Genomic DNA, 144,179 nt, shown 5'->3' on the forward strand with positions numbered 1-144,179 from the left:
CTTGGGTTTATAATATTGATCGCTTAGGTTTATTGATCCCTTTGTAATATTAACAGTGACTTGGGTTTATTAATCCCTTTGATTTATAATATTGATAATCTCTTGGGTTTATATTATTAATCCTGTGGGTTTATTAATCCATTAGTTTTATAATATTAATACCTTGGGTTGATTAATCACTTGAGTTTATAATATTAATAATCCATTAGCTTTATTAATCCCTTGGGTTTATAATATTAATATTACGGTTTAATATTAGTGTTTATTAAGTTAATGTTGTTATATCCCTTGCGTTTATAATCCCTTGGGTTTATTTATGTAAGGGTTATTATTCCTAGGGTTTAATACTATTCATAAGGTTTATAATATTAATCCTTGTGTCTAGCATATGTTTATTTTAGGGTTTATAGTATTTATTTTAGGGTTTATATACCTTAGGTTTATAATACCAAAGGGATTAATATGTTGCATTATGAAAAATATTGACTACATATGAAAATCAATCATGGTCAACCATGGTGCAACGTCGCATTGTGAGAAAGATTGTCTCAATATGAAAATCAACCATGGTCAACCATGATAATTCTAGGGTTTACAATATATTTATCTTTGGGTATTTAGAAATTGGGTTTATAATATTCATCCATTGGGTGTAATATTATTTCCTTAGGTTCATAGTCCCTTGGGGTTTTAAACCCCAAGGGACTGTATAGTCAACCATAGTAAGCCATGTTTATTTTAGGGTTTATAATATTTATTTTAGAGTTTATATACCTTAGGTTTATAATATTAATCACTTGGATTTAATATTATTCCCATCGTTTATTGGGGTGTTAGGGTTTATAATATTTCTCCTTGGTTTAATATTATTCTCTTGGGTTTATAATCCCTTAGGTTTTTAGTATTAATCCCTTTGGTTTATAATATGGATCCCTTGGGTTTATTAATCTAAGGGTTCTTATTGAGTTAACCGAAACATCTCGGATTGATTGAATAATGCGGATGGAGACGAGGGTTTCAACAGCTTTTGGCTCTCTGGCGCCCTTTGCGCTGTATGATTTCTTTGTTGCAGATAATCTGGCGTTCCCAGAAAGCGTAGAATGGCTTCCGGCATCTTACATGGAACCCAAATCCTGGCACATTCTTGAAGTTTTACTGCATGCAGAGAGGTTCAGGGAGATCTGCTGTTTCTTGGTCTCCACGCCAGCGAAACTCTTGGTCTCGAAGAAGGAAGACGCCTCTGCGGGGGCCGTTGGCATCTGCCTTAGCGCAGAAGGAATTGAAGGCTTCAAACTCGTTTCTGGTGCTCGAGTCACTGAACGCGTAAAGGAAGGGGAGCTTTTTCTTTTGAAGAAAGATTTCAGCGATATCCAAGCAGGGGAGCTCAATGTCCTGGATCTGCTCAATGGGGTCACAGATCTGCCTTTATTACAGATCTGCAGTCTTCGAATCCTCAAGATCCGACGTCAAGGGTCATGGTTCTGCTCTGAATCGGGAGTACTGACCGTGGATGGTAGTCAGATGATCAGATCTGCAATTAAACCATCAAATCAGGAGCCCAGAAGATCTTGGGGCCTTAAAAAAACCCAGATCGATGGACAAGCAGCTTTCAGGAGGCAAGTTCAGACGAGATCAACTCTGAAGCAGCTTTCTATCTTGAACCAGCTGGATCTGCCTGAAGAATCTCATGCATTTCAGATCCAAGTTAATCTTTCAGGCAAAACGACAATGTTATGGGTTTGCGCAACAGATCTTGTGCAGGATCTTCTGCAAAAACTTGAATGCCGGCTGGGGATTCCCTCCTCTTGCCTCAGACTGCTGTATAAGGGTAAGCAGCTTATGCATCCCCTTCCTCTTTCTTTTTACAGCATTCAAAAGGACGCTTCTATTGGGGTTTCTTTCCGTCTAAGAGGTGGTTCATTTGGGCAAACCTCCTCTGCCCCATCTTTCTCTTACAAAGATGCAGCACGCAAAAACGCTGCCCAACCTCAGTTCTCTTCAAAGGCAACCCAGCTAAATGAAGCTCCAAAGCCGTTTCTGGTAGACAAATCAGAGGAAATTCCCTCCATCAACTTCTCTAATCCTAGGGTTGAAAGCCGCTACCAGAGCTTTGCAGAATCTGCACTCATTTGCAGATTTAATGGCCTATGGCCTCGCACAGCAGATCTTTATCAATGGGTCCATTCCTTTTGGACTAAAAAGTGTAAAATCTTCTTATGTTCAAAAGGTTTTTTCCTGGTGCTTTTTGACTCAAGCGAAGACTACCAGAAAGCCTTAACGGGAGGCCCTTGGTTCTGGGGTTCAGCTGGGCTTTTTCTAACCCCCTGGTTTCCTGACTTCGACCCCTCTACAGCAGTCATCTCCAAGCTTCCCATTTGGGTCAGGCTCCCGAATCTTCCGGCACATTTTTGGGATTTCTCTGTCTTCCTAGCTATTGGAAACACTTTGGGACGATACCTGGCTACAGATACCTCAAGAAGGGAAAATGGTCTCTACACTTATGGCAGACTGTGTGCAGAAATAGATATCAGCAAAGGACTGTCGGATCATATTAATCTCAAGTTTGGAGATTTCCATTGGACTCAACCATTGGATTATGAGAATACAGCCTTCCGCTGTCGCCATTGTCATCAAACAGGGCACCTTCAGAGTACATGTTCCCAGCTCAAAGATAAAAAGAAGAATCTGAATCGAAAGCCCAAATCCAAGAGATGGAATCCTTTTGAACCACCCCCTCCGCTGGACGATTTAGGCTCCTCGAGTTCGGAGGAGGAGGAATCTGAGGCAGATGTGCAAGTTGATGAGGAAATTGAAGCTAATTTGCAGAATGAGGAAATTCCGAAGGACGCCCCCTCGGCTCACCCGGAGGCTCCCTCTAACCAGCAGATTTCTCAGAAACGTTCCCATTTCTCTTCGTCCTCAGACTCTGACAAGGATGCTCAGCCATCAGAACAGAATAATCTACAACTTGTCATGACTCAGCCAAGCTCCACTGGGTGGATAAAAGTGAGCAAGAAAAAAGGCAAAAAATGTCGATTTGCAGGAAACAACCCTTCGGGGTAGCCTTTTGATCAGTACTTTCCTTTGTATTCCTTTGCTTTCTATGACCTGTCCCTTGTCTGTCTATTTGGAGCAAGGTTGATTCCCTATCACCTCTGGCTCCATTGCTTCTCTGCTAAGCCTGTTTCCAGGCTTGATTGTACTATATTTTCCCTCTCTTAATAGAATTAGTCTTTATTCAGAAAAAAAAAAAAAAATAAAAAATAAAAAATCTAAGGGTTCTTATTCCTAGGGTTTAATAATATTCATAGGGTCTATAATATTAATTTTATAAGTAATATTAGATTTATTCTCTTGAGTTCGTAATCCCTTGGGTTTTTAGTAGTAATCCCTTTAGTTTATAATATCAATCTCTTTGGTTTGTTAATCTAAGGGTTATTATTCATAGGGTTTATAATATTAATCATTGTGTCTAATATAAATCCCCTTGGTTTATAATCATGGTGAACCATGTTCCAACATCACATTGTGACAAAGATTTTCTCAATATGAAAATCAACCATGGTCCAACATTTCTTTATGACAAAGACTAGTTGCTTATGAAAATCAATCATGGTCAACCATGGTGCAACATCACATTGTGATAAAGATTGTCTTAATATGAAAATCAACCATGGTCAACCATGATAATTCTAGTGCTTACAATATTTATCTTGGGGTATATATACCTTGGGTTTATAATATTATTCCTTTGTGTGTAATAGTATTCCCTTGGGTGTAATATTATTCCCTTGGGTTTATAATCCCTTGGGTTTTTAGTATTAATCTATTGGGTTTATTATTCCCGTGGATTTATAATGTCAATCCCTTGGGTTTATTAATATAAAGATTCATATTCCTAGGGTGTAATATTGTTAATAGAGTTTATAATATTAATCCTTAGATTTAATTAATTAACAATAATTAGTATAAAAATTATATATATATATATATATATATATAATTTAATTAGTTTCTATTATTATGTAATAATAAATAAATAAATAAATAATTTATTAATAGTCAATTAATAAATTATTATTAAATTAGCAATGTTATTATTATTATTAACCTTAACTAATATAAATGTAAAAAAACAATATTTATAAGTTTTTAATAAATAATAATACTAATTTAATAAATATATATAATAATAATTAACTAGTATTAATATTTATTAATTAATAATGGAATTAAATTTAATGAACAATAAAAAAATAAAAAAATAATTAGTAATAAAACTCATTATGTTAAAGTGATTATAATAATAATTTATTTACATTATAATTAATTATTAATATAAATTGATAATTATTATTTATAATAAAAATATAATAATAATAATAATTTTATTGTAATAGTTATTTTTTAATATTTTTATTATTATATATTTATTAATATGAATATTAATTTTATAATTAACATTATATTTTATATCATTAATGTTGGTTGTAGTTGGGTTTATAATATTAACAATTTTTAGGGTTTATTAATCTTTAAGGCTTATAATATTAATAATAATGGGTTTATCAATCGTTTGGATTTAAAATATTAATTTTTAGGGTTTATTAATTCCATGTGTTTTTAATATTGATTCTTTGGGTTTGTTGATCTTTTAGGTTTATAATATTTATCCCATTGGTTTACTAATTCATTGACTTTATAATACTAAACGCTTGTATTTATTAGTCGCTTTGTGTTTAAGGTTTATAATATTTACTTTAGGATTTATATGCCTTACGTTTATAATATTAATCCCTTGGATTTAATATTATTCCCTTGGGTATATAAAATGTTGGGCTTTAGGGTTTCTAATATTTATCTTAGGATTTATATACCTTGGGTTTATAATATTTATCCCTAGATTTTTTTCCCTTGGGTTTATAATCCCTTGGGTTTTTAGTATTAATCCCTTTGGTTTATTAATCTAAGGGTTCTTATTCCTAGGGTTTAATATTATTCATAGGGCTTATAATATTAATCCGTGGGTCTTATATAAATCCCCTTGGTTTATAATCATGGTCAACCATGGCTCAATGTCATATTGTGACAAATATTTTCTCAATATGAAAATGAACCATGGTCCAGCGTTGCTTTATCACAAAGAATGACTACACATGAAAATCAATCGTGGTCAACCATGGTGCAATGTCTCATTGTGACAAAAGATTGTCTCAATATGAAAATCAACCATGGTCAACACTGATAATTTTAGGGTTTACAATATTTATCTTGGGGTATATATACCTTGGATTATAATATTATTCCTTTGTGTGTAATAGTATTCTCTTGGGTGTAATATTATTCCCTTGGGTTTATAATATTAATCCCTCGTGTTTATTATTCCCATTGGTTTATAATATCAATGTCTTGGGTTTATTAATCTAAAGCTTCATATTCCTATGTTGCAATATTGTTTTTAGGGTTTATAATATTAATCCTTCGGTTTAATATAAATCCCTTGGGTTTAAATAATTAATATAAATTAAAAAAGAAATATTTAATATTTTAAAAATAAAAAATAAAAAATAATTAGTTAATTAATTAATTATTATAGATATTAGTCTTTTGGATTAATCACATCGTTAGGATTGGGTCGATGTTTCAAACCAACTGATGTGGTTCATCCTTAGGACAAGGTGAGAAATCACTAGATCTGAAGGAATAAATAGTATGAATGCATCATTGCCCATAGTTATCTATTGAAAATTAACCATTGGTTAATTTTTTACTGAGTTAAAAACTAGTTGTTATGTGATAAATAAATATTTTAATTTCAATATTATAAATAGATTATTTAATAATATCAAGTTTTATAATAATAATTTTATCTAAAAATAATTAATTATTATAATATAATTTGTTAGGGTTTGACTTATTTAAGGTAAATTTGATAATATTTCAAACTAAAATATTATCAATTTCTATAATAAGAATATTATATGTTAAATTGTTTAATATTTAGTTAGCAACTAGCTGTTATGTAATAATGAATAATTATTTTATTTCGATATTATAAATTAATTTATTTAATAATATTAATTTTTATAATTAATTTATATAATGTGATCTGAATAATTAATTTATATAATGTGATCTGTTAACGTTTGATTAATTCAATATAAATTAGGTCTAGGAATAAGTTAATATTATTGATTTCGGTTAATAAGACTATGACCACAATTTGTTGGAGGAGAACTAATCAGGATTATATAGGAGGATGGCTCAAAAAATTAATTTTTTTTTGGAAAGCTAGGTTAACCAATAAGATTAGAAATTAATTCTCAAGTTAAGCAAATGAGGTTAAAGGAAATAATCAAACTGGTGGGGGGGTGGTGTGGAACCTGAAGACGAAAAGGGAGAATAACATGAGAAAGGAGAGGGAGGGAAGAGTCAAGAGGAGAGATCTGGAATCCATCTCATACTTAATTTCCAGCCATCATCCCTATTAAGGTTTCTAGCATGCCTCTCAATTTCAATCACTTCCCTGAGTTTCCTGTGGTGGAAATAATGAACCCGAGCAATGACTTTGGATTCTTCAACACAAACATGATGTTTTGATTTCACTACATGTTCAACAAGGGCTGATGTGTGGGATCAATTGTGTCTAATGTCAGCAACATGTTCGATGATTCTTTGCTTAATAGACCTTCCTGTTTCCCCAATGTAGGGGATACCATAGGAGCAGGGAACAAGGTAGACTCCTTTCATGTCTTTAGGGTCAATAGGGTCCTTTACAGATCTAAGGGAATTTTTAATGGTTTTGAGAGGTTTGAAAGAGGAAGAGACATTCATCTTCTTAAGAATATGGGCAATCCTGCTGACATTAGACACAATCAATCCCACACATCAGCCCTTGCTGAACATGCAGATAAATTGAAACATCAAGTCTGCATTGAAGAATCCAAAGTAATTGCTCGGGTTGATCATTTCCACAACAGGAAACTCAGGGAAGCGATTGAAATTGAGAGGCATGCTAGAAACCTTAATAGGGATGATGGTTGTAAATTAAGTAAGAGATGGATTCTAGCTCTCTCCTCTTGACTCTTTCCTCCCTCTCCTTTCTCATGTTATTCTCCCTTTTCGTCTTCAGGTCGCCCCCCCTCACCCCTTTGTTCTATTACTTCCTTTAACCTCATTTTCTTAACTTGAGAATTAATTTATAATCTTATTGGTTAACCTAGCTTTTCCAAAAAAAATGAGCCATCCTCGTATATGATCTTGATTAGATCTCCTCCAACAAATCATGGTCATAGTCTTATTAATCGAAATCAATAATATTAACTTATTCCTAGACCTAATTTATCTTTGATTCATCAAACCCTAACAGATCACATTATATAAATTAATTATTCAGATCACATTATATAAATTAATTATAAAAATCAATATTATTATATTAATTAATTTATAATATCGAAATAAAATAATTATTCATTATTACATAACAACTAGTTCCTAACTAAACATTAAACAATTTAACATTTAATATTCTTATTATAGAAATTAATAATATTTTAATTTGAAATATTATCAAATTTACCTTAAATAAGTCAAACCCTAACAAATTACATTATAATAATTAATTATTTTTAGATAAAATTATTATTATAAAACTTGATATTATTAAATAATCTATTTATAATATCGAAATTGAAATATTTATTTATCACATAACAGCTAGTTTTTAACTTGACAACAAATTAACCAACGGCTAATTTTCAATGGATAGCTTTGGGCAATGATGCATCCATACTATTTATTCCTTCAGATCTAGTGATTTATCACCTTGTCCTGAGGATGAACCACATTAGTTGGTTCGAAACGTCAACCCAATCCTAACGATGTGATTAATCCGAAAGACTGATATCTACATTATGGATCACAAAAGTCTTAGATCTAACATTATCACCCTATACGGAAGGGAAATGGCTGACAAGGCTCATCAATTTGAACGAGCACGACTGCAAGTTGCTAAGAAGAAATCAGATCTGACATTTCTCAAAATATGTAGGGATGCATCATTGATTCCAGTGTTTGCCCGTATTTCTCATCCTCTTAATAATTCCAAGAATAAGCATATTTTTCTTAAATCTAGTCTAGCTCTGGTTAGATATGAGATTGGTTTATTAAGGAAGGATCTATATCGATTATCCCACAGACTTCTTTCTCTCCATTTAGATCTCACAAATAAAATCTCATTTTTTCTTTGGAAAGTGATTGATGACAGTTAAGCAGCAAAGGCCCTGTGGCTAGAGGAATTGTCCAAGAAAAAGCATAACACTAAATTTGATAAATTGATGAATGGTGGGATGGGCGTCTATGATTATGAATCTGACCCTAATTCAACATTGCAGCCACCATCTAGTGGGGTTAATAAAGATCATATAGCAACTTTAAATCACTGGGTTAGCACTCTTATTTCAATTTCTTGCTCATCTCCATGAGGTTCAGTCCCTAAAGAGCAGGTTGTAGCTTTGAAGGACCGGGCTAGCTCACACACCACATTCTCCATCCCGTCTTCATCCTCAGCACAGGCTTCTGCACCATCTTCTACCCTCGCACAGATCTCTTTTCCCTTGTCTCCTTCTACAAGCATCTCCATTCGAAGCTATCATAGTGGAATCATATTAAATTGACAGTTGGATGAAGTAGGTTTTCCTCCCAATGGAGCCTCCGAGCCTCTCACTGATATTGCCCCCTCGACTTTTTCACGTCTCCCCCGGATCCATCTTTCCCTTCATCCTGTTGGCATCACCCAGCCCCTCCATCGCCCTCGTTGATTGTGCCCCATTCTTCGTTGTCCTCCTCCAAGCATATTTCTGCCACGTTGTCGCCTTCCCCTCCCTCCTCCTACCTGCACCCATCCTCCCCACCATGCATCATCCCTTCCCCTCTCCATTCCCTCAACCTCATTGCTCTCTCTGCTACCAATAACCAATCTGTCTCTGTCATTTTAAACTACAAGTTTTTAATAATATTAAAAGTGAGAACATTATCAAAGACAATTATAACGCTAACATTAATAATCATAAGGGTGATCATTCTAGTAATAACTTATCGCTTCCAAATTCTAGTAATAATATTAAACATTACAACAATATTATAAATAATACTAATATATACAATAAACATTCATTTAATTCAATTAAAGATAAGAATAAGAATATCATTAATAATTATAGCTTAACTCACTCCTCCCATGATAATAATAACAACACAAATTCCACTTATAAGCTTAATAATGATAACAACAATAACAACAACAATAATAATAATAACAACAACAACGATGATGATGATAATAATAATAATAATAATAATATTTCTTAGGTTTTAAGAATGTAATTAATCTTTCTAGCAAGAACTTTGACCCCTCTATCTTTAGTCTCCTTAATAAAGGTCTTAATTTTTCCCTTGCCCCCTTATAGGATCCCTACCGATGACATTATCTGTAACATCGAGTTTGGGATCAAGGACCTTCCCAAAATGTCAAGGAGACTATTAGGTAGGACTTTTCTATTTTTTTAGGAAGGCTAAGCCTCCTAAGAAAAGGTTGAGCAAGACCACATTTTTTTCCCTTAAGTCCCTTAGGGACAACCCCGACATTGTTGTCCTTAAGGTAGACAAAGGTGGAGTTGTCATCATTCTTGATAAGTCAGATTATGTCCACAAAATGGTGGACCATCTTTCTAGTAGTGGAAGTTACATCAAGCTTAAGAAGAATCCCCTTAAGTCTGTTTCTAAAGAGGTAGCATCCACTATTAAAGCAAATTCTTCCCTTCTTCCTCTTTCCCGAAAGCTTATCGAAAGCAATCCCCTCACCCCTAGAATCTATGGCCTACCCAAGATTCATAAACCTGGGGCCCCCTTAAGGCCTATTGTTAACACAATAGGCAGACCTACCTATCTTCTTGCTAAATTCCTTGCCCAAAAGCTCAAACCTCTTGTTGGTTGAACATATTCTTTTGTTAAAGACTCTGCCTCCTTTGTTCAAGAATGGAGAGATATCAAATTGGAACCTGGAGATTTGTTGGTTAGTTTTGACGTTGTATCCTTATACACCAAAATCCCCATCCAAGAGGCCATTGATATCATATATCGCATCATTGATAAAGACACTGCCAAGTTAGTTGGCCTCTACCTCACCTCAACTTTCTTCAATTTTCAGGGTGAGTTCTATGAGAAAACCTGCGGTGTTGCGATGTGTTCCCTTGTTTCCCCTATCATAGCTAACCTATTTATGGAAGATTTTGAGACCATGGCCTTAGCCTCTGCTCAATTTATCCCTACAAAATGGAACAGGTTTGTTGACGACACCTGTGTCATCTTGCCTCATGGTCGTGAGAAACTAGATCAATTTCTTAACCACCTTAATTCTCAATCATAATCCATCAAGTTCAAGATGAAAACTGAGTAGAATGGTAGCCTTCCCTTTCTCAACATTCTCCTTTCTAGGAAGGAGGATGGTTCCATCTATCCCCAAGTCTTTTGGAAGAAGACTCACATGGAACAGTATCTCCATGTCAATTCTCATCACTTCCCAGCTCAAAAATTCGGGTTCTCAGCACTCTTACTACTCGTGCTCTAAGAATCTCTGATGATAGCCACCTTGATTAGGAAAAATCTCATCTTCTTGAAGTTTTTAAAAATAATGGGTATAGCAGACCCTAGATCCTCAAGGCCTTTCACAAAGCTAGCAAAGCATCTAGATTTAAACCCGCTCGAGCCAATCCTATCTCTAAGGTTCATCTCCCGTATATCCAAGGAACCACAGATAGGATTTCCCATATTCTTAAGAAGATGAATGTCTCTTCCTCTTTCAAACCTCTCAAAACCATTAAAAATTCCCTTAGATCCATAAATGACCCTATTGACCCTAAATACATGAAAGGAGTTTACCTTGTTCCCTTCTCCTTTGGTATCCCCTACATTGGCGAAACAGGAAGGTCTTTAAGCAAAGAATCATCGAACATGCTACTGACATTAGACACAATCAATCCCACACATCAGCCCTTGTCAAACATGGAGATAAATCAAAACATCATGTATGCATTGAAGAATGCAAAGTCATTGCTCAGGTTGATCATTTCCACCAAAGGAAACTCAGGGAAGCAATTGAAATTGGGAGGCATGCTAGCAACCTTAATAGGGATGATGGTTGGAAATTACGTAACAGTTGGATTCTAGCTCTCTCCTCTTGACTCTTCCCTCCCTCTCCTTTCTCCTGTTATTCTCCCTTTTCGTCTTCAGGACACCCTTCCTTGGTTCGATTACTTCCTTTAACCTCATTTTCTTAACTTGAGAATTAATTTCTAATCTTATTGGTTAACCTAGCTTTTCCAAACAAAAAAAACTCAGTCATCCTCCTATGTAATCCTGATTAGTTATCCTCCAACAAATTGTGGTCATAGTCTTATTAATCAAAATCAATAATATTAACTTATTCCTAGACCTAATTTATCTTGCATTAGTCAAACCCTAACAGAGCACATTATATAAATTAATTATTCATATCACATTATATAAATTAATTATAAAAATTAATATTATTAAATGAATTAATTTATAATATCGAAATAAAATAATTATTCATTATTACATAATAGCTAGTTCCTAACTAAGTATTAAACAATTTAACATATAATATTCTTATTATAGAAATTAATAATATTTTAGTTTGAAATATTATCAAATTTACCTTAATTAAGTCAAACCCTAACAAATTATATTATAATAATTATTTATTTTTAGACAAAATTATTATTATAAAATTTTATATTATTAAATAAACTATTTATAATATCGAAATTAAAATATTTATTTATCACATAACAGCTAGTTTTTAACTGAGTAACAAATTAACCAATGACTAATTTTCAATAGCTAACTCTGGGCAATGATGCATCCATACTATTTATTCCCTCAAATCGAGTGATTTCTCACCTTGTCTTGAGGATGAACCACATTAGTTGGTTTGAAATGTCAACCAAATCCTAATGATGTGAATAATCCGAAAGACTGATATCTATATTATGGATCAAAAAAGTCTTAGATCTATAATTAATTATTATTAATTAAAAATAAATTAATAATAATAATAATTGTTTAATTAAGTGTTATTATTATGTAATAATAATATATTAATTGTTGAATTCAGGCTTTTTTCATCCATAATGAATTACGAAAAGTCTTTCAGTAGAAATCACATAACATAATTTTTTTGGTTGATGTGTTTTGAACCAATCAGTGTGGTTCATCATTAGGACTAGATGAAGAGGCATCCCATGGCAATGGCTTAAATAGAGAGCAATGTAGAGACCAAAATTTTAAATAACGACTATTTTTGAAAAATAATATTGAAATTATGATATTAACAAATATTATTAAGTAATGGCTATATTAAACAACTAGTGTTTAATATAGCCATTACTTAATAATATTTGTTAATATCATAATTTCAATATTATTTTTCAAAAATAGTCGTTATTTAAAATTTTGGTCTCTACATTGCTCTCTATTTAAGCCATTGCAATTTGCCATGGTCTACCTCTTCATCAAGTCCTCATGAAGAACCACACACGTTGGCCAAAAAACTCATGTTATATGATTTCTACCGAAAGACTTTTCGTAATAAATTAATTAATGATAATTAATTAATTAGTATTATATTTATTAATAAAAAATGATATTAAATTTAATGAACAATATAAATAATAAATAATTAGCCATAAAACTAATTATTTTAAAATGATTATAATAATAATGTCTTTCATTATAATTAATTTTTAATATAAATTAATTAATATTATTATAATAAAAATATTAATTATAATAATAATAATATTTTTATTGTAATAATTATTTTTTAATATTATTAATTATTTTTATTATTATATATTTATCCATATGAATATTATTTTTATAATTAATATTAGACTTGTATTGTTAATGCTAGTTGTGGTTGGGTTTATAATATTAACAGTCCCTAGAGTTTATCAATCCCTAAAGTTTATAATATAATATTAACAATCATGTGGGTTTATCTATCCCTTGGGTTTAAAATATCAATGCATTAGGTTTAAAATATCAATCCCTGGGTTCATAAATCCCTTGTGTTTTTAATATTGATCACTTAGGTTTGTTGATAGCTTAGGTTTATAATATTTATCCCTTGGGTTTATAATATTAAACCCTTGGGTTTATTAGTCACTTGGTTTATAATTTAATTCCTTGCGTTTTTTAATCCTTTGAGTTTAAAATATTAATTCCTACGGTTTATTAATTCTTTTGGTTTTTAATATTTATCTCTTGGGTTGGTTGATCCCTTAGGTTTATAATATTTATCCCTTTGGTTTACTAATTTGTTGGATTTATGATATTAATAATCCCATGGGTTTATTTATCCCTTGGGTTTAAAATGTTAATTGTTAGAATTTATTAATCCCATGTGTTTTTAGTATTGATTACTTGGATTTGTTGATCCTTTAGATTTATAATATGTATCCCTTGGGTTTACAAATTCATTGGGTTTATAATATTAAACTTTTGGTTTTATTAGTCGCTTTGGTTTATAATATTTATGTCTTGGGTTTGTTGATCCCTTAGGTTAATAATATTTGTCCCTTGGGTTTACTATTTTTTTGGGTTTATAATACTAATAATCTCATGGGCTTATCAACCCCTTGAGTTTGAAATGTTAATTGTTAATCTCATTTATTTTTAATATTCATTCCTTGGTTTTGTTCATCCTTTAGAAAGACTTTCGATATGGTTCTTAGAAACAACCTATGGAATAGATTAGAAGAGCTAAAGGTTCCTTTCGAGTTGAGAGCTTCCACTATAAGGTTATATGAAAATGTAATTGCCAAGTTAAAGAGAAATGAGGGGTGGTCGAAAGATATTAAGTGTAATATCAGATTTAAACAAGGTTGCCCCCTCTCCCCTACCCTATTTGGCATTTACATTAACAAGCTAGAAGGTTGTTTAGAGGAATTAGGATGTGTTGGCATGATCTTAGCTGGGATAGTCATCTTTCTTCTTCTCTATGCTGACGATATTGTTCTTCTCGCAAGGTACCCATATGATCTTGATAAGCAACTTAGTCTTCTTAAGGATTTCTGCTCTACCATGGGTATGATTGTTAACACTTACAAAACAAAAGTTATGATTATCAAATCCAAGAAGGACACTTACGCTAATTTTATGTATGACAATCATAACTTGGAGGAAGTGTCTTCTTACAAGTGCCTAGGAATTGATATTCACCACAAGCTCAACTGGAACTATAGCATTGAGAAAAGGATTAATGGGGGGTGGAAAGCTTATTTTGGTCTTGAAAATAATTGTAAAATGGAAAACCTCATAATGTGGGATAGAAAGAAGTTCATCTTTTAAACTTTAGTCACCCCTGTTATCCTATATGTATGTGAGGTTTGGGGTTGTAGCATCTCTAGAGAATCTTGGAGAAAATTTGAGCAAATCCAGAAGCATTTTATAACGTATAACCTCAAAATTAAAAGCAATACACCCTATCCTATTCTCCTTATAGAAGTGGGTGTTTCCCCTATCAAGAGCTTAGCTATGACTAGGCTTTTGTTGTACAAGCACAAACTCAATAACATAGGAGACCATAGACTTGCTAAGCTAGCTTTAAATTCCAGCCAAAACCACCTAAGGCTCAAACGAGGTTGGTATAAAGACACTAGGGCCTGGTTAAACCATTGGGAGATCGATAAGAATGTTGCACTACAAAACATTAATAACATTAAAAATATTGTTACTTCTAAGTTCAAAGAAAAATTGTGGTGCGAGAAAGATTTAGCAGCTAAAAGAAAATTAATATATTATAAGGAGGTCATCAACACCAACCTAGAAGATCAAAAATATCTCTCTATTTTAACGATCTCAAAGAAGAAAATTAATATAGTCAAGATTAGAACGAACTCTCATGAGCTCCATAGTGAAATGGGTCGTTGAGCAGTTCCTAAAACGCCATGGATGGAAAGGATCTTCCATCTCTGTGAGAATATGAACATCAAGGATGAAAATCACTTCCTCTTAGAGTGCCCCGCGTACAACCACATTAAATCTTAGTTTCATAATCTTTGTTGCAATACTGACCTTCCTAGCATTTTACGATGTCAAAATTATAGTGAGCTCGAGAGGCTTCTCTCCAAGCTTTTTGAGCATAGGAATAAACTCTTAAATCAAATTAAATAATTCATTTCTTTAGGTCCGATAGATCAAAGTTTGTTCTCAGTGGACATTAACCATTATCATCATCGTAATCAATATTTATCCCTTGGGTTTACTAATTCATTGAATTTATAATATTAAACCATTGGTTTGATTAGTCGCTTTGGTTTATAATATCAATAATTACTTGGGTTTATAATTCATCCATTAGGCTTAATAATTCGTTAGGTTTAAAATATTAATTCCTAGAGATTATTAATATCATGAGATCAATATTTAAAACACAAGGGATTAATAAGCTCTAAGGTTTAAATTTTATAATATATTATTATTACATATTATATTATTAAATTATATATATATATATATATATATATATATATACTCCAAGTAAATATATAATAATTATTGATGATAATATAATGGTGAGAGATAAATGCATGTTATTAGTAATAAATAAATGTTATTATTATGTTATATGTGAATTAGATTATAGTTTTAAATATAATTATCAATATATTAGCAATATTTTATGTAATAACTAATATTCAAGTAATATATAAAATAATGTTAATAAAATAAATGTGATTATATAAATAAAAAATAATATGGCTATTATTATTTATATAGTTGTTAATAATGAAAAGTAGTTAGCATTTATCAAAATATACTTAAGAGTGATTAGTGTGGTGGGTGTTGGATATAGGCCTATTACCCTGTATCATCTAAATGATAAATGTGGTTGTAAATGTATTTCAAATACTCGTATGGAAATGTATAACCACATTAACAAATATGATTGTGCTAATCCTATCTATAAAAAAAATAATACTAAAACTATACTAAAATCCTTTTTTCAGTATAATCTATTTAACGTAATTCTATCCCTCTTTCTTATACAATTTTCCTATGTATAAGAGAGTGGAGCTCAATTCTCCTGGTCATAGGGCTGCTGTGGCAAAAATTTTGGTTCATGTGAAAGTTCTAAGCAACCGAAAGGCGAAGAAGTCGTTGGGCTTGTCCAAGAAAGCGCCAGAAATATTCGGACTAGGGAGATCCAGAAATATTAACTGTTTTCTGCTACTTGTACCTAGTGTGCCTATACACTAAATTTGCAGGCCCTCTACCATTTTCACCCCCTAAACGAGAGCACTGTAGCATCATACCGTTCGAGTGATGAATGATAAGAAAATTTATACCATTGTAAACTAACCAATTTAATTGCAACGTGCAGGACGTTTACGACCTCGAGAAGAGAAGGGCTGTTGTAAATATGGAGAAAAGTCTTCGTCCAATTCTTAATGAGATCCGCGCAAAGCACGATTTAGAGGTGATGCTGAATCAACATATAGATGCATGGAAGAAAGAATGTCAGCTCCAGGAATGAATCTAGATATTGCAGCAACTTAATGATCTTTGCGATATATTTTAAGTTGATATCCTCAAAAGATTAAAACAATTCATGATATTTGCGATATATTTTAAGTTGGTATCGTCCAAAGATTAAGACAATTTAAACTGGTCGGTTGGAAGGAGTGGTTTCATGCGCTTATCGAGTAACAAATTTATCCATTACTTTCTTTTAATAAAAGTTTGATATGGAAAGCAGTAATAAAATCAATCCACAAACCAATAACTATATTTAAAAATAAATTTAAACGAACGCAAATTTTTATAATATTTTTAAAATAACATATTTTAGTTGAAATTGTTATCTTTAAATATTTTTAATTTATTAAAATATTTAAATTTAAATTAAATAAAAAATTTAATATCTCTATCTTTATATATATTAAAATAAATTTAAATAAGTGTCTTATGTATCTTGTTCTTTACTCTATTTTTCGTTTCATGGGATCAAATATTTAATTAGTGTAGGATGTAGAAATAATTTGCTTCAGAAGAATAACTTGGTTAATATATATTAAAAATCAAGTAGGTGAAGTAGATTCAGATTTGCTTCAGTAGGGGTTCCTTCGAGTCTAGGAATTTTCACAGGGTGTAATATTATTGTCTTGGGTTTATAGTATTAATCCCTCTCGTGTATTATTCTCATTAGTTTATAATATCAATCCCTTGGGTTTATTAATCTAAAAATTCATATTCTTAGGGTGTAATATTTTTCTTAGGGTTTATAATATTAATTCTTGGGTTTAAATAATTAATATAAAAAAAAATTTAGGTCATTAATTAATTATTATTAATTAAAAATAAATTAATAATTATTATTATTATTTAATTAATATTTATTATTATGTAATAATAATAAATTAAGTCATTCATAATGAACTACATAACATGATTTTTTTGACCCACGTGTAGAGACCACAATTTTAAATAACAACTATTTTTGAAAAATAATATTTAAATTATGATATCAACAAATATTATTAAGGGCTATATTGAAAACTAGCCATTTAATATAGTTGTTAGTAAATAATATTTGTTAATATCATAATTTAAATATTAATTTTCAAAAATAGTGGCTATTTAAAATTTTGGTCTGTACATGGCTTGCCTCTCATTTGGTCATGATGATGAACCACACTGGTTGGTTCGAAAAGCAACGGCCCAAAAAACATAGAGAGAGAAAGGTGGAGAGGGAGTGACAAGAGAGAGATGAAGAGTCAGTGTGTGTGTGAGAGAGAGAGAGAGGGAGGGAGGGAGAGATAGATAGATATGGAGAGAGAGTGTGTATGTTTTGGGGGGTGAGAAGGAGAGACAAGGGGAGATAGAGATATAGATGGGGCGGTGAAGGGAGGAAGATGGATAGATGGGAGATAGAGATATAGATGCAGGGGTTAGAGAGAGAGAGAGAGAGAGAATCCTATTTGATCACATGCACTATATGCATTGATTTTAATGTAGATGTCAATTTCTAATTCTATTTAATACCTTACACTAGATGCATTGATTTCAGTGTCAATGTTGATTTATACTCCTATTTGATTGCTTGCATAAGATGCATTGCTTTTAGTGTAGACATTGATTTCTAATCCTATTTGATTGCTTGCACTAGATGTATTGATTTCAGTTTAGATGTCGATTTCTAATCATATTTAATACCTTACACTAGATGCATGGGTTTTAGCGTAGTTGTTGATTTCTAATCATATTTGATTGCTTGCATTAGATGCATTGGTTTTAGTCTAGATATTGATTTCTAATCCTATTTGATTTCTTGCACTATATGCAATTATTTTGATATAGATGTTGATTTCTAATCCTATTTGATTGTTTGCACTAGATGCATAGATTTTAGTGTAGATGTTGATTTCTAATTTGATACAATGAGATGTATGATGTACATTAATTTCAAAGTAATTAGATTAATAGTGTGCATTGATTTAAGTGTAAGCACATCTCTACCTCCTCCATCTATATCTCTATCTCCCATTGTCTCTCCTTCTTTATCTCTCTATCTTAGCCCCTAAACATAAACACTCTCTCTCCATATCTATCCATCTCTCTCCTTTCCTCCCTTTCCCCTCCCTCTCTCTCCTTTCCTCCCTTTCCCCTCCCTCTCTCTCTCTTCCCCTTCTCTCTCTCAAAATTTCTCTCTCCATATCAATATCTCTTCCTCCCTCCATGTCTTTGCCTCTCTCTTATTCCCTCTCCCCCCCATCTATATCTCTATCTCCCCTTGTCTCTCCTTCTCACCACAAAACATACATACTATCTCTTAGTCTAAGCACATAAAAATTATTCAACCATAAATACAACACTTGAATTTTCATCTTAAATAAAATTTTTGCTTACCCCAAATGTTTGCTTCTTGAAACTATAAAATATTTATAGTTAGGTGCATTCTTATTGTTCACATTTTCCATCATTCAACATTGTTAATTACTTTGCATTCAAACGCGGTAATAGAAAATAACTACCATTGAAAATTATTTGGGGTTTAACACTCCATAAATCACAATGATTGAATTTCGAGAAAACTACTATTAATATTGGAGAGTAATAGAGACAAGGTATGTTGTTTACTACAGTAGCTCGAGTTAAATATTTGAATGGTCTATAATTACAAATACTCTTTTCATATGATCGATATGAGAAAATGGAAAAACTAATAGGTGTGACAATGGGAACAGAGGAAGAAAATAAATAGTTTGAGGCTAATTGCAATGAAGATTGTTTGTAATTGGCTATATTCTTAGTACTCACATTTTCTATCTATCAAAATTGTTACATTGACACTTTGCACTCAAAATTTGTATTTCATCATTTTTCATATTCAAGTACTAACAATCTCTCTCATCTCAACAAACTGAGGTAACTAAGAAAAATTTAAATTAAATTGACCAAATTAATCTTAGACATATTTAGCATAATTAAAATCATCAAAATAATTAGATGTTCAACAAATTTTATATGACCGCACATAACTGAAACCAGCCTAGATCCATCTTAATGCCGAATCTATCAAGTGTCAAGAGGGATCAAATCTCTCAAGGTCCAAACCTTTCCTCAAGTTTTGCACTCAAAAAATAGGTTTACACCTCAAGAGATTTGATCCCTCTCGGGGCTTGATAGATCCTCTGTTAAGATGGATAGTGACAGAGTTGGAGGGTGGAGAAAGAGTGTGTGTATGATGGGGGGAGAGAAGAAGGGAGGTGGGAGGGAAGGGGAGAGAGAGGAAGGAAAAAGTGATAGGACTTGAGAGACAGGAGAGAGAGAGGGGGAGAGAGAGATGGAGTTGGAAGGGGAAGAAGGACATAGAGAGAGAAAGGTGGAGAGGGAGAGACAAGGGATAGATGGAGAGTCAATGAGGGGGAGAGAGAGAGAGAGATATGGAGAGAGAGTGTTTATGTTTTGGGGGTGAGAAGGAGAGACAAGGGGTGATAGAGATATAGAGGGGGTGGGGGAGGATGTAGAAGAGAGAGGCAAAGAGAGGGAGGGAGGAAGATGGATAGATGGGACATAGAGATATAGATGGAGGGGGTAGAGAGAGAGAGAGAGAGAATCCTATTTGATCATATGCACTATATGCATTGATTTCATTATAGATTTTGATTTATAATTCTATTTAATACCTTACACTAGATGCATTGATTTCGGTGTCGATGTTGATTTCTACTCCTATTTGATTGCTTACACAGGATGCATTGGTTTCAGTGTAGATATTTATTTCTAAGCCTATTTGATCGCTTGCACTAGATGCATTGATTTCAGTTTAGATGTCGATTTCTAATCATATTTAATACCTTACACTAGATGCATTGATTTCAACATAGATGTTGATTTCTATTCATATTTGATTACTTGCATTAGATGCATTGGTTTCGATCTAGATATTGATTTCTAATCCTATTTGATTGCTTGCACTAGATGTAATTATTTTAGTATAGATGTTGATTCCTAATCCTATATGACTGTTTGCACTAGGTGCATTGATTTTAGTATAGATGTTGATTTATAATTTGATGCAGCGAGATGTATGATGTACATTAATTTCAAAGTAATTAGATTAATAGTGTGCATTGATTTCAGTGTAAGCACATCTCTACCTTCTCCATCAATATCTCTATCTCCCATTGTCTCTCCTTCTATATCTCTCTATCTTAGCCCCTAAACATACACACACTCTCTCCATATCTATCCATCTCTCTCTCCTTTCCTCCCTTTCCCCTCCCCTCTCTCTCCCCCTTATTTCTCTCTCTATCATTTCTCTCTCCATATCGATATCTCTTCCTCCCTCCATGTCTTTGCCTCTCTTTTATTCGCTTCCCCCCCCCCCCCCACGCCCCCCCCCCCCCCCCCCCCCCCCCCCCATGTAAATCTCTATATCCCCTTATATCTCCTTCTCACCCCAAAAAATACACACACTCTCTCATTCTAAGCACATAAAAATTATTCAACCATAAATACAATACTTGAATTTTTCATCTTAAATAAAATGTTTGCTTCTTGAAACTATAAACTATGTATAATTAGCTACATTCTTATTATTCACATTTTCCATCATTCAACATTGTTAATTACTTTGAATTCAAACACGGTAATAGAAAATAACTACCATTGTAAATTATTTGGGGTTTAACACTCCATAAATCACAATGATTGAATTTTGAGAAAACTACTATTAATATTGGAGAGCAACAGAGACAAGGTATGTTGTTTACTATAGTAGCTCGAGTTAAATATTTGAATGGCCTATTATTCCAACTACTCTTTTCATATTATCGATATGAGAAAATGGAAAAACTAATAGGTGTGACAATAGGAACAGTGGAAGAAAATAAATAGTTTTAGATTGATTGCAATGAAGATTATTTGTAATTGACTATATTCTTAGTATTTACATTTTCTATCTATCAAAATTTTTACATTGACACTTTGCACTCAAAATTTGTATTTCATAATTTTTCATCATTCAAGTACTAACAATCTCTCTCATCTCAACAAACTGAGGTAACTAAGAAAAATTTAAATTAAATTGACCAAATTAATCTTAGACATATTTAGTATGTATGAGATAATATTAACATATCTATTTTCAAAGATAATTAATTCTAATTAATCCTGGTTAGCTCGTAATTTCTTGTAATTTACATACAATCTATATTTAGGGATAGTTATTCATGCATGTGTGAGCTAATATTAGCATATATATTATTAATTTATCTAGTTCTATTTATTCATATCCTCAAACAACTTAATCAAAATTTGACTTAGATAGCTACAACTCCATTATGTTGTGCATGGTATTCTTGTGAGTTATTTTCTGAGCTTTTAACTCTATTTTCCTCATTTTTCCTTCAAATCAAATATTATTTATGAAACCTCTTTCAATATTTTAGAACCTCTATAGAGAATTCCTATAATTATTTATAATACATGAGGAATTGGGATACATGGAAACATCCCTCAACATTAAACCTTTTTATAGGTGTCCCTCCTGTTCATATATTTGATAGTGCACTCTAAAGTGTTTACCTCTATCCTCCACACAAACTTTAAACATGACTATTCCTTATTGATTAGGAATAAAACTCCTAGCATGTCCTCTTTTATATAATATCCAACACACCATAGATCAATCATCATTGAATCCACATCTTCAATTTCCATACTTTTAGTGACCTCCTTAAGGGGGATAACCTTTGACACCATATTCATGATCGTCATACTTTGTTGCATCCATATGGGGTTGAAAATATTCAATAATGTTTGATAAAATACCTTTCCTCTATGATGGCGACAACAAACTATGGAATACGCCTCAACTGATTACAATATTCACACTAGTTTCATTTGAATGATTATTATAAAAATACTCTTAGCAAATATGTTTGGATCACCAAACCACCTTTAGTGTTTGGAAGCAATGAATTTTGGGAAGGCTAGAAAAGGTATGCGTCTAATAGTTTAGAAATGTGCTTATTTGGATCCCTAAGAGCCACTTCAATGAATCAATACCATCTTACACTCAGAATTAAATACTAATTCTCCAATGCCAAAAAATAATTTCAATTGCAAATATGCCTTTCAAGGAGAAATTAAAACAAAAATTTAAGGCATCTATGCAATCAAGTTTTCATGTAACAAACATTAACTTCTTGGTAAAATGCATATTACACTGTGTATACATAATTAACATATTACATGGCTTGATTAATAAAGCATTCATAAGTATTTTTGGTTGAGTGTATCGATTTTGCATATGTAAAGGTGCCTAAAATAAGAATAATATTATTACTATTGTCATCATTTTCAATAAAAGTAAATGCAATATGTAATATTTAACATAGTATTATAAATTTCATCCAACATACTACTTCCCAGATGAATGAATGGGAAGAAATTATTTCATATCAAAGGGAGAGATTTTTTCTTAATTGAAGTTGGGATATAAGTATTACGAGAAGGGTTGTTACAGGTATTTAGGGTTGATATATGAATTGGTTTGGGGTTTATCCATAAGAAACCTCATTCCTACACATAATAAAGATTAATAGAGTTACATTAAATATATTATCATATCTAGCTATGAAATATATTTAGAAAAATAGATTCGATTTATATGAAAAAGTATTATACCTAAATAAATTAACTCTTTAATTATTATTCTCATGGAGATATGAAATGGGTTACAATAAGTTTGGGGTAGTCATTGATATTGTAATCCTATCCGATCCATGGATGAGAGGTTTTAATCTATTACAAGGTTTCAATTTATCTATGGTGAAATTTATTGTAGAACCCTCCATTCGTACTAGTTCACATCTACGAAATGGTAGTTCTATCATTACTTCATCCAAACATTTTCCAAATGAAAGAGTGCTATATCGAAAATGATATAGAAATATTCCATAGCTCAATGTAATTAGAAAATGTATTGGGATTAGAAACATATCAAGAGTGATATGTGCAAAATGTTATTCTTCACCCTCATAGATCTATAGTGTTGTTACCTATTCACTACGTTCGTCACCTCATGACACAAATGGAACAAAACCTACTCAATGTCATTGTAGTATGGAATTTTCCTAGAAACATGGACAAGGCCACTATAGACCATTGTAGGACATTTTACTTCAACGTGATAGAAAATATCAATATTGTCCTAATGTCTATTATTCAGTCTGATTAACTCTTTTCACGAGAAAAAAAATAGGCATGTGGAAAAAATATGTATTGAAATTAATGATTAACCAACATCTTCTTAGTTTTAAAAGTACACCTTAAAAATTTCTACCACTAGGTCAAAACATGATATTTTGTTTTTTTATTCTAGTGCATTCCTTGTATTGTAAGATTAGCACATAAGTTCCATATTCTCTTCTCACAATATAATATGTTATTTGTTTTTTTTGAAAAATTATATTTACATTAGCATATGAAACACCATAATACAATGCTAGAGTATAAGAAAGAAAGAGCTCATTTATACCTAAAGAATAATAAGAATGCCCCTAGCTTAGATTAGCCCTATGATCACAATCTCTTACATCTCTCCCAATGAGAGAGCCTTAGAATCTTGATGAGAAGTAAATATCAATCGGTTATTTGGCTAACCACTCATCTAAAGTTTGCTACAAAAAAAATCTTGATAGTTAGATCAATAGAAAATTCAATGAGAACATAGATTTAAAGGAGGAAGATATATGACTTCTGGTGGTTCACGTTTTGAGATCTACAAATAGATATCATATGCATAAACCCCTTACTAGGGATTTCATGACCATATATTAGACTAAAGAGATGGGAAAAAGTTATACAACACGATTCCCTCTAACCCCAAGGCTATCTTATTATATTTCATATCCATTATATGTTAAAACATGAATGCATTTGTCCTCTTATTTTTGGATATTTTTAGGGGAGCAAGTTTATAGTAGTTACATCCTATCTCCTAATTATATATAGGAAAAAAAAAATAGAAGCATTAAAAATATTAGTAAAATATAAAATTTTAAAATTGGAAAGATATATAGGGTATTCTTAAGTAGGTTAAGTAATACAATTGAGATTTTGGGTTTTTAAAAATATAAATTTTGAAATTGGAAATATGTATGAGATATTTTTAAGTAGGTTAAATAATACAATTAAAATTTTGGGTGTTTAGTTTAAATAAAGAAATAATAGTCATTTTTATAAGATAAATTAAAAATGGTTTGGAAATGTTTAATATTTATTTTTTCAAAAATCAACATTAGTAGAGTGAGGTATTCTAGTTGGTAGAAGAACAGGGTTGCTAATAACTAGTTAAGTAAAGGAAAGTAGCTTGATCAAGTGGTCTAAGTGAGTACCCAAGTCCAATCACGTTAATATAGAGGGATGATAATCAGTAATCTTGTAAGCATCTAAAGTAAATAGCAATGTTCTAGGTGTCGACCCCCACCCCATGAAATCTAATAAGTTCAGCCAAAGGGCGGTGTTGAAGTAGTTGGATTAAAGAAGCACTCACTTATCAAAGATTGGGTTGTGTAAGTGTTGTCTCAATTAATAAATAGTATCTAATAGGGCCAACATTACTTACTAACAAGGTCGCATAGCTAGCATTCTTTGTGGCTTAGTTTAATTTCTCTGTGACTTAGTTTAATTATTGAACTCTGAAAGGTATGAACCAGCTCCCACATTTGAACAAGCGCTACTAATGGTATATATGGTCGATTCACTTTGTAGAATATATGCTAGTGGAAACTATATTTGTCTAATTTAACTAATAAATGAAATGGATATATGCTAGTGGAAACTATATTTGTCTAATTTAACTAATAAATGAAATGGTCATTTCATGTTATCTTTTCCCACATATTTTGTAAAAAATATTGATGAAAAATTTAACAATTAAAAGTTTAAGATATTTAATATGTAAAATAAAAAATTTAAGATATTTAAGATTTATCTCCAAATAGTTAGGACCATTTTTCCCTTTTAATTTAATTAATTAAATAAATTTCATATGAAATGAGTTATAGGTTTCTTAATCATGTGGTATTGATAAACCATGGTATTGGTCAATGGTATTGTAACAAAGCCTATTTGTAAATATAGTAAAGTGGGCATGAATCTCCATGGTTAAGAATCATGAAGTAAATATTTTGATGTTTATCATGAATTGACGATCATAGGATTACCAACCATTTTGTTTATATGATTACAGTAGTAACATAAGGCTTCTAGAATTTTAATTTAATTATCAATAATTATTAGGTAGATGGTAGTGATTTAACGTTCACATAATATTCTAGAATATTCATAGTGGTGGATAGAAAATGAAAGAGAGAGATTTATTTTAAAAGTAGTTAGGTCTTTTCTTCATTTTTAATTAAATTGTTTAATTAAAAAACATATCTCATATGAACATAGTTAAATATTTTGGAGCATGCCTTATTAGCAACCCAGCAAGCCATGGTATTGTCCCATGGTATTGTACCAAAGTCTATTTATGGGTTAAGAATCTTCATGCAAAATGGAATTAACCTACATCATTAAATATCTCATTACATGTATTTTAACACACACACACACACATATATATCTATATCTATATATATATATATATATTATTTTTAGAATAAATAATAATAGTACTAATAATAAAGCACTTTTTCTTTGTTGACTAGTGGAATCAGCAACAGCGGTGGTATCGTACTCGCATTACATGGGGTCAAATCCCACCAGCTGCCACTATAACCACTAGGAAGAACCGCCCAATCCGCAAGAATGGCCCTCGGGTAAGACGAGACTCGAACTCATGACCTGCACAGTGACACGGACGACTTAATAGATCGTTCGTTGGCCACGAGACCAAACCTCTATGGGCAATAATAAAGCACTTTTAATTTAGTTAAGTTTTTTATTTTTATTTAAATTGGGCAATGTTAGATATATCATAAAATAAGATAAGTATCTTGATGTCTACATGTTTTTTTGAGCCATTTAATTTATACTATTGCTCTCATTTTAATAATAATCAAAGATAAAAGGTTAAAGGTTAAAAATTATGTCAAAATTAGTTATACATTTTTAATTAAGTTGTTTTAATTTTCAATTTAATTAAAAATAATATTATATTTACATGTGTAGATTATATTTCTATTAATTTTTATTTATAAAATTAAATTATTACTTTTTGTTATATATATAATTTAAAAAATCTATTATTTAATTAGTTTTCATGATTTTTTTTATTTTTATTTTTTTTTACCATATTAGCTATATTTGTAAATATTTCTTTAAACATTTACCACTTATTTAATTTTCATAACTAAGTAATGTATAAACTACTTTGATGAATTATATCATATTATTAAAATTAATATTAATATTAATAAAATATTTTATTAAATTGATTATTTTTCAAATTCACTATCAATAAAGACACAATGGCCGAATGTTATAATACTTGTTTATATATATATATATAATAACAAGGTCAAACATTTAATATATTAACTTAAACCTAATTTGTTAAATTAAATTAATTACATATTAAATATTAACAACCATATATACATAAATTAATTGAATTAAATTAATGTAAACATATACTTATAAATAAGAAATTAATTAATAACCTATATCCTTGTTATATAATAATCATAATAATAACTATGCATAAAAAAACTATAACAACAATAATAATAATTTAAAATAAATTAGATAAAATATAATACACTAATAATTTAGAATAAATTAGATAGAAAATACACTAGAAAACCTCAAAAACGTATATAGATAAATTGCGACTTTAATGAATATGCATGCTAGGATAATAATGATAATCACTATGGTATAGTATGAACAATGAACATATTTGTTAAATGATAATGATAACAAATAGAGTGCAGTGTTTAAGTCCCTTCGAACATAACATTTTCACATTATACCTCTCATCATATTTATATGGGCTGCAATATGACAATAGTAATTCTACACATTATTACGATAGCCCTCTATGCATCAATCAAAAAATTATATATATATATACACTTAATGTCCACTCTATTCATTTTTGTTTAATTTTTTTGTCAACCACAAGATAATTGATGAGTAAACGCATTTATTAATGACTAAGTCAACGCGGTTACGCAGGGATAAAAAGAATTGTACTCAATAAATGCGAGAGTTTAAAATCATTACCCACTTTCCATGATCGATTCCCGTGTACCTATGACAATTTGGAAATATATGAAAACACATTCAAAATCTCTGACATCATTTATATTTTTTTCTATATGAATTTTCTCAATAATTTTTGGATGAGACACAATTATTAGCTTATTGAATTATTATACGAATTTTCTCCATAATTATTGGATTTTGAAACACAATTAATAGTTTATTGAATTATTTTTTATTATGATACATATTTAATAAGTATTTTTTTATTAAATTTATAATAATTTTAGAAAAAATCAGATAACAATATATATTTTTTTTAATACATTATACATATAATTAAATATATTTTAGAAAGCAGTCTTTCGAATTAATCATATTATAAAAATTGAATTGACTTTTCTCCGACCCAATCTTTATAATGTGATTAATCAGAAAAACTGCTTTCTAAATTATAAATCACAAAAATCTTAAATCTAAAATTAAATATAAATTAAAATATACACTTTCTAAATCATATATTAATTTATACATTATTACACTCTGTATATTATTTATCACAAATTTATAGCATAAAAGAGATGGAAACAAGTTACAAATATTTACTAAAATTTTGAAGCTACAATCCTCACAAAAAAAGAAGACGACCAATAATAGAAGGCATATGAGATCGTCACCTATTGCACTGCAATATCCGCCTTGTATTCATTCTATTTTAAAGCCCCAATTTCATTTTAGTTGGTTCTCGTTTTCTATAGCACAGTGCCGAAGGCCCCGCTCGGTATCCGTGTACGTGAAACGGCGTTTTTCATAGACAACATGAGAATATTTTTTCCCTTAGTTCCTTTTTTTATTTCGCTCAGCGTATTTGTTTTCGAAGGTCAGATTAGGCTCTGTAGTTTACTAGATAGCTTACTGGTTCAAAGAGTAACATAATTTCTTCATTTCTCCTTTATTTTGTTAGGCAATTTTTTTATAAAATTTTATAAAAATAAGATTAATCATATAGATTTGAATATATATTTCTATTCATAAACTCAATAAATAAATATATATATATATATAAAGAAAAGAGAGAGTTTATTGTTTAATCATTTAAAGAATTATGGGCAGGGAAGAACTAAATATACAGTGGAGGGAAAGGATTTTCACCACGAGTCAGTATTTTGCCACATAAGATCAGAGTCTTTATTTTTTAGTCCTTTGCCACACAAGATCACTGTCTCTATCCTCCTCGCTGGACACTTGATGATCTCATGCATCATCAATAAAATTGCATCTTTTGCATCATTCCTCTCTGGAAAGACTTTACCTCTCATGAAAATTGATCATGTGACAATATTGATTTTGTCAACTTCTCATGTGACAAATATCATGCACCACTCAGCCGGGGTGACATTCACCTGAAAATCATGGTATGTGATGATATCCTCCTTTTCTTGCTCAATTATAAGTGGTGTCTGCATTCAATAGATCTTATCCAAAAACTGAAATTTGGCTCCCCTGCGATCCCCTTCCACCTACACCATAGCGAGTCTGCCTCGCTGCCTTGAATGTCATTTGGTGACTTGGTTGTTCAAAGGATATTTTGCTTGCTTTATTTCCAATGATCAAATTTAACTTTGGATGTCACTAGGTCACTTACTTATTCAAAGTAATAAATTTTTTAAGTTTTGGAGGTCAGTGGTCGATTTCTTATTCAGACCGAAATAGTGGTCGATTTCTTAGTGGTTTTTTAGCTTTTATAAATATAATTTATATCTTTCTAACCAGTGTTACATAATGGTTATTATTTATTACTTAATTTAAATATAACTAAATTAAAGTAAAAAGTAAAGACATTAAAGTCAAAAATAAAGATGATAATGTTTTTTTTATTGTGCAAAATATTAGTGTTTAAGAGGAAATGGAAAATAAATATTAAATAATGCTTTTTTGTATGGTGCAAAATATTCACAAATTAAGAAATGATCAAAATTGAATATAAAATGCTTGTTACTTATAATTTTAAGAAGATATAATAAATTTTACAACAAAATTAACGAATAAATTAATATTAAAAAAATAAAACATTTATTTAAACTAGAACAAATAAAAGAATCTATATTTAATACAATATTTTAGAAATAAACATATAATTTAAATTCTTATAATTACAATATTAACTATAAAAATATTTAAAAAATATTGATGATGATGATGATTAACGTCGATTAGACCAATATGATCTATTGGACCTTAAGAAATGAGTGATTAATTAAGATTAGTTAATATTTTATTTCTGTGATAAAAAAGGAGGTGTTCTCAGGTCACTGTAGTTTTTTTGACTAAACAAGTCAAGAAGGTTGGTAGTTTTGCAGATGTTTTGAAAAGAGGAAATGCGAATAAAGGTTAGGAAATCCCAAAGAAAGTGGTTTTTATCTTCGAATCTCTTAGTATCATAGAGGAGATAGGTTCTTTTGACCTAAGGTGTTTTGGGAATAGACCAACGTCCAGTTTCACTTTGAAGCTCATGGGAATTAGTTCTTATCTTTGCAATGTTCATTTTCTTCTTAGCACTAATCAAGGTAGAAAGGTAATTCTGGTTTGCAAGAGTGAGCTTGATCACCTCCTTGTAATACCTTAGCTTCATTTTCCCCTTTAACTCCTTAGCACTCCACAACATATCCTTAAATTTGGAAGTAATGGTATATTTAATACTATACTTATTCTCTAACATGATCTCCTCCTTTACCCCCAATGGTCAAGTCAGGACTTGGCATCCTTATGCCAACCTCATTTGAGCCAAAGATTGCGGTTTTTACTATAGTCAAAAGAAATTTTGGGGAGTCTCCCAGCTTCCGTGCTAGACCACTTCTTCTTATACATTAGATACCTAAACATAGCCATGCTTGCAATGGGGGAAATTCTACCTTCAATCAACAGAATAGGGTAGGGATTATTACCTTTAATCTTGAGATTGTAGGTTATAAATTGTTTTTGGATCATTTCAATCTTTCTCCATGACTCTCTAGATACTGCAACCCCGCACCTCACATCCATATAAAATAATAGGGGTGACGACAGTCTCGAAGGGGAACTATTTTTTACTCCAAATCTAAAGATCAGTTGACTTACAATTGTTTTTGAGCTCATAGTAAGATTTCCAACCTCTTATCATCCTTTTCTCAATGCTATAGTTCGAGTTGGGTTGATGGTGAATGTCAATACCTCAATATTTGTATGAAGAAACCATCTCTAAGTAATTATGATCATAAATGAAATTATCATAGTTGTCCTTTTTGGATTTAATTATCATGAGTTTAGTCTTGTCAATATTAATAATCATACTTGCCTTGGAGCAATAATCATGGAGGGTTCTAAGATTCTTGTTAAGACCATCAGAGCTTCTAGCAAGAAGAATGATATCGACAACATAAAGGAGATGGGTAATGACTATAGTAGTGAGCTTGGGTCCATCACAACCAGCATCTTCTAAACACTCTTCAAGCTTATCGATGTAAATTCCAAAAAGGGTAGGGGATAGGGGACATCCTTTCTTAACACCAATGTTGCATTTAATCTCTTGAGACCAACCTTCGGTGGTCTTAAGCTTGGAAATAATGTTCTCATATAACCTAGTAACAACAACCTTCAGCTCGAGAGGAACCATTATCTCATCGAGTATTTGCCATAAAGTTTCCCAAGGAACTGTGTTGAAATTTTTTCTAAAGTCAACAAAAGAACAAAAAAGATCAATTTTATTGTTGTAATATTCCTCAACAATGGTCTTAAGAGTGACAAGGTGGTCAATAGTTGAGTGATTCCTTCTAAAACCAACTTGCCCTTTGGCTCTTTTACCATGGATTTCAAGCCAGGTGCTAATCTTCTTTTCCAAAATGATCCCATACAACTTGGCTAAAATGTGGTTAATCATGATAGTCCTATAGTTAGAGGGAAAAAATTTATCCCCACTTTTGAATATAGGTACAATAAGACTTTGCATCCATGGCTTAGGAAAGTCGTGCTTTACTTCCAAGTTGAGGAGCTTATGTAGATGCAAGATGAGGATGGAACTTCGCATTTTGGGAATCTCATCTTGGTAACCTTCAATATCACTAGCTTTCCCATTAGCAAGCTTCTTAATCCCGAACTCCATGTCTTCTAATGAAAAAGATTCTTCTTCTAAATGAGTGTTTATGATGTTTCCTATGGTGTCTAGGGAGCCACAAAGTTTCTTAAGATAGATATCTCATTCCTTTAAGCAGATCGAATTATTATCTTTCAATTTACAGGAAAGAATATTCCTTTATAAATTTCTAGGCTCAACATTAGAGAGGTTAAGAAGATGATATTTCCTCTTATTTATATAGTACCTTTTTCTTATTTTTTATAAGGGCTTTGTACACATTGATTTTTTCACACTAAATAGTTTCATTAGGAGCATCTCTAATTTCTTTTATGGCAGACTTACAATCATTATCATACCACGGGTTGGAAGTTCTATTGTTCTTTTTATACGATACCATGGTAGAAAATTTGCTAATGGTAGTGGAAAGGATAGTAGTAAAATTTTGGTAGATGTGATCAATGTTATCATTATACGTTAGGACACCTAAATCCCTTGTTAAATATTTTAAGAAGAGATCCCTTTTGTTATTGTCAAGGCGAATGTCTCTTTGGTGCTCACCATTCTTTTGCATCTGATTGGTGTATATATCAAGGTTAAGGGTTAAGGACAGAGGTTTGTGGTTAGAGTCAGGCTCATTATACATAATATAAATTTAGATGATTTTTGTTTAGTCCCAATAGAAAAATTGATTGAGAAAGGGTTTCCTTAGTAAGCATCTTGTGTTCACACCTCACCGGGCTGCTAAGCGCATGTGTTAGGAGGAGACATTTGACTTATATTATGCTTGTTACAAATATTATCATTTTTTATATTAACTTAAAAAAATTGCTATACATTTATAATAATTTTTTAGAATATATTACACAGTATAAAAAATTTATATTTATAAAACCACTTATATTGAGTATTGCAAAATATTTAATAAAATATATTTAATTAAAAATAATAATCTGTATTTGAATATTAATCTTTAAAAGTAATATAAATCCCAATGCATGTAAACATTTAAATGTTGGCTTAACATGTAAATAGGAATTGTTACAATACCATGGATCAATACCATGGCTTAGCAATAACATATGCCCAAAAAACATAACTTATTTCACAATCAAAATATTTTATAAATATTTTATTTTAATTTAATTTTATAATTTTTTTTAATTAAATCTAAAAGAAAAAATATTATCATTACTTTTGAGATATATCTAAACCCTCTATCCTCACGACTACTAAAAATATTATCATAGAAATTAAATCAAGGTTTCAATAAAAATAAAAAAGAGAATATATTGTAATTTTATTTTGTAATTTTTTTTAAATAAATCTAAAATTTAAAAAGGTTATCATTACTTTTGAGATATATCTAAACTCTCTATCGTCACAACTACTAAAAAGATTCTCATAGAAATTAAATCAAGGTTTCAATCAAATTAAAAAAGAAAATACTTTTATATTTAAAGATGTGAAATATATATAACATGAATAATATTACTAAGAACCAACATAGATCCATCTTAACTAAGGATCCAAGCGATGAGAGTGAAAAAATTGATTACCAATAATAGAGGGAAGATAGTGCATGTTATGTTTTAATCTTTTCGTTATTGTATTTTCTTTAACGTTATTGATTAAAATATAGGTTCAATATTTTACAACCAATTAAGTTTTTTTAATTTAGATACTTTATTAAACACAATATTATGGAATCCAATTTAAGAGAGAGCAGAGTGGGGGAGTGAGGAGGTGAGAGGGAGAGATGGAGGGAGATAGTGAAAAAGTTGGAGGGTAAAGAGAGAGACAGAAAGAGAGAGAGATGGTGATGTGGGGAGAGAGAGGGGGAGGTGGGGGAGAGAGAGGAGAGACGAAGAATGAGAGAGATGGAGTTGGAGGGGGAGAGAGAGGGGGGGAAGAATAAATACATAGATAAATAGAGGTGGAGAAAGAGAGGGAGTGGCAAGGGAGAGATGGGGAGAGAGTGAAGGAAAAAGGAGGGAAGAGAGAGGAGAGGAAATGAGAGAGATAAGGAGAGAAGGGGAAGAGAGCGAGAGGGAGACACAAAGATGGAGGATACAGAGAGAAGGAGAGAGGGAGGGAGATAATGAGAGAGTTAGAGGGAAGAGAGAAAGAGTGATGGGGGGTGTGGGGGGGTCGGTGGTTGAGACAAAGTAAGGTGGGAGAGAATGATAAAGAGATGAAGGAAGAGAGAGGACTCAATAGAGAGAAGGAGAGAGAGGGAGGGGGGAGAGAGAGATGGAGGCAAGAAGAAAGGCATAGAGGGAGAAAGGTTGAGAGAGAGAGGGAGTGATAAGGGAGTTATGGAGAGAGAATGAGGGAGAGAAGAGAGCAGGAGGGAAGAGGGAGATGATAGGGAGAGATAAAGAAGGGCGAGAGAGAGAGAAAGAGAGGGGGGAGAGAGAGAGTGTGTATGTTTTTGGGGGTGAGATAAAGAGGGGGATAACAAAGAGACACATAGATACAAATATAGATATTATATAGTATTATATAACCATCCTAGATCCATCTTAACCCCAGATCTATCAAGCATCGAGAGCAATCAAATCTCTTGAGGTGCAAACATTTCCTCAAGTTTGCACTCAAAAAATAGGTTTTCACCTCGAGAGAATTGATCCCTCTCAGTGTTTGATAGATCTGGGGTTAAGATGGATCTAGGTTTGTTTAGAAAAAGTTAATTTAATTAATTAAAGTAAAATTTAATATTTTTTTCCATAATGATTGCCTAACTCATAAAAGAAAAATATTGCTAAATTTACCATAATTTTATTTAAATCCCCACATTAAATCCAAAATATATATTGTTTATGTAGGATAAGGGACTCAATTATCCAAAAATAATAAAACCAAGGTAACACCAACAAGACGTAGGATTCAATGGGTTACATGCATTGACTCTGCCTACATTATAACAACGTTATGAAATATATATGTGAATATTAGTATAGAAATTGTGTACAAACTAGAACCTAAATTTGCAAAACCATATCATCCTTTATCTCCAATACTCTAGCCAAAACATGGCATCCTTATAAGACCCTTGCTTGAATCAAAAATTGTGATTTTGATTACAATTAAAAATAATTTTAAGAAATATCATATCTTCTATGTTATTTAACTTTATTTTATACATAAAATACCTGGTAAATAAGAGAAAAACTTGTTTTAAGGAAAATAACTAAATATAATGTATTTATTTTTATATTGAAATTGTAAATTATAAACTTTTTAATGAGAAAATTGCAAATCTAAACTACACATCAACATAAAACAATAAAAATAATTATTTATTTTTTTATAATCTTCAATTGAAAAATCTATTAAATTACGATTATCGATTTACTACTGTTTTTCGATACGTGGTAAAATTTAGTTATTTTATTAATGTAATAATTACCTTTTGTGATTAGTATAAATGCTAACGAGGAAACTGATTCAAGGGAGAAAACAGACAATATAAACTTAAAATTTTAAATTAACCAGTATTTAATCAACAGGTGGACCGCTCATGTAATGCAAAGTCAACAATGGTTAACTTTCAACAAAGGTATGGCAGCCTTAATAAATCCGAGCACGATGAATTAACCAACGATGAAGGCATTACTGAAATGGTTCAAAGGCAACACGGAAAAATTTATTCGTTATTAATCCGCTTGGAATATGACTTTGTATTACCATCGAAGCATCAGGAGGAAAAGATAACTCCATTTTATTTCAACAAAACTTATAGGTTTATGCCTAGGATACCAATTGTGTGACAGAAAATTGATGGAAATTTATTGAGGAAACATTATAATGATTACATAATAAGATCTCAACTAATTATATTAGATAAATAAATTTAAATATTAATAAATAATAAAATTTAATTTACAATGTTAAATTATGTATGACTTTATGTTAAAAACAAAGTAATAGCTAGTTAAAAGTAAATTGGAATGTGTAATACCAAGTCTGCAGTGGGTATAATAATGTATGTTCTTGTAATTTTTTCACAAAAGAATGTCATGTGATAGTTGTACATCATTTTTTTATGTAAATACTTGCTTATTATGGTGGGAAGTTATCCACATGACATTCTTGCATAAAAAAATGGTGGGTAGCTATCCACATGGCAATCTGTTGTGCAAAGTTAGTTGTTAGAAATATTTCTAAGATTCTTATTTTTACATTAAAAAAAAAAAAAAATTATATCTCATAATTCAATTTAAAACCACATAAAAATAGCCATCAACCAATTAAAAAAACAATTTACATTTTAAAAAATAAAAAATAAAAAATTAATTCTTAATATTTACTTTTTTCAAAACTTTAATAAATTTTATAGAATTTGTTTAAAAATTTCAATTCTAATTGAAGTCAAAGTTTTTTTACCAAAATAAAAAACAATATAACTTTACTTCCGTAGGTATAAATATGGAGAAAAATTTACTTTTAAGCAATCAACACACACACACACACATATATATGGGACTACATATGTCCCATTTGGCCCTCGAATCTGTCTATGTGCTCTTGTTGTCGGTGCTGGTTCCTTTGGAGGGATGCATGGCAATCTAAAATACATGCTTGATTGTGCAACATATCAACAAAAACACTGACTAAGTCAGCATGGTCTATATGTTGCGTTTGGGCGAGTTGATAGACCGAGTGTCGAAGGAGCCAAATTTGTGCTTCAATGAATCAAAGGAGACTAGAAAATCCACAAGTCCTGGCGAATCTCTACGAGGGGCCACAAGATCCCCTTCTTCCTCTCTCCCATCTATCCCGTATGCCCTGGTGCCCCCCCGCCCCCTCCAATGGTCGACCCTGTTGGCAGAGCATCACAGACTTACCGCCGGTGTGAGAAAGTGACTGAGGACCCTCTCCAAGATGCAATATTTCTCCTCTTTCCCACGCATTATTGCTCTGTTGACCCTCTCGAAGATGTCTACCAGAAAAGGAATCACTTTCTCTAGGCTTAGACACACCCGCGTGCATGACAAAGCTACTAGATGCAATAAAGTTGATGTTAGCGAGTCTTGCACAGAGCCAGGGCCCGGACCTTCGGATGACACCCACAATTTTGTTCAAGGAAGTTACCAATTTTGACACCTCCCTTCTCCAACAAAGACTGAGTGTGACTCTCATGGTACCAATTGGGCTCTAGGGAGATGGACTTCTACAATATGAATACACCTTAATTATCCAACTAGAATGATAAAAAGGGAGACTGGTTACCTGCAAAGCAAGCAGAAAAGGTCCCACAACCACCAAGGATATCCACGCAATTGAGATCCACCACCACCATATTCTTGAAGGGGGATGACACACCAAAGAGTTTCCAACACTTTGAATCCCCCGTAACAAACTGCAGCAAGGTCCTAAACAATGGGCACGAAGGTGACCCGTGGCACTCTGTAACCCTCAATTTCCCGTCTCTCATTGAGCCTCCCCTCCGCTAGAGAGCCAACTAGTAGATTTGAGGAGACTCTCCACAAAAATACCTATTTTCCCTACAAAACCTATTCTCATTTCCTGGCAGACATGTTATGTAGTCCATCCTGTTGTCCATGTGAATATAACTAGCATTTCCTTGAGAAGGTTCCTTGAGCATTGTCCCAATCCCCACTTATTAGCATGAAATAACATTATGATTGTTGCCTGTGGGGAGATTAACCATCTCTAGCCTTGTACCATCCTTAGAGCTCATCCCAACCATTAGAAATAAAGTAATTGAAATCATAACAAAATTTTAATTAGGATATTTGTAATTTATTCAAATCTTAATACAAAGTTGATATGAGTCATTTAAAAAATATAAATGACAAAAAATTTTCAATACAAGTTATAAATTAAATATTTCAATATGCATAGTTTCAATCTAATTACATGAATAAATACTTTTTAATTCAAAATGAAAAGTGAAAATGAGAGAATTTAAAAATATTAACAAGAAGAAAAGCAATCTAAATATCTATCTATAGGGAAAAAAGTCATGGAGAGAGTGAGAGAAAGTATATAATATATAATGCAAATGAAAATAAAAAAATTCTTATAATTAAAGTATTTTATTAGTTTGTTTATAGATATAAAAAGTATGTGTAATTCCTTCTATGCTTAACATTACTTGATAAATACATATACATAACATAAATTTATGTTAATTCTCAATCTATTATTCATAGACAAATCAAATCTATAAAAATAGAATTTTGTTTTCAAATTTTACACTCTAAAATATATTTAATTTTTCATTATAAAAAATATTTACACATCAAAAAATTTACACCCTTTAAACATTTAAAAAATACTAAATTACCACACATCTATACTAAATACTAAATAGACGAAATATATATCCATATATTTGATTGTCACCCAAAGCCATTAATAGTCGAAATATCGATCCATATATTTGAACAGCGTTGTGATTAGCTTCATTAGAAATCAATGGTGGAAAACTTTTATCGTCACAGCAACCAGCGAATAATAATGAAAACATTGCTATGCGCGTTCTGCAACCAGCGAACAGTCATTAACATGGCTGAGCGAAATAAAGGAGGAAATTATTTTTACTCTGAACACGCAAGGCAGCCACCTAGTGATATCCAAAGCCCAACCTGACATTTTGAAAACGCTGACGAAGAAAAAATTATTTTCTTGTTGTTTGTGGAAAGCCATTTTTATACTGGGATCTCCAGCGGGCCCTGCAGCACTGGCTTGGAGAAAATGAGACCTAAGTAAGATGGAATTGGAGCTTTAAGATAAGATAAGATAAATACAAGGCGTATATTGCAATGACCTCATAGACTTGCTATCATTTGTCGACTGTCTTTATTTTGCGAGGATTGTAGCTTCAAAATATTTATAATTTTGTTTTTTATGTTTATATATTTATGTATTAGTATATTTATGTGTTATAATTTATGTATATGTAATAGTGTATTGAATTTTACATAAGTTGCAATGGATGGATTTAAGTAATATATATTTTTGTTTATATTTAATTATATATTATTTTAATTTAATTTATATAGTATTTAACTAAATAATTTATTTTTTTATATCTGATAGATTAAAGTTTGGTCTCAAGTTTAGTTTCAGTAGACGTTAACCACCATCATTATCATTATTACTAAGTATTTATTTTTACCATTTAAATTTTAAATTGTTTCTTCTATACTAATATCATTATTCAAAATATTTATTTAATAGTTTATTAAATATATGTTACAATTAAAACAACTCAACTAACCAATAATTATATTTCAAATCTCAATAACCCTCTTATTATAGAAAAGATTTATATAAATAAGTATATAAATTATACTAAAGATTCATATAAGTGGCTATGTCCATTATGTTAAGGAGATTTTAAAAGATTTTCAATTTTGTTTTCGTGCGTTTTAAAATTGACATAATAAGAGTACATTTCTTGTTTCCAGAAACATAATTTCATTTTATATTTTTTTTATTTAGGTTAATGTTTTTTATTTAAATTAATTATCCAAAATCTCAATTTTATTAATTAACATTTTTAATTTAGATTATGAAATTAATTAATATTTTTTAAATTAATTATAAAAAAAAAGTCAATTCTATTCTTTAACATTGAAAATATTTTTTAAAAGTAATTTAAAATTACTATTAATTATTAAAAAAATAAAATTTACTCATTAAAAAAAATACATTGTTAAATTATCAAAAATAATTTGTATTAATTCTCATTTTATGAAAAATAAAGAAAGACTCTTAAGGAATTCCATTTTTAATATGAAAGTATTTTCCTTATTCAATTTGTCTTGCAAAATATTTAAGTGGTTGGATAATTTTTTTAATAATTGTTGTATTCATGTAATATCTTTGTTGCTTTTAAGTTGGTGGTGATGATGGCATAGTGAAAAGGTATCATTCATGGAATATCAAAGAATACCTTAGTTTCATTATATGTTGAAAAGCACTTCTTAATATATGTTTCCAATTTCAAAATTTCTTATTTTTATTGAATTTTTCTTTTTTCTTTTCTTTTTTCACCGGGACAATATTGTATGCATATATTGTCAATACCAAACCTTGTGGAAATTGAAGCTTGGTACTAAGGATTTCATTCCTTCCTCCCAGTCACCAAGGATAACCTCAATTGAGATTTTACTAAATATCTTATAAATAATAAAAAAAAAATCTTGATATTTTTAATACCAATATTTTTCTATCCTTAGTAAGAAGATAGGACATAACTACTATAAGATTGGAAATAAAATAAAATAAAAGGAAACAAAACAAGTGCATTGAAATTCAAACATAGATATGCCACTATAATAATATAGCCTTGGGGTTCAAGGGCAAGATGTTATATTATTTTTACCCATTTATTTAGTCTAAGACATGGTCATGTGCTCCCTAAGAAGGATTTTATGTATATGGATATTCTATTTGTAGACTTGAAAAGGTGAACCATCTCAAGTCATGACTTTTTCTTTAGATCTATGATCTTTCAAAATTGAAAGAAAATTTATCTAGCTAGCTAGATATCAAGATTACCTTTGTAGTAATTTGTAAGTGTGTAAGCGGAATAACCCATTGATATTTTCTTCTCATTACAATTCAAAAACATACTCATTAGGAGAGCTACAAGAGATTGTGATTCTAAGCTCAATCTAACCTAGGGGCTTTTTTATTTTCCTTTAGCTATAAATGAATTCTTTCTTTCTTGTAGTTTAACATTGTATTATGGTTTTTGATATATTAATATAAATATCAATTTTTATTAATAAACAAAAAAATGATATTATGTTGTACAAGGGGTGTATCAAATGTATATACTAATCTTCAAAGACAAGGAATGCATTAAAATAAAAATAAAAATAAAAATATCATAATTTCTAGTTATTGCTAGAAATTTTCAAACAATAGTTGGTTAATCCTCAATCTAACAATAGTTGGTTAATCCTCAATTTCAATATGTAATTTTTCCATATATCTACATTTTTCTCTTGAAAAATTTTAATAAGACTCCATAATAGTCTTTAATACAAGGTCAAGATATTTTCTATCATGTTGAAATAAAGTGTTTTACAAAGACAAGAGAGGCCTTCTCCATATAGCTAGATGAATCCCTACTATAATGACACTAATTACATTTCTTACTAGCCTTATGAAAAAATAACCCACATTTTTTATATTTTACTATTAATATGTTTATTTGCTATATCATTTTCCATATATAAAGTAACACTGCCTCAAACTTAATATAACTCATTTTATATCTTTATGAAAAATTAATATATCTTTATAACATATTTATTCATATAAACTATTCTATTTAACCTATATATATTTCTTCATCTTCATGAATTTAATATAGCTTTAGTAATCTTTCTTATCTGTAAAAATAATATCATAAAAAAATTCCAACCAATACATATATCACCCGTCAATCTATATGACCACTCTTCTCCTAATACCTATATCCCTACTTCAATTAAAAACACGTATCCTCTTTTTATATGAAATAAATTCTCCTCATTCATTAATCTTTACCTACTATAATAGTTAAATGAAATTGTTACTTCTATAATGTATGTCATATTCAATTTCCTTTTGTTTAAAACAATAAAAATAATAACTGTATTATTTTACACCTGCCAAATCAATACCCTCGACCAAAAATACTTATGGATGATTTATTGATCCATCCATCTAATATGTGAGTTGTGTATACGATGTCTAATATGCATCTTTACGTAGAAGCTAATGTTTGTTCCACAAAAACTTGAATGTAACGTTGTTTTAAGTTTTTGTCCTTATTTTAATGTGAAAGATACATCTCTAATTGAGTTCTTATTTTAATTTGAAAGATACATCTCTAATTGGAATTTTTTTATTTTTTTATAAAATCACTTTTACTATGTGGCTGAGAGGCCACGACTCAGGGGCATAGCGCCTTAACAACACACTCTTTCACCGACTGTTCTAAATCTTTTTGATATCTCCAATTGAAATTGTTATTCTAATGGCAAGAGTAAATATTAAACATCAAATAGTAAACTAATTATTGGTTTATTAATTTATCATTTTATTATTTTATGATATTTTTCTATTTTAATAATTAATAAAAATAAGAAGAATAGTTATAATATAGAATAGTTTCTAATTTTTATTACTAATTAAGTGGAGTTTGCATTTTGCTTATTTTTGTCTCCGTATATATTTTACTCTGCACATTCTTCCCGGCATAACTTCTTCTGCACACGCTTCCTATTCTTATTTCCCCACACACTTCCTCCACAGACGCTATGGGCTAAACTCCACTGGCACTTTCTCTGAATAGCTTCCTTGCCGTAGCTTCCCTGTGGGAAGGCAGATTAATTATTACAAACCTTTAAAAAGTTATGACTTAAATTAATGTTCAATTAATTACTTTTGAAAAGACTTTGATAGTTATTTAAGAGGAAGGCAGATTAATTATTAAAAACCTTTAAAAAGTTATGACTTAAATTAATGTTCAAATAGTTACTTTTGAAAAGACTTTGATAGTTATTTAAGAGAAATGCAAAGGAGAGCTTGCTTTCAGCTTAATCTCAACAAATTTAGAATATCACTATTATGTCCTCTTCAACTGCAAAAGTTCATTATGGAAGGTTTGCACTCTTCTATCAAATTGCTCACATTATTTGGTTAAGATTGGTTTCTCTAAATTTACTAAATTGAATTTAGAAAGTGATTTAAACCAAATTTCTTGAAATTTACTAAATTGAATTTAGAAAGTGATTTAAACCAAATTTCTTGAAATTTACTAAATTGAATTTAGAATGGAACAGATTTATTTCCGCGTAATTTTTTGTGTTCTTAATCAATTATAGGAATAATCCATGTATACAAATTTCATGCCTCCTTTAACTACAATATTTGAGATTGCTTGATTCGATGAGCTGATTACTTGTCCACACTTCTTATGAATATTTAACCACATGTTTGGAGCACAATAAATTTATCGAGCTAAGCGAATTAACCCTGTACATGAAAACCTCGTAACATGGAAACAATTTGTCTACAAAGATTTGGCTTTTCAACCGAATTGTGCAAAGGTGAGGATGGTTCATCCTCAGCCCAAACCATCTTCCATAATGATTTGTATTGTGCGGAGGTACCGACTATGGCTAATCCTCCACACAAACTATCTTCCAAACCTCCGCGCAACCCATCCTCTGCACACTTTCGGACTACTATAATCTCAAATTGCATCAGTGAAATATTGTTGATAATGAATGGTACTGTGGGGAGCTGTAGAAGATGGTTCATCTTCAGCAAAAACCATTCTAAGCGCAATCCATCCTCCACACACCTTCGGATTGCAAAACTAGTAAGGCAGGGAAAAATAGTCATTGCCATGATTCTCAGTAATGATTGAACTGCTATTGTAATCTATCAACCAATGATCAAAAAGAACCTACTCGAAATTGTCGCTTGCAGTTGCATTTTTATCTCAGAATAGCATCATGACAACAATTTTCTCATAACGTTTGATTACGGCCAATTTAAAGATATCATAACATCTCACTATATCCTTAAGTCCTTAAGTTATTGTTAGCCAGAAAGTAATATTAAGCTTTGTTAAGCAGGAAATAAATCCAAGCATCGAGCAAGTAATCCAGTCTCTGACCACCGGAAACTCTGGCAAAGCTCTTGTGAAATCTTTGCCCAATGAGGCAGAGGTTACTGCAGTGTTTCATCGAGGTCGTGGAAGGAAAAGGACCCAGAATGTTAGCTCAAGCCAACAGCTCCTGCAAGCGATAATTCCAGATCTCGCGGTCCAAGCACAAAGTTGAGGCCACTTGCAAACATTGTGCCTCGAGGTATACAAGGAAATGCTAGCGATAATGCAAGAATTTTCAGTGCAAGAAAAAGTTGAAGCTAATTGAGAACATTGTACCTCGACATACACAAAAGATGGGGGCAAAAATTCCAGAATTTCTGCTGTAAGGAAAATGCTAAGGTTAATTACAGACATTGGGCCTAGCCGTACAAAAGAAGATTCAGAAACTCAAAGACTTGCAACGTTGTAAAGGGTTTTGAGCACCCCAAAATAGATGATATCGGCCCTCTGATTTCTCCTAAAAGAAATCCTATGAGAAGGGTCCGTGAAGAAAGGTAATGCAAACAGTCACCTACGACATGTCGTAAGAGAAGGAACAACCAGAGAGATGATTGTGGAGTTCCTAGAGAGAATAATTGCACTAGGTATGAGAGAGAGAAAATTACGAGAGCAGCACGAGTGGGAGTTGTTTAAGCTGCGACTGCTATTGATGTTTCCATTGGGGCACTAATGGGATTTGGAACTCAATAAATTAACGAAGGATTGGAATCGAATGAAGGAATGAAGGAGACAAATAGCAATATTCTCCCACCCATCTTTCCTTTCCCTCTACCGTCAAGCAATAGCCGAGGCCTTCGTACGACCGAGAAGTCCCGAGATTATCGTTAAGCGTTACAATTGTTGTTCAACCAAAAGAAATTAACAAGTGTGTCAAGAAAACTTCGCCATACATGAAAACAGCCCTGAAAACATAGTGTCAAGAAAACTTCGCCATACATATTTTCCCTTTCATGGAAAGAAAATGAACCTACTGATCAGTCACTGATATTTTATCTACTGGTAATTACGTTCCAACCATGAAGTGAGTGGGATAGAAATCCAATCCATCTTGTATCCCTCGCTCCCATCCGTAGATGATCACGGCGATCGGCAACGTTGGTGGTGAAGATCATGATCACACGATGAGCGGTGCCAAGACAATCCCAAGAAAAAATACCCAAGCTTTTTTCAAAACATCGAGTAATATAAAATTCTCAAGTTCGCTAAAGAGGTACGAGCAATGTGCTTTGTTTCGGTAGAGGTTTCCGCACATGGAAAGCTCTGCACAAGAGTATCATAATGAACCATTTACTATTTGAAAAAATATTTAAATGTTTTTAAATACATTTTAATTGATAAAATATTGAGATTTAATAATTAAGAGAATAAGAAAAAAATACATTGGGCTAAGTGCAAATCAAACCTAATAATAATTGTAAATTTGTTCAACACGGCTTTCCCTCATTTTTGTTTATTTAAAGGATTTGCAATCCGGCATCATTGGGAAAATAGTAATATAACAGTTAGTGTGAGATCATTCACGAAAGAAATGACGACTTAAACAAATTTATTTTTCTCTTTTTTAATGAATTGTCAACACTAAAAAATATAAAAAATTAAACACCCTCTACCACCGGAATTATGTCTTTTTTTAATGAATTGTCAAAACTAAAAAATATAAAAAAATAAACACCCTCTACAAGGGGAATTATGTCCCATTGTAGATACTTCAGCCAATGGAAAATTAGAACAAATATTTCTAGAAAATTTGAAAATTATTTTTGAATTTACCAAAAAATAAAAATATTAATCATTTTCAAACTTTGGTTAAAATTGCAAATACACACAAAAATAATGCAAATTGAAGACAATAGCCTCCCAAAGTGTGAGATGATATTGATTCAATGAAATGTTTCTTACAAGCACATTGCTCAATTAGGAAATGCATATTTTTCTCTTATTTCCAAACTTCATTGCTTCCTAAAAGGTATCATGAACCTCATCAACCACTTCCTTCTTCCTTGGCAAGCTAGGATTATTGTTTACAATAAGCATTCAATTCAAAGTGTATAGATTGTAATTGATTGAGGTACTTGTTGCAGCTCATTGTAGCCATCATAGTGGCCAAGATATCGAAGATGTTCAACCACCTATGAATGAAATGGAGTGCGTTGATTATGAATCTATTGTTAAAGATTATCCCCACTGTCAAAGATTGTGAATTTGTTGGAAATTAAAAGAAAGGAAATTCATGATGTGGATCTTGTGATGATTGATCCATGGTGTGTTGGTTCTTATCTAGAAGAAGATACTCTGCAAGTGCGCTTCCAATCTACAATGAAGAGTCATGTTCCAAGTTTGCACGTAGGCTAGAGGCGAACAATCTGGAGTAGACTATGACATCTGTGATCCATGGTGTGTTGGTTCTTATCTAGAAGAAGATACTCTGGGAGTGTGCTTTCCAATATCCAATGAAGAGCCATGTTCCAAGTTTGCGCGTAGGCTAGAGGCGAACAATCTGGAGTAGACTATGAGGGCCACCTACAGAAAGAGTTAATGTCTAGGGATGATTCCATGTCTCCCAATTTCTCATGTATTATAAATTTTCATGAAGGAAGTCCTCGGGATGCTCTATAGAGGCTCCAAGATCTTGAAAGAGGTTACATGGTCATATTTGATGAGATTCACTCATGAAGGACTGATAGCATGGGGTCGTATGGAAGGAGAGCTATGTTGAATGCCACAGAGTTCACCAAGTGGATCTGCAAGCTACATGCACATTCCTACCATGTCATCTACACCAATTTGTGATTGATTCGAATTCAGTATTATGTCTTCTAGTAAGGGCTTCAGGGATGTATATCCTAGTTGATGAGAAAGAAGAGTTTGGATAAGAAATATTCTCGAAGGCATGTCATTTTGAATTGAAGTTATCATAAGTGAACACAAGCCTTGAAGTGTTGATTTTGATATTTGAGTACCTTATTTTTTTTAATTATTCTTTTTAAGTAATTTTCTGGGAAAATATATTGCTAAGAGCATCTTAATATAGAAAAACTAAGCACTGACAGATTGAAACAAGAAAAAGCTATGATCACTGAGTGGATATAATACATTCATTTTTTCCTTTTTCTTTTGAACATTTATCCAACCTGAGGAGTTGGGAGATGTTGATGTGTTAACCACCATGGTCAGATTATCTACTGGAATATCCTCTCGTGCCCTTGCTACAATGGAAATTGCATCTTTGTCACTATTAAAATTGTTGGACTTGTGTGGCCTTTTTTTTCCCTCCATGGAGTTTCTCTAAGGATAATTCCATATTCAATGGCTTTGCCTCTAGAGAGGGAGATGCATCTTGATGTCTTTTCAATTGTGATGGAGGTCGAGATTGTCTGCAGATTGTTCGGAATATTTTTTATCAAGATATTCTTATGTATGTTGAGTGACAACGGGAGGTTGTTGTACCTGGGTGATTGAAGAGGGTGCCTACAGGGAGGATTGATTAGTTGTTAATGGTTATGCTTATGGAGAGTTTGAAGGAAGGCAAATTTTCTCAGCCACTTGAGGGTCATGCCAAACTTTTCTATTTCTTTTTAGATGCCTTAAGGAAGGGAAATAGGGGCAGTTATGTTGCAGATGTCCTACCTCTTGGCAAGATCTGCAATGAAAGGTAGTGTTCTCATAGTCTAAAGGTTGGATAAGAGGATCATCTTGCCAATCTATACTAATTTTATCTAGAAGACCATTGCTAAGATCTATCTCTACACAAATTCTTGCAAAGGTGTAGAAGCCTTTTTGGAATCTTTCTGTCTATTTTGATGAAGTGTCCCATGGTTGAACCTATCTCCTCTAGAGATTGTGGGTTGCATAGGGGATTGGAAAGTTGGTAAGCCTTACCCAAATAGGAGTCTTTATTCCCTCCATGGATAAAGGGTTAAAGGTGGGAAACCAAGGTTCTAAAAAGAGGCTTGAATGCCCCTATAATGAGGGCCTCTAATTAAGGGTCTTTAATTGACCCTCTGAGTTATTTATGTATACAACAAAGTATCCTTTGGAACAAAGAAGGAGAGAGTAATTTTTGGTCCGGGTCTTGTTCATTGAGTCTATTAAAGCTGGAGCTTATGACCAAAACCCATTAAAGTGACAGATAATTTCATTTTTAGCAAATTAATATACATGCATAATAAAATCTTCCCTTACCTTTATAAATAGAATTTCCTCTAAATGCTCAATCTTCAATGATGAAGGGTTTGGGAACTTTGAAAGACAAATATGGGGCACTCGTCTTCACTACTTCACTGAAATATTTCTTGTGGGAAGTGTCATTAACCTTATTTTTTTGAATTATTAACTTGAACTAAATAGTGAAGTTAAACAATATTAACAAATCTCTAAGATAAAATAACCTTAAATGATTTGATCAAGCCTACAATAGAAACAAGGATGGTTGCATAATTGATTTTGGTTTTGGTATTTGAAAACCTTGGCTCGTTGACACCTTAACACTTTTACATATTTTGACCATATGGTTGAATTACATGAGTCACTTTGGTTGGGCATTGATGACATGGTATATTCCTTTGTTTTGTAGCATGTAAATACATTAGTGTTGATTTTGATATTTCGTCACTTCACCTCGTTTGTGTAATTCTCTTCCATGTGTTCATAATATGACCGTATGGTACATTACGTGATTCGCTTGTGTTTGATATAATCACACTATCTTACTTCGGTTGGCCACCTATGAATACAAGGAACTTTTCTATAGTTGTTATTTGTTGGATTACAAGACTTTAGGGATTATGTAGAATTGATAAGATAAATTTTAGAATTGTTTTAAAATATTGGAAAATATTATGGTTAGTTATTTGAATGTCTTGGTTGGAAATATACTTAGTGTTTGGCTGATAGATACAATTAGTTTTATGTTGATACAAATATGAAAATTTGGAATTGTAATGAATGTAGGATCACATCTTCAAGAAGAATCACAATGTTCAAAATAGAAAGATGCATAGTGAGGAGAATGTGTAATAGTCCTAATTTAAATTAAGACATATATTGACTTGAAAAAATGGGGATGTATGTTCAATGTTACTTAACAACCTAAGTGCAAAGTGAAAGTCCAAGATTGTGAAGTTTATGGTAATAGGATAATTAGTGGTCATTAAGAAAGTGGTCTTGGTGTAATGAAAGTATAATTTATAGTATGGTTTGTCACATGGGAAATAGATGATTAACATGATGGTTTAGTAGTGTTTATTTGAGAGAGATAATATTGTAGTGATTGAAATATATCTAGTGAAAGGACATTGTGCAATTACTTTTTATGTATTTTAATTAAGATGTAAATGAACAATGAAACTCAATTAAGGAATAACTATTAACTATAAAGAAAGGGTTAAAATTTTGTCTCTTAAGAAGTGTTACATGTGAATAGAAGCAAGATTGAGTCACCTAACTTAATGTTGCAACTGCACATCCATATTGGAATTAGCCACTGCAATATTGGATAGACTTATTTTGTAGGTATAGATTGCAGATGGAAAAGATTGGCATACCAATTATGTGCATGACTCCAAAGCAACACAGGGAATCAAGAAAGGAAAGTATTATGGTCCTTTTAAACTTGGAGAAAGGTTTGAAATTTTCATATATAGGCATCATAACCATGGTTTGGTAATTTTCATTCTTGAATTAGACTCATGGTTCAATATTCAATAATGGTTATGTGGCATTAGAATCATAATTGTAGGTTTAATGTTCATTGTCAACTTCCCAAAATTGGAGGTTGGTCACTAGTATAAAGAGTTGTTAACACATGTTGCATGACCTGTTCACTAGGTGTAGACTCTGAGTAATGTTGGACTTGGTTTTTCCAAATTGTATCAAGAAAGATTCAAAAACATATGTCAATAGAAGGAAAGGTATGTCAATTGTGCCATTTGGTTTGTGTAAATTTCTATCAAAGTTGTTTGCACATTGAAGGGGACTTCATCAAGGAGTTAAATGAACCATGTTCATGAAGGACTCGCTACCATGCCAACAAGTAGAGAAGTTGGGTGCCCATATATTCTAGTGGATGGTTGCTCATTTCAATGGAATTTGAAATTTTGGTGATGACTTTATGATGGAGGTATGGAATAAAAATACTAGATAAAAGAAAATGAAAACTTTGTAGTGTGGGACCATCTTCACGATATGAAAAGGAATTTGTTACGGTATACCAAAGAATAATGAATATCTTATTGGACAAGACAGGTATTTGTTAAGGGGTAGTATTATAATAGTTAATTCATACATGCCTTTTGTTTTAGTATTTACTCACATGGTTTGTTATGTTATTTGTATTGTTAAGATGAGAGAAACTCTATGTGAATAACCTCCTTGAGTGGTTTTAGGAGGTTTTTCAATGAAAGTCACATTAATGCCTAGTTTAATGTGTGGTTTGAATATTCTTTCAACTAGTTATGATTGTGATAAGGTGGTTTGTTTATCTTTAGAAAAATCCTTTGTTGTGTACAATTACATTAATTAACAGAAGAATCAACATAGGTTTTTTCTAGCATATCCCTTCTCTTATTGCACCAAGAGATGCATCCTACAACGTGATATGAGGGTGATGTGTGATTTCATTTGTGCTCAACATGATTACAAATAGTGACCACATTGCAGTGTGAATATTTTTTCCAACCATATTATCAAGTCGGTAATAATATGTTTGGAGTTGAAACTTGCTAAATGAAATTTTATATTGACTAAAAAACTCTCTTTGTCCCTCACCTCATGAAGAAGAATCATCCCTTTCTATTTCATTGTCCCTATCCACTTTATCATCATCATGGTCGAACAAACCTCTACTCCTTATATCCTTGCTTTCAATTTACCCTTCCATTTCGCAACCTAATAAATCTAGGGTAATTTATTTTGTAATTAAGGTAAGCCCTCAAGATGCCTAATAAAGGACACCTAAGGTATAAAATGAATTTTTATACTTTCTATTGTGAAACTGACCTAAAATTCCAACGCTTTGGGAGTCTTAGTCAATATTTATAATGACGATCATGAATACTTGATAAAACATTTTGGACTTCCTCCCTTCCATAGTTTTAATATAGCCATTATGATTTGAGATCTTCATCCTTATCGAGTCCATACTTAATCATGAAATTAAGCATAACCTCCATATTCTTTACTATTTATTAGGAACTTATACATCGCAGGCACTGATTGTTCCAACAAAGATAGAAACTTCCATCGAGAGCCTTTGTTGCCCCATTTTGTACAATCTTGGAGCTTACCTGGAAAATTGATCCATATGATTCTTCTTATTAACAATGAGGAAATATATTCTCTAATACAATATCATGTCCCTAGGAACTAAGATTTCTAACCAGCACAACAAAATAAAATATTGAGTTATCCTCCAAAAGATTATTATTACTAGCGATTATTATCACTAGTGATCTCAATACAAAAGAAACCAAACAAGTTTACTTCAATTGCAACAATTTGTAGCCTTTTGGGCACACATTTCCATGCATATAATAGCTCTAAAATAAATTTTACTATAACATATTTTATGGAAGCAACTCTACTTTGATTCCTAGGGTACCAGAAACCTCTTAAGCTCTAGCCCCTTTGATGCCAAAGAAACTTGCAACCAGCATTTGATGAATGAATAGGAAATTTCTACTTCCAAATTTATCTAATTTTGGAGTGCATATATGAAAAGAAAAGTGACCTCCATTGAAAAAAGCTTTGATAAGGCATTTGATCCCTAAGACCCTATTTCCCCATCATTGTGGTCATTCAACTCCTTGTGAGATTGTTCTCAAGGCCTGAAATTCTAAAGATGAATCTTGATGTGGTATAGAGTAAGCCCATTGACACCCATTATTTTCATAATCATCTTCAGTGTCGCCTCTAAAGAACATAATCTTAGGTTACAAAATCAAAACTTGAACTCGAAACCCATCAACCAAAAAAATCAAAAAGAAAAAGAAAATGTGGGAAAGAGAGTGTTAATATCTCTATTAGGGCCACCAAGCTAATTGAAAACAACAACAAAGTTGTCATGTAGTTTGATAGTGCATTGTAGCTTGGGTTTGGGGTCAATGGTTGAAACGAGGGTAGAATCCTTGAAAGAAACCTATATGATAATGTTATTTTTTCTTGTTCTCTTATTGTTGTTAACATGAGTTTGAATCATATTCACCAAGTTCAACTAAATCGGTAGAAAAAAATTGAATATTTGTTAATTCGTTCAATTCAACTGAATTATCCTTAAAAAATTGATTCATTTTATGATACATAGATGATATTAAAAATGTTTTCCCCTTTTCCCAAACTATAAAAAAATATTAATATATTTCCACTTATATTCCTCACAACCTAGAGAGAGGGTGCAGTCAGCAAGGTATGCCAAAGTCGTGGGCACCCTTACTCGAATTACAAGTAGATTTAGTAAATTTTAAAACATATGGATGATTTTTTTTTTAAGAATATCAGTGATTTTTTTCCGAATTGAAAATTTTTGAAACTAATTATTTTCGTATCATATCATATTTGAATCAAAATTCAAATTTGAACTTGGCAACTATGGTTTGAATCCCCTCAGCTCAGAATCGCTCAAATATTTTCCATTTCTAGTTCTTAGATATTGCATGTTTCTTTCCATTTTGGTCCTCAAAACTTCAATTCCATCCTCATCAATCACATGAATAATGAATTTGACAAATTAGGTAACACGTGGGCCTCATACAAAGCCTTGGCCTACATTAACATGAAAGTTAATTAAGACTTAATTAATTAACATTAATATTAATAATTTAATGAATTAATTAAGATTACAACTCGGAAGAATTTGATGCTAAGAAGGAAAGTAAGGTACTTGACTGACAGGGCATCATAGTGGTCGCATATCTAGCAATGGGAGAGAATTTAGTAGATCCATGAGGATATTCTAAGTATCAATAATGTTTGTTTGCAAGCACAATTAAAAGAAAAAGTTACCCCTATCATTTTCTATATGTGTGTTATCGAGGTAAGAGTTGAGACTATCCTCAGTTGCACTAATGATCCTTGTGGGCCATGCAGATATTTGACTAATTCATAATGGTAAGGAGTTAGGGAATCAAGGCTAAGGAGGGTTGTCACAAGGACCACCTCCACTAGAACCAACATTTCCATCACTAGAGTTAGCTTTAATCTTTCACTTCCTAGAGGAAATTAATGAAACATTATAAGGCATCAAATAACTGAGGTGGAAGTAGAGAAATCTCCATTAAAGGAAGGAAACCCTAAAGGATTAAGGGACTCTAATAGAGGACCTTCAACTAATTATATTGCTAGGGAAATTTAATTTTCTATAGGCCATTCCGAAAAATGAGAGAAATATTTGTTGGAAGGCATGACAAGATGTTACACACTAAGAGAGTACACTTCTAATTCAAAGGATAATGTAACAATATTTCAACTCAGAGATAACAACTTGAATTGGTGGGGTAACCAAGAGCAACAGCTACACCTCACTCGTAACATTATCACCTCGAAGTTATTTGAGGAAAGTTTCAAGAAGAAGTACCTTCCAACATATTATGAAGAACAACAACTAGAATCCTTCCAGGGTTTGGTGCAGGGAAACCACATAGTTGAAGAATATTAGATCAAATTCATAGAATTGGTTAAGTATGTATCTGTTATGAGGAATTTTTCATCTATGGATGAATACTAATTCCCGAGGTAGGTAGCTATACCTATAACAATAGATTTAAAGTGCTTATCCTTTTTCTATAGATGATAAATAAGACAAGGTAATCAAAGGACCTACTTGTTCTTTCTCTTTCCTTTTGTCTCCTTTGTATGGCTCTCATCTCTCCTTCTCGAACTTAACTCGCTTAGAAAGTACCTGCAAGCATAAACAGAAGATAGAGAACCAATCAAATCAAGAGATATATCGACTATAAGTAAATGGAATTAGATACATTCACACATATAAACATCATATATCAAGATAAGTATATGGAAAAAGGTGTAAACATCTTTATTAATTAGAAGGAAGAATTACAACCATGAAGTTTGATCCATTGTCACTCTTCCAGGTTGGGTTCCAACCAACATCACATCAATAGCACAGCACTTTGGCAACATAACAATACTTGCTTATAATCTCAATCCTCACACCAATAGTATCTCCTTACAAATTCTCAAAGTCCAGCCCCTAATCACTTAGATGAGTGGTCAATTTATAAGTAAATGGAGGAGGTTTGGTCATAAATGACGGCATTGAATGGCCTTCCAAACTTAGAGTTAGTTTCCATGGAGGAAGGGATGAGAGGATAGGAGGTTACTTAACTCATTCCCTATCCAATTTCAAGCTCGTAGGAGATGATAAGTGTGGGAATATTCTAGATGGCTCCAGAATATAAGAATATTCCCAGAACCCTATGATGATTTTGCTCAAACTCACCCAACGCAGGTCAAAGTGGACCTAAGTGCTCTAGAAAGCACCCTGACATGGGCCTACCTGCACTAAATCTCACTTACCCCTAACCGAGGTGGCATTGGTCCCTCAAGGAGGCAATTTTGGAGGGCTTTAGGCCAAGAAACTCTCAGGGAAGGAGGCATTCAAAGCAGTGACTTGTCTAGGGCATGTAGCAACTGAATTAGGGTTTGATGAGCCCTAATGGTACTCATCTAAATGATGGGAGTGATATGCCCAAATGGATTTGTAACAGTTGCCCCCTAAAGCATGAATTCGAAAATAATGATGTCAATTGATATGCTTTACGATGTGATGAGGAGGTTCCGAAGTGGATGGTGACCTGCATCGATTACAATACATAATATCATGATATTTTCATTTTTTCTCATGAATTGCTGAGGGAAGGCATACCCATGCTCAGCGTATAAACTTTCATTACAAGTACATAGACAGTGGTCTATAGATATAGACCCATTATAGGATGACAATCAATGTAAATCCATTGTATGGATGATTTGGTACATTTCCTGAAATTGCAGCATGAATAGATGAAACTAGATCCGGGGTCTTCTATCTCATTCAATTGTTCGCTCAAGTATGAGTCTAACCATGTGAATACATGATCTAAAGTCAAACATGGGAAGACACCATCTAATTACCAACCAATGATGTATGTCGTTAACAGACACGAGAGAAATCATCAATAATGATAATGATCCTCAAGGTACTGCAGTACATTCTGCATGGTGTGAATGGATGTTTTGATGTCAAACACCATACAAATTCTTCCGGTCGAAGGCCAGTGATGTCAACCTATCATCGGAAACGAGAAACCTACCATTGATGTATGCAAGCCTCATGGTACTAGAAGGGTGTTTCTAAGTCAACTTCTTGGATGATGCGCTGATGTCAACAAGAAGCAACTTGTCGCAGGAGGGCCTTGATGTATCCCACATTAACGACACGAAACGAGTGTAATGATTTTGGAGATGAAATTTGAGTGCCGACACAAGTTTCAAGAATGGCGACCATGAAAATGAAGGTTTATGAGTATTGCGAAGGATGAATTACAAATTGAGTGACTTCACTTGAACATGTTGGTGACACTGAATGGATTGGTAGCATTGACACAAAACAAAAGTAATGGATGGTATGATAGACCAAGGTATGATGACCATCAAGCAGATAACCCAACCCAAATAGTCACAATGATGAAGTGAAAGTGTCATGTTCAAGAGCGACCTACTACCATAAAGTGGTTTACCCCTTTTCCCATTTTCCCCAGTCATTGCTGACCAGTACCTCTTTATTTTTTATCAAGCTTGAGGAGGATAACATATGCTTGTTGTATAATTCCACCCTTTGGGTGAATCCATCGCTATGTGATGTTTTAACGAGTCTAGCGAAGGTGAAACTCATTCTTATCATGATGGACAAGTTTGTCGCTATTTGATGTTTTAACGAGTCTAACGACAATGATAACTCGATCATTTTCATGTTTAGAGAGTTTGAAAAGGGACAAAAAGAAAACTCCACAAGTTCTTTTTCGTATATTTGTCTCTCAAGTCCAAAAAAGCATAAAACAATACAAGAGAGAACCTATTGACCATGTTCGGTCAACGTATTCCTTTTTCGTAAATAATCTATCTCAGCCCGAAAAAGGGTTAAACTTATACTGAGTAGATGTCATTTCCAATTTGTTAACGAGTTGAAAAGGACAAGCTCTCGACAATCTTTTCATATTTCAAGAGTCTGAAAAGAGCCTAAAGAAGACTCCAAGGGGGTTCATTCTTTAATGTTTAACAGAGCTCGAAAAAGAGATAAAAGTATGTTATGTAGTCAAAGTACAATTCACGATCATGCACGTCAAATTCTGTAAGTTAACTGTAAATCTATTCAAAGAAACACCAAACGGATTAAAAAATAGGTAAATACTAAAGTTTACTCATTTAATGATCATGAAATAAACATAAAAACAAGAATTTACCATTCTATTTTCACCATTTGATATTTACCATTTTGTTTGTGCTTTGACCTTGTTTTTTACCTCGATCTTCATTAGCTGATTGTGAGAGATTCTATGGATCATTTCTCGTGTCGTCTGGACTAGGTAGGAGATCTACCCCTCCTCTTTCTTTTCATGTCATTCTTTTACTATTTCATGCAAGTTTTTAGGGTTTTTAGGGCCCCTGGGGTTTGAATTTTTTTCCTTGGGATAAGCGCAGGCTTTCATGTCGAAAATTGTGCTAGGGAGTAGCCAAACAGAAGACATTCTACACTGCAGCACAGTGTCTCCTTGCCTGGGATGCACTGGGCGGGTTTCACAAACTTGTTTCACCAAATTAACCCAAAGTTTCTCCAGTTTTTTGCATGAAAAGGATCCTAACTAAGCTTATGGTTTGATTTCAAGCTTTCATCGGATCAGAATGTCTATTACTTGGTGAGAAAGAGAGCATGAATGATAAGACATGGTTTCCCTAAATGATCCAGGTATAGTTGAGGCCCTCAAAAATTGTGGGTTGCTCAAATACTTCAGGTTGTCCGGAATGAGGCAACAATCAGAGCTATTGAAATTCCAAGTTCATGCATGGGATCCGATAGATCAGGCTTTTCACATAACGAACAAAGTTTTCCCTATTATGATCAATGATGTTTACTTTCTTACAAGGTTGTCGAGACGTGGTGCCCCCATATCTCTTTCAGGTTCTTCCCGTGGAGGGGAGTCAGTGAGGGACTATATTTGACAATTCTGTCGGCCAAGTACATAGCCTAGCAAGGACGGAAAGATAATCATCAAAGATATCTATGATTTACCTTTTAGAACAATCCTTTTCACCATCGCAAACTTGGCAGGCAGTGTGACACTTCATCTGGCGAACAAATCATATGTGCAATATGCTCTTGAGTGTCTTGAGCCAACTTTATTCAACTGGTGTGAGGCAGTACTTTATTCACTAAAAGAGAAGCTGACAAAGGTAAAGAGTGGTAAGACAAAGAACTTTAGCTATGGATCGCTCTTAATTGCTTTTACCTTAGAAAGAATTCCATTAATGAAACCCCAACATGTAACATTGGCTGTAACTGGTCCTAGAGATCCACAGATGCAGTGGTGGGTCGAATTGATGGCTAGGCATGCTGGTCAGTCATTGATTACATTTTCCACTACATTATTCAATTGTCTTGATCAACAACACATTTTCATTGAGGAGAATCCATACTCAGGGATGGATTTTCATGGAGATCCAAAGTTGAGTCTACTAGTGGGTGCTCAATGGGGTGCTATAGGTAAATTATTTTTGACCAGAATGTTTTTTGATTTTTAAGTTTCTACATGGTTTTGTGTTTTGATGTTCCAAGACTAAACTAAAATCATTCTCATGCATGTAGATGTGGGTACGTTTCGACCTATGAGGCACTAATAGGAGGCAGGTGGGCCAGCGCGGAGAAATGTTGGGAGAGCAGTTCTCCAGGATTTGGATTTGGCCGAGACACTGGCTAAGTTGCAGGATCATGTAGAGGGATTAACCCTTGGTATTCCAGATGTCCGAATCGAGGAGTTATCTATGAGGTTGCAGCACCATACTATTGGTGTTCTAGGTCATTAGATGCGGCTCTTGCGCATGATAGCTCAGGTTGTGACCTATTATCATGAGCATCACTAGGTCTACTTAGGATGTTTTTTGCATGCATTTTGAGTTTTTAGGTCAGATGACCAAACATGTCTTGGACACAAATTTTGTAAAAAATTTTGAAACATCTATCTATTTTTACTTTTAGATTTTTCATATATATGGTTATGTGCAATCCTATTCAACTAATGATGTGAATTGAAAATTTACTTTTACATGTGTCGCAAATGTCTATTTAACACATAGTTTTCTAATGAATCGGTTAATGTGTTAAAGTTTCTGGAAATATGTTGATATTGAATGTACTCAAAATGTCTTTCCAAAATATGAACTCTAAGGAACATACAAAGAATTTTTGGGTTTAGGATGGTATAAATGTTTGTTAGTTGTAGTATGACGAGTTGTGAGTCCAGCCTAACAATGATTTGACGAATTCTAATTGAAATGGCATCAGAGAGAAGCTTGATCAATGCACTATACTCAGCAATATTGTTCGTCGATCGACCGATACAAATCCATTGAAAACTCACTAACTCGCTGATTGGAGCGAAAATGGCCCATGCTACAAAAGATAGGTTTTGCATACTATGACTAGCACCATCAGAATAACCAACAAATGGTTCAAAGGTTCCGACATCTGCAAAAAATGCAAAGTAGATTACTTAACCACATAAAAAACTCTAAAAGACACACTAGCACACACACATGCAATTAAATCATATATACAATGATTTTTGCTACACCCAATTAAGCATAATAATGTTTGAGATACAACCCATTTCGGGGTTGTGACAATGGAATTCCATGATAATCCACTAACTCGTAGGCACCTTTCTCCAAAACACGCTTGACAATATAAGGACCCATCCAAAGTGGTTCAAATTTTCCTACTCCTGGTTTATCAACTTCCTAATCGTAAAGCAAAACCAGGTCTCCTTCTGAGAAAATGCGAGGCTTGACATTTCTATCATATTACGCCTTGATTCGTTTCTTATGCGTTTCGTTAGCCATTTCGGCTTCACGATGGGTTTCATCTAGATGGATAAGTTCCAAGAAATTTGCTTCTTCTTCAAAAGTGTCAGGTAATAGGTCAATCGCGAGTTTGAGAGATGAAATTTCACATTGTATCAACAAGATTGCCTCTAGACCATACACCAATTGAAAGGGTGTGAATCCAGTTTCATTTCTCACTGAGGTTCGATATGCCTACAAGGTAGAGTATAGGATTAAATGCCAGTTTCATTTATGAACCCCCATCATTCTTTGAAGCATTCACTTCATGACCTTTTTGATGGCCTCAACTTATCCATTCGCTTGTGAATAATAAGGAGTAGAACTATCATGTGAAAGTCTAACTTGGCAATTAACTCAGCCATCATGTGATTGTGAAAATGTGACCCATGATCTGTAACTATAGCCTGTGGTACACCAAACTGGGCAACCACGTGGTTGAAAAAGAAAAGAGCGTCTGTCTCGCCACTATTGTTTAATGTTGGCATCGCCTTGGCCCATTTTGTGAAATAGTCAACGACGACTATAATGTACCCATGCCCCCTGGCCAAGGTGGGGTTACATGTCATGAAGTCAATGCCCCATTTGGTGAATGGTTGAACAACTATGATAGGATGCAATGGTGCAAGTGGTAATCTAGCTTTACGGTCATAAATCTGGCATGCGTGATAGCTTTTGATAGCAATTATGCAATCTTTGAATATGGAAGGCCAGAAGTAACCAGCACGGAGAATTCTCTGTGCGCTAAAATAACCAGATAAGTGTCCACCACAAGCCCCTGATTGGAAATCATTCACAACTTTCTCGTCTTCCTCATGAGTGAGGCACCTTCGTAAAATTGTATTGATACCACGACGGTAAAGAGTGTCGCCAATGATCAAATAATCTTTGGCTTGGTATCGGATACGTTGCTGTTGCGAGCAAGAGGTATCAGGCCAGAAAGTTTGGGTCTAGAGATAAATCAGTATATCTCCATACCACACGTCAGATGATGAAATCAGGAATAGAGACTCATCCAAAATTGATGGTTCTGATGTTGAATCAATGGTATTCGAGGGAAGGTCGCAAAGAAGCTCGGCGAAGACTAGAGATTTCTTTGATTTGGATTTGATGAATTCCAAATCAAACTCCTGCAAAATGACAATCCATTTTGAGTATTTGCCCCCCAGCAATTGACGTGACAAAATATATGTCATAGGGTTGCAATCTGAAATGACAGTGGTCTTTCGGAGCAGGATGTAGTGGTGAAATCTTTGTACAGCTTGAACAACAACCAGAGCTAACTTTTCGACGTAAGAGTACTTAACTTCTGTATCATTGAGATTGTGGCTCAAATAATATATCAGATGTTCAATCCCATCTTCTTCTTGAACTAAAACCATTCCAATGGTTATATCTGCAGCAACTAGATACAGGAAGTAGTCGTTTAAATAATTCTGGGAATACATTAATGAGGCTCTAATCAAGGTATCTTTAAGAGCATCAAAGGAATCTTGCGCAACCCAATCCCAATGGAAGGGTATCCCCTTTTTTAATAAATGAGTAAATCCTTTAGCCATTTCAGCATAATTGGGAATGAACCTCCTCAGAAAGTTAGCCTTCCCTTGGAGTCTCTGTAACTGTAGTAGATTGGAAGGTGGAGGCAAGTCAAGGATTGCCTGAACCTTAAGTGGATCGAGTCAAATTCCCTCCTTAGACACTACGAATCCAAGAAAATGACCAGAACCAACACAAAACACACATTTTTGTGGATTGAGTCATATTTTATAGTGTCAGCACCGTAAAAATATAGCTCTTAAATGTTGCAGGTGATCAATCCATTTTCATGAAAGAGAAGGTAAATTGTCAAGGTATGCTCGAACAATATGTTTGATGTCATGGAAGGCATAATTCATCGCCCTCTAGAATGTTGCCCCTGCCTTCTTCAAACCAAAAGGAAGTTTCCTGTAAGTGAATGTACACCATGGACAAATAAAAGCAGTTTTATATTGGTCCCTTGGACGGATATTAATCTAATTATAGCCGGAAAAGCCATCCGTAAATGAGCATATTTCGCATCCAGCACATTCATCAATAATCTAGTCCATAAAGGGAGTAGGATAATTGTCTTTTGGACAAGCCTGATTAACATCCCTATAATCGATGCACACTCATATTGTCCCTTATTTCTTCATGATAAGAATAAATATTGGAAAACCAATCAGTAAGAGGAATAGGGTAAATGAAACCAACATGCAAAAGTTTTTCAACTTCTATTTTAATAGTAGTAGCCTTCTTTGGATGAATAGGATGGAGGCACTATCGCACTGGTTTGACATCAGGATACATTTTGATTTCGTGTTCAACTATACTAGAGTCAATTCTTGGCATCTCCTCGTATGACCATGCAAATATATCTCAAAATTCACGAAATAGAGCACAGTAAATATCAAGTTCTGATGGAGAACAAGATTTGCCAAGATGAATGTTTTCTACAATGTTAGGTTTGGTTGAAATATTGATAGAAATATTTCTTCGATATTTGACAGGATTTTCCCGGAATCTATTGTATCTATGAAAACAGAATTGAAAAGGAAGTCCACAACTGAAGGGTGATTAAGTTCATTTGAATAATTCTCTATGTGATCTGGAAGATGGGAATGATGATGATAATCTTCCCATGGTTCTCCTTCCGTCATCATTGATTGGACGATTCCTTCATTAGTAGAAAATATATGTGAAAAAGGATTGGAGGAAGTACCATATTCTAATGAACGGTCTAGCCATACAATTGAAGAAGATGGATTTAGATTCGCCACACAAGCCAGAAAGATTGATTGCTATGCTAGCTTGATAGGGCTTAGCGGCATGATTTCATTACTACTATCAACTTCAAAACTATTGGTAATCTTCCTTAAGTCAGGTGAAGTGGAAGATATCATGTTGAAAGTCTCAACTTTTGCCACTTCCGCCAAATTTGATGGTGGTGGTAGTGAAAAAGTACCCATTAGGGAAGAATCTTTAAAGAGACCTGCACCAATGTTTTGAAGACATAGTGGGGGTCCATGTACCAATGGAATGCTTCCAGTAGCCTGTGAACTAGAGGCGAAGAAGGCGAGTTGGTCGATAACTATGATTCCACCCTTATGAGGGAATGAAATCATACGAAAGTATGTTGAAACCACAACAACCATAGCTTAAACCCACGGTCTTCCTAGTAAAATGTTGTAGTCAAGGGGTTTGTCAACAACCTCAACTTCAACAATTACTGTTTTTCCTCCTATTTCGATTTGCAGATTACTCAATATTCCACATGGCATATATGTGCATTCATCAAAAAAATTTAACATTGTTGGTGAACATGACAAAGGTAATGAGCCAAGTGTTTTCCAGCAATTCATAGACATAATACAAGTAGATGCCCCCTCATCAATAATGGTTCAATGAACAAGTTTATCCAAGGCATTTACTTCAATGATGAATGTTAATTGCGCTGGTAACTATGGCGTATAACCCGCATGATTGAAAACCACAAGATTGGAATTAGTTGGATCAATTCCACCAATTGCTGACAACAAAGCTTGCTTTTGGGAGGGACAGTTCTAAAGCACCTTGAGCATTGACATAGCAGAAGGTGACTAATCCAAAACTTCTACCGTGTTATAATTCTGTGCAGCTCGAGCTCAAGGGTTAAATGTCTATTTATGTATAACTTCCTTAGGTGGTTTTATTGTTAACTCTGGTGAAATAGGTGGTGGAATAGGATCATTTGAAGTCGAAGTCGAAGGGTTAGGTTGATCAGCCTGGTTATTCAACGATGACGGTTGATTTCCATAATATTTACTTCATGTTGACACCAAAATTTCAATTTTAGGCTTAGAGGTGGATAGCATAAGCACTTGGGAAGTGGAAGCATGGTCTGTAGCAACCATATTTGTCTCCGGTTTTGGAAAAGGATCAGTCAATACCACAGATGTATTAGAAGTCTTCAGAAGCTTTGAGGCTTCATAGCGGTGAGGATAATCTCATGTAAAATGTTCATCGTTACAGATCAAACATGGGTAATGAGGTTTCCTAACCGAAGGAGAGGAATCAGATGATTTCTCTTGAGGGGAATTATTTTGTTTCTTCTTGTTTTTCCCCTTCTTCTTATTTCCTGGTTGCTTTTAATTCTTGCCCTTGTCAGATGACACGACATTGATTTTGGAAGTAAGAGGGTTATCAGGTGCATTTTTAGTTTGATTGGAAATGGAAAGTGTTTGACCAGATGATCTACCTGTCATTTGTGTGCTCGAAGAACCAATCACACTATCACCAGCATGAGAGTCCTTACTTGATGGTGGAGGAGGAACACCGAAAGCTGGTCAGGGTACATTCGGGATATTGTCATAGAGCGTGCGAGACTATGTATCAATCAAGTCCAAATATTGGGTATGAGCAATTACTTGATCTTCAGTGACAACACCTTTCGCCACATCCTCAATGATAGATGGCAGCAAGGATTTTATAAACCACTCAGCCAGAAGTTGATCAGGAACATAAGTTTTAACCATTCGATGATGACGACACCACTCATGAATATGATCAGAGATATGAGTAGCAGTAGTCTGTTTAAAGTTGGTTAATAGTTTTGTTCTAGTCTCATATCATATGGGTAACTGGAAGTGGGTTAAAAACGTGGTAACTAAGGCAGTGAAGTTATCAAAAGAAGTTCATGGTAACTCAATGTACCACTTTGCAGCCAGACCAATAAGTGTTCTCTAGAAAAGATGTAGTCTAACAGAATCATCATTCAAGGAGTTTGATGAACACCATAAATGAAAAGTCATGACATGGTTGGACGGGTCTTCTCCAGGGTTTCCATTGAATTTCAGAATATCAGAAGGTAACTTATGAGGAATCACCGGCCACCAAGGTGCATAATGAATTGGGTCATTGGTGAGCCGATTTAGATCTGGTAATTCAAGTGTCACAATGAAAGGAAACTGTCTATTGAGGTCAGGTTGAGCATATCCAGGGTAAGATGGGATTTCCTAGGCAATAGGCCTTTACATACCAGCATAAGGCATCTGTTGCTGGTAACCTTGATAAGGGTAAGTTTGTTGAGAAAATCTGACATAAGGTTGTTGTTGAACACCGGGATACATTTGATGTTGTCCAATCCCAGCATAAGCCTACTGACAAGGACCTGGATAAACTTATTGCTAACCAAATCTAGCATAAGCTTTTTGTCCAAGTCCATGTTGAGGTTGGCATTGCTGGAATTGTTGTTGTTGATATTGGGGCTGCCAAGGTTGTTGAAGCAATCGTTGTTGTTGTTGATACAATTATTGTTTATTTAACGGTTGTTGCCCACCAATGTAAGGTTGACCAAGTTGTGAATACACTAAACCAGTGCAAGTCTGAGTCAGTCCAGTAAAACGTAAAATAGCTTGAAGTTGTTGGACTCTACACACAAGTGGTTGTTGTAAAACTGCTTGAGAAGGTTGGATCTGTATACCTAAAACTTAGGGTCTGAGGTTCAAGGGCCAACTTGCACAGGTTGAGATACAACAATTTGAGCTTATGACTGCGGTAAAGCTATAACAACAAGTGTTGTAGGTGTGGATGAGATAGATTGCATAGGTTGTGATGGATACACAAGCCTAGGTTGAATGGGCATGGTTGGCTGCCACTGACAGAAAGTCATTCCAGGCTGACCTAAAGACGACAGCATAACGACATATGGTTTCCCCCTAGAAAATGGAGGATAAGGAGAATGTACATATTTTTCTCCATATGGGGGTAGTCCAGTGTAAAGCGGATACATAGGGCGGTAACCAGATGAACCAACTTGATGTGAACTTGATGGGTCCAGCTGTTCGGTATCCATTAATGAAGAACCAGATAAAATTCCAGCAGAGGAAATTGGTGAAGACCAAGGGCTAGAAGCAACCCCTGAGTGGGTTCCCGATAAAGATTGGTAACCCGATGGGACGGACAGAACACCATACAAGTGTGACTCAGGTGTCATAGTAAACATCGAAGAGGTTGCAACAGAAGATTATGTCGTAGCCATAACAGATGGTACGGTCTGGGATGTTGACTCTGCCATAGTCAAATGTCCAAATAAGTTTCCTAACGAATCAACGGGTGTCTGAAAGTAATCAGGATCAAAAGGAGCAGTAAAATGAGGAGTATGAGGATATAGATAAAGTCCAGTTCCAAAATGGAATGGAGTTCTGGGTGATTCTACCTCAGGTTCCTCTTCTATCGAAATCAAACCAGGTGGAAGAATTTCACCGTCTGGTCCGTAATAGATTTCTGGTATTTGTTGTTGAGATAAAGAAGACATCTCAACAGTTACAGATGTCTGAGGATGTACCGATCGATATTCTTCCGGTAAGGTAACAACTTCTGACTTCTCAACCTCAAGATCCAAATGTTCTGGTAAAATAACAAGTTCAGGTTGGGCTTTGTGAACAACTTCTAGTTCAGAAGTAACTTCTAATTGAACAGTGATGGGTTCAGGATCCACTTCTGGTTGAATAGATTCAGATTCAGAAGTAATTTCTTGTTGAACAACTTTGGATTGAGAATCAACTTGTTGTTGAACAACTTGGGTTACCATTTCACTAGATTCATTTCTAGTTTCCTTAGGTAATTGTGGAGATTCCACTTCAGTAACAGATGTACCAGTAACCGTAGCAGTAACTAGGGTCATAGTACTTATCGGCATAGGTGTTTCTGGTCATTCAGATGAAGAACCAGAAGCTTGTGAAGTACTAGATATAGTTAAAAGAGCCCGCTTCAACCGAATAGGTGTAGCTTCAAGCGGTAAAGGAGGTTTACTCACTGCTCTCTGTGAACGATGGGGTAAGGGTTGATTTTCCTCCATGATTGATGATTGATTTTATTACAAAAAATAAATAAACAAAAAGGGGTAAGCTAGGCAAAAAGGTTTACCAAGCAACTATGAACTGCAGAATACCTCCTGGCGAACCAAGAAGTACGGGCAAGCAATCTCCCCGAAATTGTGTTCGGTATATCACAGTGTACAAGGCGGCTGACTCAGTTACCAAAGGATGGATAGCAACCTAGTGTTGTCCTCTCATATATACCTGAAAGTACATGGAGGTCAAATTTGTATTAGCAATGTCTAATGCGAAACCGCACAATGAGAGCATTCCCATTTACTTTATGTACTGTAACACCGCCCTATATACCCGAAGGTACATGGACGAGCTATGATATACTCACGTACATGGAATGAGTTATCACATTCAAAATGTATCGCAGACAAGTTAGCGATAGTTGCTATGTTTTACGACTCTGGAACACGTCTCTAGCCTAGAACCTCTAAATGTTTTGTGTTAGGTGACAATGCTCCATTAGGTTAATTGATGTTAATTTTAAGTTGATCTTAAGTAAAAAAAGTTCTTTCAAGGTTCACCACGTGATGTATTTTAAATTCCTAGAATGCAACTAATATGATAATCATACTTTTCATTCAATTTTGACAATGAAAACCTTATCTAGTAGGGATAGAGTATTTAGATTCTTGTAATCAAAGAACAAAGAACACAATCTAATGCAATTTCCCTAAACTATTCCTATGAGCACACACAAACTTTTTTAATGCACAATGCAAGCTTTTCTTTTCAATTCCCAAAATGTTGTGATGAACAAAAGGAAACTTATGCACATACAATCAATCAATCTTTTTGCAAGAATGAAGACTTTACGACAGTTCCGTTTCGAAAGAAATGAAGACTTTTACGACACTTTCTTTTGAACAAAGATTAATCGACTATAAACTAACTTTGACAATGAATTGATAGTGATAAAGAAATCATTTAAGAAACACTAAACAATCAAGGACAAATTAGTGTTGGAAAAGGAAACACAAATTGATTTCAGAGACACAAGCATCATTGACCTTTCAGCAAGAAGAAACAAAAGGAAATTTGGCAAAAAAACAACTCAAAGGAGGGATTTTTGTCCTAAGGAGGATCAGTGCAGCCTCGAATGGGAGATAGTGTGCTTCAGAGTACTATCCCCAAGCCAAGGGTGCTCTGCAGCGCTCTGTCTCTAGAACAAACTTGCGCTGGTGCTAGAGAGGCCATCCTAGGGGCTTACAAACATAATTTTCACCAAAAAACACTTCAAAAAGGCTGAAACAAGATCAATGGAAGCAAGTAAGGTATACTAGAGTGTACTAGGATGAAGGTTAACTACCGGAATGATGATCATTCCCCAATGGAGTTGCCAATTTGTTATGAGGAATTTTGGATCTACGGATAAATACTAATTCCCTAGGTAGGTAGCTATACCTAGAACAACAGATTTAAAGTGGTTATCCTTTTTCTATAGATGATAAATAATACAAGGGAATCAAAGGACCTACTTGTTCTTTCGCTTTCCTTTTGTCTCCTTTGTATGGCTCCCATCTCTCCTTCTTGAACTTAACTCTCTAAGAAAATACCTGCAAGCATAAACAGAAGATAGAGAACCAATCAAAGAAAGATATCTATCGACTATAAGTAAATGGAATCAGATACATTCATACATATAAACATCATATATCAAGATAAGTATATGGAAAAAGGTGTAAACAACTTTAAGTAGAAGGAAGAATTACAACCATGAAGTCCGATCCATTATCACTCTTCCAGCTTGGGTTCCAACCAACATCACATCAATAGCATAGCACTCCAACAGCATAACAATACTTACTTATAATCTCAATCCTCACACCAACATTATCTCCTTACAAATTCTCAAAATCTAGCCCCCGATCACTTAGATGAGTGATAAATTTATAGGCAAATGGAGGAGGTTTGGTCATAAATGAGGGTATTGAATGGCCTTCCAAACTTAGAGTTTGTTTCCATGTAGGAAAGGATGAGAGGATAGGAGGTTACTTAACTCATTCCCTATCCAATTTTGAGCTCATAGGAGATGATAAGTGTGGTAATCTTCTAGATGACTCCAGAAGATAAGAATATTCCTAGAACCCTATGATGATTTCACTCAAACTCGCCCAGCACAGGTCAAAGAGGGCCTAAGTGCTCTAGAAAGCACCCTGACATGGGCCTACCTATACTAAAGCACACTTACCCCTAACCAAGGTTGCGCTGGTCCCTCAAGGAGGCAATTCTGGAGGGCTTCAGGCCAAGAAACTCTCAGTGAAGGAGGCATTCAAAGTGGTGACTTGTCTAGAGCATGTAGCAACTGAATTAGGGTTTGATGAGCCCTAATGCTATTGATCTAAATTATGGGAGTGATGTGCCCAAATGGATCTATAACGTCTTCCCCCTTGGACACTAATCAATCTCAAAAAAATCATTTTATCTATTGATCAAACTATAATATTAGGGAACTGGTTGAGATGTGAAAACCATCCTCAGTTGTAGAAGATATTGAAAATAATCGTTGTGTAGAACATCACTTGGACATGAAAGGGGGAAATAGAGCCATTTTTATACAACAACAAAAAAATTGTGGGAAATGCCCATTGGACATTCTCTATGGAAGGAATTTTGATGCAACCATCATACGAAAATAGACGTGTACCCAGAATGATGGAAGCGTCGATTTTCATGGCTCCTAGCGTAACTTTGCTAGTAGCTTCAGGGACTCATGCATATCAAGGGAGGTGGTGCGGAGCTACATGTAGAGACAAGGAATCTAGAGTATATAGCTCAGTCTATATTATGGGAATTTTGAGGTATAAATGGGGCTGCTAAGGAATCTAATAAAATAATAGTTATGATTTTTTAAATAAAAGCATAAAACTAATTTTTTAATTGTATTTTTAGATTATCTCCTTATAGGTTTAATCAAAAATCAAGTGTAGACACCTGTTGGATGCAGAATTAAATTCCACATCTAAGAGTACCAACTCTACATACATCTGAGTAGACCCACATCAAAAAACCTAATGTGGGATTAAATTCCAGATCCAATGAATACCTTTTGTGTGTACTTCTGAGTAAATTCATATATATATACATGAAAAAAACATATTGAACACACTTTTTTCATGTGTTTTCAAAAAACAAATATGTGGGTCTATTCAAAATTATGTAGAGTGGGTACTTGTTGGATGTGGAATTTAATCTTGCATCCAACGAGTGTCTACAATTAACAATTCAATAAATCTATAAGGAGATAAGACAAAAATACAATTAAAAAGTAGTTTTCTTCTTTTCCCACCAAAATAGTTTCCCCTCAGGATAACATCATCATCTTGAATCCTATTGGTTCTCTTAAAGTTAATTTTATTAGTGCATTTTTTGTTTTGAGACCTATTTTTTACCTCAAAATTCCCCTAATGAGAGGGCTCCGCATAATTCTACTAAGAAGCTACCAAAAATCACTTGTTGGTGATACAAGAACTTCATTATGAGTGTGATTTCCCTAAATCCCAACCTAGCACCACTCATAAAGAAGCAAAGGAAACTATGGGACGAGAAGGAAACCACCACTAATTTATGCAGTGGTTGATAACCACTAAGATGAACACCAATCTGCCATGGTATAAACCTCAGGTATGATAAATCATGTAAAAGTTAAAATCCAGTTTGATTATGGTGCTACAAATAATTTCATTCACCATTTGCACTATAAAAATGTGGGTTGTTATCCTATGAACACGACACATTTAAATAATTCAAGACAAATTTTCTGTAAGACAAGTAATAGGACCTAGTTTGGACCAATGTCGACAAAACCTCGAGGTGTGTACAACTAAGTTGAAGGCATATGTCACTATGCCAGGGATGTACGATGTAATCATCAAAATGGAAAAAATAGAAGTTCATCGATTTGATAGACTATTTCAAAAATAAATTGATATGTTTAGATGATGAAGGTAGATCAATTTAGGTTTTTCAAGAGGGGATTGTCCCTATGATTGATCTCAACTATGAAGGTAAAAAATTTCTTCAAGAAGAATTGTAAACTATATATGGTTGAGGATGTAATTGACAAGAAGGGACCCTCCCTAGATTAGCACAAATTCCTATCAAAAATTGAGGATGTTTCCTCAAGGAGTTTCTAATATTACCCTCTAAGAGGGATATTGGTTTCACAATTGACCTAAAACCTAGTGTGGAGCTAATATCCAAAACACCCTGCAAATGATAGCTTCAAAAATTTGTGAGTTGTAGATGCAGTTAAAAGAGCTATTAGATTTGGAACATATTAGACCCAATATTTCATCCTAGGGTGTGCCAATACTTTTTTTTAAAAACAAATATGGATCCTTAAGATTGTTTATAAATTACAAGAACTTGAATCAAGGCATACTAAGAATACGTACCAAATATATAGAATACATTACCTCTTCAATCAAATGATGAGAGCAGTGGTTTTCTAAAAAAAATATTTGAGATTTAGAGACCACCAATTAAGGATTAAGAAAGAACACATCCCAAAAAACACCTTTAGAACTTGATTTCGAAACTATGAGTTCATAGTAGTTTCATTTGGTTTAACTAATGCTCCAACATTGTTCATGAACCTCATGAATTACATGTTTAGAAAGTACCTAGACCACCTAGTGCAAGTATTTCTGGAAAATATTCTTGTGTATTCCAATAATGAGAAGGAGCATGAAATGCACTTAAGGGTTGTGTTAACATTCTTAATGGAAAATAAATTGTACGGAAAACTACCAAAACATTTTTTCTTTTAGAAGGAAATTAATTACCTAGGGCACATCATTTCTGTAGAAGGGATTTTGATTGACCCAAAAAAGGTAAAGGACATCATGGATTGAACAGTGAAAAAAATGCTCATGAGGTGTGTAGCTTAATGTGGATAGCAAGTTGTTATCTAATATTCTGGAAGGGTTTTAAATATTGTGAATCCCATCACCACATTATAGTGAAAGGGATTTAGTTATGAATGGACAAATGAATGAAATATTGCATTCATTGAATTGAAGATATAACTCACCAATGCATCGATCCTTCGATTTCCTCACATGGAGAAGGAATTCATAGTTTTCATGGATGTTTCAAGGAAATAATTAGGAGTTACATTAATGCAATAATGGGCAGTAATAGTTTATTCATCAAGGAAGTTGACGAAACATTAAGATTTCTACATTACCCATGACTTAGAATTAGTATCAATGATGTTAGCTTTAAAAGTTTGGAGGAACTACCTCGTTAGAAGAAGATTTGAGCTAAAACATATCATGATACCCTGAAGCATCTCTTCACTCATAGGGGTCTAAATGTTAGGCAGGGGAAATGGAGTGAATTCATGAGTGAGTACAATTTTGGGATTTTATACATAAAGGGAAAATAGAATGTGATAGACACTCCACAAAGCATAACATCGTATATATTCTCCTGGTACCCTTGGGGGTTAATTTGATGGAGCATGTGTTAGAGAAAATATTTGAATATAGTTGGTATTTGAAGGTCACATCATTACTCTAGAGTGGGAAGTAGATAGAACAAAATTTTGAGGGATATTCCCTTGAACCAAATGGAATGATGAGATTTCAAGGAAGAGTGTACATCATTAGGGGAGAGACTATATGAAAATCCATCCTTGAGCAGTCACATAAAGAAATTTATTGTGTGCATCCTCGCAGGAAGATGTATGGAAACATCAAGAAACTTTTTGTTTAGGAAGGCATGAAGCATGATGTGGTCTAGTTTGTCTATATGTGTCTTGAATTCCAGTTAGTTAAGGTTAATTATCACTACCAAGTAGGACTCATATAACTGCATGGCATCCCTGCATCTAAATGGGAGGTCATTTCTATGGATTTAATTACGGATTTTATATTCATGTGACAAATGGACAATTCCATCTCGGTTGTACTTGATAAGTTGATAAAAAGTGCTTATTTTATCCCAGTGAGAGACACTTATGATGTCATCAATGTGGCACAAGTGTTTATAAGAGAAGTGATCCATCTATTTGGGTTACCCACAAATATCATTTCTAATAGTGACTCTCGATTTACATCTAGGTTAAATTGTATAAGTTTGCAAGAAATTTTAGGGACTCAGTTAATCCTTAACATTACATATCATTTAAAAACATATCAATAGAGTGAAAGAGTAAACTAGGCTATGGAAGTCAAGCTTAGAATGCATGTTATGGATAACCAGACTCAATGGGAGAAGTTCCTAGGATTTGTAGATTTCACATACAATAATAGTTACCACAATTCAATCGAGATTCCTCCTTATCAATATTTGTACGGGATACCATGCAGGACACCATTATGTTGGGAAAGGTTGAAGGATAGAGTAATATTTGGGCTAGAATTGATTCAAGAATAGAGTAGTGAGTAAAGTAGATTTGACAAAGGTTAAACGAACATAAGATAGATAGAAGATTTATGTTGATGTAGATAGGAAAAATTGAATTTATGGAGTGGGAGACCAAGTTTTTATTCATATTTGACCCAAATAGTGCACCATTTGGTTTGGGAAAGGGAGGAAGTTGTCACCTTGATTTATAGTACCTTTTAGGATCAAAGAGAAAATTAGACTAGTTGTCTATGATCTTTTTTTGCCACCCCACTTTCATAGAGCTCATGATGTTTTTCATGAATATTTCCCATGATGGTATGTTTTTGATGAATCTCACAAACTTGATGGGACGGAATTGCATGCCTTGAACATGGAAACCAGTAATGGTAAGGGCCATAGTGTTCAACATCTTAGGTGTCACTTGGTGGACTAGGTTAAGGTCTAGCAGGACAAGTATAACATAAGGTCTACTACCTGGGAGGATGTAGAGACTATATGTCAAGATTACCACTCACTTTTGACCATATGTGATGACCATTTTGACCAAGATGGCTACTTATGTTGAGAACTTATATGTATTTTCATAATTTTTTTCATTATGAGTGGTATGTAATATTGTTGGATTTCAAATTTGAAAAATGAACTTACTTAAATAAAATACTCAATTAATTATGTTTCTATTGATTAAAATATTTGATGTATTATTTATCTAATGTATGACTTATTCAATGTATTATTATCTTATGTATGATTTATCTGATTTATTATTTACATGATGTATGATTTGCTTCCAACATGTTAATGTTAATTGAGAATTTTTGGTATATGGATACCAAATCTAATAATATGATGATCAAGATAAGCTATATATTTAATTTTTGTAGAACCTGTAAGACTCAAAGGGGTAATGATTCAATTTTTGTTGTAGTGGACAAATTTTCAAAAATGACACATTTTATTCCATGTTATAAAACTAGTGATGCCACTCACATTGCTAATTTATTTTTCAAGGAGATTGTAAGATTGCATGGGTTGCCTAAGAGTATTGTCTCAGACAGAGATTACAAGTTTGTTGGACATTTCTGGAGGACATTATGGAAGAAATTGGGAACTAAACTAAGTTTTAGTCCTGCCTATCATCCACAAACTGATGGACAGACTGAAGTTGTGAACGGGAGTTTGGGCAATCTTTTAAGGAGTCTTACTACAGAACATCCAAAACAGTGGGATCAAGTGTTGGCGCAAGCTGAGGGTGAAGAATTTTTTTCAGAAGTGCAAACAATACATGAACAAGTGAAACAACAGCTGCAAGATAGCAACATCAAGTACAAGACCAGAGCAGACATGAGAAGAAGAGAGGTGAACTTTGAAGTTGGAGATTTGGTTTTAGCACACCTCAGAAAGGAAATATTTCCAAAAAGGGAGTATAATAAATTAAAGTTCAAGAAAATTGGACCATGCAGAGTATTAAGGAAGTTTTCTGCAAATGCATATGAGATTGAATTACCCCCTAATGTTGGAATATCTCCAATTTTCAATGTTGCTGACCTATACAAGTATGAAGGTGAAACTGCAGATGATACAGCGCAAGATCAAGAGACACAAGAGATTGACTGGGTAAAACAATTACCTACAACAAAAGAGTTACAGCCAAAAAGGATTTTGGAAAAAAAGGTGTTCAAGAAAACCAAAGGACAAGAGTGCTTTCAGTATTTGGTAAAATGGAAGGATCAAACAACTGCTAAAGCTACTTAGGTAACAAAAAGCATGCTACAAAAGCTGGGCAGTTCTATAGAAGAGCTCATGGACAGGAGCCCATGAAGAATTTTATCCTCAGGAGTCTGATGCAGGAGCATGAGACTTGGAGGGAAAATCTTCAAATTTATTCCAAAAATACAAAAAAAACTACAAGCAAAGGAGTGGGATCCTTTAGCCATCAATTTCCATGTTTTTCTAGTTTAGCATAGAGATAGAATCTAGGACTAAATCATGTTGTAATAAATGTTAAATAGATAAGTTGTAGTGGAGGTTCTCGAGGAGAATACCTCGCTGAACTGATAGGATTAGTTAAGCATAGTGGAGGTTCTCGAGGAGGATGTTCCGTTGAACTGATAGTTGTATTAAATTAAGCCTCTGTTTTAGGGATCTGGTTGTTAATACGAACCAGTATAAATGTAATTTGGATGCTATTGTAATAGGATTTTGACCGCATGCTTTTATCACATATTTCTCAAAGGAAGAGGGGATTCTCTATGTATTGGTCAATCCCGGAGGCATGGTGACCTCTGAAAGCCTTTCTGTGCATCTGAACTGTATTTTCCTGTTAATTGGTATTTATGCGTGTATTGGTTTCATTACTTTTCTTCTGAGTCGTAATAACAGTGATTTGGCCTTATTTCCCAACTAACACTTTGGTTGAAGCCTTTGGAGTGTGTTTCCTTTATATCGGCGAGCCCTGGTTCCTTTGTATGTATTGCAGAGTTCCACAGGCGAAATTCTAGTTTACACTAGAAAATCATGAAAAGACTTAGCCGGAATGGAGTTCCGGACCTGAAATCTCATTATATCTGGCTTATACCCATATCGGGTCCGAACCAATATCGCATCACAGAACTATAGTGGAGAGGGACCGACCTTTGGAATCGCCGAAGTCCGAAGTAGCGATACCTCGGACCCGAAATATTATAGAGGAGAGTTGATAAGCTATCGGGTCCGTGAAGCTTATCGCATCGCAAGACTGGAGCAGGAGGAACCTGGCATTGGAGTGTTGGAATCGCCGATAGCGATTGCTAATAGCCCACGTGTTATATCGCATTGGGGAATCACCGATGTTAAAGCGTTGATAGTGTTATTTCAGTTCTCGTGAAATAACCCGCCGATAGTGTATTTAAAGTGTCGATAGTGTTATTCCATTCCTTTGGAATAAAGCCCCGCCGACTGTGTATTTTGCGTATTAACACATTTTCTTTGGTTTACAGTGCCGATAGTGTAATTTACGCTATTTGCATTATTTCCATTCAAAAGCCCTGCCGATAGTGTATTTTATAATTCCTATGGAATTATAGTCCCGATAGAGGAAAAGAGACTCTATGATATAAATTGTGCCCGATAACAAGGGTTGGGGTGATTAAGGGGGAAAGAGTGGTGATTTTGAAGAAAAAAGGGGAATTTTTATAACAGTCAGCCTAGAAATAGATGACTGATACTCCAGTGCAGGAAGAAGAAGGAATTCCATCAGACTTAGAAGAAATTGTTTCAGGATTTGCCAGATTGTCTATATCACCTGCACCCAGGGCACCAAGGATGGTAGGCAATACTAAATTGGATTTGAGTACCCAATCCTGCAAAGAGCTTCTTCCAGAAGGTGGATGTAAATTTCACATCCCTATCTGAAATCACCACCTTGGGTATCCCGTGTAAGAGAAATATCTCCTTCATAAATATTTCTGCGATTTCCACGGTTTTAAATGTGGACTTCACAGGTATGAAGTGAGATGTTTTACTCAATTTGTCTACCACCACCATAATTCAATCATGTTTCTTCCTTATACGCGGTAAACCGATGATGAAATCTAAGGATATCGTCTCCCATTTCCATTTCGAAATGGGAAAAGGTTGTAACAATCTGGTGGGATGCTAGTGTTCTTTTTTCACTAGTTGGCACTCCAACCATTTGGACAGATATTCAAAAATGTCCCTTCTCAATCCAGACCAGAAGTACCCTTTTTTTATGGCTGATAACATTTTCTGATACCCGGGTGGCCAGCACAAGGTTTCTTATGAAACTCGTCTAATATCAATAATTTAATCGAGTCTTGGTTTGGAATATAAATTTTGTCTTTAAAAGTAAGGAGGTTATCGGGATTGATACCAAATTTTGTTTTCCCCTTTTTCGGCAAGGCTTCTTTTGTCTGTTGCCAAAGGAAGGTATACTCTGGAACTCTATTGGCTGCTTCCTTTATGATGTCAGGAATATTTGAGCTTACTTGGCTCATTTGGACTTCATAAATACAATGTAGTTTTCTACTCAGTGCGTCGATCACACAGTTTTCCTTCCCCTTTAAATGCTTCATCTCAAAGTCAAATTCACTTAAGAAAGTTGTCCATTTTCCCTATCGAGCATTTAAGTTCGGCTGATTGAAAAAATTGGTCAGACTACTATGATCTGTTAGTAGCAAAAAAATATTTCCCAGTAGGTAGTGTCGCCACATTTTAAGTGCATGCACTACTACTGTTAATTCAAGGTCATAAGCTGAATATCATTGCTCATACTCCTTTAGCTTTCGAGATTCATAAGCAATCACCTTTCCTTCCTATGTTAGACACCACCAACACCCTCTTTTCTTGCATTTGTGCAAACCATGAAAGACTTGCCTGGATCTACTACTTTTAATAGAGGTGCGATGGTGAGCAGATGCTTTAATTTTTCAAAGTTGTGCTGACATTCAGTCGTCCAGTGAAAATAACGACCCTTTTTCTGTAAGGAGGTCATTGGAAAAGCGATCTTTGAAAACCCCTTAATGAATCTACGACAGTATCCAGCTAATCCCAAGAATGATCTGATATCAGTGACATTCTTTGGGGTTGTCCATTCCATGATTGTTTTGACCTTTCCTAGATCTACGACAATGCCTTCTACTAATATAACGTGACCGAAATACTGAATTCAATCTTTGAAGAAGTCACACTTGCTAATTTGGCATATAACTGATTTTCCCTTAATGTCTGCAATACTATTCTTAGGTGTTCCTTATGTTCCTCCAGATCCTTAGAGTATATCAGAATATCATCTATAAAAATCAGCACAAATTTATCCAAGTAAGGTTGGAAAATACCATGCATTAGACTCATAAAGGTAGCTGGGGCGTTTGTGAGGCCGAATGGCAAAACCATGAACTTGTAGTGACCATAACGAGTACGGAAGGTTGTCTTGTAAATGTCTTCATCTTTTATTCTTATTTGATGGTTCCGAATCTTAGGTCAATTTTCGAGAACACTTTAGCCCCTTGCACTTGATCAAACAGATTTTCGATACGTGGTAGAGGATATTTATTCCTAATGGTTAGTTTTTTTAGCTGTCAGCAATCAATGCACAATCTGAGGGTTCCATCCTTTTTCTATACAAATAATATGGGAGCTCCCCAAGGGGATGCACTGGGACAAATGTATTTTATATCTAGAAGCTCCTATAACTGCATTTTGAGTTCTATTAGTTCAGGAATGCTCATTCGATACAGAGCTCTAGATACGGGGCTACACCCGGAATTAACTCTATGGTGAAGTCAATATATCTCCTTGGTGGTAAACCGAGAATATTTTCCGGAAAAACATCCACGAAATCCTGAATTACAGGAATACTTTCCAGCGAAGTCATCTTATTTTTAGAGTTTGAAAATCCCACCTGTACCGCATATATTTGACACCCTTTTCTAATGCACTTTCCTAACTGACTGACAGTAATAGGACATAGCTTGGTACTGGTTTTTATCCCCTACAATTTTTTTCTTTGACCTGATTCTGAAATAAAACTTATAGTTTTTTATTTACAGTCCACTAGAGACCAAAATTTTTCCAACCAATCCATTCCAATTAAGATATCATAAGAACCCAAAGGAAGTATGTTAAGATCAACATGTATAGGTTGTCCAGAAATGGTTATGGGACAACGTTCAGTCTTGGCACTAACCCTTCTCTTTGTACCAATGGCTAGTTGGACTAGCCAAGGTTTCGAAAATTTTCTTCTCACTAACTGACATTTTTCAACCACTTTAGGACTAACATAGCTTAAGCTAGCACCTGGATCAAATAAAACAGAGACAGGTTGCTTAGAGATCATACCTTCACATTTGATCATTGTGGGTTGAAATTCAGCCTGATGATCATCCAAAGCGGCATTAATTTGGGGTATGTTCCTCGCCACTTCCCTGACTGTAGATGCTTCTTGCACATTTGATAACTGTTATGTTCTAGCTCGTTGTGGATAATTTTTGTAATAATGGGGCTCTCCGCATCCCCAACATTGTAGCGTAGTTTTGATTGCTGATCGTTGACAGATTTGGTGACTCCCTCTACTGGTCTATTTTGAGAGTATGCAGTTCTGGGTTGACTTCTAGTTGGAAACTTGCTGAATGTCTTTTGCTGTGCATTCCTATGGTTAGTAAATTTTGGGTGTGTGTTAGGAATCAAACTTCTACCTTTCTTGTTTATTCCCCCTTTTGGCCCTTCATTTTTCTGTTTCATTTGCTGATAGAAAATGCGAGCCTTCCGCACAGCATCATCCATTGTCTTGGGGTAGTCAAATTCCAACTTTTCCTTCATGAAGTTTGGTAAACTACTAATGAAATGCTGAATTTTTCTTTTTCCTCTTGCATGTAAGGCACGTAGCGTAGTAAGGACGTAAATCTAGTCACATATTCATCCATGGTTAAGGTTTCTAATCTTAACTCATGGAACTCTTTCGCTTTTTCATCATAATAGCACTTAGTTAGATATTTATCCTTAAAAAAAATTTGAAATTCATTCCACGTAACTTGTTCCTCATCAATCTTCCTTACTGTCTTGATTTCCTCCCACCAGAGAGTGCCTTTCCTCTTAATTAATAAACCACCAATCGTGCCTTCAGTTTGTTAGTGTACTCATAAATTTAAAAGTACTTGCCCATATCGATTAACCAGGCCTCTGCAGCTTCTTCAGATTCTCCCTCAAAGAGTGAGGGCTTAATTTTCTTAAATTCTCCGTGTAATTCTATCTTCTGTTCTAATTTTTGTTTCTTAGTTTTACGCTAGTGAGAGACATTATCCGAATGTCCCTCTTCATCCTCTCTATGTTTTTCAGCCGACTCAGCATTTTCTTCTCCATGTTGAGCAGTTGGAGTCTTTTCCCAATCTTCTGCATAGGGGTCTTGGTGACACTAATTTTGTCTATTGGACAAACTCCTTAGAATTATTTCTTGTTCTAAGCACATTCGTTCATTGTCTATCCTCAAATTGGTCATTTTCACCCACAACTATTGCACAATTTCGAGTAACATGGCGTTAAATTGTCGAGATTCCTTGCCCAGTTGTATCCAAATATCTGGATTGGCATTCACATAAGTTGTTCTAGGCGATTCTGGTGGTCCGAAGAACCTTTGCATGATGATTCTTTCTTTTCTTTTGCTACAGTGATTTTTTTGCTTTATCTGTATTCACACGTAAGTTATTTAGTTTACAACAAAAAAAATTAAACACCATTACAAGGTTCCAGTACATAACTGTTCCCCACAGATTCTCAGTGTACGAAATTGAGCTCTGATGCCATTTATAACATCTAAACAATAATTTCTTTATAACCTTGAAGAAAATCATATAAATAAATAAATAAAAATTATGGTGGCATATAACTATTAACTCATACACCATTAAACCATATATACAAATTTCCACTGATGTTAAGGCTCCATATCCATGGCATTATACAAGATCTCGATACTTGGTACATTCTTTAAATGTGTTTAAATGATCGATTCATTGAACAGGTGGAAAGATCCCATCGAGGATCCTCCTGGTTACTTATACACACGAGTCTATGGTTTTCACTGTCACATGGGCCCTCGTCCGTAGCTCCATGCGGCAACAATCTATGCTGGGAAATGTCAACTCCATCTGACCTTACCATTTGTCTGGGTTGTTCGTCGTTGATCTTTCACTGGCCATCAGATGGTGGAGCTGAGCTAGGGTTTAACCTAACTAACTTTGGGCGTTGAAACCCTGAGCTTCCATTGTTGTCATTTTTCGGTGTTGCGCTGCTCTGCGAGGGTTCTGGTTTTTGTGCTTTCCATGAGGTGATGGCCAAGGAGGTCGATACCACCATCCTAGCAGGTATAACCCACAGTTCTACAAACCCAAGCTTTAATTTCTGGTGTTGGAAGTTGGTTAGGAGCTTAGGCATCGATTTCACAACTGTGCTAAAGCTTTCTCGCCATGTTCAGGGGAGGCCTTTACAGTTCTGGGCACGAAGGAAAATAGCACACTCATAGGACCATCCGCAACAGGTATGTTCACATAACAAGGCAATTTCTCTTGTTGAAAGGTTGAGCACATTCACAATGCAGGAGGGTTTATCATTCTAGCTTGTTATTTAACTTAAAGGTTGTGATACTAAGGGTTTTCTCCTGTCCGTGCAGGCTGGTGACTCGCCGAGGCAGTGCTCTTAAATTAGGTAAGACCCATTTCGATTTATGGAATGAGACTATGTATAGAATAGTTAATTTATTGATTTGGTCGTTAATGACTAACTCGTAAACGATGAACGCAGGTAACCCATCTATCAGAGGGCTTTCGGTTCAGGACCGCAACCCTTGAGTGCATAGAACTGATGGCATTTCTGTGGCTTTTCAGGTTGGAACTAATCCTTGGGCTCCGATCACAATTAAATTTATTCGAGGGTTTAAGATGAGGGTTTCAGAGAAAGAGGGTTTCTCTGATGATGCAATAGGGTAGCTTTTAGTTAGACACTTGTAGTCTTGAACTGAAATGTTCTGGTTTGTTTGTCCAGCCACGACTGTCATCTTTTCTTCGGTTTTTGATATGTCATTTTGCAACGTTTAAAGGCCTTTGAGCCTGTCTCCGGACATGTTGTATAAAGACTGTAATTACTATTTTTCTTAGGTTTGAAAGGAAGTCGATAAGGCTGTAATTCGACTATCTTGTTGGCTTCATTACTGTCTGGTCTATTATGTTGAAACAGTTATAAACTCTTGTCTTCTTTTTGGTCTTACGGTGTTAAGAAGGAATTATCGTGATTTTTCTTATTTGCGTTACTGTGTTAATTTCTACAGCAAAATTCCTACAGGAATCACAGGTTCAGATATATTTATTTATATGTATGTGAATTACTTATGATGTCCTTTATTAATGTCATCATGCTAAGATGATTAATGGCTATTTCTTCTATGTTCGTTAATAGTTACAACTTACACATATTTCTATGGATAGACTGTAACACAACAACAATAGATTAAAAGTAAATAATTGTGTTCAAGTAGGGTTCTATACCAGTATGTTGTTTTTCTTAATTTCATTCGTGCGATAGATGGATACTGTGAATATAGGTGTAATTGTCTTGTCAATATGAGTTAGTGAATCATCTTCTGGCTATTCGGACAACATTTACATCTACACTATGTATTACCACCTGTACTTTATTTGTTAAGAGCTATGGTGTAATGTCTGTTAACCTGTAAGATAAATATGCATATCTACTGGACAATTACATTTTATATATCTTCTACAAACCATTGATATAGTTCAGCAATAAATTCCTTTAAAAGTTTGATGCTTCAGATTATTTGAAAAACCTGTAATGTATTTGTATTCAAAAGGTCTCTCCTCCCAACTGCGAGTCTGGAAATCACGTCCAGACTCTCCCCCGAGCACCTTCTATTCTTTATGCTAGATTTAGTCCAGTCACAGTCAGTACTTTGGCCTCAGGACTTCGGTCCAGCCACTATCTCTGTACTCACTAGTCGACTCTATTGAGCCAATTTCCAACTGGTTTATTCCACCCAGCTCTAGGACCATTTTCTGCTCTTCTTCCCTCTCTATATTACCCTTCTCAAGCAGAGGGTAACTGTTTCTTGGCAACTGTTCTTTTAAAAAAACACAATTTTATTTTTGTTAAAGTATTACTACCTATAATTTAGATAGTTATCATCTATATTATTCATCAAAATATAATAATATTTAAATGTCTTTTAATAAAACATTCACTTAATGATCTCAGTAATCTTTTATGCAACTAGGGGTGTTACATATTTAATAATAATAATAATTAATATTATTATTATTTTAATATTTTAATATTATATATATTTATTTATTAAAATAATAAAATATTATATTATTTTAATATTATATTTTAATAATATTAATATTTAAATTCAATATATTTAATAATAATAATAATAATTACTATTATTTTAATATTTTAATATTATATATATTTATTTATTAAAACAATAAAATATTATACTATTTTAATATTACATATTGCAATAGTTAATTGCAAGTGGCATAATTGTTAAATCACAGATCCCTTGTTTGAAATCTTTATGAACAAATAAAACAATAAAATATTATAGTCTCTTTCATGTCAGATAGATTAATTGCAAGTGGCATCATTGTTAAATCACACATTCTTTGGTTGAAAACTTTGTGAACAAATAAGCATTAAAATATTATAGTCTGTCCCGTTAATTTAAAATATCGTAGTCTCTTTGTTAAATTAATGGCAAGGGCATCAGTGTTAAATGTCAGATTCTTTGGTTGAATACTATTTTGATAAACAATTTTTTATTAAATTAAGGAATTACGAATGATATCATCCTTTCCTTAGAATTCTTATTAAATCATAAATCTTTAAACTTTAAATTATTATAATCCTTTTCACGTTACAGATTAAAATATTGTAATTCCTTTATATTAAATTTAATATAGAAATATATATTTAATTAAATTAGTTAATTCCTAGCGATATCACGCTCATCGTTAAATCACAAATCTCTTCGTTGAAACTTTCATTGAGAAATCTCCCAATAAACCAAAACACAAAATATAAAAATATTAAACATGGAATGCCTCCAAATAAATAATATAAAAATATTGAATATTAAATATTATCCAAATAAATAGAGCCATGTTTCATAACATGCGCTTTTCAATGCAGTTGTCTATAACGCGACCTTTTGAAAGTCTTTCTGGCGGGTTTTTCCGGTCGAAATCCAGCAGGAATTTATTGGAATCGCAAGTTTGATAGCTAGTTTCTGCACAATGAAAGCGTCTCAGGGGTTTTGGAGGATGCTGAATCCAAATATGCAGTTAAAAAACCATTTTAACTGCAAGAAATCAAGATTTAACCTCAATTTCTTCCGCCAGATTCCGTCACCGGAATCTCCAAAAAATCGCATTATAGACAACTCCCTTTTCAATGATTCGATATTTTTAAATACAAACGGCTATCAAACCCCGAAATTCACGGTTATTTTTAACGGTCCTCGTGAGTCATCATCCAAATCCAATGGAAAAGGAAGTTTCATCTGCGGTTACATTGAAAGACTGCTACTCTCTAATTATTTATTTTATTGAAATAATATTTATGCGAGAGGATAGTGGAATAATAAAACGATACATCTCCGCGTAAAATCTAAATTTAAATGGTTTTAATCACTAAACACATATATAGATTTTTTTAAGGAATTATATATTTAAATTCAAAAAATAAAATATATATTTTTTAAGTTTGGTTTTATTAATGGAAGGATTTTTGTTGGTAGTTAAATATATATGATATTTAATTTTTATGGTTTAAAATAGGTTTTTGACTTTATATCTTGGTGCATTAAGATTGTGAAGAGTTTACAATTTACACTTGTGATTCCAACAAATTTCTGCCAGATTTTAGGCAAATTAGACCATAAAATTCTCCAAAAAACTGTCTAAAACCTAAGGCATTTATTAGTCCATGTCATTTGGTAAGATTATAGTAATTGATTCATAGTTGACTTTGAATTAGTTATGCTTTGAAAATAAATATTTAGCTATTTGTTAATGTAAAACATTAAATATATAAAAAAATTATAATATATTTTTAAAAAAATTATATTATTCTATTGATGAAATGAATTTAAAATATTCTCATGAAAAAACACAAACAAACCCACCAAAACAAAAACAAAATTAAAAAAAGCTAATCAAAATTTAAAAAACAATGAACTAAATAAAATCAATAATTATTACCAAGATTTTTTCAATTGTTTTTTGGTCACTTAAGGCAAATAATCTTGTGATTATAATATTAATATAATAATATTATACATGCTTATTATAACATAGTATGGGATATATATTTATTTTATGTTTTATCACTTGTACTATATTAATTGCCGAAGGTTTCTTATTTCAATTTAAGGTGGATGAGGATCTATTGACTTTTCTTTTTTTTTTTATTCTCAAGAAAATATACTCAAAATACGGTTAGTCTTAATGAGTATCAATGGATGTAATGTATTAAAAAGTTTGTTAAGTTGCATTGACTTTTAAAAAAAATTAAAAATTAGATTTGTACCACTTGGCTCCCACCCTCCCAATTTCCTAGGGATTTGAGATTATCCCAATTCTAATGAGTTCCTCCATGATGACTTCCTCATTATTATTTATAACATTCATCTATATATAAGCAAATTTTATTTAGCAAAATAGTCTATTATTTTTAATAAATTTAAAAAATTATATCCATGCCATGTGGCTCCTTACCCACCAATTTCCTAGAGATTTGAGATTATTACAATTCTAATAAGTTCCTCTATGATAAGTTCCTCATTATTATTTATAACATTCATTTGTAATTTCTTTTTTTTTCTTAAGTTAAAGTTCACGCATAACTTTTTTATACATGGTTAATCAGGCAAATGTGTGCATTAGTAAGAGAAATCTCCTTTCATTTTAGGATATACCATTCAATTCTCCTATAGAAATTCTACAAATAAATAATGTTTTTCTTATTAATTATATTTTAAAGAAAAATATGTACTTAGTCATATTAAATTTAACTATTTATTATGTATTTCCTAACTTCTCTACAAAGACTAAACTAATATATATATATATATATATATATATATATATATATATATATATATATATATATATATCCTTTATTAAATATAATTTACCATTACATTTCTACAATTCTATTCAATTATATGTAAAATTATTAATTTTTTTGTAAATTTAAAATTTTCACATTTACTTTTATAGTTTTTTTTATCAAAATCCTAAATTTATATTTAATTGAAATTTGTTAATTTTATTATAAAATAAAATCTATCATTTTTAATATACTTATTTTTATTTAATCAAAATATATAATATTAATGCATGATACTTAAGATTCCTACACTTATTATACTTAAATTTCTTTCATCAAATTATATAATATTTAGGATTCCTATAATTTAATATTAATGCATATATGTTAACCTTATTATACTTAAGTTTCTTTCATCAAATTATATAATATTTAGGATTCCTATAATTTAATATTAATGCATATATGTTCAACTCATAAACTACTGCAGCAAATCTAATATTATCCTATGTATGTTCAACTTGTAAACCACTGCAACATTTAATGTATGTTTACTTAAATTTTAAAGCAATAGGTGCTACCCATTTGAACTTAGATAAGTTGTTTAATAAATTTAGATTACCATTTCCAAATCAATGCACTCAACCCATCATTTCACATCTGAATCCATTATTCCAGCCTATTATTCGTCGTCTCTTCTCTAAATTACAGCTTTAATAAATTAACTTAGGCCATTTACTAATCCAACATTAGTCATTAAGTATGTTATTAACATGTTGAGTAACATTCCTTAACACAACGTTAATGGTGGTGAGATGTGTATAATTATTTTGTCATTTATGCATTACTATAGTTTTTTTATTTTTTTTAATTAAACATTTTCACATTTTTTTATAATCAATTTTACCTAGCAACAAATTTCTATAGGAAAATCATAGATTTGATTGAACAAAATAAGTGATTAGATTTGATTTGTTCAATGAATATATGACCAAGTATGTGTATTTGACCGATATTAAAAATATTTTAACTTTTTTTTAATGAATATTAAGTATATTTTTTTTTATAGTATAATGATATTATATAATTTTTGTATGTTTTAAATAATGATTAATTTAAAAATAGGTTAACTCAATATAGAATATTTTTCAAGTGACAAGTGAGGATGTGCATTTCCACCATTCCATCAATTAATATAGTAGCAGTATATGATACATATTTTTCAAGAGTTTAATTCTACTATATGCAGTGGGCTAGTTAGGCACATAGTCTTACCACTTAGTGAAGATAGAAAAATTTATAATAAATTTCAACGAGGTCAATTTATAAATGAGTTTTAAGGGTAGTATGAGCATATCTTGGAGATTAACGTGGAATTGTACAAGGCCATAAGTCAATCTTGTCAATTCAAGTTTTCCCTTCAATTTGAGTATTAATTGGAAATGTGTGGCAAACACTTCATATGTGGCTAACAACTTGAGCACAATGAATCATTATGTTGCTCTGCAAGTGGCTCGGCTCTAGTACATCAACTTGGGAATGGGAGATTTCTAGCATCTCGGGGCTAGGAATAGGCTCCTTATTACTCTCTTGATGGTGAGTGTTATAGTGTTTCTTCTCTTCATCTATTACTTCATGGGTTCATCTACAAAGAACGTGGTTTCCTCCTGTGGGCCATGCAGTCTAAGCTAACTCAACTAAGCCTTTTCCTTTACTTCCCTGGAGGTCCTGCAATCACTAAGACTTCTAAGTCAGATCGAGCTCCTTGAGTTTCTTTTATGATCATAATTTTAGCTCTACTTTGTATTCTCAGGGGCTCTATAGATTTTTGAGACCCAACTCTTCATAGCCTTGTCACCCTCCCTGGAAGGTCGCCACCAAGCATCAATTGCTTGAGGTGGAAATTGAATGATATAATGTCTCCTCTCTCAGTATATTATTATGTGGGTTCATGTTTAGAGGTCATGGTTTCATCTTGGGGGTCACATACTCTGAGTCAATCCAACCAAGATTTTTCCTCTTCTCCCCCCAGAGGTTCCGTTGCCACTCGACCTTTTGATTGGACTCAAGATCCTCGAGTTTCTTTGGTGTTAAAAAATTTATTTCCCATATTTTTTCTAAGGGGCTATATATCTTTTCAAGATCTGACTCTTCATACCCTCATCACCCTCCCTAGAAGGCCACCTCCAAGTGTAAGTCGCTCTGGGTGGAATTCAACAAGTTTCCTTGATTAGTTCCTCCATTCGCAAGTCAACATGCCTCATCAAAAGACCAAGGTTTGCCATGGAATGACTCATTACCAAGAGTGTGACCATTCATAGGCTCAAATGTGATCAAAGAACTCAACACCCAGGTACCATGAGCTCACCTCCAACCATTCCAAGAGGAAATAACCAAGGAAGAATTGGAGCTAGTTGATGAAAGACACAAACTTACTGATATATAAGTTTTTGTGAAGTGGCATACTAGCTCTTAAATGTAGTGCATACCAAGGGCCACTACAAACAATACATGTATATTGTGGAAATTTACTAGCACTTGAAATTTCTCCTTGGAGAGGATTTAAGTGATGGAAATGAAGCCAAGGAGACCATCCTCCTAACCTTGTATGTGATGTAGCAACACATGGTCTCTATGGATCGAAGGCTCAAAATTTTATAAAATCAATTGGGCATCACTCCCGATCCTAGTTTCTCCCAAGGAAGCAACAAGGAGCCCATTATAATCAAATCCATAGATTCTAATAAATCTAAATGATTTCCTTCTGCATACTTTTTATTCTACTTCTATTTTTAATTTATCGCTTTTTATTAAAAATTTCCCTAGAGGCCTAGTAGACTAGAATATAATATTTTGTTTTTTTGGACTTTGATTAGAAATATATCCTATGGGTTAATGAAACAACTAAAGTTTTGTATCTAGTCTAGTTTCCCTAGTGGTAGACTATAACAAACTTCAGATGACATGTCTATATATCTTTGATTTGAAGGAACATAAATTTTACTTTCCAAAAATAAAAATAAAAATAAAAATTAAGATTTTAATAATATTGATTACTTTTTATTATTTCAATCATTTTTTTCCCAAATTTAAAAGAAAAATTATTAAAAATTGTAGTTTTAATTTATTGATGGAAATTTTGACTATGGAACTTTACCATTGGGGCTTTGTATTATTTTAAGATGACCTTAGATTGTCAAAATTTCTAACAAATAAGTGGCTTAGGGTGGAACATTATGTCAAGAAAAATATAGATTTTCTAAAAATATTGAGTTTGTCCACTTATTAACTTACTCCTTTCTCAAATATTTAACCAAGTAAAGAGATTGTTAACTAAGATATTAGTTTTAAATCATCAATATATGAATTTCCATGTTACACTCCTTAGTTAGTAGGGAAAAATCACTTCTAAAAGGTACATTTACAAATTCTATGATCCTTTATTTCATTCTACCTAAATGTGGGCTCATTATAAAATCATTCTAGTGGGTAATTTTCTCATATTTTGGTTGATATCTCACTTTGTAATAACATTATTTATCAAATCCTTGATTTCTAAAGAAATTTTTTGTCAAATTTATCAATATCATTGGGACCAAGATTAATGGGAGAATACACATATGGAGAGTTAGGGGATTTGTTAAGCCTTATAGTACCCAAGAAATTATATAAGGTGTTGCATATGAGAGAGATTCATGTGTCACAAGGAAGGTTTTGGATTTCAAATGATGAAAAAAAAAAGACCATATTAGAATATCAAATACTTGATTTTGAATATTGAAGGGTGAAAAATAAAAAATCTTAGTACGAAGCAACCACACAACTACCGCCCTTAATACATAATTCTAAACCCCTAAATATATATTTTATTTTAATGTATTAGAAATTCTCCTTCATCCCTATATATAAGACAATATGTTGTTTTTGTTTTTTAGAATTTTAAGCCTCTCGATATTGAATCACTTGATATTATATTTTCCAATTAGAAACCTCTTCAAACTAGGAACCTGAAACAAGGATAATCCAGGCCTAATAAACAATTATATGTAGCTCAAGTTCCTTATCAAGCCATTATTGAGGAAGCTAAGATGCATGTCCTTTAGGAAAAGGCTCCAAAATAAAATTAACAAATGAGGTAATATACACACATATAAAAGTTTATATTTCATTGTAATAATTATGTAACTAACTCATATTTAGCATGCATTAGAATGTTTAAATATTTATTTTCTTATTTCAAGTTGAATTGTTAAATTTTAATGTTTTCAATTTTGTTTTTTTTTAATGGTTTTCTAAGGTAACTTGAATTAAGTGTCGGGATTTTCCCTTGTTGACCAATATATTATCATGTTTACTTATAAATATGGTTTCTAAATAGTGAAAAAATAGGTAAATATACTATAGGTATTGGTTGGGAACACAAGATACAAGCGGTGATGAGGCAATAGGTGATGAAGGAAGCATACACGGTGAGACTGTGTGCCAAAATTTTCCAAGATAATAGCATGTGATCATAGGTTCTATTTATAGTAAGTTTTAGGAAACATACATCAATTCTTTAGTTGAGACAACACCTTGATCACCTAGTGATTAACATGACTTCTTTGATAATTCTACAGAGATGTGAGTGGGGTATATGGCATATCCAATAGTCTTGGAAATGAGGAAGGAAATTGGTTATACCTTCAACCCCTTTTCTTATCAACATGGAATTCCCTCCTTAATGTATTTCTAACACCCTTCCCCTCCTTTATACCCTCTTCAACAACTATTACTTTTTATGACCCTCATGGTGCCTCATTGTTCCCATAGAGGGCATCATCCTATCTGGTGCACTTGAGTTGAGTATCCATCTAAAAAATCAACATAGGCTATCCATTGTGGAGCTATCCTACATCATGCAACTTTCTACGAATTCTAGACACGAAGGTTAAGTATGCACATATTTTGGTTATTGATGTAGATATTATGGCTAAAGTACCTTATTTTATTCATGAAATAGGCACCAATCACACTATGACATGAAATATTTGCACACCCTAAGGTTGTATTTGGATACTAAAATGTTGGTAGTGTATGCCTTCATGCACAGGGAATGTAAACACAAGGAAATATGAGCTCACCTAAACCACTAGATGGAGAAATAGGGACAATTACTCCTAATGCTTTGTAAATTGTCAACAAAGAAACAAGGTGGGACCTTGGTCTCGAAAGCTTATGTGGGCTCGAAGGACAATCCAATAAATATTCCAATAGATACACCAACATGCTTGGATCCTCCTTAGGTTTATTGTTCCATTGTTGATATACATTGGTTTATTTTTTTGGTTATGGTTTCCTTAGAATATATAGCATTAAGGGGCCTCGGTTTCTAGCCATTGGAAGACCTAACCTTTAACTTAAAGAATATGCATTTTTCTAGCATTAACTTTTTTTAGCTTTTGGAAATCCCAATTTCCTATATGGTAAGATTTGAGATCTTTCAGTGTTTGGATTGGTCTCATTCAAATCCAAGAAGGCATAGTCTTTGGGATCAACAACATTTTTGGGTTCAAAAATAGGCATTTGGATTTGTTTATACTTTGTACCTTTCCATCTTTCTAATTAATGGAAATGCTTTCTTACTTACCAAAAAAAAACTCCCTATATTAAACTTCTTCAACCAATAAAGTGTATGCTTATGTTTGGATAATTATATTTTTTTCTTGTCAAACATATATTCCAATAAAAATTAGTACAAGAAAGGTCATTGGAAATGGGTAAAAAATTGTCGTGTTAACAATTATTTCCATTAATATGTTCTAGAAATAGTTGGTAATTGTTTCCAATTGTGTTTCAAAATTCACAAATGATGAAGATTAGTAATCAACATCAAAGCTACTTTTGACCATCACAATTTTACCTTTGCCTAGACACTTTGTTGATGATCTAGGAAAGACCATAATTAAATGGAATATATTATGACCGTCCATCCTTAACTGTTACTAAAAAAACACATACAATGGCAATCCTTCCTTCACCCTCACCATTTCTTGCATCTGTAAAACAATACTAATAACTAAGGAATAGTCATCACTATTTATCGTAATGTTCTTTTTTTCGTCTTTCTGCAATAGATAAGCAACAATACAAGGAGAAATCATTGTAGTGGATATTTTTATGGAACCTCCCCAAAAAAATTATCCCTTCTCTATTTATAGTAGATATTTTTACAAAACCTCCTCCAAAAATCCATTCCTTCTTTGTTTATAGCATAGAAAGCCATCCAAAGGTTTTGGTTAAAGTATTTTATATCAATGTGCCTAAATCATGCATATGTATGGTAACACTCACAAAATGAATGCATTGATGATTATCTAATAAGGCACGCCAATAAGCATTATTGTTATAAAATACTAAAATATCATTTTTTGTCAGCTTTAAAAATATAAAATGCATGGCATTACTCCACTCTGAATCAAGAGCACGAGCACACATGCAAAGAATGCATAAAGTCGAGAAAGAATAGTTCACTATTCAATAAAAAATAAATTAAACCTTAAAAAGCCAAAAATATTTATCAATGCACTTTAACATAACAGATCAGGTGCATATACAATATTGGTGCACGAAAAAACTCAATAGTGCACTTAATGATACCATAGAGCTTTCCATTTTTTAACATATAGTGGAAAACCAAGTTGATGCATTACAAATATTACCATACACTAGTGCCTTAATATACAAAACATACCACATGGTCAAGAGTTTTGATGAGCACAAACTTATACTAAGGGGAGGTTAGGTGAATCAATAAGACACTTTTTATATATTAAAATATTCATGAAGAATTATAAAACAATCACATAGACAAAATCATAGAACAAGAGATTTAGGTGTGGAAACCCTTTGAAGAGAAAACGCAAATGTAAGGTTATAATACTTCTTTGTAGGAACCAACTTGCTATTACAAAAAAATTATGTAAGCACCATCTTATTGGAGATACCAATCCCCACTACTTCAAGTATTTGTAGGAAACAACCTACTAGAGATGACAATCCCTACTATAATTTTCAAACTAATGTCATATCTAGATAATAGTAGCCTTCAACCATCAAGACTTTCTACTCTAATTTTAATGGAGCATTAAACAAAGCTCCTGCACTAAAAATTGTTATAACTAGCACCTATTCAATGTTTCCAAAACTCCAAGCCACCAAACACTATAGCCATATGCTCAAATGGTATTTCTAAGTGCTAACAGAAACTTTGGGACACCATATAGTTAAATAAATGGCACTTTACCTCTAACCCAATGTAATAGTCAACACTTAATGGAAATCTTACTGTGACTTAACATCACCATGCATCAATGAGTCTGGAAATCTTACTGTGACTTAACATCACCATGCATCAATGAGTCTATCCTACCAATAGTTAATTTTTCTATCAAAATAGCAGAAAATTAGCTAACCAAAAAAAAATCACAAAAGAAATACTTTTTGTTCCAAGAGACAATGATGGTTTCTAATAAGTGTCTACAAATTTTCTGTCCGTTGATGACACCAAGCACCGAAATATCGAGAAATATGATAAATGGAAATTTTGTTTCCATCCTAGTATAATGGATGGTACTGGATGATAATATCATTGTTTATGAATGTCACTAGACATAGGGGAGTAAACACTCCAAATTCAAGCATTCTTGTTGGAATATCGGAAAAACCAGATAATCATCTAACAAAGAAAACTATCAGAAAATCATTATTGTTTTGAATCAAATTATAGCAACATTTATGTCAGTTGATGCTAACGTAAATGTTAATTAATGACATTCGGGTATTAGAACACCACAATAGGCTTCAAAAGATGCATGATGGTTCTATCCCAATTGACAAATTTCTCTTAATAGACTTAATCTCGTCATCACTTTTTCCTATTACTTGACAAAAGTGGGACTCCATAGTACCAACATATTGGAAAAAAAATATTTTTAATTAAAATCTTTATATTGTCTTTTCCTAGTGTGAAGGATGTCTTCTCATAGACTCCTTTTCATGTCAAATCCATTTGTTAGTTATCAAAACTGGAACACCATAGCACCAACATATTTTCATAACGTTTTTAATGGAAATCTCGATATGGTCTTCTCCTAGTGCGTCAAACTTCTTTTGATGGTCTCCTTTCCGCATCAAATTTCCATGTTAGTTATCAAAACCAGAAACCAGAGCATCGACATATCTGCAAAACAATTTTAATGGAAATCTGGATATGGTCTTTTCTGGGTCTAAAAGACTTCTTGTGATGGAAAATTTCACGTTCGTCGAAATTCTGCCGTTAGTTGACATAATCTTAGATATAGATGGAATATTGGTTGTGTGTGTATTTGCTCTACTTTGGTATAAGGACTCCGCACCAAAACTTTAACTAGTTTTCTTCTTAGGGTTTTCTTCTATAAACTAAGAGAAGTCCATATATTCATGTTGTCATTCTTTAAGAACATTATTCTATTCCTGGCACACCTCAAGTAATTTTCTTGCTCAGATATTCATATTTTTATTCAAACTTTTGCCAAATTCATTCACCAATCTTTTATTTATAGAGCTTCAATGTTTAGTTATGTGGTTAATTTCAAAAAATGGCTAAGAAATATGATAAATATTGTCATATATTTTTATTCTTAAAATGCATAACAATAATTCCATATATTGTTGGAGAGCATTCCCGAAATTAATGACAACAATATTTTCGATATCTACCTAAATTAGATATTAATGACAATAATATTTCCAACAAACTTTCTCTTTTTCATTTATGGAAACAACATTGTATAACTCCCATATCTACAATTATCCTTGTGTTTGTAACTTCTCTCTCTATCTGAAACTTTTCCTCCTTTGACATCAATGGAAAAAGGTTTCTCCCCCTAAGCTTTTTGGCTTTCCTTTACCAACGAGGATATCACCCCTAGCTTCTATCTAAGGTATTTAAATGATTCTATGGGAAGGGGTTTGGTAAAAATATCTAAATCCTTTTCTTTGGTAGCAATGTATTCTAGCTTGACACTTTCTTTAGCCCCCTATTCTCAGGTGAATCCATGAAAATGGGTTACATTTTTGGGCCAAATGCGGCATTGAAATTTTAAAATTTTACTCTTTTATCGAATTGAAGCCCTCAAAATTTATAAAAGTTTTGTGAATTTTGATTTGGAGTAAAAAGACATTTTTTGGAGAATTGTGTTATTGTCCTAATAATATTTTTTTAAACAAAAAATTAGTGTCATATAATATGTCAAATTTCCATTAAATTAAATATTTGTCCTTGCAATTCTTCACAAATTTTAACAAGTATGACTTTGTGTCCTTGCAATTCTTCACATATCTTAACATGTATGAGTGTGTTCGTGTGAAATAACTTAGCCTAAAATGTATAATTTAACACACACACAGACACACATATATGAGCATGATCTATATAGAAAGATTAATCAATACATATTGAAACATTAATTTTTATGCAAAATAATATTTTTTATTATTTTTAAATGTTGGAAAATTAATATTTGAATTGCATTTTTCAAGCACATGTTAGTGTATGAATTTTTTCTACTATTTAAATAAATTCAAAAACTAAGAGTACCCATTTGAAGAGGACTCATAAATGAAGTGAATCCAATTTTTTGAAAAAAAAAATTGTTTTTTATATTTTATGTTGTAGATTTTTCATTCAACCCCTTTATAATTGTCCAAACAAATTTCAAGAAAAAGGTTTAAAAAAAATTAGATGAAAATATCATATGAATTCAAAAATGTCAAACTCATTTGCAATTTAATATAGAATTCATTCATGAATCCAATGTGATTAACTCCGCTACCTAAGGACAAATATTGTCTTAAGTTTGCCATGCTACAAGATGGTGTTGAAGAGAAATTTGTAGAAGGGCAACTAAAACTTTATTTTTATGCCTTTGACAGATCGATCAAGCACTTAAAAATCTCAATCAAGAGCTTAATATAAAATTTGGAATAGCTAGATCGAGGGTTTAATAAACCCTTGATCAAACTATTGGCAAGTTAAACAAAATAATATCTCAATCAAGGAATGTAGCCCGATTGATAAAATGTCTCAATCAAGCCATTGTTTTACACCGCACTCCCTCTCTTAGGAAGTGCTTCTTGATGGGAATATGTTTAGTCTTTGAGTGTATAACAAGGTTATTTGAAATTATAATTGAACTTGTATTGTCATATATGATTGAGATTAGATGACCATATTCTACCTTGATATCCTTCTATGTCTAATTCATCCAAAGAACTTGTGTACAACATTGATGCAGTCTAAGTTTTTGTAGCTTTCATAGCAAACTACAAAACCAGAATCATTGTTATATAGTGCACAACCATAGCCATTTTATTTTGGCTATTATATTAAACTAATTCAAATATTAAATCACAGAGCATAAATAGAGAGTAATTCTCAACCTACCCACAAGAATTCAAAATGGATTTCAAAAATTTGTATTCATTCAGAATGTGTTGTTACATACAATAATTCAAATATGGGAGTAGAGTCTTGAGACTACTTGAAATCCCTACACTATTACACAACAATACCATGCAACAACCAAAACACCCTCTCTAACTTGTACAACAATCAGTTGCACTCTCTCCAAATTGTGTAGTAGCCAAAACCAATACGAAAATTCCAAGAGCCAGAAGCCAATAGCCCAATAGCCCAAAGTGAACAAGCCCCTTTTCTTCCTTATTCCCACACTGCTAACTTATTTGCATTCCAACTGAACAAGGCATTTCTGGATGTTGTCGACCTCTTTGCATTTTATAGATGAATCAATTCGCTTCCTCATAGTATGCAGACAAACCAAAATTTGTAGCCTACATTTTGTTCTCGTAATGTTTCTAGTAGCAGTTGTCTTGTAGTAACAACTATCAGTTTAGGTATGTCAGTAACTCCACACAACATGAGTATTAGCTACAAAATCATGTGAGTGTCAACAACTCAAAAGTAATTGACGTTTTGATAAAATGCATCTACAGGGGTAGTATCAATCATCGATTGGGTAAAAACTAATACAATAGGAGTATTAGCAACTCAAAAGTACATGAGAGTAACAACACTTATTTTCCTACATTACAAACTCAAACAAAAAAAAAATTTGGTTGATGAGGATTTTCTGAGGCCAAGGGTGCTCCTACATTGGACACCCTTGGTAAGAAAATATGAGCTACCGGCTCATGTGTTATTTCCCTTAGAGATTGAAGTTGTTCATAGGAATTCTAGCTCTTGTTCAGTTACCCACGACACATATTCAGATCACATGTTTTTCCATTTGACCAAATTCTCCAGATACTCCCTTCGACAGGTCTCTTATCCAACCCTTATGGTTAGAATTTGTTCAACTTCTTCAATAGGTTTAACTGGTAATTGTTTCGTCCACTCGACAAGTGTGCCTATCTCTTCATTTTTTTCTCCTTCATGGAACTCATATAGATCAACAACATTGAATATTGGAGAGATATCTAGGTCTCTCAATAACTCCATCTTGTAGGTGTTTTCAGAATTTTTTTCCAAGAATTCTGCATGGGACTATTTTCTTATATTTCAACATGTTTTAGGTACCCCTATGAAATATTTCCTTTCGTAGATGTTCCATTACTAGCTCTCCTCATTTAAAAACCTTTTCTCTTCTTTTAAAATTTACTTTCTCCTTATACTGGTCATTAGTCTGCTACAAAATGTTCTTCAATTGTTCATGTATTAGCTGCATGTTGTCAACAAAATCACTTGCATCAGCACTCCTCCTTTCCTCCAAATATGGTAACTTTATCAGCTCCACAACACCTTTCAGTGGTCGGCCATCAACAATATGAAATGTACTCTTACCAATAGATCTATTCACTAAGACATTGTATGCAAATTCTTCCTATGCTAAGAACATATCCCACTAGTTGGGATTTATACCACTTAAGCTTCTTAACAAATTTCCAAGACTCTTATTCACTACTTCAGTGTGTCCATCTATCTGTGGATGATATGTTAAACTGTATAACAATTTCAATCTCATTTTCTTCCATGGCATCCTCCTAACATGACCCAGGAATCTTTTATCTCTATTTGAAGTAATGGTTCTTGGTAAACCATGAAGTCTCTCTACTTCTTTGAAGAATAAAACATCCACTTTAGTAGCATCACTTGTCCTTTTTTCATGTTATGAAATGTTCCATCTTTAAAAACCAATATATAACAACCATCATTTAATCATGCTTCCTTTGTGTCCTTGGAATCCCCATTACAAAGTCCATGTTCACATCTTCCCAGGGCCTTTCTAGTACTGGAAATGGAGAATATAACCCCATATTTGGACTTCTTCTCTTTGCTAGTTAGCAAACTCTACAACACTCTACAAACTTTCTGACATCATTGTTTATTCTAGGCCAAAAATACCTCTCCTTTACCAACATTGCAGTCTTATCCATGCAAAAATGTCCACCTAGGCCTCCACCATGTAGCTCCTTAATAAGATTCAACCTCATTAACCCTTGAGGAATGCACAATTGTTGATTTTTAAATAAAAACCCTTCTTGGATATGGTAATCCAAGAACATGGTTCTGTCCACACTCCAAGGTTCTTTACAAGTTGTCCAAGCTTCTCCAAAATCGACATCTTTTGCATACAACTCCATCATGCTTTCCAAACCCACCACTTCTGCTAACAAAGTGTTGACGAGCAACACTATCCTACTCAAAGCATCTGCAACTCTGTTTCAATTTCCAAATCTATACTTCAAAACAAATGTATAACTTTGCAATAATTCAACCCATTTATAATTCCTTTGATTTAACTTACCTTAACTGTTGATATATTGTAATTCCTTGTGATCAGTAAATAAGACAAATTCCTTGGGAAGCAAATAGTGTCTCCACTTCTTCAAAGCCTACACAATAGCACAAAATTCTTGATCATATACAGAATACTTCTTCTTAGCTTCCTTCAACTTCTCACTGAAGAATGATATTAGTCCGTCTTGTTGACTTAAAATTTCCCCTTTTGTTGTCCCACTTCCATCACAGTCAACTTGGAATACTTTATCAAAGTTTGGAAGCGCCAAAATATGTTTCTTTGTCACCTTCCTTTTCAGATCTACAAATGCTTTCCCTATTGTTGTTTTCCATTTAAAATTCCCCTTTTTCATGCACTCAATAAGAGGTGCACAAATTTGGCTGAAATTCCTAATGAAATTTCCAATCCGTGGAAGCCCCTCACCTCAAAAGTGGACCGAGGTGTTTGCCAATATAGGATATCCTTCACCTTTTGAGAACCCATCTTCAAGCCTTCCTTGTAAATCACAAATCCTAAGTACACTAACTCAACCTGCATGAATGTACATTTCTTCAAGTTAATCAACAACTTCTCTTCCATCAACTATTGCAACACTTTCTTGCATCGATTTCAGGAATCGCCCTTGGTCGATTTTGGGAATCACCCTGGGTTGTTTCCGGGAATCGCCAAGGGTTGATTCCTAGAATTGCCCCTGGGTACCCAAGGTTGATTCCAAGAATTGCCTAGAGGACAAGGGTCAATTCTGGGTATTGCCCAGGGTATCGATTCGGGGAATCGCTTAGGGTCGATTCTAAGAATCACCCAAGGTCGATTCTGAGAATCACCTAGGGTCGATTCTGAGAATCACCCAGGGCCGATTCTAAGAATCGCCTAGGGTTGATTTTGGGAATCGCCGAGGATCGATTTTTGGAATCTCCCAAGGTCGATTCTGATAATTTCCCAAGGTTGATTTAAGGTATTGCCCTGGATATTTCCCAGGGTCGATTTCGGGAATCACCCAGGGTCGATTATGGGAATCACCCAGGATCAATTCTGGGTATCACCCAGGGTTGATTCTGGGTATCGCTCAAGGTATCAATTTCGAGAAATTCCCATGGTCAATTCCAGGAATCACCGAAGGTTGATTTCGAGTATCGACTAGGGTTGATTCCAAGAATCCCCGAGGGTCAATTCCAAGTATCACCCAAGGTCAATTTCGGGAATTTCCCTTGGGCTCGAAGGGCCAAGGTCGATTCTGGGAATCGCCCAGGGTCAATTCTAGGAATCACCCAAGGTCAATTCCAGGAATCACCTAAGGTCAATTCTGGGAATCACCCAGGGTTGTTTCTAGGAATTGCATGGGGTCAAGTCAAGGAAGCGCCCAAGGTATCGCCCAAGGTCGATTCAGAGCCTACGACCATGATTGATTCTAACAATCACCCAAGGTCAATTCTAGGAATTACCCAGGGTCGATTCTCGGAATCTCCCAGGGTCAATTATGGGAATCTCCCAGGGTTGATTTTGGGAATCACCCCTAGGCGTACAAGTCCAAGGTTAATTACAGGAATCGCCTAGGGTCCATTCGAGGAATCACCCCTAGGCACCCAGGACTAGGGTCTATTTTTGGAATTGTGTAAGACTGATTCCAAGAATCGCCTCTCGACACCCAAAATCATGGTCAATTCCGAGAATTTCCCCTAAGCGCCCAGGGTCGATTCAAGGAATCACCAGGGGTTGATTCTGAGAATTAACAAGGGTCAATTCTGGGAATCGCCCCTAGACACCAAGCGCCAGGGTCAGTTCTGATAATTGCCCAAGCTTGATTTTTGGAATTTCCCCTAGGCGCCCAGGACAAAGGTCTATTCCGGTAATTGGCGAAGGTTGATTTCAGGAATCACCCAGGGACAATTCCATTATGGGTATCACCCAGGGTAAATTCTGGGAATCGCCTAGGGTCGATTCTGGGAATTACCCAGTGTCGATTTTGGGAATTGTCTAGGGTCAATTCCATGTATGACCAAAGGTCAATTTCAAGTATCACCCAGGTTTTATTCTAGGAATCGCCCTTGAGCACCAAGGGTCGATTCCGAGAATCATATAGGGTTGATTCCGAGAATCGCTTAGGGTTGATTCTAAGAATCACCCAGGGTCAATTCTAGGTATCACCCAATGTTGATTTCAAGTATCGCCCAGGGTTGATTTCGGGAATTGCCAAGGGTCGATTCCAAGAATCGCTAAGGGTGGATTTTGGGAATCACCTAAGGTTGATTTTGTGTATCGCCAAGGGTTGATTTCATGTACTGCGTAGGTTCAATTCCAAGAATCACCCCTAGGTGCCTAGGGTATCGCTTAGGGTCAATTCTGAGAATCTCCCATGGTCGATTTCGGGAATCACACAAAGTCGATTTCAAGAATCACCCACGATCAATTTCGGGAATCAGCTAGGGTCGATTCCAAGTATCACCCAAGTTCAATTCCAAGTATCACACAATTTTGATTCTGATAATCACCCTTGGGTGCCCAGGTTTGATTCCAAGAATCACCCCTAGGTTCCTAGGATATCACATAGGGTTGATTCCAAGAATCGCCCAGGGTTGATTTGGGGTATCGCTAAGGGTATCAATTATGGGAGTCACCTAGGGTTGATTTTGGGACTCGCCCAGGGTCAATTCAGGGTATTGCCCAGAGTCGATTCAGGGTACCGCCTAGGGTCGATTAAAGGTATCGCCAAGGGTTAATTCTGGGAATCACGCTTGGGTTCCCAAGGCTAGGATCAATTCTGAGAATCACCTAGGGTTGATCTCATTAATCACCTAGGTTCAATTCCAGGAATAACCCGAATTCAATTCCAGAAATCGCTTAGAGTCGATTTCGAGAATCGCCTAGGGTCGATTTCAGGAATCACCAAGGGTGATCCTGCAAAACTAACTGCACCCATGCATTTAAATAATAATAGCTTTAATGCATTAACATAATAACTACACCAATTTGTGAGATTTCAAAAATAAAATAAAAAGGAAATTTATCATATCGATGCTCTTATAAAGCTAATCGCACCAATATGTTTAAGTAATAATCGCAATTATGCATTATAATAATAACCACACCAATCTTCGGGATTTCAAAAATAAAGAAAGAAAAAAGAATTCTAACATATCATTTCTCTTCTAAAATTAATTGCATCAATATGATTAAGTAATAACCCTGTCGATGCATTAAAATAATAATCACACTGGTTTCCGGGATTTTGAAAAAAAAAGAAGGAATTATATCATATCAGTGCTCTTATAAAACTAATCATACTGGTGTGTTTAAGTGATAACCGCATTAATGCATTAAAATAATAATCACACTGTTTTCTGGGATTTAAAAAAAAAATTTAAAAAAAGGAATTCTATCATATCAGTGAGTTAAAAAAAATTGGCACACTGATAAGTTATCTTAATCATTGCGCGTTACTCGTAAAATCACCAGTGCATTTTACTATGAAATGCACCGATGTTCAGAAAAAGTGAAAGAAAAGTGTGCGTCTATTTTTTGCAAATTGAAAAATGAGTAGTAATTGATTTTTTGAAATCTAATTTCATAAAGTCTTTTAAATAGAAAGAGGTTATTCACTATTTCATTATTTTTCCCAAAATTTCAAGGGAAAGATTTGCAAGAGACACATTTTGGGAGCACTGTGGAGTAGCATAATACTTTGGAACAAGAGAACTATTTAGAAGATCAAAATTTGAAAGGTATGGTGAGTCACTCAAAACCCTGCATAGTAAAAATTTTAAATTTTACTATTTATTCTACTAATAAATTCTTTTACAATTTATGTTAGATTTAATTAAAAGAAAGATTTGGAGGAGAAACATACTGTAAGAATTGTGAACAGCATAATATTTTGGAACAACAGAACTATTTAGAAGATCAATATTTGAATGGTATGGTGATTCACTCAAAACCCTACATAGTAAAAATTTTAAATTTTACTAAAACAAAATTATAATTTTTGTTAGATTTAATTAATTTTAGAAATAAAATAAAAACCATGCATAATAAAAAGTTTACGGTTGATTTTACTAATAATTTTTTTTACAATATTTGTTCCTACTTATATTAACTAAAATTCAAAACAAAAAACAAAAAATTTCAATACTTTCCCTAAACCCTTGCTTCCTCTTGCTTATGTGACTAAAAAATTTCACCTTAGGGTTTAACACCCTTTACCACTTTGCAATTACGACTTTTCATTTTAGGCATTTTAGATTTCATGGGTTTGTCCCTGTATATAAGGCATTTAACATGTAAAGCATGGGGACCAATTGTTGAATAAGATCCAAACCCTATTGGAAGGGTTTTTTGTTTTTTTTAAATGGTGTTTGCTTATTGATGCACCTATGATAAATAGCACCATTATGTCAAAAAAACTTATGTTTGTGTTTTATGTTTTTGTTTTTTACTATTATGGTGATGCTTTTATCATTACATATCGCATCATCATAATTTAAATTTATTTTTAAAAAATAATTTTTGTTGTCATTGCTCAACAATTAAATGTCTGATACATTTTATAATTTAAATGCACTGGGCGTTTATTCACATCAACGCACCGATTACCAACCCCCTTTTTGGCTGAAAATTACGTGATATATTTATAAAATATATTTATTGATGGCTTATGTATTGAATGGTGCATGTTGTATATTGATATAAAAAAATGTCTAAGAGGTCAAGTAGAAAAAATATTGATCGACACAATGATTGCACATACAAAAAAACAGAAAAGGCAAGTTCATTGTAAATTCTTTATAAAATTAATATGTTTGAACTATATGTAAGTTTAACTAATATGTATTGGTTAGTGTGTATCATGTAGAGCCACCAAATAAGGAAGCTTGATAAGATTATTTATGATCTAAGTGCATAAGTGTTTAAGTATGATGGAAAAATTGCAGAAGGATGAATGAGGTGAATGAAAAAATACTATTCAATATGAATTTTTTTTATTTTGAATGTTCATTAATAATATACTTAAGAAAATTAGATAACATTTTTCAAACAATCTATTAATTCGCATATGATTAACGTTTTATGGGGACCGACAACAAAGGAAAATAATGTCATTCTAAGAAAAAAATATATATAGAACATGTAAATAATAATGAATTTGTCCTTATCTCATTTGATGTGGTACTAGAGGTTAATGAAAGGGGGAAATTTTTTTACAAAACTATGAGGGATATAGTGGAACGAACCTATAGACATACTTTCCACTTACAATACAGAAATCAATCTAATGATTCTAATAACCAAGTTGTATTAAAACTACAGAAAGTGCTTCCAAAGCAATGGTCAATGAGACTTGTGAGAATTTCAATAGTAAAAACATACAAAAACAAAAAATAATCATTCAAAAATTAATATTCCTAATTAAAATGATTTCCTAGAATTATATATATATATATATATATATATATATATATATATATATATATATATATTACTACAAAGCATTCATTTATTTTTTTTAATTTAGTTTTCATATATCATTATAAAATTATTATATTACTTCTTCATGAATATTATGAAAATCCCAAAAGATCAACGAGATGATATCTTAAACATGCCAGTAAGAATGTCTGAAAAAGTGTACAAGGAGATGGTCAATGAAATGGACATAATTGCATCACATGAGGATCCATCTCAACAACAATGTGATTCAATTGTATGTAATCATTGAAATTTTCTATTAGGTGCATATAAAAAAATAATTTAGCATTAAATATTAATTTTTAGGTATTTTCTTGTAAAAGGTAAAACAAAATGGAATCCATTCAGCACATAAAACAAGATACCAAGGAAGAAAAGGGTTGATATCAAAGTTTGTGAGTAACTGTTAATATTTCCTTATAACAAATTAAGATTTCATTTTTGTGTATTTTACATTTTCTTACAACAACCATCCTTGAATGTCTTCTAATAGATGCTAACATACAAAGAAGGGACATCAGAAGAAATGACTGACATTGGGTTAAATATGGATTGTGAGTATATGTTGGCATATCAAAAATTAATTCTGTAATTTGTCAGTATCTATGTTGTTTTACTTCTTTGAGTCTATAAATAATATAACAAAAAAAATCTTTATATTAAATCTATGATTTATTGTGGGGTATAGAACTTGCAGGAAACAAATTATGTAACTACGCCAAGAGAATAGATGTTGAGACAAGGAATGAGATTTGGTTTTGAAACCATGTGTACAATTCACGACTCACTTCTTGTTATGGTACATTTCTATTTTATTTACATTGATGTATATTAATTATTTCAATTTTCATTATTCTCTCTAATGTAGATACACTCATTATACTTTATTTTTATGTTTGCAGATGGAACTTGAAGAAAACAAAAGAAATCGATGCAATCAACAAAACATTCCTACAAATAAAATAAGTCATATAATTGGCTCGAGCATTAACAATAGTTCTAGTGAAGAATGATGGTCTATTTGGATATCAATGCAAGCCATTGTATTTTTTGAAATAATTTTCTGTGAAAATTAGACATTTTGTTTAATGTAATGGACATAGTATCCCAATTGAAAGACAACGAATTACCAATAACTATCCCATTATGCATGAAAAAGAGCTTCTTATTCATATATAATAAAATACATTTTAATTTATTCTATTGTGTTGTACAATGTCGCTGTGAAATATTACACCACTGATTAAATATATGGATGATAAAATATTAGAGTGAAGAGATATGAAATATGATGATATAACAAATTAATACAAACGCCATATACAAATGCACTAATCAAAATTTAATTTATATGAATAATGTTATAAGATATATGTCAATTTTTCGATGAATAACAGACTTTAAAAATAACAGTGATTGCACTTTCACAAGTCAATGTTTCTAAAAAAGGAGAAAATGGATACCGAGACATCGTATATTAATAATGTGCACTACTCTAAATATGAATTTTTTAGAAATGATATTTATAATAATAAAAAATAGAATTTATGCCTTTGTAGAATAAATATGCACTAGTGCATTATATTATGTAAAAGAACTGGTATGGAAATATTATTTTACATGGTCTGATTCCTTTTCTAAAAGGTACATTGTCGGGGCATTCAGACAAAAATTAGCACTAAAGCCTTATATTTTTCAAGCACCGGTATTTTTTGCATTTAACTCCTTGTTTCATGGTATCATAGATTGTATGTCTCGATGCATTGTAATTATTAAAGCACTGGTGCTTTCTATTAATGGTGCTAGAAATCTATCAACCAAGGGGATCTCCCCAATGTGAAGTCCAAACTATACCTCACATTGTTGAAGTAGGAGCGCCAACCAGAAATATGGTCGGTTGCCATTATCATTAGGTATTGCCTTGGCTGCAATTATTAACATAAGAGATTATAGAACATTCTTTGGAACAACCAAGTAAGTTGACACTGTGTGGCATACAATTATGATTTATACAAAGTACTTTCATGGCAAGGGGAGAGAGAGTGAGCCTCTAGAAGAAAATTAGTAGTACTATCCTAAAAGAAACACACAAGAGAATAAGAGGATCACAAGTTAGTTTGAAAATTAGTTCACAAGACAACCGTGATTATAAAACCAGATACAACACACCTTCAACAAGATAAGTACCAAATCCACCGAAAAAGTTCTATTTCCTTAGTACATGTGAGAAAAACATATATTACAAACATATAATGATTAGTCTTAATATATTTATGATATATTCATGAAAATGTATTGGCTCATCAACCTTCATATATTAAGAGGAAGTACCAATATATACAAATACAATGCTGCCACACTAGCCCTAATAGTGGAACATTAAGTCACCGCTTGGTTCTCCAAAGAAAAATCTTCTCTCTTATGACAATGTTAGAGAATCCAGAGTGAAATTTCAAGTCCCAAAAGTACTTATGCTTGAGTTATGAGGGTGATTTTATAAAAAATGAGGTGACTCTTCACCTCCCATGTGACTCTTGACCTCCCTCATGACTATTGAGCTTCTACAGTGACTTTTAGAATCCTTGCATGACCTTTGAGCTTCTATAATACTTTAGAAATCAATAGTGACTCTTGATATACCACGTGGAACCCTTCATCTACTACATATTTTAAATTTTCTCATTTTGGAGAATTATATAATTACATTACACAAATGATGTGGCAAGACATTGTGACACATGCAACTCTTGAGATGACTCTTGACAATGATGACATGAAACCTCATGATGATGTGGCATTTCCAAGCAGATATTTTTCATACTTTCTTTACATCTTCGTCATGGGTTTTGCATGTTCCTTGTATTCATGTCCCAATGGTTTGATACATCTAGAGTCTTCATGTTGTCATGATATTTGATCTTCTGTCAAAAACTAGTGTCTCTTCATCTTCTCTTTAATGATCAGCTTTGTCTTTGCGGCTATAAAGGTGTCTTTTGGTAAGATATCCTTCTTCATCTAATTCATCATCATCCTATTATAACATTATATGACACCTGCAACTCAAATATACTCATGACAAGATGACATTATTCCAATAAACCTCTATTCTAACATGCTTCACGACAACCATTAACTTATATGGAATTGGGCAATAAGCTGAGATACAGGCTCAAGGATTGCAAATTTACGTAGCTCAGGAGGGTAGGGGCAAGGAATGAGCCTTGATAATGCATAATGTGTAGCTCAAGCTAGCCATGGAAGGAAAAATGCACAGTTAAGGGGCTCAAGGGGTTAGGTTGGAGGCTTGAGGCTTGAGGTTTCCCACTACGCAGTTCTGAAGGGATAAAGGCCTAGGTCTAGCAGAGTTGTGTAGTTCAAGAGCTCAATTATGAATCTTGTTTCTCAAGACTGTACAGTGCAAAAAATAGGTTGATTGAACACAAAGAATGCATAGTTCTAGAGGTCAAGGATGAAGTCTTGAGCCTTGAGACTATGCAATGCATAGTAAGAGATGGCTAGGAGGTAGGGTTGCGCAGTCCCGGAGCTCAATGGGTCAGGGTTGAGCACATAGACTGCACAATTATAGAAGGAAGTAATTGCACATTTCACAGTGCCAATAGGCAAGGTTGAATCCTGGGGATAGAGACTATGCAGTGCGCAGTTCAAGAAGGTTGAGTGAGGCCAAGTTGCTTGGGCTAGAACTTTTCTAGATTTGGCTAAGTGTGGGATCAATGAGGCCAATGTGAACAAGGACAATACTTGACCATGATCACACAATTAGAAACGTTTATGATGAAACATTGATCACTTACAACACGCGAACCACATACTTCCCTCAATGTGATGACATTGAAACAACTTACCCCAAGTGCAACACAAAAGGTACAGTTTGCAACGATGGTGATTACGCTTGTGTGATAATGCTTGAAACTTTGGGAATGAGTGTGATACATATCTATATGATAAAAAATAACTCATTGGCACAAAGGTTACCCCTTGAAACAAACCAAAACTACATTTTTACGATGTGTGATGCCTTTCATTCCAAAAGACGGAATTTCCGACGATACTTGCAAAATGAAAATGGCATTGAAAGTGACACATGCCAGAGCGAAGATAACATTAAAGTGACACTTATTAAATTGAAAACAAATGAAAGTGATAGTCATAAACATGGAAGCGACACTTGGAAAAGTGAAGGTGCATAGAAGCTACAACCTGGAAAAAATCATTGAAATAGAAATATGATCGTAACCAAAAGTGAGAGATTGTCAATTGAAAGTGTGCAATAACTATCATCATAAGTTGAACATCACATCGACACTATCTTGATGGCCTATTATATGCATTTTCAAGCTTTGATAAAAAAATGTGCTCATGAACTTATTATGGACTGAACATGTGTATGCAAGTGACTTAGACACTTAGAAATCGAGAAGAAGACTTAAACGCTTAGCATAACATTCATCGATCATGAAGTGAATAGATTGTTAGATCCTAAGTGGGCTCCAAAATTCATGTGTAGAAAAAAAATTGGAGGATGTTGATCACCGCATCAACACTTGGCGATACACTAGTAGAACTCCATCTTATCTGTTCAGGTTTTATCCTTAAGTGCAAGGCCTAAGTATTTCAAGAAGTATTCATTCATCACATTGATTACCTTGGCTTCCCCATTTAACCTGGTTACAGATATAGTCTTTGTTATTCCTTTTCTCAACTAAACACATTCACAAGGCTTGATAGATCACAATTGTTTCAATTAAGGAGAGGGGTAATATAAAATTATGAGTTTAAGATGATCAAAGTCTTAGTTTTCATCTTTGTTGTTGCTCCGCTACCAACAGACCTATACAATACCCTGAGGGAGTCACTTCAGGGAAACAAACATTGCTCTGATACCAGGGAGGCTAGACAGTACCCTGATAGATTTTCTTGCTTCACCTCCCTTTATAGGAAGCCTTTCTCTTCTTTCACCCTTTATTTATTTATTTAAATAATTATGCTTCGACACTTATTTATTTCACTGGGGAGGAAGAGGGATTATGACTTATTGAGAACATAAGATGTTTTTCCTTTAGAGAAGGTTATATATACCTTTGATATTGGTCTTCTCCCTATTAATTTTCCCCTTTCCCTTCTTTTACTCAATTGGACCAGCAAGAAGAACACCACTTATACAATGTCGAGTCAAGGAATGAAGATCATAGAATAGATACGCCCTTTATGGTTTGACCAATATCTTTCCATTCGAATGGATCCCGGTAAGAAGAACACCACTTATACAACACCGAGTCAAGGAATGAAGATCCTAGAATAGATACAGCCTTTTTGGTTTGACCAATATCTTTCCATTCGAATTGTGTTGGCTTGAGGGGGCCTAACCCAGGTTCAGAGTTAATTAGCCAAACAAATCCCTACACTACTGGCCCTTTCGGCATCAGCTCATGGTGCACAGACTAAAGTCTCACCCGAAGGAGTATGGGGGGATGCTAGAACCAAGTTTCCTCACCGTGGAGATGTCTAAGTGATCGATTTAGCCCCACTGTATCTACCTTCATGCAAGTCACTTTGTGCACTGTCCTGACCCACGAGACCTTTGCGATCGGTTAGGATCACCTTTCTCGCAGCCCTAACCAAGGGCTGAGATGCTTTCGTGCTGCTAGGGCAGAGATTTGCGCTATTTCCCCAAGTTACATTGCGTATCTTACTTATCTTCTTACAATTGTTAGTTAACTTTGTGTAAACAGATACCTTATCTCACCTTTACTTAATCAACACAGTTATATGTGTTTGCGCACCATATAGACAACAGAAATGCAATTTATACCCAATATATTCGATACAGAAAATAGGAAATAAATACACAGAATTTTTGTAAAACTTCTCTTTATTAATGCTTCAACAGTTACAGACTTGACACACCCTGCACACTCAGTTGCAAGGGTATGCCCACTCAGCTACGGACTACTAGGCCTCTGCGCACTCAGTTGCAGAACCTTCTCCTACTCTACGACCCAAAGACTCAAATCTACACTTAGATCTTTCACTATTCTTATATTCCATGATCACTCCCATTCTATTCTATTGTCTTCTTTTCAACTTAGAGCCTCGCTCTATTTATACAATCCCATGGTCTGTGGACCATGGGTAGATTTCTAAAGCCGAAATTACATTAAAAAATTGAGGGAGGACAACCCTATGAATTATTTACAACCTTGCGCTCCGTGCCCACAAAATGCAAAGTCTTTACATCGGATTTACACTTTTTAGCCAAAATCTAGGCATTAAGCCCCAAAACGTCCCTTGGGGAATCCCGTGCCCAACAGGCCCTCAACACAAACATCATGACTCACCCTCAAGTCACTCTGTCAGTGCAGAGATCTTCATGCAGAGACCTCCCAACTCTACATGGACTACTACAAGATTGGCAGTGCACTGAGCCGCTGCCTGCTGCACTTCCTGGACACACTGTTAAGAGAATGTTGTAGTTGGAATGCTTCCCTAAACCTGTTTATAGTCCCGTGCCTCCTTTCAGCTTCCTAGAGCACTAAGACTGTGCTTCTGTCAACTAGTTAGATATTCGGGCCACCTATGTATGGCTTCAACCGACTTCCATTCACTTTTCCTAGGAAAGGTTCTCTATTTAACTTTACCAATAGCATCGCGCCTCCGTCTGTGACCTCCTTAATAATATACGGTCCTAGCCAATGCATTCTGAGCTTTCCCAGGAATTTATCAAACTTACTATCATACAGTAACACCAAATCGTTCACCTTGAAGGTGCGCAACTTAATATGTCGATTGTGTCAGGCCTTTTCTCGCTGCTTTTGTACATGTTGGTGAATGCCAGCCAAAAATCATTCTTCCTTGAGTTCCTCCAACTGCGCGAGCCTCTCCTCCAGGGTTCCATGGTCTATCATACCTGTGAGCATTGTTATGCATAGACTAGGCATGATGTATTCCATCGGCATTAAAGTTTCCACACCATAGATAAGCCTAAAAGGCACTTGTCCGGTCAGTGTCTTGCATGTCATCCGATAAGCCCATAATACTACGGCTACATGTAGGTCCCAATCACGTCATTGGCACAGTCTCCAGTACTTTGTTAAATGCTTCTACTATCCCGTTAGCATGTGGGTGATACGGTGTCTTTTTCTGATGATGCACCTGAAATTCTTCCATCAGTGCGTTGATTGTCTCATTCAGGAAATGCATAATACGATCGCTCATCAAGATCTTCGGACATCCAAATCGCATCAAGAAGTGTTCAAATAGAAACTTTGTGGCCGTGCAATATTTTACCAGCTGCGCTTCTACCCAACGAGTCAGGTACTCTGTTGCAGTGATAATATATCTCTCACCCATCTTTCCTTGAGGTTTGATAGGTCCTACAAAGTCGATTGCCCACTTTTCAAAGGGCTGCAATGTCATTTGTGGATTCAAAGGCATCTTGTCCCTTCGTGATGGTTTACCTATTCTTTGACATACATCACAGGCCTTGCAATGTGCTTTTGAATCCTGATGAAGGGTCGGCCACCATAACCCTACGCAGAGAATCTTTTGCGTGGTCGCTCTCCCTGCATAATGTCCTCTCACAGTGCCCCCATGAGCGTCCGCAAGGATATTGCTTCATTCAAATTCAGGTACATACCTTCGCAGTATCTCATCATTCCCCATCTTATATAGGTGCCCCACAATGACAGAGAAATATGTCGTGCACACCACTAGTTCCTTCTTCTACTGGATAGTGTATCCTTTCGGTGCAATTCCAGTCGTGAGAAAGTGAATTATATCTTCAAAATATCCATTCGCTACACGCATAAAAAAGAGCTACACGTCAGGTAATCCTTCCTCCAAACTGGTAGGTTCCTCTCCTGTCTCAATGCGTGACAGGTGATCTGGTCCCACGTTCAATCGTCCAGGTTTCACAACAACTTCAAAGTCATATTTTTGGAACAATAAAAGCCATCTGCATATGTGCCCTCCCAACACAGGCTTATTGACCAAGTACTTCAACGGGGAATGATCTGTATACATCTTAAAGTGACCTCCTAGTAAGTAGTGTCAATACTTCTGGAGCGCATACACCATAGCCAGTCCCTCGCGTTCAGTGGTGGAATAGTTCTTTTCTGCTTTAGACAATCTGCGACTCGCGAATGCAATAGGGTGATCCAAGCCCTCTCCACCATCCTGTGTTAGTATCGCTCCCAGCGCTATACACGATGCGTCAACATGGACATGAAACTCTTTGTTCCAATTTGGGAAGACAAGAATCAGTGCAGTGACCATCTTTTCCTTCAATATATCCAGGTTTTTCTTGCAGTCATCGTTCCAGCAGAATGTAACATCCTTCTTCAACAATTTCTCCATCGGTGCAGTGATTTGGGCATAACTTTTGATAAACTTTCTGTAGTACCCTATATGTCCCAGAGTAGCACACAGCTGTTTCACACTTCACGGCACTTCCAAATTCAAAATCACTGCAATCTTTGTGGGATCTACCATCAGTCCCTATCTGCAAACCACATGTCCCAATAGGTTCCCAAAAGGAACAAGAAACACACACTTCTTGAGGTTAAGCGTGATTTGGTATCTTCAGCAGGTATCCAGCATCAAGCGTAAGCTTGCTACATGGCACTTAACCAGCCCAAATACAGTCCAATCATCAAAATAAACCTCTAAGAACTTATGAATATACTCCTTGAATGCTACAACAACCATGCGCGAAAATATGGCCAGCATGTTCTTTAACACAAATGGCATGATAGTGTATTGAAAGAAACCCCACTTAGTTGCGAAGGTTGTCTTGCTCCTATCCTCCAGCATGGTTTTGATCTGGTGGTACCCTGAGAACCCATCAGTGAAAGAATATGCTTCCTGCCCACTGACATTGTCCAACACCTCATCTATGAACGGAGTTGGGAATGGATCATGCACACAAGCGTCATTCAATTTTTTGAGATCCACGCATATTCTTATCTCATCCTTCTACTTCTTTTCCTACACCACCATTAGACTTACCCAATCAGATTCTTCCATTGGCTCAATGATTCCTGCTGCAAGCATTTTTTCTAGTTCTACACGGACCTTCTCCTTGTATTTCGGATTTAAGCGGTAAGGCCTCTGCTTAACTGGCTTCGCGTCGGGCTTTAACGTGATCCTCATCATTCCTAAATCTCTTATGATTCCCTTTAACTCTGTAAACTTGGTTGGGATTAAGTCCTAGTACTCATGGAGTAACTCAGTGACCTTATCCACCATTGCGTCATCCCAGTAGTCGTTGAGCTTTGCAAACTTAGGTTCGGCCTCCATACCAATGTTCACTTGCTTCGTTTTTACCAGTGCAGTTATGTCATGGTTCTAAATCTATGGTCCTTGAACCTCGTGATGGCCTTCTATTTCTGGAATTTTAATATTCCTATGTTGGCTTGTTGGGGCCTAACCCAGGTTTAGAAGTGATTTAGCCAAACAAATCCCGAAACTACCGACCCTTTCGGCAACAGTCTGCGGTGCGCGGACTGAGGTCTCACCTGAGGTAGTATGGGAGGGTGTTGGAACCAAGTTTCCACACCTTAGGGATGTCTTGATGAAGTCTGGGAAGTTCGCGAACCGATCCTGTGCACTTGCGCTGCTCCGCGCAGCTGTCTGACCTTCGCGTAGCTCTATAAAGAGCATGAAGAGGCACTGTCTAGATCCTTTATCCTTACTGTGTTATTATTATAGATATGACTTAATTTTTTGGGGCCAGTATTCTTATTAATCATTTAACATTTATAATCAGTGCTCTCAATCATAAACTGTAAAGAGATGCAAAGATATAACCGAAGCATAAACACATAGATCTACGAGCAGATGCACAATATTCCATAATCAACTTATCTTTTATTAACCTTCTGTTCCAATACAATCCAACTCCACCCTGTGCACTTAGCTGTAGGGGTCCACGCACACAGCTGCGGACTCTACCAGGCCTCTGCGCACTCAGCTGCAGAGCCTCTTCCTACTACTACAACCCAAGACTTGGACTTACAGACTCAGAGCAAACCCTTTATTCAACAACCCATAACACTTAAGATCCAGACTAACCCAGAAACTAACTTCTACACTTAGAGCCTCACTCTATTTATACATTCCCATGGTCCATGGACCATGGGTAGGCCGACACATTCTATATTAAATTACAATATTTTAGGGCGGACAACCCTAGACTCTCGCGCTCCACGCCCGCATTTCGCGGGGTCTTACATTATTTTTGACCAAAATTTGGGCTACAAGCCCCAAAAATCCATTGTGGGGGGATCCGCTGCCCAACAGGCCCCCAACACAATCATCGTGACTCGTCCCAAGTCACTCGACTGGTGCAGTGATCTTGCTTGGAGTCCATCTAGCAACTTTTCTGCTTCATGGACGTCTAACACACATTCCTCCGGTGTCCACTGTATCGATTGTGTTCGACTCTCTAATGCATCATTTTCAAAGGCACCCTCTTGCCTTTACGCATATGTATCATGCATTTGGTCCAGCTTCCCCTCGATTGTGGCGATGACCGTGAATGCTTCCTCGAGCCAAGGCTGGATGCATGCTTTACACCCCGCTTCTTTTTGGCATGCAGCGTCCTACTGTTCTTTCAGAGCCTGGGCCTCCCTCATCTTGGCCAATTGCTAACTAAGGACAACCATCTGCGCGGTCCCCCAGACATTGTCATAGGCCTACTGCAACTCCTGTGCTTTTGTCTCTAACTACTGTAGTGTTGGGTCCTCCTGCAGTGAAGTGAGCGTGAAGAGGGACTGATCCAACAATCTCGTGCAGTCCTATATAGCGTGCTCTATCACTTCCAACCCTGATTGAATGGCGCGGTGGCACTGCTCTCTAACTTCCACTGGTGTAGAGGGTTGTGCCTTCAGTTGCAACTCTGCAATCTGCAAGTTCAGCTCCAACTGAACCTTCACGGCCTCCTCCTAGGTCTTGCGGACTCCAGCTACCATTTGGTGAATCTTTTCCATAGTGGGGAGTGCCACCAGCATGGACAACTCTAGTATGCTGCTACAGGCCTACTCCATGACCTATTCTAATCCCTGGTTTTGTGCGACTAGGTTGTCGCGCTGCAGGCTGAGCTATTCTAAATTTACCTTCTACCTGCTCAAGGCTTGGAAAGCGCAGCCCTCCCTGGCGCGAAGCTCAGCAGTTACCCCATCCTACAGCTGGTATAGGGTTTCTCTAGGAAGGGCATCCAAATTCAACCCCCAGCCCCTCATGTCACCTTCGACTTCTACTAAGACAGCGTCTTCTGGTAACATCAAAGTGTTCGTTGTGCGGGTGTGCAACCTTTGCTCAACTTCAAATGCACCTTTCGCAAGGTGCGGTGTCATCACTCCTGGGGGTTGCACCTGTAATGCCTGCAACTGCGCTCTAAGCGCCCCCAACACAGTTGTCTGCTTCGTCATTAATTCTTCAAGAGCATCCTTAGTGACATCACGAACTGGTTCACCACTGTCAAGAAGGGCTCCCTCAGAGGTCTTCATTGTCTTTGTCTTCTTCCATGCGGTTGGCTTCTCTTGGATGCGCAGCCTCTTGAGTTGGGTCGATTTTTTTGTGCGTTCCTCTACCTCAGCCTCCCCCTATATGTCCTGCTCCGTGGACATTTCCTAACCTTCCTCGGTCTCTTTGGTGGGCGCGGTTATGGTTTCTGCTGCCTGCACTGTCACCGCTGCCTCAGCCGCCTTCCACTTTGTGGCTGCTTCTTGTTCCTAGTGCTTTCTCTTCGCCAGCTTCGCGATGTGTAGCTTTCTCTCCCTCTTCCACTGTTGTGCTATGATCTTTTCCAGTTCTTCCAAATCTGGGGTGTGCCACTTCAGAGACCATGATTCCATCACGTCAAAGATTGCATCATCTGTTGTAATGAATGGCAGCTTTACCCATGCTCAGGCTGGATCCTTGCGCACCTGGATATACAGGTTATGCATATCCACCTTGAATTATGCCACGCTTTGCAAACTGTTATATACTGTCAGGGACAAGCGCGGCCTGCAGTTGATCCATGTTCGTAAGCTCACCTCTATGAATGCCCAAAACACTTTTATCTCGCGAATCCTCATTGCGTCTTTCGTTTCCCAAAGCGAGGTGTACCTCACGGCCTCGGGTAGGTTCCTCTCAATGGTGGGAAACTGGCTGTCCTCCGGCAACTCCCTGGCAACCAACAGGATGGATAAGAGAAACCACGCGTAGTGGAAGGTCTTACCCTACTCCTGGGCTTCCCTACAATTTGTCAAAAACTCATCGCAAAGAAACTACACCCAGTTGAACTGGACCCCCTCTGCACATTGCTCTGCCAATGCAATTACAGATGTTGGCACCTCGTCTACGCAGAATTTCCTCATTAGCTTTCCAGCCAATAGCTGGGTGGCTACGTGCACCCCTTTTTCCTTGATGCTTGCTATTACATACCCTCGCTTCCTCTTCTCCAGCTTATATTTGGCCTTCATAGCTTCTGCGAGGGCCAAGTCACTGCTCTTTCCTACTATGGCTGCGAGATTGTTTCCTTTGATGGGCAGCCGAGAAATCCGGTGAATTAAATTGGTCATGATGGGAATTGGCTCCTCCAGCTAGAGATACCCATCATGTACTAGACACAGTAGCTATTAGATGACAAAAATTGTGATGGGCGCATGGTGGTAGTGGGGTATCCACCGCAAATGTAGTAACCCAGCCTTCTCCACACCGCGTAACCATTTCTGCTGCAATAATTGCTCCGCGGCCAACTGTGGGAACTTCTCATTGTCCATGAGGTCCTAGTATTTGAACTTTATATTAGGTACCCATCCCAGCAGTAGACCTTCAAACCTTATTTCATCCGGAAGAAGCGGGGTCTGGAGTGCACTCTTCGTGGCCTCCAAGTCCTTTGGTATCTTGGCTGTCCCTTTCCATGGGGGGATGTAGGGGGGTAACTTTATCACCAAAGGTACTTGGGAAACATTCTCTGCCTCATCATCCTGTGCTTCAATTTGGGCGATCAGGGCTTGCAAATCTTCCTCCTCTTCCTTTGTTTCAATGGTGATAGCTTTTCCCTTCTCTGCCATTGACAATTGACTAAATCGTGGGTTCCGTGGTGATACCCGAACTTGCCCCATTGGCTGCTTTTCTTTTCATGGTTGCGGTGTGCGTGGGGACTTTGGAACCTCTGGTACAGATGTTGCCTCTCCAAGATCCTCCTGGGTCACACGGGGCTCTGGGGTAACTTCCGCGAATTGCACTCTGGTTCTCGCAGCCGTCATCATTTATACACTGGATCCATTCGATCGCGTACTCATGGGTGGCAAGATAGCTTAGTGCTCAATTCTCGGTACTGGCTCAAATCTCAAACAACCAAGTGTTGCCTCAAGGCTACCCCAAGGGATTTTATAGTAACGTTTGAATTTGAATTCGACCATTCCCTCCACTTCTGAGTCATTAATCCCTTTTTGGTGACAGATCGTCCCAAATCTAGATCTTAATTCATGTCTTAATGGCCCACCGCGTGCTTCTTTTTTCCTTAAATTGGACCTCTTGTCATGAACAATGACATCAACGGTCACTTCCCAGCCTACCCACACAGGAGCACATCCCCTTACGCGTGACCACGACCCCTATGACATGGCCCTGCGCAGAACCTCCTTCCCGTGCAGCTCCCTTGCAGACTCATTTATAGTCCCGCGCCTTCTTTCAACTGCTTGGAGCACTAAGACTGTGCTTCCTATAAATAGTCAGGTGGTCACACCCCTGGTGCGAGGCTTCACTTTTCCTGCTAGCTCAGACCGCGGGCACCCTTCAAATACCCTTGCGTCCGGTAGTGCGTCGCGTTCTTCTTTGTATGGTACGCTCCCCTATTTAGTAAGGTGTAATCGCAGCCATGGTAGCAGGGTCACAACTCCTTCTAATGCAGTAGTAGGGCTGGCTAGACTTGGTCCCATCATGCTTAGTTTCTCGCAGCCCGCTTGCATGACTTCGGTTTCCAGTTCACTGATTTCTTCGTCCAATGTCATGCTTTTCTTCCTCAGTCGTGCCCAATCTTCATCAAGTTCGCAAAGTTTCAAGCTCCCTCGCCGAATGGTTTCCTGTAACTGCCTAATTCCTTTACCCAGGTCCTCACGTCCTGTCCCAACTACGGGAGCTGTGGTCTAGGGATTCTTCTCTGTTCTCCTGGTTTCATCTCTACTTTTCAGTGTTGGGGTCATTTCCATGCTCTGATATTTTCTTATGGTCCTATAGGCCCATCAAACCGCTGGTACGCGCAAGTCCCAGCCGGTTTGTCTCGTTTGGTGAACTATGTTCATGACTCCACGTAGCTTTTTGAATGCTCTGTCGTGGACTATTTGTGGAGTGTGTCGCCTTCCCTGCTATTGCATCAGGTTATGATTTTCAATCCTTAGTCTGGGAGGTGTTTGCACAACACATGTTTGCACCCATCGACATAGGTGGGCGCGCAAACTGCTTCGTCCTAACTGCCCAGCTCGCATTCGTCACTGGGGACCTCCAAATCATAAGCACATCCATCTTCTACTTTTGTGCCAGTCCCCAATATTCTTCTGGTGTGTATTCCACCATCGTGTGGGTGTCATATGCAACGCCCATTCCAGCACACTATACCGTTGTTGTTCGGGTACTGTACTTTCAAATTTATCTAAGAATTCATCTACTCCTGTTACCCCATCATATGTTGGTAATTCCCTTGCTTCGATCATCACGCACCGCAGTGATATAATCATCATGTCACAATTCAACATTGTTACTTTGAGCCACCGGTTCTGCCAGTGTTCTATCTCTTCATCTGAATCCAAAGTACAGGAGTTGTTGCACTCCCATGAGATTCTCCCATCTGCAGTCGGGTTCACTTGATCCTGGCCTTGTGCCGATATCTAGTAAATGCAATCCAGCTCATCATCGCGCACAGGTTCAGTGTAGCGTGCTCCTTTAGATGGATCTAGCAGAACTACCATGCGTAGAGACTTTTTCTTGAATATCATCTTCCACTTTTTCAGGTTGATGACTCCATTCGTATCAGTGGCCCAGTCTATTCCTAGCAATGCGGGGTAAGGGTTGCTGTCATCCACAATCTCTATTACCTCAAAGTCCATCTGTGTGCTCATGCCTTCGATGTCCACTGTTACCCCTTGCAACCTTCCCATGGGCAAGATCTTTTGTTGGTTCATCATCCGTAATTGAATAGGGGACCACTGTAATGCGAGCCTGCCCATGCATTCCCATGTCTGCTTTGGTAACACATTCACGTCTGAACCCAAGTCTAAGATTACCTGATCCATTTCATATTCGCCAATCTGCGTCATTAATCTCATTTCCCTCCTGTGCATAATGTGTGCTTTCCTATTTTCCGGACTACACGCGGTTCACCTGACCCTCCACACCTAGTTATCAGTTCTTGTAGTCCTTTAACTGCCTTATTATCGCACAGCATTTTCATGCATGTCTCTAAAAATGTAGTAAGCATAGAAGGATCCATTCCAGGCTCTAGTTGATCCTTACTATCTGAAGTAGGTGCCTCCGCAAAGCTCTTCTTAGCTTCCATAAACGTCTCCTTTGCATGTTCCAAGTCAAACTCAGGTTCCTTTGTAGGTGCCTTGCGAACCCGTGTATCCTTCTCGGGCTGCTTCCCCTTATCTTCCCCTATAGTCGCACCACTTCGAAGCACCATATTCACATTTGGCTCTTCTTCATGCGGTTCAGACCTCATCATTTGAATATTCTGCGTCGGAGTAGGCTGAAGTACCCCTTTCTCGCGCATCTGCACGATCAACATAGGACAATCTACTACTTCATGATTGAATTGAGCACAGTATGAACAAGATAGTCTCGTCGGGTTGGTAAAGCGTAGTGCCCTGGTCGTCCGCAATTATAACAAATTAACTATCCACAGCCCCTTCCTGGCCCCATTCCTCCCCATCCTCGACCTCGCCCTTGAAATCCAGCATGCGCCATCCCCACGGATGGGTCGAGGCCTCGCGTTTCCGTCTACATTCTATATGCTGGGGTCTGCTCCATCATTAACTCGTAGTTGCGACAAGTATGCTCGTCATGGCCCATCGATCTACAAAAATTGCAAAACAGCTATTGGGGAGCCTGTGTATACTTCTGCAACAAATGATAGTTGTCTGTCGTGTGCTTTCCTCCTATCTGACAGATCGTGCACCATAGCATGGGTGTCGCACTTAGCCCTGCCTGTGCCTCTGGTCTCAATGGCATTGGCCCCCCTCCTTCCAAGTAGTTCGTGAATACCAGACAATGGTCTTTGTCATGGCCCTCACCTTTGCATTTTATGTACCACACTTCTTCGTGTGCCTCTGGCCTTGGCACCCTATCCTGCTTCAAACTCTGCATCTCCAAGCATAAGTTCTGTAGTTGCACGTGGATCTGTTGGACTCCCAATCCCGGATCCTATATTGGTGTTTCATGCAACCTCATTGCCATTTCCAACGCTTCTGCCTGGGTTGAAAGCTTCTGCTGTGACAACGTCGTCCTCAGGTGTGGTGTTAAAGACACCACAAACCACGCATAGTGCTGCGCATCCGTTAGCATCATATTAGCCTCACGGATTGTACTCTTCAGTCTCTGATCCAGATCCCAGGGGGTCTCGCCTGGAAGCATCACGATCTCTTTAAATCCAATGATTGACTATGTCTCTAATTTTGGCCGGCTAAATTCTCTATTCAGCGCATTTTGGATCTCCGCTATTCCTGCATTTGGGTGATCATTCGAGTGCTTGATATACCAAGTCAACGCATGATCTTGCAGTGTGCTCACCAATGTGGCCTTCTTAATATTGTCATCCGTGACTCCTTATGCTTCCCACACTGCTCTTACCACAAACCAAAACTGGTCCGGATACTCATTCCCTACTCCTCTGAATAGGGGTAGCTTGATTGTGCTCGCCATGCTAAACCGTGCGAGTGGTGGAGGTGGGATGAGTGAAGATGGAGGTGAAGTAGGTGAGGTGAGTGATGGCATAAGTGGAGGTGATAACTGCGGAATACGCTGCCTTATCAAACTGACCGCACTTCTCGCAGAAACCCAAGTGTGCTCTTCCTCGCTCTCTCCCGAAGATGAAATTAAAGGATTGTTCCCTAATCCTTCGGTACCTTTGTAGATCCTTCCGCTCCACGTCATTCCAAACATTAATGTATTCGTATCACTCGTTTTTCACATAACAGCATCTTAATCCATGTATTTAGGGATTTAATGTACCTACCTCATGGTCCCTTGAGAAAATTTCGTTCTACTTCTCTATAGCTCACAGTCGTGTCTATCGCAAACTCAGTGATAAATCCCCCTATTATCTGGTTGAGCCAATGTCCACAACCCGCGCGATCTTATCTTCTGATGCCTCTAGTCTGTGCACTAACTCTGGAGTCCACACTATTGGTTTATCGAGCTTATACCTTCCTTGGTTGTCAGCTAACCTCACGATCCAATCATACAACTCTGAAGAGAAGGACGTGAAGAAGATCTCGTGGATTTCTGTATATATGTAGCAATCCAGCCACCTCTTCTTGGATATCTACGGAGTTCTGTTTTCCTGTGTCACGAACTCGTGAAGCTTCTGATCCAACCACTCTTTAATTTCCTTTTTTGTGGGGTTCTAGTGTTCCGACATCAAACATCCCTTAGGCAGATCCCATTCCCAGCAATGGAACCATTTGTTGGCTTGTTGGGGCCTGACCCAGGTTCAGAAGTGATTTAGCCAAACAAATCCCAAAACTACCGGCCCTTTTAGCAACAGTCTGCGGTGCGCGGACTAAGGTCTCACCCGAGGTAGTATGGGAGGGTGCTGGAACCAAGTTTCTGCACCCTAGGGATGTCTTGATGAAGTCTGGGAAGTTCGCGAACCGATCCTGCGCGCTTGCACTGCTCCGCGCAGCTGTCTGACCTTCGCATAGCTCTACAAAGAGCGTGAAGAGGCGCTGTCTAGATCCTTTATCCTTACTATGTTATTATTATAGATCTAACTTAATTTTGTGGGGCTAGTATTCTTATTAATCATTTAACATTTATAATCAGTGCACACAATCATAAACTGTAAAGATATGCAAAGATATAACCGAAGCATAAACACAAAGATCTACGAGCAGATGCACAATATTCCAGAATCAAGTTATCTTTTATTAACCTTTTGTTCCAGTACAATCCAACTCTGCCCTGCGCACTCAGCTGCAGGGGTCCGCGCACACAGTTGCAGACTCTACCAGGCCTCTGTGCACTCAGCTGCAGAGCCTCTTCCTACTACTACAACCCAAGACTCGGACTTACAGACTCAGAGCGAACCCTTTTTTCAACAACCCATAACACTTAATATCCAAACTAACCCAAAAACTGACTTCTACACTTAGATACTCGCTCTATTTATACATTCCCATGGTCCGCAGACCATGGGTAGGCCGACACATTCTATATTAAATTACAATATTTTAGGGCAGACAACCCTAGACTCTCGGGCTCCGCGCCTGCATTTCGCGGGGTCTTACATTACTTTTGACCAAAATTCAGGCTAGAAGCCCCAAAAATCCGTTGTGGGGGGATCCGCTACCCAACACCTTTGGATCCTCATCCTCCTCTTCAGCAGTTACATTATAACATTCTAGCGTGCAACTTAGCTGAGTAGCCCATTTAGGCTAACTCAGGACTAAAGGCTCCTGCGGTATCCTAAAGATGGCTGCTCTTATCACTTGTAACGCTTCATCAATATTGTCCCCCCATCCATCCTCAAAACTGAAGGTCATCATTAACCCTTCATGCAAGATATCCTATTCACCTGTCCCATTGCGGAGCTCCGTCTCTATATACCAATCCATGGGTATATCATGTAGGGTATGACAGAACAAGTTCACCCACTTAGGTTGTGTTTTTTCTCCATAGACCTTCGTCCACTTGGCCAGGTGTGCACGCGGATCATCCCATCCATCATACTTGTCTGTTAGTCACATCTTAGGCTTCCCAAACTGCGTGCGTATCATTCTCCTGCATTCGTGCCGATCCTTAAAGCTCCCTTTGTGCATACCCACCACCTCGCAGGCGTAGCGCATAGTATGCAATTCAAGGCCTCGGATCGTTGATTTTCCAGCACCTCCCTTTCAAATTTGTCCAAGAAAACATCTACCTCACTTAACCCATCATAAGTAGGCAGGTCTCTTACTTCTGTCGATACGCAGCGCAGCGACCTTGTCATCATATTACAATTCAGTTTAGTCACCTCATGTAACTGATTCTACCATCGCTCTGTCTCCTCATCCAAATCTGAAGTACAGGAGCTCTTGCACTCCCATGCAAGCCGTCCATCCATAGTGGGATTCACCCAGTCCTAGTTTCACGTTGTTATCTTATAGATGCATTCCAAATCATTATCACTTTCATAGTCACGCACCGTCTCTATATAGTGCGATCCTTCAACAGGGTCCAAAGGTATAACTACGCGTAGAGACTTCTTTTCAAAAATCATCTTATGCTTCTTCAGGTTAATCACCCCGTTCATGTCAGTGGCCCAATCAATTCCTAAGAGCGCAGGGTAGGGATTGCTGTCATCAACAATCTCTATCACTTCAAAGTCTTCTAGCACACTCGCTACCTCAATATCCACAGTGAGTCCCTGCAATCGCCCCATGGGTATTATCTTCTGCTAGTTTTCCATTTGCAGCTGAATAGGAGATCATTGTAGTGTAGGTCTCCCCATTCGCTCCCATGTCTGCTTCGGCAAAACATTCGCTTCCGACCCTAAATCTAGTATTACTTGGTCCATTTCACATTCTCCAATTTGCATTGTCAACCTCATTTCTCTTCCCGTCCTTCCGAACTACGCGTGGTTCTCCTAGTGCGGTCCCAGCGCATCTGTTAATGAGTTCCTGTAATCCTTTTACAAATTTATTGTTGCGCAGTAACTTCATGCATGTTTCCAAGAACATTGTGATCATAGATGGGTCCATCTCTGACTCCAGTTTATCCTTTCTTCCTGAAGTGGAGGCATCAGCGAAGCTCTTCTTAGCTTCCATGAAGGTTTCCCACATGCACTCTAAATCAAACTCCACTTCTTTCGCTGGAGCTTTGTGAACCCAAGTACTATAATCCAGTTGTTTTCCTTTGTCATCTCCCATCGTGATTCCACTTTGGAGCACAATGTTCACATTTGGTTCTTCCTCACGCGGCTCAGACCTCATCATCTACAAGTTCTGAGTCGGGGAGGTGGTAGCGCTCCTTTGTCACATATCCTAGCCATCAGTGTAGGACAATCTTCCATCTCATGATCAAACAAGGTGAAATATAAACATGACAGTTGCATCAGATTCGTACAATCGCGGGCATAATGTCCTGGCCCTCCGCAATTGTAGCAGATCAACTAACCATGACCTCTTCCAGGTCCTCCTCTACCTCGACCTTGTACACGCCCCTGAAATCCTGTTCACGCCACTTCTGCATTCTGGTCTAGGGGCCGCGATTTAGCTTGAACTCTGTAGGTGGGAGTTCTATCCATCATCAACTCATAGCTCCTACAAGTGTGCTCATCGTGTCCTACCAACCTACAAAAGTTATAGAACAATTGTTGCGAATTCTTTGTGTACTTCTGTAACAAATGGCAATTGTCTGTAACATGCTTCCCCCTATTTGACAAATCGTGTGCCACAAAGCAGGCACCGCGCTAGGTCCTATTTGTGCTTCTAGCCTTAACAGCATCGGTCCTCCCCCCAAGAGGTAATTCACGAACACTAGGTAGTGGTCCTTATCATGACCCTGACCCTTGCATTTTACGCACCACACCTTTTCACGCACTTCTGGTCGAGTTGTCCTGTCCTGTTTCAGAGTCTGCATCTCAAGGCACAAGTTTTTCAACTGTGCATGGATTTGCTGAACTCCCAAGTTAGGATCCTGCATTGGGGTCTCATGGAGCCTCATCGCAATCTCTAAGGCCTCAACCTGAGTCATTAACTTCTACTGCGATAGTGCTCTCCTTAAATGTGGTGTTAGCGATGCTACAAACCATTCGTGATGTTGTCCATCTGTCAGATTCATATTAGCTTTGTGAATCGTACACTTCAACCTCTGATCCAACTCGCAAGGAGTTTCACCTGGTAGCATCGTGATTTCTTTGAATCTAATTATCGACTGAGCTTCAGACTTTGGCCTGCTAAATTCTCCGTTTAGTGTTGCTTGGATATCCATGATTCCCGCATTTGGATTATCATTGGAGTTCTTAATATACCAAGTTAGCGCAAGGTCCAGTAGGGTGCTAACCAGTGTCACTTTCTTTATATTTTCATTTGTAACTCCCTGCGCTTCCCATATGGCTCTTACCACAAACCAAAATTGGTCTGGATCCTCATTTCCCAATCCCTTGAACACAGGCAATTTTATCGTGCTTGCCATATTGACTCGTGGTGGTGGCGGAGGCGATACGGGTGAAGATGGAGGTGAAGGTGGTGAAGTTGGTGGTGGTGTGGGTGGGGTTGGTATTCGCGGAATTCTCTATCTTATTAGATGGATCACACTTCACGGCGAGACCTTCGCGAGTTCTTCCTCGTCCCCTCGTGGAGGTGAAATCAAGGGGCTAGTTTCTGGTCCCTTATTTCCTTTGTTCCTGTAAGTTTTTCCACTTCGCATAGCCCTGAACATCAAGGTAATTGCATAACCCTCTTTTCACACAATAACATTTTAATCCAAGTATTCAAGGACTTTATGCACTTACCTCACAGTCCCTTGAGAAAGCATCACTCTACCTCGTTGTAGCTCACTGAAGTGTCAACCGCAAACTCAGTAATGAATCCTCCTATAATTCGATCGAGCCAGTGATCAATGACGCACATGATCTTATCCTCTGATGCTTCCAACCTTCACACTAACTCTGGGGTCCACACAATAGGATTGTCAAGTTTCCACCCTCCTTGGCTATCTCTTAGCTTCGCGATCCACTCAGACAGCTCAATAGGAAAAGATGTGAAGAAGATTTCATGGATCTCTGTGTACTGGTAGCAGTCTAACCACACTTCTTTTGTCAGTCGCGGGTTCTTGTTCTCTTGCGCAGCGAACTCGTAAATCCTCCCGTCCAACCAACCTTCAATTTCCTTCTTAGTTGGATTCCAATTATACGAAATCAGACATCTCTATGTAGATTCTAGTCTCGGCAATGAAACCATTTGTTGGCTTGAGGGGGCCTGACCCAGGTTCGGAGTTAATTAGCCAAACAAATCCCTACACTACTAGCCCTTTCAGCATCAGCCTGCAGTGTGCAGAATGAAGTCTCACTCGAAGCAGTATGGGGGGATGCTGGAACTAAGTTTCCGCACCCTGGAGATGTATGAGGGGTCGATTAGTCCAACTGTTCCTACCTTCACGTAGGTCACTTCGCGCATTGTCCTGACTTGTGATACCTTCACGATCAGTTAGGATCGCCTTTCGCGTAGCCCTAACTAGGGGCTAAGATGATTTCACACTGCTAGTGCAGCGATCTGCACTATTTCCCCAAGTTACATGGCATATCTTACTTATCTTCTTACAATTGTTAGTTAACTTTGCGTAAACAAATACCTTATCTCACCTTTACTTAATCAACACAGTTATATATGTTCGCGCACCATATAGACAATAGAAATTCAATGTATACCCAATATATTCGAAACAAATAAATAAGAAATAAATACACATAATTTCTCTAAAACTTCTCTTTATTAGTGCTTCAACAGCTACAGACTCGACTCACCCTGCACACTCAGTTGCAAGGGTCAGAGCACTCAGCTGCAGACTACTAGGCCTCTGCGCACTCAGCTGCAGAGCCTTCTCCTACTCTACAAACAAAGACTCAACTCTACACTTAGATCTTTCGCTATTCTTCTATTCCATGATCACTCTCATTCTATTCTATTGTCTTCTTTTCAACTTAGAGCCTCGCTCTATTTATACAATCCCATGGTCTGCGGACCATGGGTAGATTTCTAAAGCTGACATTGCATTAGAAAATTGAGGGCGTACAACCCTACGACTCATTTACAACCTCACACTCTGCACCCACAAAATTCAGAGTCTTTACATTGGATTTACACTTTTTAGCCAAAATTTGGGCTTTAAGCCCCAAAACTTCCCTTGGGGGATCCTGCGCCCAACAAATGGATCGTATTTTCCATTCAGACATCATTGACTTTAAATATATGTAAATCCAAGATAGAGAAGAAGATAACAGATAAGCCAAGTATTGTTTTTCATAACAATTTTCCTTTTCGAGTTTTTCCGCATTGCCTTTTGAGCCAAGCGAGAGCAGTTTCATGCGAATTTTTATTAAACGAAAGCAAGGAAAATAAGGCAAGGCATAGCAAGAAGAAAATATAAAAAACAAAGCAGAAGTAAGCCTTAAATTGAAATGGAGTAGGGAAAACAAGAAAACAAATCCAATGGCTAGTGCAAGGTGACATGTAGAATCATACAATGCATCTAAGGGACTAAATGCACCTAAACCTACTCCTGACATAACAGGCTAGAAGGTAAGGGATGAGTATAATGGAATTTATAATGTAGCCACCATAACCTCTCCTGATTTGTAATAACAAAGATATAATATTTTAAAATTAGTATAAAGAATTGTGCAAAAGAAAAGACTATATGTTGGTTATATGAAGGTTTTATTTATGTTGGTTATATGCTAGTTATGAGCATGTTTTATGACAGTGATGATTTATGGCTCTCAACATGTTTTGATTTGTAAATGAATGAATAATTAATATGTGACTTAATAGATGATAATGCAACTAATGTGATAAGGCATCAATTCTTCTTAGTGATTCTCAGATAAGTATGAGACCCCTATGCTCAGATCTGTTGTTATGTCCAGTAGATTGCATATTTGTGACATGTTTGACTAAATGTTTGTCATGGTTAGGTCAAGTCCTTGATCAAGTTTTGTGTTAGAGGCTTTTTATTGGTGCTATTTATTGTCTTGGAAAGTCTCATCAAGTTCTGAGCAGTGGTATGGAGACTAGCCCTGAAAAGGTGGCTTAAATCTCGTAGTCTCTAGCACAACACTAGCTAAAAAAGATTGCATTCTCTCCCTTGTAGGAATTGTGGGAGGGAATGGAGTATCCCAGTCACATGCATTCCCATGTCATGGGACTGACTAGAGGTTTTTTCAGTGAAAAAGCAATTTGAATCAAGGCTTGGGCACCTAGACAGGTGGCTTAGCTCTTGTGGGTCTTGTAGCTCCTGAGGAAGGTCAAAAAGGTTTTCTTGTGTCAATTCCACTTCCTTAAGGTGATCTAGGAGTTTGAATCATATCATATTAACTCTTCATCACATGTTTACCATGGTGGACCAGTTAACTTGGGAAAATTTGGGAGGAGGGCATTGCAAAGTGGTATCAGAGCATGGTTCAACACTTGGATTAGATGGGCGGAATTTTTTTGTCATGCATACATGTTAGTTGCATATGTGTTCTTTATGTTGTGGACTATGTGCTTGTTGTGGATGCATGGTGGTAGTCATTGTTTTTTTCATGTCGCCATGTGGAAGTTGATAATGTTGTTGTTGGGATGCGTTAGTCATGAATGGATGTCGGTTGTATATGCATTTTTTATGCATTTCAGTGTCTATATGTTGTTATGTATGTATTGTCATGGTTAAGGTTCTTGTCCATGAGGTCAGTGTATGCATTTTAGGTCATCATGATGTTTTTGGTATGTTATGATGTTGATGTGTTGGTTGAGATAGAGAAGGAGATTCATATTATTAGAGTGAGGTTGCAACACTGAACATCCGGGTAAGAGTAGATCGTCATACAAGTTTGTATGGTGGGTATGCATGTATGTTGGTTAATGGTTTTTATAAGAATTAGGGCTATGTACATGTATGTTAGTCTATGGTTTTTGTATTCACATGTATGATAGTTGTTAGTTAATCGGTGTTATCATATGTACATATGTTGGTTAGTCATGAAGGATAGTAACTTGTTGTTATATGCATTATGGTCATATGCTCGATGGTTATGGTCATTGCAACTAAGGTCTTGATGTTATATGTATCATGCTAATTTGGATTAGCCTATGCAGATGGGTAGGGTTATGAAATTGAAGTATGAGTTGATATATTTGTGCTATTGTGTTGTACTAATTTAGACTGAATGTGTAGATGTGATTGTTATGCATGAATGACAATTGTTTATGAGTTTATGATGTGAACATGTTAACTAGTTACTATTATGGATATCATGAACTTATTTATGTTTGAGTTGATATGTTATGAAGTTATATCGTGCTAATCTAGATTTATTGTGCAGACAAAATAGCCTCCCTTGAGATACATTAAGGTATGAATTTTCTTATGCCGTATACTTTGTGCTTGAATGTTTTATTATGTCGTCTATTTGGTGTTTGAGTGTTTGATTATGTCATCTAGTTGATTTATCTAACATGGTATGTTTATAGTCTATTTGAATGTTTGATTAATTGCATGATATGAGTATGTGTATCCAATATTGCATGAAGAAAGAATCTTGTTTTAAGATGATCATGTTAACATAATACATGTTGAGACAATTGATGTGTACTTAAGTGTAATTGGGTGCTAGTTGTAGTATTAGGACTAATGAATGTGAGTTGACTATTTTTTATGATATGGTTGTTGGTCTTGGAAAGGGTTGATTTCAAATTAATAGATATGATGTCTTGATATTTGGAACATGTGACTGGAATATGTGATAAGTTGCAAGGCAACATGCTTGGTATTAGTAAAATAAGGTAATATTTTATTTCCTTATATAACTAACAACTAGGTGATGTGATGACGTATAATAAAAAATCAAACACAACAAGATAAATGGTAAAAGAAAGCAATTGGGTAAGAATTCCTTTGGCTATGCATGGAAACCCTAATTCCAAATAAATGAATGCTTTGCATACAGGAAGTATTATTAACCTTGATTTGTCTAATATTATGTAGATATGTGTTATGTTTATGAGCATGTATTTGACAGGTATAACGGTTGGTTCTAGTTATAGCTAGATCTATCAAGGTAATTCGAGTCCCTTGAGAGATGGCACAGATGTGTTTAGTTACAAGGAAACGTGCTTGGCACAACAAGGTAAGATAACTAGTATATTTTCATATTTGGTTATGCACTGATAGTTATGTGTTTATGGAAACATGATACAGGGAATCACGTGGCAAAGAGACTGCCATGAAATCTTGAAGAAGGCTCAGGTTGAGTTTTCCCTTGGAAGCATTGGGAACCAATGGGAATTGAGTCATGGTGTTTGTTTGAAGTCTTATGCTCTCAGTATTTTGTGATTTATTTATGATTGACTTAGTCTTGATTGTGTCTAGTACATGATCATACCACTTTGTTTGTGGTGTCATATTGTTATTGGTTTTCATGGTGTTCTTATTGTTTTTCTCTTAGTCTTGCCTTTTATGTTTTGAGAGTCTTGGGAATTGGTTGGGAGAGAGGAAAGTTAATGGAGCTCGGGAAGAGATGAATGAAACCGAACAGGTGATGTAAGGCCCGGATGAAGCTCGATGCATGTATAAGGGCAGTTGAAGGAAAGAATATGACAGTCTATTGGACTGGTTTGGTCCATTGTGGTAAATGGAAGGTGGCAGTACAAACATGAGAAAGGTAACTTAAAAGGTAAATTAAATGGAGTCGGGGCATTAGATGCCTTGCTTATGTTGGGAACCATTATTCTCAATGGTGTGCATGATGTGAACAAATAAAGGGAGTTCTGTTAACCTTTACGTTATGGTATATCGTAATTATGTTGTGATCATCATTTTGTTGATGTCTATATATGTATACATGTATGTATGTATGTATGTCATGTCTAACAGGGTCATCATGGATCAAAATTGTTTTTATGATAATGTTTATATGTATCTATGTATCTATGTCACTATCTGACAGGGTTGTCGGGGATCATTCTTGTGGAGGAATGATTGCTTATGCAAGTGAATGGCATGATGAGGTTCCTAGCTATGAGGAATCAAGTTCGAAGAGCAGTCCTAAAAAATATACAAGGTCACTATCATGTGGATATGATTTGATATTGTATGTTTATACTATGTATATGTTTATGTCGGAAACTTTGAGGGATATATCAGTGGAATGAAAGTAGTATGATCTGCAGCATGTTGGGATAAACATGGATGGCAGAGAGGCACTCAAAGAAAGGTTGCTTGGTAGAGACAATGTGGTTTTTGGATGTGCAGTGCTACTGTTGTGTATATGTTATGCATAATGTATATTCAGTGATTGTACCTATGGTGTTGAGTACATGTTGTATGTAAGGTGTTGTGTGAATATTGCATATGAAGTGATGGGTATAGATGGTGATATCTACATGTTGGATATGCGGTGTTGTGTACATATTGTACTATGCACATGATGGATATGCGATGTTGTGTGGATGTTGGGTATGTGGTGTTGTGTACATATGGTGATACATACATGTTGTATGTGAAATGCGATGTCCATATGGTGTTGTGTGCATGTTGTATATGTGGTGCTATGTACATATGGTCTTGTGTGCATGACTATACATGGGGTCTTGTGTACAGGTGGTGCTATGTACATGTCATGCATGTGGCATTGTGTACATGTGGTGTCATGTACATGTCGTGCATGTGGTGCAATGTACATGTGGTATTATGTATACATTGTACAGGTGGTGTGGTGTACATGTGGCACTGTGTACACATTGTGCAGATGGTGTCGTGTGCATGTGATGTTTTGCACACATTGTGTAGGTGGTGCTATGTATATGTTGTATTGTGTACTTATTGTACATATGGTATTGGTGTACATGTGGTATTGTGTGCATTTTGTACATGTTTTGTTGCAGGCATGTGGTACTATGTATGTGTATTGTGTAGTTTTGGTATCGTGACATGTGTATTCGATGTGTTGTACTCTCTGTAGTGCATGTATTGTGTTGTGTTGTATGCCAAATATAGGGAAATGTATTGTGTGGTGTTGTACATTGGGTATAGATGTATGTGTTGTGTTGTACATCGGTTGTAGGTGTATGGGTTGTGATGTACATTGTGTATGTGTATGTGAATGAAGGAAAGAAAAGGCACTATGTGTTGTTGGGTGTGGCAACTGATCTGGTGTGCATATAGAAAGGACAAAGGATAAAAGTAGAAGCTAAGGATTGATTAAAGGATAAGTATTACTATTTTATTCCAGATTTATTATGCATGTGGTCTATGATTCTGATTTATGATGGTTACATGTGATCTATGATTTTGATTTATGATGATTTCATGCGATTCATTATTTTGATCTATGATAGTTTTGTTTCAAGCTAACCGGATGTGATATGTTTATACATAATGATTTGATCAAAAATGCTAGTTTGACTTGTTGTGACAGGCAGTAAACAAGATTGCAAGTGTACCTTATTGATGAGTTACCAATGATGTTGATGCAGGAGCATTTAGACCTAGTTAGCAATGTGATGGGATGATCACATGTTGTGACTAACAAAGGGTTGGAAGGCAAGAGTTTAGTTAATTTTATTTATTTAAATGTGTGAGAATGTTTTATTTTGAGAAAAATGGTATAGTGGCTGATTAATCCTCCCTATGTGGAGATCAGGCCAAACAGTTAGATTTATTTGGTTTGAATAGAAAAAGAGGAAACTGAAAGCTTGATTTAGCATTTGTTTAGAAAAGAGTGGAGTTGAAGAGATTCTTTAGGAGAGAGTGAGAGATTTCTAGATCTAAACCAGAATTGGTTCATGAATCCACTTTTGTATAAATTTTGATCTTTTTGTATAATTCAAGGGTTAGACAGGTGAGAGAAAAGTTAGGTAGATAGTTGAGATTTTGTTTGCCTACGGGCAGAGTCAAAATAGAGGCCACTAATGTGAAAAATCAGGCCGAGAGATAGAATAACCTGATTTGTAATCTTTCTTTATCTATATATATATATATATATATATATATATATATATATATATATATATATATATATATATATATATATATATATATATATATATATATATATATATATATATATATATATATATATATATATATATATCCAATGATTTGATTCCAGTTCATATAACTATGTTATTCGCATATAGAATGATAATTTAGGTGTGAACAACCATTCTGTGTAAATATGTATGCAGGCGAGTTCTGCAGAATCCACAGAAGAAAAGGAGAGACAGAGAAGCGTGAGGAACCTTTGAATCCATTAAAGGGTTCAAGGGAGACAGCTCAGGAGAAAGCGCGCATTGGAAAAAAACCAAGGAACCAGAACTTTTAAAAGAAAACTGCGAGCCACAGACAACACTGAAAACAGCATAAAACTGAGTAAAAAGACAGAGCGGAGGAGTATAGTGTCCATGCACAGCAACCGTTAGATCTAAAAGATCAACGGTCGAAAATTTATCGCATCGGCGGAAGTCTTTATGGATGGATCGGCCTTAACCCTTTGTAACCTCTGATTGCAACATCGCTAATGAAACGAGGGTCGTTGGATCGAAAAGGGGATCGACGGTGGAGAATCGATCGCATATCACAGGATAGGAGGGCTGATGGACAGTGTAATAGAACACGATATAGCGATCACTGATAATCGAAGATCGGTGATTGGGAAATCAAATTTCGGGCCTATCGGAGGAGTGGAGCGACTTAAGTGTGGACCCGATATATTTATATATGCGGGTGTATAACCTTTGAGATCTGGCTTTATGGTAAAGTGGATTTTTCCATGTTTTTTATGTAATATGGTCGCATATCGGATGCGATAGAGGCCCGAGAGATGACTGCGGGGTTGTGTGGTTCCGATTGCGATTGCGATGAGGTTAAACCTCGGGAAACGTGACAGAGCCGTACAAAAGGTGGAAAAGGATGTTTTTGCGGGGATTTCCTTTGTAATTGATTTATAAAGGAATTAAGTGCCGATTGAAGGTTGTAAAGAGTTTTAAGGGTCCTGATAGGAGGTATTGGCAGGGTGATTGGGTTCCAATGTAAAGGAACTGTTATAAAGGGCCTTATCCATTTGTAGTTTGAAGATTTGACTCCTTGAGAGTCAAATACTTAGGACTGATGTGTTCATGCATCATACAAGCACACTGTGGGTATGTGTGGGGTAACCCTGCATCATTTTGGTATCAGAGCAAGATTAATGCTCTGTAGAGATTGGTTGAGGGATTGAATTTTATCCCTAGCATATATATAATTTGCATTGTAATGGATTTGATACAGAGGGAGAATAGAGTACAACGATTCATGCATGGAAGAGTTTTGAAATGTTACAGGCGATGAAGACTTCAGTTGGTTCATTCAAGAAAGACTGTGGAAAAGGGTTGAGGAAGATAGGATCAGAAAGGATCTTGTAAGTTTTAAAGCTTTAATGCTATGTGTAGGTGAATGCAGGTAATGAAATTGCAGCAACACTATTGTAAGGAAAGAAAGTGAATATGGATGTACTCAGCAAGAACAGAAATTCAGTTGAAAGAAGGATTGAAGTGCAGACAATGAAAAGTAAAGCAGCATGTGTATTGTCCAGCCAGTGAAAAATGAAAGAGATAGATCAACAGGTATGAGTTGTATTTTGATGTGGTTCATTTGAATTGTTTTTATAAGGGAAGAGAGTGATAGCAGCAACACACAGTAGCAGACTGTGTAAAGAAAGAGAGGAGTTGTGTTAGTGGCAGTGAACCTAAATATTCCAGCTGAAAGTTGGACAGGGAGGACAGTTAAAGTGTTCTCAAGAGAAGGTGAGTTGAGGATACAAGCCTAAAGAGAGCAGAAGAGAATGCTCAAGAGGTTCCAGAGATAGAGAACCAGTGCTTGCCAAAAGACCAAGTCCAGAGAAGGGATTGGTGAGGTAAGTGGCAGCAGGAAGGACTTGTTGTCGCAGAGGCTTAGTACAGCTCATAGTGAGTGAGAAGCTCATAGAGATAATGAGGAAATTACTACTGATAGTCATAGTAGGGGTTCAGAGAGAAGCCACAATAAAGGAAAGGAGGATGCCAAGGAAAAAGGCAAAGGAGAGAAGATGAGTCAAGACGTATTTGACAGAGAAATTACAGAACTGAAGATAATTATGGATAACATGATAGTGCTGCTAGAAAAATGTGAAGGAAACCAAAGATATGGTTGGACTATGAAAAGAAAGAAGATAAAGTGGAAGTTGCAAAAACAGATAAAGAGGAGAAAGTATATCAAATTAAGAGAAGAACTCAGAGCAGCTGAGTTAGAGATGGAAGATAGCTATTGTAGACACAAGCAAGAGGTTTACCCTACTAAGGAAGGAATCATTGATGATTTCTTGAACTATTGGACAAGTTCGAATCAGCAGAGAGATGTGATGATTGAAACATCGAAGAAAAAGGAGCCTAGTATTTTTTAAACTAATGATTTGTGCATGTATGCAGGTGATGAACAACCTTCAGAAGATATGTTTATGCAAGTTTCTAAAGAAATGAAACTATTAGAAGAGAGGGATGTCATATAACAATTCTTGATTAACCATGTGTTCAAGGACAATGAAGATGGACAAATGTTGAAGACTACTAAAGAAGATGAAGATGATGAATCCAGTAAGACTTGGCAAAAAGATGGCAGACAATCTAAAGACAAAAGGAAATTGCAGATTGTAAAAGGAGAAGTAGAAAAGAGGTATGAAGACAACCTTATGAAAAGAGAAAACAAGAATGAAGATGCAGTACAAACACTTGAGGTAATGGAATTACCTCTTCAATTTTTATTCAAAAATTATGAACCTGTATTGATAGTTAATGGACAAGAAATTATCTTGAAAGGACATAATGGATCATTAATGGAGAGAACTCTTACTAAAGCGTGTATTATGGAAAATGGTAGAACCAAGGTTTATAAAGAAAATTTAACCCAAGGAGGTATAGTTAATCCATTCAAGGTTATGAAGAAGAAAGGAAAAGAGGATAAACAGGAACTCAAAGAGAGGTTGGTAGACACTAATGCACAGCTGGAAATTGAAGACAATGTTATTTGTACGAAGTGCCAAAAGAGTAAAGGTGAGTGTAAACAACAAACTGAAAATAGATAGGCAATCTTAGAGGATGAAGGTAAGGATGCTTTTATGAACTATGCGTATGAAGTGAGCAACCTAGGGGAGCAGTGGAAGGTGATATTCATGGTGTTGACAGTAATTTTCACTATTGTGAAAGGGACTCAACAGTGGAATGGAAAAACTATGGTATACAGTGATTTTGTTTCTTGTATGGAAACAAATATAACTTTAGGTTCTAAACTCAGAGATTGTCAGATTTTGATTGAAACAAAGGAGGAATGGAAAAGACAACTTAGTGGCTTATAGATTTGTAAGGAAGGAACAGGAAGAATGAGAAGGAATGTGAAAGGAAGGAAGGCCAAGGAGAAGAGCAGAGAACAGAATTCAGGACTTAGACAGCATTCATAACAAAGTGAAGACAAAGAATATTTTTTCAAGACAAGACAACGTGAGAAGTTTGACATGTCATCTATACATAAAGAAGATGACAAATCAGAAAACTTATGGAGCAAAATTAATGAGGACAGAGATGGAAAATGTAATATATTTTCTGATTTTGAATTATTAATTGTTGCATGTGGTTTTCAGGATGGAGGACAAACTACCCTTGGAGATATGTTTGCACAAGTAAACATGAAGGAAGGTGTAAATTCCGGAATTGCAGGAAGTCAGTTTTCCTTATGGAAACAAGAAGATGAGAGTAAGCAATGAGTTGACTTAGAAGCTTGGAATAGAGGAAGGAGAGTTGGCATAGCTCTTAAACAAGTTATTGCAGAAGAGGAAGAAGATTTCAGGGGATGTGGAAGTACAGTCCACAGACAGATTTTGTTCTTAATACAAAGAAGGCTTAAATGTCAAGAGTTTATCTTGAGAATGCAATTGGAAAATTGGGTGAATAGTTCAACTAAGTTTGATAGGAGAATGGAGGAAATTAAACAAAGTTCAATAATTAAAATATTTGCAGCCAGAGAACAATATATAGTTGGAAGGCTATATGTTCTTGTATTAACCAAAACCCAACCTTCTTTTGAGATTGGAAGGACTCTACTTAAGCTATTGGATAGGTGGATGATGAAAACTACAAAGGTGATGAGTATAAAGAATTGTCAAAGTCAGCGAATCAAGGGAAGATGGAAGGATATACAGAACAGCATAAAGAAATTGGTTTATAGATAGAAGGAGATGTTGGTGATCGAGTCAAAAATCAAAAGGAACAGTCAAGTACAGGACAGGAGAAAATACATGAAGATGGAGATCAATTCTATTGATATGATGATAAGATAACAGCGGATAGAGAAGCAGAGATTTATGTTGTTTGAGGAGGTGTTTATGCAGAGTATCAGCACCAAAACATTATGCAAAGGAGATGCTTATGAATGCAGAGAAAAAAGACATCCACAACACAAAGTTTGGCACCCAAGAGAAACAAAGGAGGCAATAAATACACCTACAGATGAAAGGGATCAGGTAGCCAGTTGGGAAATGAAATCTAATGAAGTTTACAACAGAGGAAGTAGAAAGACTCATGAATAGGAGTCCATGAAATATTTCAACCTTGGGAGTCTGATGCAGGAGCATTTAGACCTAGTCAACAATGTGATGGGATGATCACATGTTGTGACTAACAAAGGGTTGGAAGGCAAGAGTTTAGTTAATTTTATTTATTTAAATGTGTGAGAATGTTTTATTTTGAGAAAAAGGGTATAGTGGCTGATTGATCCTCCCTGTGTGGAGATCAGGCCAAACAGTTAGATTTATTTGGTTTGAATAGAAAATGAGGAAACTGAAAGCTTGATTTAGCATTTGTTTAGAAAAGAGTGGAGTTGAAGAGATTCTTTAGGAGAGAGTGAGAGATTTCTGGATCTGAACCAGAATTGGTTCATGAATCCACTTTTGTATAAATTGTGATCTTTTTGTATAATTCAAGGGTTAGACAGGTGAGAGAAAGGTTAGGCAGATAGCTGAGATTTTGTTTGCCTACGGGCAGAGTCGAAATAGAGGCCACTAATGTGAAAAAAAATCAGGCCGAGAGATAGAATAACCTGATTTGTAATCTTTCTTTATATATATATATATATATATATATATATATATATATATATATATATATATGTCCAATGATTTGATTCCAGTTCGTATAACTATGTTATTCACATATAGAATGATAATTTAGGTGTGAACAGCCATTCTATGTAAATATGTATGCAGGCGAGTTCTGCGAAATCCACAGAAGAAAAGGAGAGACAGAGAAGCGTGAGGAACCTTTAAATCCATTAAAGGGTTCAAGGGAGACAGCTCAAGAGAAAGTGCGCATTGGCAAAAAACCAACGAACCAGAACTTTTAAACGAAAACCATGAGCTACAGACAACACTGAAAATAACGTAAAATCGAGTAAAAAGATAGAGCAGAGGAGTATAGTGTCCATGCACAACAACCATTAGATCTAAAAGATCAACTGTCGAAAATTTATCACATCGGCAGAAGTCTTTATGGATGGGTCGGCCTTAACCTTTTGTAACCTCCGATTGCAACATCGCCAATGAAACGAGAGCCATTGGATCGAATAGGGGATCGACATTGGAGTTTCGATTGCATATCGCAGGATAGGAGGGCTAATGGACAGTGTAACGGAACACCGATATAGCGATTGCCGATAATCGGAGATTAGCAATCGGGCAATCGAAGTTCGGGCCTATCGGAGGAGTGGAGTGACTTAAGTGCGAACCCGATATATTTATATATGCAGGTGTATAACCTTTGAGATCTGGCTTTATGGTAAAGCAGAGTTTTCCATGTTTTTTATGTAATATGGTCGCATATCGGATGCGATAGAGGCCTAAGAGATGACTGCGGGGTTGTGTGGTTCCGATTGCAATACCTCAGGAAACATGATAGAGCCGTACAAAAGGCGAAAAAGGATGTTTTTGTGGGGATTTCCTTTGGAATTGATTTATAAAGGAATTAAGCACCGATTGAAGGTTGTAAAGGGTTTTAAGGGTCCTGATAAGAGGTATTGGCGGGGTGATTGGGTTCCGATGTAAAGGAACTATTATAAAGGGCCTTATCCATTTGTAGTTTGAAGATTTGACTCCCTGAGAGTCAAATACCTGGGACTGATGTGTTCATGCATCGTACAAGCATACTCTGGGTATGTGCGTAGTAACCCTGCATCAGATGTATGATTTGAATTTATTTTAATTTATTGTAAATCTAATGGAAGTTTTGTGCTTGGTATAGGAAGCACAGAAATGCCCAGTTGGGTGGTTGAAACTGACAGCAAGGATTAGCAACAACAACAAAAGGAATTCCAATAGGCAGAAGTATGTTGGTAAAGCACTTCAGGACTAGGGCCATTGTGGGACACTGATGCCCAATAGTGTCCATTGATTTCCATGAGCATGCTATGACTAGTATGATAGTTTTGAGGCAGGTATATGCCTTATTTGTTTACCTTCCAATGCGAGGAATCCTTGCCAAGGGATGGATAGCCCAGGATAAGGGATGTCAGGGAACTTGGAAGGTGAGTGAATGAACGGATGGGGGTGACCAGATTTCCCGAGGGACTATGTAGCAGAGAAGGGAATGTTAGGGATGGATTTGTTTTGGTCATTAGCATTTCCAGATGGAATCATATGCAGACTGGGAGTGTGCCTTGGAACAATGATCCGTTAACTATTCAATGAGATTACAACAACACAGGATTGTAGCGTTGGACGTTGGATGCAATTTTGACTTTAGCAGTGGATTATGGACTTCCTGGTAAGGAAGTGAATCGTACTACTACTACTGAGGGTGGAGGTGTAAGCCTCTAGATTCCCTTTTTGCAGATATGGGTATCGTATCCTTTTATTTTTTGGTTGATAAAATGTGCATATGTGTATATTATTGTAAATATTGTATCGAGTTGGATTTATAAAGATTTATAAATAGTATGATTATTTGTTGGTTGAACCAAATGTGCATAGGTATATGTGATTGTTACTGTAAATATTGTAATTAGTATTTTTATAAAGCTCCAGTGAATGGTATGTTTGTCATTTTTTCAACAGCAATTCATTGTAAATACTACAATGAGTTGTGTTATAAAGCTCCATGGGAAGTATGTTTTTCTTTTAGCAATCTTGTTGGTTGTAGGTGTCATTGAACACCAAGGACATTGTTCCCCCAAGGGGACAGTTCTGTAATAGCCCTAGTAAAAATTCATGTAAACATAATAAAAGAACAAGGTCATGGGACACGTCTTCCAAGTTGAATGGTGGGAAAAACAACCTAGTGGGTATTCATTTCGGTTATTATGGTTAAAGGATAATGGCAAAGACTTTGGAAAGGAAAGAGACATTAATTGGCATTTTATTTATGAAAATAATGAAAAATGGGAGAAAAGGAAGGTGAAAAGTCATAGGTTATATAAGAAGAGGAAAATGAAGGAAAACAAAGGAAATTGAAGAAAATAGAGGCCTCGTTGATAAATTGGCTTCTAAGGATCAGTTCATAGACTTTTGTTCAGTTCAGTTTTGGATTTCTCTCTCTATTCTCTCTCTCTCTCTCACTCTTAGACACTTTGAGTTTTCTTGGAGCACTTCAGCATTGGATCAAGAAGGGAAAAAAAGGCAAAGAGGAAGAAAATGTCAAGCAAGATAGAGTAACATCAAGCAACTACAACGAGTTTACTTGTAGGTATCAATTTGCATGTGTGATTTCCTTGCTATATTTAGCATGCATGGTTATGCGTGTGTGTTCTTGGTTCTCTTTTTATTACGAGGATGGGTTTTTCCAGGTGTGATAGTGTTCTTTAGCCTTGCCTTTCCATTTCCAAATATTCATGGTGTGATGGGGTTCTCATATTTTGGTTGAGCTAGATCTTTGGATGGATTCAAAGTTGAGTGAGGTGGATCTCTGAATGAAATAACACATGGCCTAGTGATCCCTGAACCAAACTATGGATTGTGGTAAATCCACTCACCTAATGACCCTAGAACCAGACTGTGGGTTGTGATAAATCCATGTATTGTGTGCCTCAGTGGGCCTAGGAATCCTTGACCGGTGAATGACAGGATATACGGTAAATCCTATATGTGGTTTCCCTTGATCAGGCCTAGAAATCCTTGTGAGTCAATGTCTGGATATACGGTAAATCCTGGAGGGTGGTGTCTCGATTATGGCCTAGTGATCCCTAGATTGAACTGTGGATTATGGTAAATCCTAGAGACTAGGAGATAAGAAAATTCCTCATGGGGTAGGTGGAGAAATACGATGGCATCCATGCTTGTTTATGGCCTAGTGATCTGGTGAAGATTGCGGTAAAGCTTGATTCTATTGATGAGGGTGAGGTGGTTTAGCCTTAGGAAGCCCTGATTGGTTCTTTTGGTTTGAGACCCACATTCATGCTTGGAATATGGCACGGGGATGATTGGCTAAAGGGAGATTTGGCTCAGCCAATCTATGGTCAGGTGGAATGTGGTAGTCCCATACCTGGTTGGCTTATGCATTCATTAATAAGTGTTCCTTCTCCTTGTTATTTCATGTGTAAATGTACTGGTTCATATGTGGTATTTATGGTTGTTGTATCCTTGTTATTTCTATTGGTTATATGTTGGTTATGAGCATGTTTTATGATAGTGATGATGTATGGCTCTCATCATGTTTTGATTTGTAAATGAATAAATAATGAATATGTGACCTAATATATGATAATGCAGCCAATGTGATAAGGCATCAATGCGTCTTAGCGATTCTCAAATAAGTATGAGACCCATATGTTCAGATCTATTGTTATGACCTGTAGATTGCATATTTGTGACATGTTTGACGAAATGTCTATCATGGTTAGGCTTGGTTAGGGCAATTCCTTGATCAATTTTTATGTTAGACACTTTGTATTGGTGTCATTTATTGTATTGGAAAGTCTCATCAAGTTCCAAGCACTGGTATGAAGACTCACCCTAAAAGTGTGGCTTAAATCTCGTAGTCTCTAGCACATTAGTGGCTAAAAAAGACTGCAGTCTCTCCCTTGCAAGCATTGTGGGAGCAATTAGGGGGTCCCATTAGCATGTATGCCCATGTCATGGGAGCGACTAGGGATTTTTCAGTGAAAAGGAAATTTGACTCAGGGCTTGGGCACCTGGAGGTGTGGTTTAGCACCTATGGGTCTTGTAGCTCCTAAGGAAGGCCAGTAAGGTTTTCTTGTGTCGTTTCCACTTCCTTAAGGTGATCTACAAGGTTGAATCATATCATAGTAACTATTTGTCACATGTTTACCACAATGGACCGGTTAGCTTGGGTAAATGTTGGAGGAGGGCGTTATAATTGGCATAAATCCATTTTCTACTTAGAGGATTAAATTAGTATCATCAACTGAAATAGGGTGTCTCAAGGCCACACTATCTTCTCCCACCAGCTATTCAAATATTTCACACCAGGCAAGGAACACTTTCCTTTAGTCAGAGGGACTTATAAACACATCCCAACATCTCTAGGGATTTGGACATAGAGAGTCTCAATGCAGATACAGAGAGAGAGTTATAGTTAATAACATGGAGGTTTTATCAACTATTTTACCTTTGAAAAAATAAAAGTGCACATTTTAGTAGCTCAAAGATATCTTCCACCTGCATTCTCAGTCTAAATCCCATGAAACTACCATTAGGTGTTATCATCTCACTAGCCCTATGTGTCTCCTCATCTCAAAGGTTATCAACTAGAAAATTTCCCAATGGATTTATCAGCCCTATAAGACATAACCACTTTTCTCTGAGTGTGAGTCAGCAAGCGTCACAGATTTTCTTAGCTAGCTATTATCAGAAATTTTCTATGTGATTATCATTCAGCAACCCATGGGTTTTTCAATTGGTTATCATCAGATTTTCTCTTCTCCATGAATTCTCTCAATCCTCATAACCTTACCTACCCTCTCAGTGATTCATCTTTACCACCCAGGATCCTCAAGACCTCCCTATATTTTTCTTATGCATAAGAGTTGTGGGTTCTCTTCCACAGACGTTTCTACCTATTTTTCTCTTTTCCACATGAATCTCTTAGCCTCCCTTCTTCTTGCTTCGATAAGATCCTCCCAGCCTCCTCTTTTCCTCTATGCACATAATGTCTCTCCCTGCAGCACATGAGAGAATATGAACAGAGAGAATGCCCCCTTCCTTCACGTGATTGTTCTCCTTCTAACTGAATGGAGTCTCTCCTCCTCCTCTCAGTCACAATGGTTCAATCCCCTTTTTGAGTGGTATGTGCGATATAACTCCCTTGGGTAAGGTGACTCATCTTCATTATTATTTGTCGTTCACTTGTTGGTTGTAATCATACCCAAAAAACACATGGATTTGTCCTTCATTTTTCCAAATAAATTTAGTAACACAATCAATTCTATTAATACCACTCAATTATCTCATGTATAATATTTAAAATAACCAACTCCTCAAATAATAAAATTTATGCCCCTTTCTCGACCATTTTAAATTTTTGTAAACATATAATTACAAAAATATATTATTTATAATGCTTACGAAAAAAATAATCCAAAAAAAAAATCACAGGTGAAAAAAAATAACGAAGGAAAAAATTTATTTTGAAAATGCAAGCCACCCAAGTAACATTCCGAAGCTCAATATGACCTTTCCTTAAAAATGAAAAAAACGCAGAGCAAAATAGAGAAGGAACCAAGTTAAAAAAACCATTTAGTTGAAATGCGCTTTTGCATATTCGGATTTCGAGCGGGCCCCTCAACACTTGGTTGGAGAAAACGAGAGCTAAATAAGATGAAATTGGAATTTTAAAATAAAATAAACATTATATATATATATAATAAAATATTAAATTTCAAACTAACAGTGAGGACAGAAAAACCTATCAAACTCAGTTGTCAAACTAACAGTGAGGACAGCCATCTCTCGCTGGTATCCACGAATGTCGGTTTGAGGCATCATTGTTATCAAGGAAAACCACGCCACCTGTAATAACCCGCTGGTATTACCCAGTGGTGGTCCGTAAGGGAGCAGGCTATCACCCCTGCCAGATACCTCTGGGTCTTGGGCCATTAACCTGTTTCCTTACGTCTGAGAAAAAAGAACTCTTAACCAAGCAGAAACAGTTTTACAGCATACTCCAGGCCGCAACACAAGAGAATATTGTAGTGCACTAAAACAAAATAAATCATACAGAAGGATATTGTAGTGCATTAAAATAAAATAAATACAGGCGGATATTGTAGTGCACTAGGTGAGTATCTCATAGGATGACTATTATTGGTCGAGTCTTCTTATTTCGTGTGGATTGTAGTTTCAAAATTTAATGAAATTATTTATAATTTTTATAACGTAGTGGGCTATTAAATATTTTAGTCAAAATATCTATTATTGAATTTAAATGATGTATTTTAAACTCTATATTTAGATAGTTCTAATTGTGGAAGGTTTTTTTTCATATTTAAGTTAAGGTGGATGAAGATTTGCTGATTTTTTTTTAATTGAGGGCTTGGATAGATTATCAAGGGAATATTCTCAGCGTATGTTTAGTCTTAATTCTAATCAACTCTTGTAGTGTATTAAAGAGTTTGTTAGCTTGTATTGACTTTTAATAAATTAAAAAAATTACTGCAACCCACCAATTTTCTAGGGATTTGAGATTATTTCAATTCTAATAAGTTCCTCATTATTATTTATAACATTCATCTATATATAAGACAATTTTATTTAGCAAAATGGTCCATTACTTTTAATAAATTTAAAAAATTATATTTGTGCCACATGGCTCCCACCCACCAATTTCTTAGGGATTTGAGATTTTTCAAATTCTAATAAGTTTTTCCATTATAAGTTATGATTATTGTTTATAACATTCATTTATAATTCTTTTTTTTCTTAGATTAAAGTTGATCCATAACCTTTCAATATATGGTTAATCAGGTAAATGTGTGCATCAGTAAGGCATTCTTCAGATTACAATAGTTTTTTAATTATATTTATGAAATCATAGACTATATCAACGACATTAATATTTTTAATATAATTGTACTAATTTATATAATAGTGAAAATATCATTTGTGCGCCTAGGTTAATTCATGGGTTTAAATCTTGTGCAAGTCTCACCGAACAAAAAAAATTTTGGGTTCAAATCTTGTGCTACCCCGTAGCGGAGTGAATAATGAACATATAAACTAGAAAAAATATAGTGAAAATATCATTTAACATATATATTATTATCATTTAAAATTTTTAAAATTATATCAATGTTATAAACCAAAAAAATAAACAATATTTCAATGCAAATGGGATTATGGAGAATGCATACGATAATAA

Source organism: Pinus tabuliformis, chromosome 7, assembly GCF_031772625.1.
Source record: "Pinus tabuliformis cultivar Carrire ecotype Pingquan chromosome 7, CPIR1, whole genome shotgun sequence".
Lineage (NCBI taxonomy): Eukaryota > Viridiplantae > Streptophyta > Pinopsida > Pinales > Pinaceae > Pinus > Pinus tabuliformis.